The 140,390-nt window shown below is 44.0% G+C and overlaps 1 protein-coding gene across 1 annotated transcript; it reads right to left on the reverse strand.

Annotated features, from left to right (window-relative positions):
- Positions 1–2,736: 2,736 nt before the first annotated feature.
- ZGLP1 (zinc finger GATA like protein 1) lies at positions 2,737–66,775 on the reverse strand (the record flags this gene model as incomplete). Its single annotated transcript, XM_082254143.1, has 6 exons — positions 2,737–2,819; positions 11,439–11,581; positions 26,078–26,171; positions 32,626–32,723; positions 41,447–42,199; positions 66,501–66,775. The coding sequence occupies 5 exons, from the start codon at positions 66,773–66,775 to the stop codon at positions 11,470–11,472; spliced, it is 1,332 nt and encodes a 443-aa protein (XP_082110269.1). The 3' UTR covers positions 2,737–2,819; positions 11,439–11,469.
- Between the last annotated feature and the right edge of the window lie 73,615 nt (positions 66,776–140,390).

The following is a 140,390-nucleotide window of genomic DNA, read 5'->3' on the forward strand; positions in this document are numbered from 1 at the left end:
CTGCTGTTTGTTTTTAATTTTTTTTGCTATATAAACCAAAAAAAAAATAAAAAAATGTTTTTCTTAGTTTCGTTTATAAAGATTTGCAAATAAATGATCTTTCTTCATAAATTTAGGCCAAATGTATTCTGCTACATTTCTTTGGAAAAAAAAAAAAAGAACCCAAATCAGTGTATATTTTTTAGCCTGTGTGAAAGTTACAGAGTTTACAAACTATGGTTTGTTTATATATATATATATATATATATATATATATATATATATATATATTTATTTAAAACATGGTCAGTGTACTGACAGCCAATCTCATTGACTGGGCAAGGACAGTACAAATATCTCCAAATTACCTCTTTTTTGGAAAGTAGACAGTCCAAGGTATTTAGTAAGAGCCATGGTGAGTTTTAGAAAGTTGTAATTTTTTGGTCCAAATTTTTTGGAAAATTAATACTTTTTTTACATACTATCACCAGTGCAGTACAGTGTCATCATATGAGAGCTTCCTACCCTCCATGTGGATGCACACAGGTGCTTACTTCAACTCTTTTACTACATCTGGATTGGCAACCTAGGCCTCAGTGGTCGTTTATGGCTTCTCTTTATCCTCAGTTTATACATTGCTTCAGGATAAGAGAATTGAATGACTGAGTGTTTTTAACCTAGTTTGGCACTGTGACTTGCATTACTATTCAGATGATTAGATGGGACATTCCACAAGCCCCTGATGAAGGAGACTTTGCTTCTCTGAAACGCATCGGAAAAAGGAAGATTCAACCAAATACTTGCAATCAGGACAGTTTATGTATTAGCAACATTTTTTGCCATACTGATATTTTTCATTTTTGCACAGATATTAATAAAATTGTTCCTTTTACTTAAAGTATACTTCGTGATGGTTTGAATGTGCTATTAAACATTTTGTTCCTTGGGTGAGACACACATTGGAGTTTACAAAACTATGGTATATATATATATATATATATATATATATATATATATATATATATTATTTTTTTTTTTTTTTTAATATGGCTCACAGGACTCAAGGGGGGATGCAAGGGGGGATCTTTGGTGAGCAGAGACCACCTTACATTAGATTTCTTCTTTACACCAGAGTCCACAGCATTCCCCCAGGGTTCTCAGAACAGCCCCTACATGAGAGTTCCCCTTAAATCAGGGTTCTCCTTTACATTGGAGTCCACAGAGCTCCCACTTACAGTGTAAGTGGAAATTCGGAAGACTGTAAGGGGGGCTCTGTGCAGACTCTGATGTAAGGGGGGGGCTCTGTGCGCACTCTGATGTAAGGGGGGGCTCTGTGTGCACTCTGATGTAAGGGGGGGCTCTGTGCGCACTCTGAGGTAAGGGGGGGCTCTGTGCGCACTCTGAGGTAAGGGGGGGCTCTGTGCGCACTCTGACGTAAGGGGAGGCTCTGTGCGCACTCTGACGTAAGGGGGGGGGCTCTGTGTGCACTCTGACGTAAGGGGGGGCTCTGTGCGCACTCTAATGTAAGGGGGGGCTCTGTGCGCACTCTAATGTAAGGGGGGGCTCTGTGCGCACTCTAATGTAAGGGGGGGCTCTGTGCGCACTCTAATGTAAGGGGGGCTCTGTGCGCACTCTAATGTAAGGGGGGGCTCTGTGCACACCCTAATGTAAGGGGGGGCTCTGTGCGCACTCTAATGTAAGGGGGGCTCTGTGCGCACTCTGATGTAAGGGGGGCTCTGTGCGCACTTTGATGTAAGGGTGGCTCTTTGCGCACTCTAATGTAAGGGGGGGCTCTGTGCGCACTCTAATGTAAGGGGGGGCTCTGTGCGCACTCTAATGTAAGGGGGGCTCTGTGCGCACTCTAATGTAAGGGGGGGCTCTGTGCACACCCTAATGTAAGGGGGGGCTCTGTGCGCACTCTGATGTAAGGGGGGCTCTGTGCGCACTCTGATGTAAGGGGGGCTCTGTGCGCACTTTGATGTAAGGGGGGCTCTGTATATACCCTGATGTAAGGGAGCATGGTTGGAGGGAGCTTGAAATCTGCACAGTAAGCAGAGATTAAAAGGGGGGGCATGATTGCTAGGGGCACTGTAATCATTGCAGTGCCCCTTTACAGTGCAGTCCTCTTTTATATTGCAGTGTCCCCTGTACAATACAGTGTGGAGGACCAACTCTAAATATCCCGTCACCAGCCGCCCCCGCAAATTACACCCCCCCCCCCCCCCCGGTCTCCATGAAAAAATTGGCTGCTCAGTCTAAAATGCCCGGCCCTGTTTTTTGTCCCAGTCCGGGCCTGCAGCCAAGGACTGGTAAACTGCAATACTTTACCATTTTGTTTTAGGTTTTGATATGTCATCAGGCATTGTTCCTTCAGTACACGTGGGAGCAGATAGGAAGGGTCAGACAACATTTCAAGCCAAGTGGAAGCCATAACCAGTTTTTTTTTTTTCATCTTAATGTGCAGCTGGCTGTACACTTTACATTCTGACTGATTTGTGCAATCCCTGTATCAACTCCTCCTTATATACGGAACGATGTAATGTAATGTAAGGACCTATTAAAACAATCCATTCTATTTCCAAACAAACAAATCCTACTACACAAAAGTGAACAGTCAGATGGTAAAATGTGCAAGTCACATTCATGCATATGCCTCAATTGTATTCTTATAAATTGAATTCAAATTAAAGAACCATTTAGTATATAACAATATAAATTAACTTTATTGTTTGAAAAAAACATGTTGTGAATGCAATTTTTTTTTGTAAACAGTTATAAACATGAGCTTGCGAAGAACATTGCCTTTTGTTTGTAGGTCTTGGAAGCTTTTTTATCATTTCCTAAAAAAAATAATAAAAAAAAAGATAAAATATATGAGATTAAATACGTAACGTAAAAATATTGTAACTCAAGCCCTTATTCTCGTTTTATGGTATAACCATGGCTGGGTTTACCATTGGGAAAAGTAGGCTAGGGGCAGTAAAGACAGAAAGGCAGCTTTCCTGCGTGGTTGTCAGACACACACATTTTCATCCTATTTTACCCTAAAATCCGCATTGTGTAGTATTTCACAAAGATTTTAATAAAATGATAAAACCAAATCACACTTACAATTTTGAAGGGATTAAACAGCATGTGTTACCAACAACCAGCAGGTTCAAGTGGTCAGGCCGACTTGCAGAATACCCTCATGTAAAAGGTCCCCTCCAAGCGCATTTCTCTGCAACCAGCGTCGTCTGGGGATATAAGCCTCATATCCCCAGGCGACGCTGCTTACAGAGTAGGGATGGACCGATTATCGGCAAGGCCGATATATCGGTGGCCGATATACACTTTCCCCGATATATCAGTATCGGCCCCAGAACTGGCCGATATTGCCGATATTTTTATGATGTCATTCTGCCTTCTTAGGCCGCCTCCCTCGCCTTGGACAGCCTCGTCTGGAGTCGGGACTAGTCTCGCGGGAGTGTATCACAGCCATACACCCACAGCAGCTCGGTGCCAGCCAGCCACCCACATCCACAGGACCTGTACCAGCAAGCCAGCCACCCACAGGCCCTGTACCAGCCAGCCGCCACAGGCCCTGTACCAGCCAGCCACCCACAGGCCCTGTACCAGCCAGCCACTCACAGCCCCTGTGCCAGCCACCCACACACCACAGGGTGCCAGCCAGCCAGCCACCCACCACAGGGTGCCAGACAGCCAGCCACCCACAGACAGGGTACCAGACAGCCAGCCACCCACAGACAGGGTACCAGACAGCCAGCCACCCACAGACAGGGTACCAGACAGCCAGCCACCCACAGACAGGGTGCCAGAAAGCCAGCCACCCACAGACAGGGTGCCAGAAAGCCAGCCACCCACAGACAGGGTGCCAGAAAGCCAGCCACCCACAGGCCCTGTACCAGCCAGCCACCCACAGGCACTGTACCAGCCAGCCACCCACCACAGGGTGCCCAGTCAGCCACCCACCACAGGGTGCCAGCAAGCCAGCCATTAAGCATTAAACAAAAATGATCATGTTCAGTACCAGATTTGTGTCAAAAATTGTCTTTATTTTTCAAAACTTTAAATGTACAAAATATCGGCCCATATCGGCCGATACCGATACATTGTGACCAAAAGATCGGTATCAGTATCAGCCCTGAAAAAAACATATCGGTCTATCCCTATTACAGAGAAACGCATTGGGATGGACCTCATACGTGATGTTATTCCACAATTGGCCTGGCCGCTTAGATCTGCTGGTTATTTGTAACACATGCTGTGTAATTCTATTAAAATTGTAAGTGCGATTTTATCATTTTATTAAAATCTTGGTGAAATACTACACAATATGGATTTTCCTCTGTAGTTTAACTTCCTCCATGGAGTCCATCTTGGCTTAGGAGATCGTGGAACCTTTGCATGCAAGACCTAGCACAAGGATAGCGCACTTTTCATTATTATTTGGTTGGAGCTTGTTACACATTCTCCTCGGATTGGTGATTTAGATGCTGCTGTCTGTTTGATTTGAGTTTTTATTATAATTTTTTTGTCATTAAGGTTTACAGTTTTTATGCAAGTGCACAAATATTATCTTGGGTTTAGTACATTTCAGAGCTTGTCCAATTGAATATGACTAACTACTACTAGCTATACCTTAACTATGGATAAGTGAGAATCTTCAGAGACAAGCAATTAAGATAAAAAAAAAAAAAAAACATTATGTAAATACCTTTTGCCAAACAGTTGATAACTCCATAAGGGAGGTTGAAACCAACTAAGATCAACCCTATATAAATCATTCAATGAATCCCTCTTGTTTTCAGCATTTTCCAGGTTAAATAAACGCAGATCACAAATATCATGAATCGGACATTCAGGGGTTTGTTAGATTTAGATTCAGGTATTTCCCTTCCCTTTTAGATTGTAAAATTGTAAAGGCAGGGTCCTCCTAACTCTCATGTCCTGCATTAAATGTAATTGTAAAAACATTGTCCACCTTTAGGGTCGGTTTACACTAGATGCGGTGGGAATTCACAGCAAATTTGATACAAATTAGCACCACATCAAAATGCCAACCTTTTCGTGGGAACTGATTGCAAAGTGTATGTTAAGTTAACGACACTCCGCAATCAGTTTGCAAAACGCAGCGCGATTTGCAAAATCAGATCACATGGGTGTTAACAGCCATGCGATCCGATTCCGTGCGGACAAAAAAAGGGTCCTGCATGAGTTTGGTGCAAATGCGATGCGAATTCAGCCATACAGTTTGCATGGCTGAATTTGCATTGCACAGACATCGCATGTGATATGCAAAGCAATGCAGTGCGAATCACATGCGATGTCTGGCATCGCACTAGTGTGAACCTAACCTTATTTTGAATAGTGCTGCGCAAACTGCTGACGCTATAAAAACCCTTTATAGTAATTATAATAATTTAGGCACTCATTGGCATTAGATGACAGTCACCCAATCCAGCCAAATAATCTGATGTCTGTGGTTTCAACCAGTCTTGTTCCCTCTGATAAGTGGACACTGACTTCCAGCTTTAAGCCACCCACCCTATCTTCTCCATTAATATACTTAAAAAAAAAAAAAACCTTTGTACTTGCTTTTAAAGCTATAACATAAAAAACAATATTGTACTCAAAATATAAAATATATACTATATGGGAAAAAACTTGTTTAACCTCCCTGGCAGTCTGATTATGTCCAGATTTCTGTGCAAAAAGCGGTACACTGTTTTGCATGGAAATCTGTGGTTTTACATTTTAATACTCACCTTCCCCTGCGATCCTCTGCTGTCCTCCCCCACTGTCCTCCCCTGCCGTCCACCCGCTGTGTGCTCGGCCGATGACGGAAACCTGTCTTCCAGTTCCCTTCTCTGCGAGCGTTGCGATGCAGGTGGTGGAACCGGAGGCAATTTCAAAAGTGTAAATACACTAAATGACATGATGCAAAGCTGTGATCCTAATGGATTACACTGTATCATGCCATTTCACTTTCCGTACCAGATGACGAATTTTCCCACCAATCACTATCGCTCAGTTCTTCAAGTAACTCCGTTTCGCTGTTTTCCAGTTTGTCTAAAAGTGCTTTTGCGCAAAAAGAACGCTTTTTGGACGCCATGGTCATTCTCAATTTTCCAGGCACAAAGCACTGGAAAAGCACAGGCAGGGCACTGGAAAAGTCACCAGGTGAAATCCTGTGGTGAAATGGGATGATACAGTGTAATCCGTTAGGATCACAGCTTTCTATTATGTCATTTGTGTATTTACACTTTAGAATTTGCCGCCGGTTCCACCCCCCGCGTCGCAACACTCGCAGGGAGGGAACTGGAAGTCAAGTGCCAGCAATCGACCGTGCACAGAGCGGGGAGAGACGGTGAGGACTCCGGGGAGGACGGCGGGGGAGCGCAGGGAAGGTGAGTAACATAGCGGGGTATTCCTGAGTCTGGCTCAGGGTTACCGCTTTTGGTACTGAAAATTAACCCTGAGCCACACTCGGGAATACCGCCAGGGAGATTAAAGAGCGCTCTGCAAATAATTTATCTTGACAAAAGTTTTATTTTTTTTATTTTTCAGCACTGCTGCCCTAATGCTTGTCTGTGGCCCTGGTCAATTTATCCAGAATTGAAGGGTTAGGTCACATTTTCACTATTAGCAGCTGCCTTAAAGTTATGCTAGCTGTAGACTGTGGGGTGGATTAACTAAAACTGGAGAATGAAAAAAATGGTGCAGCCCTGCATAGAAACCAATCAGCTTCCATGTTTTATTGTCAAAGCTTAACTGAAGAAGCTGACGTTAGAAGCAGATTGGCTACCATGCACAGCTGCACCAGATTTTGCACTCTCCAGGTTTAATAAATTAACTCTATTGTCTCACAACTACCTATAGTTTTCCCACAATATACAGAACTTTAAAATTAACCTATTCCTAGATCATATACATAATTTCAACATATTCTGAGCAAACAAGTTGTCATTCACCTTTGTATCTACCAGCATTGTTGAGAAATTAATTTTCAAATATAACAACACAAGAATTTTTTTTTTGGATGAGAACAGATCTCTCAGCCCTCTAATGTAAACACACAGCAGGTGTTTCTAACTAAGACCCTTGCACACAAGCGGACCAATCTGGTCTGCCTGTTAGTTTTTCGGGTGGACCTAATTTGACGCTCCATTCTCATCTATGGAGCAGCGGGTGTAAATGGACATGTGTCTGTTTACACCCGTTGACATCCAATCCATTCTCCTTCCATCTAGCACAGGGGTGTCAAACTGGCGGCCCTCCAGCTGTTGCAGAACTACAAGTCCCATCATGCCTCTGCCTATGGGAGTCATACTTGTAACTGCAAAGCGTCATGGGACTTGTTGTTCCGCAACAGCTGGAGGGTTTGACACCTGTGACCAATGGCAGTCAGGTGTAAACGTACAAGCGGTCCATTTACATCTGACAACTCAGAGGAGAGTGGGCTGTGTCTGTGTCCACTCTGCATCAGCAGACAGTTTTCTAGCTGAGCAAGCGAACTCCTAGCAGAGCCCGCTCTGTGTGGAAGGGGCCTAAACCCTGACTTTAGACTCTTTGTTATGATTTTTGAAGCTCATTGAGAATAGTTTAACCCCTTCACACCCACACTATAGCCAAATGACGGCTACAGCTCAAAACTTACTTTACTATTGATGTCCTCCCGTAAACACGCCGCCCGCGTACCCCCTGCAGTGTGAGGGCGGCGCACTCTGTGATAGCTGAGTTCTTCTGACTCAGCTGATCACAGATTGGGGTAAAGGGCCAAACACAGTGGCCCTTTACCACGTGATCAGCTGTGTCCAATGACAGCTGATCACGGAAGTAAACACAAGCCGGTTATTGACTTTTGAGCGTGAAGAAAGAAGAAGAGATTCAATAACCAGTTTGTGTTAAAGGGACATCGGCACTGATAATCAGTGTTGTGATTATCAGTGCAGTCCCAACAGTGCAGACCATTGCTCCAATTAGTTCCCACCTGTGCTGCCAATCAATGCACCTAAGGGCTGCCAATCAGTGCCACCTATCAGTGCTAACTATCAGTGTCACCTATCAGTGCCAACTATCAGTGCAGCCTACCAGTGATGCCTACCAGTGCCGCCTATCATTGCAGTCTCATCAGTGCCTCCTCATCAGTGCCCATAGGTGCAGCCTCATTAGTGCACATCAGTGAAGGAGAAAAATTACCTGTTTGCAACATTTTATAACTATGAACCTTTTTTTGTTCGTTTGTTTAGCAACAAATAAAAAAACCTAGTGGTGAATAAATACCACCAAAAAAAAGCTCTATTTGTGTGAAGAAAAAAAAGATAACATTTTCATATACAGTAGGTAAAGTGTTGCATGTCCCTGCAATTGTCATTCAAAGTGCAACAGTGCTGAAAGCTACAATTTGGGCAGGAGGGGGAGTGAAAGTACCCAGTAGGCAAGTGGTTAAGCAGCTAGTGAGGTCAAGCATGGCTTAAGCTCTTCTGCTTGTTAAGAAATGTAAATAGTTTAATGTTTGTAGTCTGGGCACAAGTCCAGTGTAAGATGCCAGACTAACAGTTTCTGAAAGTCTGAATCAGATTGGTGCCGGAGATTAACACAGACAGATCTTTACAGAATTTAAATGTGGCTCAACATTAGCTAGAAAGGCAATAAGGGATTTAACAGAAATCCTCATGGTCAAAAGTGGAAGAAAATCCTCCTATCGTTTTCAGCAAGCTGCCATCTTGGTCTCACTTGGCCCATTTGCTTGCCCATGTATACATATATACCTCACAACTTTTGAACTTAAAGCAGAAGTACAGCCTAATACCCTAAATTGTCTCCTGCAATCGCTAATGTAAGCGGAGTTCAGCCTTATGTGTCAAAATGAAAACATTCAATTTTTTCTCCCTTTATTTTGCAGTTTACAGTGCTGTCACATGACTTCAATTCCTGTTCCTGCTGAGTCCAAGAGCAGTAGGTGGGTGTGCTTACTGAAAGCTAGTGACATCACTTCCATGGAGGGGCACTGTTCCTGTGTAGCCAGTGGGCGTACACAGAATGGGAGGAGCTGATCAAAAATTCCCGCCCAGTGTTCTCTCATCAGGAAGGATGGATTGTACATCCTAATTTATGAGAAAATGAAGAAATAAAAAAGAGCCATTCACACAGGAGACAGGGGGAGGGGCACATATACAGTATAGCTGTACTGGGCTTTGAATGAAGAATACCATAGGAGAAGGAAGCTGGACACAGGGGGGACAGCCAGTGTAGCTGGAAGTGCTCTGGGGGTCTCAGTTCACAGTCTACAATGATCATAGTACAGGCAAAACACACTAAGTCTACGTTTCCGCTAATGAGATTTGTCATGCAACTTTTCATTACAATTTACAGCCCTTTGAGTTCCCATCTATGTGACTTTGAAAAGGTACCTGCACTACTTTGATGCAGTGGCTATGTTTCCACTAGTGTAACTCTTACGTTGTGCGATTTAGAGTGCGACTGAGTGCAGCTTTGATCCAACTGGACCCCCCCCCCTCCCCTCTCTCAGGAGAAGCTGCTGGCCTAAACAAAGCTATGAAGACAGGAGATCATGTGAAGGATTGGAAGGACGGGGGTGCGGCTGGGCAGGTCTAGGCATGTCTGTCTAAAAAAGATCAACAACCTTTTCAGGAAGTGAAAGACATCTTAGCAAATTTAGATAAAGGGAGATAGCGTTGTCGGTGAAGAACAGGAAGAAGCTGATTGTCCAGCTTAGATAAGATTTTCTAAGCTATACAAGCAGCTAGCCAGAAAATTAATAATATCGAAAGATAAAGATATTTAAAATACTATTAATAAGAAAAATTTCACTTTTGACTGGAGTTTCCCTTTAAGAATGAGGGACACTTCAGCGGGACAGTGACCTAAGTGCGCCGCAGCAAAAAGTAGGCGTGACCAAACATGATCATGGGAGGGGCTTAAGGGCCATGGTCAAACAAAACCTGGATTTCCTTGTACCTATAAAATATGCTTTCATTGCTGTGCCACAAGCTGGAGTCTCAGGGATACATATAAACCTCAACACAATAATTTAGAAAATTACTTCCAATACATCTGGTTTTGTATACACTGAAAATAGACAGAGAGCTTAAAATAGAGGATCATGAAGGACCTAAGGGTTCCCGAGATGGAGCCAGGGAATAAAGTACTGCAGTATGAACCCACCCTTAGGGAGAGAGAGGGGGAAGGATCACTATGGTATATATAATAAGGGAAGCGGGGATCACTATGGAACATGGAAGGCAGGAAGGATCACTGTGGCACATGAAAGGCAGGATCACTATGGCACATGGAAGGCAAGAAGCATTACTATAGTACCTGGAAGGCAGGAACGAAGGATCACTATGGCACATGAAAGGCTGGAAGGGTCACTTTAGTACATGGAGGGCAGGAAGGAAGCATCACAATGAAACATGGAAGGCAGGAAGGACGGATCATTATGGCACATGAAAGGCAGGAAGGAAGGATCACTATGGTACATGAAAGGCAGGAAGACTTTGGCACATTTAGGGAAGAGAGAGAGGGGAGAGTTCACTTACCTGAGGCTGCATTATCTTCAGAGATCCAGGGAAACATCAGGACAGGGGCACTGGCTACTTTGAAATCTCCCGCCCACACCCCCTTCCCAGGCACAGATTGGCTGCACGCGGGGGTTGTAGGTTGGCACAGGGGGGGGACATGGGGAGGAGGTGGGTCAGACCTAGCCTACCTCCTTCTCCTTCCTCTTACAGGGTATACAGCAGGCAGGAGATGTGCAGAGGGCGGTGGAGGTGGGGGGATATTGTGTTGTTTGGCACTGAGCGAGGCCCAGCATGGCATGCACCGGTATGGGGGAGTAGTGGAGTCCAGTGCCGGAACATGCCGGTGCCCCCGACTGATGTGTGCTCTAGGCCAGAGCCTATCTTGCCTATAGGTTACGCCGGCCCTGAATTAAGGGTAGTAATCCGTTTTAAAAAAGAGCGCCAACATCCCTATATGACGTATTTGAACAAAATTGTTTTTGTCCAAATGCAACTAAGGCTGCCATACTTTCAGGAAAAAAACACCAGCCTCATGTTCTTTTCCATATATAACATTGGCAACATGCCTCAGTTTTACCAGCCAGGCCAATAAAATACCAAATAGATGGCAAACCTAAGTGCAGCTCATACAGACATAGGTCTAATTAGAGCATTGATTGGTTTCAATGTCAGTTGCTCAGGTACCCTGTGAAAATTGACCCTGGATTCTAACAATTTCCTTAAGATATTTTTAAAGCACAAGACCTATAAAATTGCTTCACTGCTTCCAAGTGTGTTAGAAGGATAATGTAAGCTCCTCCAGGGTGAGACACAGCTCTATAGACTATAATAGTCCTGTACCCATTATGCAAATAAATACAGATAAGAAAATAAAGATTAACATGGTCCCAGATATACAAGGAAAACAGTCACCTGCATTCATAGATCACCAGCTTCCAGATTCTTATATTAGAGCTCTGAACACCCCTCCACATCCACAGTATCTGGAGCATGACTTGCCATCTTTCTTGGGTATATTCCAACACTGTCCACACCTCATGCCATACTTCTTATACCTAATGTATGTAGGAATTGTGAGACACAATAGCAGGAGTTAACAGAGACTGCCTAAAGTTATAAAATAAGTTTTAGTTAGAATAATGTTGTAACAAGGAATGGCAAAGAAACACTTCTAAACTACAATTTATAGCAAAAAATATTTAGCCCAAGCCATAACAATCTTGAACTCAATGACAGTCATGACATATGTAGCAGTTTATTAGTTATAGTAAAGCTAAAATGTTCAGAAGCAGATAGTTGCTATAACTGGAAACCCCTTCTGAGCATTTACACAAACATTGGAGGTTGATTTACTAAAACTGAAGAGTGCAAAATCTGGTGCAGTTGTGCATGGTAATTAACACTATGGGTGCTCAATATATATATGAACGGTAAGAATACCATGTGACAATAAAAAGTGCAAAATGCAAATGAATGGATATGTGCAAAACAAAAATTCAAGTAGTATAAAAGTCCACACATAAAAACTGTGACTATGAAGCAGATACCATGTGTCAGACAGTCCAGATGTAAAAAGTTCAAAATAAAATCCACTTCAATAGAAATAATAGGATATCCAATGTCCACTTAACCAGTTCTGGAGCGGAAAGGATTTGCCCCCTTAATGACTAGGCCATTTTTTGCGATTTGGCACTGCGTTACAATTGCACGGTCGTGCGACGCTGTGCCCAAATAAAATTGAAGTCCTTTTTTTCCCACAAATAGAAATTTCTTTTGGTGGTATTTGATCACCTCTGCGTTTTTTATTTTTTGCGCTATAAACAAAATAAAAGTGACAATTCTGAAAAAAAACAATATTTTTCATATTCTGCTATATAACATTCCCGTATTTTGATTGGTTTGCGCAAAAGTTATCGCGTCTACAAACTAGGGGAAAGATTTATGTCATTTTTGTTGTTTTTTTTTTTACTAGTAATGGCGGCGATCTACGATTTTTAGCGGGCCTGTGACATTGCGGCAGACAGATCGAACTTTTAACTGGCATTTTTTACACTTTTGGGGGTACCAGTGTCATTACTACAGTAATCAGGGCTAAAAATATGCACTGTTACTGTAATGATGACATTGGCAGGGAAGGGGTTAACCTAGTGGGTGATCAAGGGGATAAATGTAAGCCTAGGGGAGTGTGTCTAACTGTGGGGGGAGGGGCTTTTGAAATGATCACAGAGATATAGGATCACAGGTGCTCTGTGATCATTCCAGAGAGAAGAACGGTCAGCTATGTTTACACTAGCTGACCGTTCTTCTCTTTCAGCGTGGAGCGATTGTGGGTAGCCAGCGGCAATCGGAGCCACCGGCCCCGTGCATCGAAGTCCCTGCTGCCGAGTGGGGGTAGGAGCGTGCCGCCGGCAGGGCATGCTCGCCCCCCCCCCCCCTAGCAGCAGGCACGTGACCGACATAGGGATACGTCGGTTCACGCTGGGGGAGCTGCCCACAGCGGCGGTCCTTAAGTGGTTGAGTCACCAAAACACGTGCATCCACCACCCAGGAGGAGGAGTAAACACGCTTACTGGAACATGTGGGCTCAACTGCCAACGGCAAAGAGTCAATCACGCATATTTAGTAGTCTCTCAAGAACTGTCATCATCCCTCTTAACCACATCCAGTCTCTCTATTAGATCATGAACTCCAACATTTATAGAAAGCAAAAGGTATCCTCATGTAAAACCATCTCTTAAAAGTTTTATTAAACAGGTAGAAAAAAACTTACATCAAGTCTGAAGTTACGGGCAATTCAATGGAACATTCATCAGGTTTGTGATCGCATATGTAATCCAACAAGCGCAATGATATAGAGCAGACTCAATCCAACCCTGGTGTTTATTTTTAGGATTATATTTGATTTTTTTGCACATTGCACATTACTGTGGACATATGTTATTATTTTTATTCACGTATATCGGTGTATATATATATATATTATGCTTCATATTTAGCGCTGCACTTTTTACATTTCTTTTGATTGCTGCACAAAATTGTGTTGGTCATTTAAAGGCTGCTGAATGTGGCAACATGCAAATTAATTCCAGCACAACAGGGCCTTACATTGAGAACACAATGTACTGTAAATGACCAGAGCAAAATTCTAACACTGGCTGTGTTCTCAATATACCATAACCTGAATTACTTTCTGAGGAATGGTAACACTACATGGTTGATGAATAGTAGTGAAAGATCTACTTGACTCTTATCAAAATGACTATTCACAACATGATAAATATGCCCTGTGCTATTTTTCTCTCCTTGCAAGGCTGTGTGTATAGTAGATGAGTTTGCCAAACACTCTCTTCTGAGTCACTAGAAAAATCTTGGATGCAAAAGACTTCTTGGACACTCTCAATGTCCTCTCTTCTTGGACACTCTCAATGTCATCTCTTCTTGGACACTCTCAATGTCATCTCTTCTCCTAGTCGAAGAATGATCGGTTGGCTTGGTGTGTGCAGACAACAGTGCAAATGGGAGCTCTTTACAAGTCAGAGTTTGTTCGGAGGTTGGAAAGAATGGGTCTCCTTCAGACTCAAGGGACATACAGGCACAGTCAGCTACTGAGACTGAAAGAGGTACAAAGCTAGACTGGACCAGGTATTAAAATGAAGTCCAACATCAAATAACTCTCTTTTTGGTGTAAATACAGCTTTTATTCCCAAAATAAATAGGCTCCTGTCATGTCGTTGACTCCTCACAGGTGTATCTAAGCAGGCCTAAGCTTTCTAACTCCTTCAGCTCATTCACACTCCTCCCTTCAGTCCATCCCTTTAATGCTGCAAAAATAGCATTCAACTAGCAAATTTTTCATATACTCCAATGGGCACCATTGTGCAAAATATGCCTAAAATTGTGGAGTTCACTCCCAAAAGAACAGGGCACTTAGTTGTTCCTTTAGTAAAAGTAAAACAAGGTATGGTTCTGGTGTCCCAGGCTACACTGATTGAGTGCCTCTACAAAGCAGAATGCAGAAATCAGACTTGAATAACTTCCCTGATCACTTATAACATTTGGGAAAAATTGCCCCATAGTGCCTGCAGCTATAGAGGGCAGTAAGGGCTTGTTCTCACGGTTAGTTAATAATACTATCTAAATAAATAGTTGAATGCACATAGCCTGGCCACTGTTAAAAGCACTGCCTAAAAGCAGAATATCTCTGTCCTGGAGGGTCTAAGGGTCAGATGGCAATGGTATATACCGGACTTTGACGATGATGACTGGGATGATATATGGGACTTCCCCTTTCGGTCCCTAGTTTCTCTAATGGACTGTCTAATCCAGTTTAAAATGGACGCACCCCATTCAACCTGAAGGAACTTGCAAAGAAGAATGGGAGAAACTGCCCAAAAATAGGTGTTCCAAACTTGTAGCATCATACTCAAAAAGACTTGAGGCTGTAATTGGGGCCAAAGACGCTTCAACAAAGTATTGAGCAAATACTTATGTACATGTGATTTTAAAAAAAATGTTTTAATAAATTTGCAAAGATTTAAAAACAAACTTCTTTTACGTTCTCATTATGGGGTATTGTTTGTAGAATTTTGAGGGAAAAAAATCGATTTAATCAATTTTGGAATAAGGTTGCAACATAACAAAATGTGGAAAAAGTGAAGCGCTGTGAATACTTTTCAGATGCACTGTATTTGGCTTGGTCTCCAGTTATACCATTAACTTTGACAAATGAAAGCCACTGTACAAAACAACTTGTCACAATCTTAACCCCTTTATTTGATGTAAAAAACTGGATTTTGGTCTTACCGCAAAATAATTTTTTCTGAGGTTCACTGACAGACACAGCTACATGTCTTCTTAGACCCTTGGACTTATGCTGCTCTCTCTTCAGGAGTAGGACTAGGCGGAAAAAAATTTGGCTACACTCCTGAGGCAGTCCCATGGGGTATACCATAATTTCCTGCTATAGGACTTCAGTTTGTAACAAGCAGTGTCAGAAGAATACATAACTCAACCCAACAGAGGGGTGGGTGCTGTGTCAGTCAGTGAACCTCAGAGAAAAGGATTTTTCGGTAAGACAAAAATCCAGTTTTCTCTTTCGTTCACTGACGGACACAGCTCCATGTCTTCTTAGACCCTTGGGATGTCCCAAAGCAGTGTCAATATGAGAGGTGGGAAAAACACAGAAATACATATAATTCCCAACAGGGGCTAAACATAGCCAACCAGGTAAAACAGAAGCTCAACCAGGAACAACTGGAGCTCACCACCAGGAAAAAACACACCCTCAAGAGGCGGGAGCCTCTGCAACTGCAGCCTGTGAAACTTTGCGGCCAAACGCTGCATACGAAGATGAAAGTACATCCAACTTATAAAACTTTGTGAATGTGTGCACAGACGACCACATAGCCGCCTTGCACATTTGAACCACTGACGCCTGATGACAGCAGGCCCAAGAGGAACTGAGCGCCCTCGTAGAATGCGCCCTGACAGGGAAAGGAGGATCCTGACGCTTAATAGAACAGGCCTGCACCACCGTCTGCCTGATCTTTCTGGAAATGGTCGCAGCAGATGTGACACACCCCTTACAAGGTCCATCTGTAAGAACAAACAAAGGAATCGGATTTCCAAATCGACTCAGTCACCGTCAGGTACACCCGAATAGCCCGAACTACATCCAAAGACTGTAGAGCAATTTCTTTAGGGTGTCTCGGCTTAGGACATAAGGACAGTAACACAATATCTTCATTCAAATGAAACCCCGAGACAACCTTAGGAAGGATTGCCTGATAGGGTCGTAACACCACTTTGTCCCTGTGAACCACCAAATAAGACGACTGACAGGACAACGCAGCCAACTCCGATACCCTACACGCAGAAGGGATTGCGACCAAAAAGGCCACCTTCTGTGACAGAGTGAGCAGAGGAAGTTCACAAACATTTTCAAAAGAAGGCTTTTGAAGTACCGACAGGACCAAATTGAGATCCCATGGAGGTCCCAGGGTTTGCGTCGGAGGACCCAGATGGTGAACTCCCAGCACAAAAGTGTGAATCAAAGACTTCCCTGCCGACGACCTTTGAAAAAACATGGACAAGGCGGAAATCTGGCCCTTGATGGTGCCCAGAGTCAAACGTTGATCTACACCTAGTTGTAGAAACTCCAACAGGCAAGACACAGAAAAGGATCGGGAAGAACCCCCCCCCCCCCCCCCGAGACTCACACCAAGTAATGTACGCCTTCCAAAATCAATATTAAACCTTCCTAGAAGTAGATTTCCTAGCTTTCAACAGTGTAGGAATCACAGACTCCGAAAGCTCTCTGTCCTTCAGCACCTGGCTTTCAATAGCCAGGCCGTTAAAGCTAGCGACTGTAAAGCAGGATGGAAGATTGGTCCCTGAGAGAGATCTTCCTTGAGAGGAAGTTTCCAAGGAACATCTGCTACCAACCTTACCAGGCCTGTCTACCAAGACCGGCGAGGCCAGTAGTTGTGCCACCAAAATGACTTGAATCCCTTCTACCTCGATTCAGCGTAGCAGTCTCGACAGAAATTGTATTGGGGGAAAAGTGTAAATCAGATGTTACTGACCCCAGGGGGTCACCAGGGCGTCTGCAGTGTCAGCCAGAGGATCCCGAGACCTTGACACTAACCTTGCCCCTTCCTGTTGAGACGGTTGGCCAACAGGTCCACATCAGGGGTCCCCCACTGGAGACACAGTTGATGAAACACCTCCGGATGAAGACACCATTCTCCCTTATCCAACGTCTGCCAACTGAGATCGCCCACTTGCCAATTCTCTACCCCCAGAATCTGCACAGCAGAGAAGGCCGGAACATATTCTCAGGATGTTGGCTAATTCCCGGGTCATCAGGGCACTTCTTGTGCCCCCTTGATGATTGACATATGCCATAGCCGTAGCATTGTTCGATTATATCCTCACCGGGCATCCCTGCAAACGATCCGTCCACTGAGACAGACAAAGCCTGATCGCCTGAATCTCCAGGATGTTGATCGGCAGACTGGACTTGTCTCAAGTCCAAATACCTTAAGCCGAGTATACTCCCAGGACACCTCCCCACCTGGACAGACTGGCATCCATGGAAATCACTGTCCAATACAGGGAAGGAAAAGAATTTCCCAGGCAAAGCGCCGTAGAGCGGATCCACCATATCAGAGACCCTCTCGTACCCTGGCTCAACAGGATCAGATCGCCCAGCGGCTGCAGATCCTTGTTCCATTTGGCAAGAATCTCTCTTTGCAGGTCTGTTATGAAACTGAGAAAACTGAACCACCTTGAAGTCCTGCAAGTCCTGAGTGACGACCGACAGTTGGACAACAGGAGCCGAATCGCATCCTGCAACTTCATTCGTTTCATGGAAGAGACACCTGGGTCCAGGCTGAATCCAGTGTCAGACCCAAGCGGTCCAGTTTGGTGGACAGAGTGAGAGCCAATTTCTGAAAATTTAGTGTCCATCCGAACTCCTGTAGACTTCGCACAGTAATGTCCAAGTCGACTTCTAGAGCCGAAGAAGACTGCTCGCAGAAGCAGATCGTCCAGGTAACCTAGTACCATGATCCCCTTATGCCGGAGCAAGGCCAACACCGGGGCCAAAACTTTTGAGAACACCTGAGGAGCTGAAGTGAGACCAAAAGTTAACGCCACAAATTGATAGTGCTCTTCACCTACAGCAAAAACAAAGTAAAAAACACTTTGTCCTAAATGAGCATGGTCCACATGTCTGGAAAGAAACAAAGACATCCCCCCAACCTCAGATATGGGTGAGGGCACCCCTTCAGGCTGGGGAAGGCTTGTCTGCGGAACCAACAGTGCCCACGTTTGACTTACCATTCCAGGGTCTCATTAAGCTGCCAGCGAAAGTACGGGGGGATCTTGAACTAATTTCCTGCGATCCAGCCTGACGAAAGAGCCACTTGTGAGCCGAGAAAAAGGGAACCATGTTTACAACGAGGTTCCTTGCCCCAAACAACCTGCGGAAGTAAAGTACTCTTACCTCCCATAAGCCCCTTAATGATCTCCTCCATGGATGCACCGAACAAACAGTCACCTACAAAAGGTAGATCAGTCAGCACCTTTTTAGAAGCCTGGTCGGCCGACCAGTACTTCAACCAAATCATGCAGCGAAGGAGATCACTGCTATCACAGATACTCTGCCAGCCAAAGGAGCCGCATCCAAAGATAAATCACAAATCTACTGTAGCCCCTGAATCAACTGATCCGCCAGCTCAGGAGGATGTTGATCCCCTTCTAGATCCTGGCGTAAAATTTTTGCCCATTCCATTAGTCTGGGATATCTAGGTGATAGCAAACACCGGCCTCAAAATTGAACCTGCCACAGTGAAAAGGTATCGAACCAGAGCCTCAGCTCTCTTGTCCACAGGATCCTTACAGGATGGAGAATCCCCCACTGGCAAAAGTGTGGCCTTATTTAGCCTGGAAACCTGAGAGTCCATCAATGGTGGAACCGTCAGTTTTTTCAGGAGAAACTCCTCAAAGGGATATTTCCTAGTGAAACGCTTAGGCATTCCAACCATGAGTTTTGGGGATCCCCAGTGACTAGCGACAATCTCGTCAAAATAGGCAGGAAAGGAGAACACCTTAATCACCTTGGAAGGTGTGCGGGTGCCAAACTGCACCGGTGTCGCCGACTCAGCATCAGCTGAGTCGTCCAACTGTAAAGTTTCCCACACTGACACAATCAGTGCCTCCACCAGCGCCTTTTCATGCACGGCTGCAGTGAAAGAGGATTCATCCTCACTGTTAGAGCACTTAGTGCGTTGACGCAGACCCAGTGGGTTGACTTGCGTCCGTGGCCACCAACTCCACCTCAGACTCTGAGGAGGCAAAGGACACAGGTGAAGTCGGGGGGGGGGCACTTCTTGCTAGGCTGCCTTTGCAGGGCCATATCAAGCTTTGACACAAGTGACTGCAGGGCCCCTGTCATGGTCGCCAGGGCAGACTGAGACCCAGAGGGTCCCACAGCTTCAAGGAGTGGGTCAGGTGGTGATACACGTTCCAGGGGCTCCATGGTTAGATCAGAGCCACACTGTGCATAAAAAGAAAAAAAAAAAAGTTTCCCTTTGGTAGCCGTATAGACTACAATGGGAAACCCCAAAAACATGGCTGCCAGACTACACAAAACATGTCCGCCGAGGCTGAATACAACCATCCACGGCAAAATTGCGGCACCACGTGGCACTGTGCAGGACCCAGGCCCCCCGGGAATTAGTAGTCCACCAGAGGGGAGCCACCCACGGACCCCCTCCCCCACAGGGCAATAAATGCAGGCAAGCATGCAGCACCTAACACCCCCACCCAGAAACACCCGTGCACCCCAAAGAGGGACTAGGGTAGAGGGATGGGGGCAGGTGAGAGTGACTAATACAGGGAAGAAACCCCCGCTAGGGAGGGGGGGAACCATGAGGGGAGGAAGGACACAGGGGGGACCTACCATCCCCAGGAAGGGCCTGCGTCCACCCCAGCAATTCCCAGAGAAAAGAGGGAGACACTACTCACCACACCTTGGAATTAGGCGAGCACCATTCCCGGCAGTCCACTGCGCCATCTTGGAATGGGGGTGCTGCGGCCAGTGGTATGCTGTGACTCTGGTCGTGACCAGGGATATGCGACCTTCACTCGCCAGCCAGCCCCCGTCCAGTGGGGCTATGTTGCGTCCAACCTAAGGTGGAGCAAATAGTTGGGTCGCACTAACAGGCTGGACTGGGAAGGCCATAAGGATGTATGATATCCAGTGCGTCACCCAGTCCAGCTGTTTATTGTAGTTCACACAGAAACAGATTGATTGTAGTTCACGCAGGAACAGAAAATAACAAAGAAAAATAAAAAAAATCCATTTAAAAAGGAAAAAATGCCAGAACCGCAGATCCCAGCAGGTAGCCAGGTCCTTACTCCTGACTAGGCAGAAAAAACTGAAGTCCTATAGCAGGAAGTGATGGTATACCCCCTGGGACTGCCTCAGGGGCGTAGCCAAAATTGTTTCTGCCTAGTCCTACTCCTGAAGAGAGAGCAGAATAAGCCCAAGGGTCTAAGAAGACATGGAGCTGTGTCTGTCAGTAAACGAAAGAGAAAACAAAAATGTCCTCCTATCTTGGATTATCTGTATCTAAAAATCCCAACAATCGGTACAAAACCAAAAGCTCCCCTTTGCTGCACTCAATTAACCACTTAAGCCCCGGAGGATTTGGCTGCGAAACGACCAGGGGGTATTTTGCGATTCGGCACTGCGTGACTTTAACGGACAATTGCGCGGTCGTGCGATGCCGTACCTAAACGAATTTGACGTCCTTTTTTTCCCACAAACAGAGCTTTCTTTTGGTGGTATTTGATCACCTGTGCGATTTTTTGATCACGCGCTATAAACAAAAAAAGTGCGTAAATTTTGCAAAAATAGCAATATTTTTCACATTTTTTTATATGAAATTCCCCCCAAAAAAAATGTAAAAATCAAAATTTTTTAACATTTTTTGGCCAATTTGTTTTATGCTACATATGTTTGGTAAAAAAAAAAATAGCAAAAAGCGTATTTTGATTGGTTTGCGCAAAAGTTATCGCGTTTACTAACAAAGGGAAAGATTTTTGTCATTTTTTTTTTAACACGTAATGGCGGCGATCTGCGATTTTTTTGCGGTACTGCGACATTGCGGCGGACATATCGGACCCTTGCCTGACATTTTTGCCACTTTTGGGGGTACCAGTGACATTTCTACAGTAATCAGTGCTATACACATGCACTGTTACTGTAAAAATACACTAGCAGTGAAGGGGTTAACTTTTTTGAAAGGGAGGGGCTATGTGTGTCCCTAGGGGCGTGCTTTCTACTGTGATTGGCTGTGGCTTCAGATGTATGAAAAGTGATCAACGGTTCTACATAGTAGAACCGTATGATCATCCTTCATACACAGGGGAGAATGACAGGCAGCTTGTTTACACAAGCCGCCAGACTTTCTCCCTCTCCCCCGCCGATCGCAGAGTGACCGGCGGACATCGGGTCCGCCGGTCACACGCGCGGGGGGGGTCCGTGACCACGCGGGAGCGCGCCTCCGGCGGTGCGCGCTCGCTCCCTAGACCCTCACAAGCTAGTGACGTAGCCCTACGTCACTTTGCCTGTGAGGGGCTGACCGCCGACGTAGATAGTCGTGTGGCGGTCGGCAAGTGGTTAAAACTACCTTTGCCACTTGGACATACTTCAAGATCTCTTACATGGGTAGAGTAGGCATAATAAAAATGGTAGCTTTTCCCAAACTATTTTATACTACACTATTTTTTACCATTTTATATTATTCAGATGCTCATCTACTTCCTAAACACTTTGACCTAAAATACCTCTACAGCATGTTACAAGAGTATATTTGGGGCAGTAGGGTAGCAATGTACCTAAAACAACATCCCAGCAATAGGGGACTCAATTTTCCTGAATTTGAATTATATAATTTAGAATCACTAACCAGATATGTAAGGGACTGGATTCTTGGCACCTCAATGTACACAGATACCGAACTTGATCAAAAAAAGGTACGTCATAATTTGTTACAAATTCTTCATATTCAAAAAGAACTCTTGCCTACAGAGGTGACTGCAAACCCCCTCCTTTATTCCATCTGGTTAGTGTGGTATAAGGTCCATGTATTGAACAGCCACATATCCCTTTTTCTTCCCTTGTGGAACAGGTCAGACCGTCCGGAATCTACACAACTTACCACTTTCAAACGATGACACCATGAAGGCCTTCTCTACGTAAAATTCCTAGTAGATATTAAAGCCAAACAACCACTATTTTCTAATAAAGCTTTTGGGAAATTTCCAAATTTATGCAGCAACCCATTCCTTTTTCTAAAAATAAAAATCTGAGATTACCTCCCTCTCAGAAAGACTGGGAAAACTCACTGCACACTCCTAAATTATTCCAATCCAGACACAAACTTGGTATCAGCTCTACTCAACTTCTTTTGACAACCACTAGATTATACATCCATAACCACTGGCCTTAATAAATGGACCAAGACTTTCCCCCAGCTTCGGATGGACATTCTTTTAAAATCATTATTATCATCTTGGAGAGTGATTAAAGCCAAAATGTATCATGAAATGATACTCCTATATGTCCCCACAACAAACTTATCTCATGGGTCTAAGCCCTTCTACTAACTGCCTGAAATGTGGACACTCAGATAGCGATCTATGGTCATACATGAAAATTTTACGATTTTGGACCACAATAGTACACTATACTACCACACACTTTGTGAACTACTTGCCTTCATAGGCCTGATTGACATTCAGGGAGACAAAATCTCTAGAGGCTGCAAACAACTCTTCACCATCATATCTCTTGTTGCAAGAAAAGCTATTCTGCACAAATGTATTTATCCTGATCCCCCCACTGTTTTACTGTCTTAGGCTGGGTTCACACTGGTGCGAACACAGACATTGCATGTGATTCGCACCGCATTGCTGTGCAGATCACATGTGATGTCTGTGTGATGCAAATTCAGCCATAAAGTTTGTATGGCTGAATTCACATTGCATTCGGACCCAAATGGTACAGGACCCTTTTTTTGGGCTGCACTGGATTTGCATCGCATGGGTATTCACACCCATGAGATCCAATTCAATTCCTGTACCATTTTTGCAGTTCGCACTACGATCTGTGAACTGATCTAGGGGGGTCATTGACTTTCTATTGATACCTGCAGTGGTTTGCAGAGTGCAGTGTGAACTGCCTGCGAGTGACATGCTGACCCGCACAGGAATCACGCTGGTTCCCACATTGCATATGTGTCAACCCAGCCTTATGCTTTCAAAAAAAAAAAAAAAAATGGGTGGAGGCCTCTCCACACAAGAAAAAACAGGTCCACGCATTTTTTAATGTTTGTGAATCTTTCATTTTAAACCAGGCATGTCCAACCCACTGCCCAGAACCGCAGGCAATGCGGCCCACCGCCGGCGGCTCCCGGACATCCCCAAATGCTGTGTGATCTCTCGGCTGCCGCGGGAGACTTAGAATGTCTGCAGTCAGTGACAGAGCCACTGCTTTCTGTATAGCTCCAGCTCTGTCACAGGCGGAGTGATACGCAATGCACTCCGCCTGTGACAGGAGTCATACAGGAAGCAGCGGCTCTGCTCCCTACTGCAGCCGCTGCTTCCTCCAGCAGTACCAGGACGTCATGACCAGCAGTACCCACATGACCAGCATTACCCGCCAGCAGTACCCGCCAGCACTACCTGCCACCTCACGGTTGCACATAAAGGGATAAGCCAGACAAAGCCGACATAGTGTAAAACTGCTTAAAATTTCATTGCAAAAAAACAGGAATACACTTACAAGCATCCAGTAGAAAGAATCAGGGAATACAGTTTTAGATGGCAATTCTGAGGTGCTGACGCGTTTCATCATAACAGACATAATCATAGGAAGTTGCCAAGGTGTTAGGAACGTCAGAATTGCTATCTAAATCTATATTCCCTGATTGTTTCTACTGGATGTTTGTAAGTGTATTCCTGTTATTTTGCAATAAAATTTTAAGCAGTTTTACACTATGTCGGCTTTGTCTGGCTTATCCCTTTATGTGCAACCGTGAGGGACTCCTTAGTATCCATATATGAAACACTCAGACCACCTTATGGAAACTTCGGGTGATTCAGCTACCTTTGGGGATTTCCAATGTAACCAGCCTGTATGACCCATTTGCTGTACGGTATAGTGGGTCCATACCCTCCGGTGAGCGCATTCATTGTTCTCCTTGGTGTTGGGATTTCTTCACCATTTAACGTCACTTAAGAACCTGGAGGTTTTTGTTTTCCTCACCTGGGACTCACCTCTATGAACTTTTTTTCATGATTGTATATGTATGTCAGCTTTAGTACCCCTGCCACACCAGAAGATTATGACGGTGGAGGATGACGGATTGGAGGATGATAAAGATTCCAACAAGAGCAGGAGCCAGCAACACAGGGGACACTTTACATTGATAGTATGTAAAGTCCCTTGTGCTGTTTTTTTTTTTTTAAACTTAGGCTTTTAGGTTAAAAATGATTCACATTATGCATATGTATATACTGTATTGTAATAAGTTTGTGATGAGGTTTGGGATTAAAGCGATTGTAAAGTCTTGTTATTTTTCCTGTAAAAATAACAAACATGTTATACTTACCTGCTCTGTTGCAGTGGATTTGCACAGAGCAGCCCAGATCCTCCTCTTCTCGGGTCCTCTTCTGTGATCCTGGCCACTCAGTCCTGTTGGGTGCCCCCACAGCAGGCAGCTTGCTTTGGGAGCACCCGAGCAGAGTCACAGCTCCCTCTGTCTATTTAGACACAAAGCCCCGCCCCTTCTCTCTCCTGATTGGCTAGCTGACTTTAACTGACAGCAGCTGCAGCCAATGTGATCTGCACAGCAATGCTGTGTCTCAGCCAATCAGGAGGGAGAATCATGGACGACTGAGACACTAGTGGACATTGCTGGACAGAGAGGGACCTCAGGTAAGTGTTGGGGGGGCGAAGGGGGCTGCTGCACACAGAAGGTTTTTTTTTTATCCTTATTCATAGAATGCATTAAAATAAAAAACCTTCTGCCTTTACAACTCCTTTAAGCTTTTTTTAAATGGATTTTTTTAGTCGGCTGTTAACAAAAGTTGTATGTTTTTGAAATGCCTGACAAAAGAAAATTCTAATAAACATCAGGAAGGGTTTTCCAACCTGCAATTGTGACTCACCATCCCCACCCACTGAAGAGAGCCATTGACAGTGACTTTTTAATAAGAATTTTACCCACTGCTTGACTGCTCCAGCCATCAAATCAAAATGTCTCCTTTTCCGCTAAAGTCTCCTTTCACAGGGAAGCCGGTGATGTACAAACTATACAGAGAATCACTGCGTGCTTCCAAAGAATATTTGTTGTGGAGACGTTTTGGAGTCCAAACTTAATAATTTGAAAGAGACTGGAAAAAGTTTGTTACATGTGCTGAGTGGGAATTCCCGGGCACAGCGAGGAATGTGGGATAACGTCCAGCTCTGTGTGGAAACAGTGAGTGGGTAGCAGGGGAGTTGCCTGTGAAATGTTCTCTGTACAGGGAGCTCTGTAGAAGCTTTCACAAGGAAAGAACACAAAGCAACAAAATAAGTTAAGGAGAAGCGACTGGGATCAGCCAAAAACCCATCCCCGGTCATAAATAAAAAAATAAAAAATCACTATGAGCCTTTATATATAAGAATTTACCTCCATACTCCTTGATGCTAAAATACAATTATCCTTCTGAGGAAAGGCAATAATAACTCCTGAATTTAAACTGAGACACTTATAGGGCACTGAGTAGAAACAAATGTGCACAATTTTAAAGTGGAAATAGCCGGAAGATTATAATGAACTCCAACAATAACAAAGCTTGATTCCAGCATGCTCATTGTACTGTAAAATTTCCATCAAAAGAACAGCATACAGTTATCCAATGCATGAAAAATGTAAATTGCATGTTTTAGTATTTTATTTTCATTCATAAATGTGATGTGATGCGCTTATTACCTGATGCCACAGGCGTTACATAACGGGGTCCCATCCTCTGCATCCCGCCACAGGGGGGTCTTCTGTGTCTTGCAAGAGGCACATCGTTTAATTCCTAGATAGGGGAATTCACTATCATTATACAATGTAGTGTGATTTTTATCAACGTATTAGATACTATCATTATCCAGTGTGGTGTGATCATTATCAATGTATACTGTAAATACTCTGTATCGTTATACAGTGCAGTGTGATCGTTATCGGTGTATATATACACTTGGTATTAATATATGGTGCGGTGTGATCATTATCGGTGTATATATACTTTGTATCACTATACGGTGCGGTATGATCGTTATCTGTGTATATATACCTGGTATCATTATACGGTGCGGTATGATCGTTATCGGTGTATATATACTCGGTATCAATATATGGTGCGGTGTGATCATTATCAGTGTAAATATACTTTGTATCATTATACGACGTAATGTGATTATTATCAGAGTATATATACACTCAGTATCAATATACGGTGTGGTATGATCATTATCGGTGTATAAATATTCTGTATCATTACACACTGCGGTGTGATCATTATCCGTATATACAGTATCTCACAAAAGTGAGTACACCCCTCACATTTTTGAAAATATTTTCATATATCTTTTCATGTGACAACACTGAAGAAATGACACTTTGCTAAAATGTAAAGTAGTGAGTGTACAGCTTGTATAACAGTGTAAATTTGCTGTCCCCTCAAAATAACTCAACATACAGCCATTAATGTCTACCCTCTGGCATCAAAAGTGAGTACACCCCTAAGTGAAAATGTCCAAATTGGGCCCAGTTAGCCATTTTCCCTCCCCGGTGTCATGTGACTCGTTAGTGTTACAAGGTCTCAGGTGTGAATGGAGAGCAGGTGTGTTAAATTTGTTGTTATCGCTCTCACTCTCTCATACTGGTCACTGGAAGTTCAACATGGCACCTCATGGCAAAGAACTCTCAGGATCTGAAAAAAAGAATTGTTGCTCTACATAAATGTAGCACCCTCCTAGTCAGGTGCTAGATAGGTAGCAAAGTTTTGATTCTGGCTGCGTATCAGCAGAATTACAGGCTAAAGTTATGTGCTTCCTGCTTATCAGGGAGCAGGATTTACAGTTAGGCTGTTGCATGTGTCCAGGTGTGATTCATGTGGTCTGAGGGAGTGTCCCCACTGTATCCAATAGGGGAACCTGTTGGACAGTGGAGGAAAACCAGCCAGTGACACCTAGGCTTTTGTCACTATCTCAGTGGGTTGGCACACGAGTGGTGCATCCTGAGATTGGCAATAAAAGCCAGGGGCACATGTGACAGGGTGTCTTTGGGTGGGAAGCCAGGTCCCAGGAGAAGGGTGACGGTTGTCTCTCCTCCTGCTGTTGAGGAAGGTGGTCACAGGCGGTCGGCCTTGTGGACCAGAGGTGTGGTGCTGAGCCGGCAGGTCTTGTGGATGCTGACAAGGAAGTTGGAGGCAGAGCGACCCAGGGAAAAACAGTGTCCGCGAGTACCAGGAAGCTTGCCGGGGGTCTGCCCAGGAAGGGGACCACTCCATTAGCGTGTCAGTGTACAGAAGGTCAGCACACACAGTCAGTGAGAAAGGGGGTGCCAAGTTAGACCCTGAAGAGTAATCTAAGGGAGAGTCCATATTCTTTATCTTCATTTCAGTGGCAAGGTGAAGCAGCGGCCTTGCCGCATTCTCCAGTCAGTTATCTTCAGGAATTGTGCATAGTTCAAGTTGGAGTATCCCACCCACCTTCTCCCATCCAAGTTCGAAAATAAAAACACAAAAAAACAAATCCCCTGGACTGTTCATTGTCTGAGCCAAGAACTTTCAAATGCCGTTTTGCCTGCTTCGGTTGCTAATGGTAACCCAGGGGACCCGCAAGGTGTAATTCTCAGCAGCTCCCTAGGGGTCAGTGCTACATAAAGATGGCCTATGCTATAAGAAGATTGCCAAGACCCTGAAACTGAGCTGCAGCATGGTGGCCAAGACCATACAGCAGTTTAACAAGACAGGTTCTAGAGGTTGTCTTTGGGAAAAAGACGTATGAGTGCTGCCAGCATTGCTGCAGAGGTTAAAAGGGGTGGGGTCCACCTGTCAGTGCTCAGACCACTGAAACCATGGCTCGGAAACCATGGCTTCCGACAGCCATGCAGACCAGTTTGATGCAGTGCTGCACACTGCATCAAACTGGTCTGCATGGCTGTCGGAAGCATCTTCTAAAGATGAAGCACAAGAAATTCCGCAAACAGTTTGCTGAAGACAAGCAGACTAAGGACATGGATTACTGGAACCTCGTCCTGTGGTCTGATGAGACCAAGATAAACTTATTTGGTTCAGATGGTGACTGTCAAGCGTGTGTGGTGGCAACCAGGTGAGGGGTACAAAGACAAGTGTGTCTTGCTTACAGTCAAGCATGGTGGTGGGAGTGTCATGGTCTGGGGCTGGATGAGTGCTACCGGCACTGGGGAGCTACAGTTCATTGAGGGAACCAAGAATGCCAGCATGTACTGTGACATACTGTATTAGCCTACCCCTACTCTGAACTGCCATTGACAAACAGGCAGAAGCGGTGCTGCATGGGTAATTCTAAAGCCACTACAGCGCCACACAAAAGAAAAAAAATGTGGGGCAGTTGCAGCCGCGAGGCCCAGGTCACCTGACAAAACACATGCCCTGGGTGCCTGGTGCTTAGCAACAGCGCATTGCAATTAGAAATGGGCCAAACACCCCCGGTTTGGTTTACGCCAGAACTCTCGAACATTGCAAAAATCAAAAGTCCCCATTTTGAAGGCTTATATGCAAGTTATTGGCTATAAAAAGGGTATAGGGGTCCATGTATTGCTCTGGGGGACATGTATCATGTATTTTTGTTTTTACTGGAGCAGTGATTTTAATGATGCTTAAAGAGAAAAATGAAAATAAAAAAATTCCTTCAAATACAGTGCCTGGGGGGGCCCCTCAGTCTGCCTGTAAAGTGTTGCATCTGTACCGTGTATAGAACCTGCTGCGGCAAAACTGACATTTATAAAGAAAAATAAAATGACATTTAAATTGCCGGCAATACAATACCATTGCCGGCAATACAAAAAGGTTTAAAAGAAAAAATGGCCCGGGGTCCCTCCCAAAATAAATACCAAAGCAGCCCAGCAGGTCAGGAAATGGGAGGGAGGGGGACGAGCGAGCGCAACCCCCCCCCCCACCCGAACTATACCAGGCCACGTACCCTCAACTTGGGGGGGTGCATATTGGATCGGTGATGTCACCACGTGGCCCCGCCAGTTACCTATTCAAGAATTGTGAAGCTTCGGGAAGCGCGGAAAGAGCTTTTTTTTTTTCTTTTCCTTTTTCCGGTCCAACGGGCATCTTGATTGATGATGGAGCTACATCGGGGGACATTGGTTTTTTTCATTTTTTTAATGAAGGATTTGTCAAAAACTGCCTCCTGTCTATTTATTTTGACATTTTTTTGTTGGTGAAGGGGTGGGGGAACAATGTACCACATACTCATTCACATGGGTAAGGCGGTATCTGGGGACCCCCTTTAAAGAGGGCTTCCAAATACCGATAACCCCCCTGCCTGCAGACCCCCAGAACCACCTCCCAGGGTTGCCAGAAAGAGGCCCTTCTTCCCAGAGCAGAGCCCCCTGCCCCAAAGCACCCCCCCCCCAATGTTTAGGGCATGTGGTCTGGTATGATTCAGGAAGAGGGGTGCACTCGTTTGCCCCCCCCTTTCCTGTCCTGCCAGGCTGCATGCTCAGATAATGGTCTGGTGTGGATTTTGAGGGGTAGGGGGGGTCCCCACGCAATTATTTCTTTAATTTTGGCGTGGGGGTTCCCCTCAAAATCTATACCAGACCCACATTTAATTTTGACATGCGGTTTCCCTTAAAATCCATACCAGACCCAAAGGGCCTGGTATGTTTTAGGAGAGGAGCCCCCCACACCAATGTTTTTCACTTTCTATTGCCGGCAATGTTTTTTTTTTTTTTTTCATTCAGCTGTCAGTGGGGAAGCCCATTGATGGCTGATGAACTTTCCGTTGTTAAGGACTCAGCGGCTGGCATTCTGGCACCGCTTCTTAACAACCAGCTATTTACTGTGCCCTGATTAGGCAAAACTTTGCCCAATCAGGGCTAAGAATGCACTGTGCAGCATGCAGTACATTGTAGGGCGCTCGGTGGGCAAACATTCCTCCAAATGCCCCGCAAATTCGGGTGTTTGCCGAACAAGCAAACAGACAGTGTTCGGGCCAAACTTTTGCTCAGCTCTAACGTTTTGCCCAAATAGAAATGTGATAATATTTGGCAATCAGTATAATTCTACAGTGTGATTATTTTTTATGTATAGGTACCCTGTATCATTATACAATGCAGTGTGATCATTATTGGTGTATTGGTACAGTGCAGTTTGATCATCATTGGTGTAGAGATACTCTGTATGATTATATAGTGTAGTGTGGTGATTATGATCAGTGTTTAGATACCTCCTTCCATTAAGCTCAGTTTACAGGGACATTTATAAACCTTCCCTTATAAAGACAGGCATTTACAAGCTTTAAGAGCAGTCCTGAAACTTGTTAAATGTCTGCTTAAGTCTGCCAAATATTTTTTTTTTTTTAAATCACAGCCAGAACATTCATTAAAGATCGTCATCCAAACTGCAGTGTAAAGTGGACCAGTCAATTGTGCTATGAAGGAATGGGACTTAAAGGGTTAGTTCACCATTCCAGAAAAAAATGAAAAAAAGGTGAACACCCTATTACCCTCCTTATCCCCCCAGCCCAGCTGTATATACCTCTGTGGGTGTTGAGCTGTCTGTGCACACACATAGCCATTGTAGCGATCTGGGGATTTGAAATCCCTGCTACTTTTCCCCTTCTTTCTGTAGAGCTTCTAGTATGAATCAGAGTGATTCTGATTGGTCAGATTGGTCATGTATTGCTGTTAACCAATCAGAATCACTCTGACCCATCCTGGAAAGCCCTACAGAATGAAGGGGAAGAAGAGTGGGTTTCAAACCCCCAGACCACTACATCAGCTGCATGGACACTGACAGCTCATCACCCACAGAGGAAAGTACAGAGGAACAGGGGGGTTGGGGAGGGTGTAGATTAAGTTCACCTTTTCATTTTTATTGTAAAGGTGAAGTTACACTTTATCTGGCTATATCCAAAAGGCTAACTTCTGGCTGTCAGATGGACGAAGTGCAGAGCCTCCACCGTCACTGGATTGCTTCTACAATCCCCCTTCCCCCCCCATCATGTATCCTGGGCTCTGCTTGCCCATCTGCTGGTCAGGGCCAGCCATAGCGAGTGCCACCAGGTAGAGGGGAGGGAGCTCTTTTCCCCTTCTTCTTGCTGACCTGGAAGCGATGGGGAAAAATGTCACTTTCCGGTCCTTATGTCAGTTTTACCAGGAAGGAATCTATTGCAGGGTGATCTACCCTGCATTAGATTCATTGGAGCACAGCGGAGACATTCAGGGTCTCTCATTAAAGAGAACTTGTCACCAAAAAATCAGCACAGCAGGGGACTTAAAAGTGAAGTAGAAAAGAAAATTTTAAATTGTAAAAAATTCAAGTTACATCCAAAGCCATTTTTCCACTCAAAAAAGTTTTTGAGGCCCCCCCCCCCCACCCTCACATACACGCACCCCCACCCTCACATACTTGCTATGCAAGTTACATATCGCCACGCATGTCGGAGTAAGAGCAACGTTTTTCACCAGACCTTCTCTGTACCGCTAAACTGATGGCCTTTAGGGAGCTTTTAAAGCTGGAAAACATAGGGTACTGAAGTTTGTCGTCATTTCACAGGGGCACGCATATTTAAGGTTTGACATATTGGGTATCTACTTGGTGCAATCTTATCTTCTAATTTTACCAAAAAGTTGGTCATTTATTGTGTTTTTGTGCCCTAAAATTATCTTTAGTGCATTTTTTACTGAAAGTTTGAATTTCCTAGACTTTTGTGGTAAGATCGCGTGACATAAAAAATTACAACTACCACTATTTTACTCTCTAGAGTCTAGGGTGTCTGCTTTCAGAAAATATATCAAGTTTTGGGGGTTCATGCAATCTTCAGGCCTAAAAGGATTTTTTAAACATGTGTGCAAAACAAAACCGCAAAAACGGCTCTGGCAGCGAAAGGGTTAAACAAACTAATTCTGTCGAGTGAGGGAGCCCACTCACTAATCGAAATTCGGTCAATCCCTTCTGGACTTGCCAAGATTTGATCAGTGTATGATCAGCTTTAGTGTAGACTTGGGCAGACATGAAGGCCTTGCGTACAGCCTGGGATTGTCCACAGAGACAAAGAAAGAAATCTAAAATCTACACTGGCTCTCTTCAACGGGACAATAACCTATAAAAAGGTGTGAGATTTGACAGATTCCGTTTACAGCTCCTTTTAGACATTTGCTAAATGTGATTTTCCTCAGATTTTCCTCAGGCTACAAGCTGCAATTTAAAAAATGCTTTTTTTAAAAACGCTTCCAAAACAGTATAATGATTATATTGGATCACATACTTGCTGTCTGTGTTGGATCATCATCTGAACCACTGGACAGGGAACACGATTTACTCCGGAGTCTGGATTTTGTGCTTTTTCTCCAATTTCTTCCCTTGCTGTAGAGAAATCAATACATTAGTTCGTAGAATGCATACAATGTTGGCACTCCCTTACATGTCAAGTAACCAAGGGATTTCCTACATGTGTAATGAGTCTTTGCAGAGCCAAACGGAGAGGAGAGTGAGGGACAGACTAAGAGGGGGAAACCAGCGGCCAGGCGCTCTAGGCCTAACTTGCCTAGTGGTAGCGCCGCCCTGTGTGTAACATTGTCTAATTCACAAAGTTTCTGTTTATTACAAGAAAAGGTATAACTACATCATAAGCCAAAAAAAAGGCATTCATTACTTTTTTTAGTGTGCGTTAAAGATTTTAGGATTTGTTTTGTGCTTTTATATTCTTTTCCTTTTAGCTCATATTATGTAAGCAGTAATAAACCAACATTTTTAACACCCCTTATTTGTGGAGAATTATGCCGGCAGTGGAATAGTCTAAATTAATAAGTATCCTTTTAACCACTTTAGCTCTGGAAGATTTACCCCCCTTCATGACCAGGCCATTTTCTTTCTATACGGCACTGCGTTACTTTAGCTGACAACTGCGTGGTCATGCTATGCTGTACCCATATAAAATGTTTGTCTTTATTTTTCCTATAGAGCTTTCTTTTGGTGGTATTTGATCACCTCTCCGTTTTTATTTTTTTTCGCTACAAACAAAAAAAGACCAATAATTTTGAAAAAAAATTAATAAATAATAATAATAATAATATTTTTTACTTTCTGAAACATATCCAATAAAAATTTTAAAAGAATTAAATAAAATTACTTCATCAATTTACGCCAATATGTATTTGGCTACATATTTTTGGTAAAAAAATCCCAATAAGCCTAGATTGATTGGTTTGCACAAAAGTTATAACGTCTACAAACACCATGATGTGGAATTGTGTTTCCTTTACTAGTAATGGCAGCTATCAATGACTTAGTGGAAGTAGTGGAACTGTGATATTGCAGCGGAAAAATCAGACACCAACTGACACTTTTGACACTTTTTTGGGAACCAGTAACACTAATTCAGTGATCAGTGCTAAAAATATGCACTGTCACTGTACTTATGACACTGGTCCGAAAAGGGGTTAACATCAGGGGTGTTTAAAGGGTTAATGGTGTGCCTAGCCTGTGTTTTTGTACAGTGTGGGAGCTGCTTTTACTAGGGGAAGACATGGATCCATGTTCCTGCTTTGCAGGAACACAGGATTCATGCCTTTCCTACTGACAGAACATCAATCTGCTTGTTTACAAAGGCAGTTCTGCCTCTGTAACTAATGATCGGCGGGATCCAGCGGACATAGAGTCCGCGATACCCGCTGATTGGCTCCCACTGTGGCGCGCATTTGTTTTTTAGGCTTCAATGAAAACGCATAAAAAAGTGCTAGCATTTTTGATGCATTGCTGCTGCATTTTTGCTGGTTTCTCCTGCAAGACACCAGACACCTCCCAAAAACACAAAACACAATAAAAACACATGAAATGCATGTTAAAAATGCAAAACGCACCCGGAAAATGCATCAACTGCAATTTGCATAGGTGTGAACCAGGCCTAAAACAAAAACTGTGCTTCACATTTAAAGCATTTCTTTATCAATGTTGATAAATTAAATAAATTAAGGCTTCTTTTTTAGGCTGCATTCACACCTAGGCATTTTGAATCGCAGGCAGAATCGCCGGGACTCTGCCAACGATTTCAAAAGTCTGATAAAAATGACAAACCGTGCAATGCAAATTTCAGATGCTATTTATTTTAATGGCACCTTAAAATGCGGTGCGGTTCTGGCGCAATAAATCGAGGACTGAGTGATCAAAGTCTGCTGATCACTCAGTTCTCCCCTCTGCTGTGAGCAGAGAGCAATGACGGTCAGTTGACGGCTCTCTGCTCTGCCCCTCCAGCGCTCACTGGAGCGTCAGGCTATGGAGGGGGCGGGGGAACTGCTAGCTCAGTATTCTAGTGGCTGGCTGAGCCAGCTGCCAGTACTGGCATCGGGGTGGATCAAGACTGTAATGTTGGGACTGATCCAGAGCCTGGACTGGCTGAGTGACATCAGCCGACAGGGAACTTTAGCCTGTCGGCTGAAAATGGGTCACAAGAGTGCAGAACTTACTGCCTTGCTGTGATCCCCCAGAAGAAGAAGTATAGCCAAAATGGCTTTGGACATACTTCTCCTTTAAAACGCATGTGTAAAAATGGCATGTGGAATTAATTACGTAACAAATCGCAATGTGGCTGAATTTTGCATCTTTCGGACATTCGGGTGCATCCGAATGCCCAAAGAAAATATATAAACGAACTTCAACTAATACGCAAGAAATTATAATGAAAATAACAAATGACTTTGGCAGGATTCATTAATTTGTTAAAGGTCTAATGAAACAGCGGGCCGACTCTTACAGTCTAAATCTTACAGTCCAATCAGCTGATTCATTTTGTGCTGGAGGATGGATTACTGGCAAAGTGCATTCCTCAGAACTGAGTGAGAAGGGTGTTGAATTGTATTTAAGCAGAGGAGAGGAGTTTTAAAAAGCAGCAGAAGAAGAGGTATTGTCATTGTGCATTAATTGATTCAATAAACGAACGACTTTTCCAAATTACGACTTTTTTAAATAACAAATTATCCGAAAATGAAACAATAAAAAACGAATCTATTCGTTATAACGAATATCTACACTCTACAGAAATATCGAATTATCCGAAAATGAATTAACGTAACAGAACAAATATAACAGAACAAAATGATGGATTTTACAAATGAAAACGAAAACGCCGTGCACAAGTCTAGTTTTAACAGGTGTTCAAAGACTGTGCCATGCCTTTATTTTAAATGTAATTTTTTTATTGGACTTTTTTCATTTCTTTCTGTTCAATATTTTCTTCATCATCATCCTTATCTGTATTTGAGGAAACATGGATAGGATTTCTGGTAGAAAAGAGAGTTTGTGAGAACAGAAATATGGTAGCTGACGCTTCTGATCAATTAACGTGGTTATAAAAGGCAGAAGGTTTTTTACCTTGCTGCATTCTATGCAGCCATTGGCTCCTGCTGCTGTCAATAACAACTAGCGAGAACAGAGGGGGGGGGTGAGCCCCGCTCTGTGTGGCTTATCACTGGTGATGCTGCCAGGGCCGTCTTTAATGCGGGGCACAAGGGGGCGCATGCCCTGGGTCCAGTCATTGTTGGGGCCCAAGGCAGTTTCCCCTTGAGCCGTGATGCTGCTGCCCACCCAAGTTCCGCCACCTCCGGCTCTTATTACACTGCTGCTCGCTGATGTCCTCCAGGAGAGGAGCGCTGCTTCTGTATTTACAAGTCACATCACTCCTCTCCCGGCCACTGTTCAGACCCCTCTCTGCTCCACACATCGATCTATGAGAGCAGAAGAGGGAGGGGCTGGGGCATCTACACAGGCGGAATTTTCTCCAGAGACAGCCTGGACCGATATGCTGTGAGTTTTAGCTGCTTTTCTGCAGCACCACTCTTGTGTTCTAGGTGGTGGGAGAGGATTTGGAAGAAAGTGCTGTACTGGAACTGGAATCCGAGGAGAAGGGGAGGAGAGCTTTGAACTTGCTGGGGGGGGGGGGGGACTAAGATGTGCAACCTGAACCCTGCACTCTGCAATAGCGCACCCCTGAACCCTGCACACCCCTAAACCCTACACTCTGCACACCCCTAAACCCTACACTCTGCACACCCCTAAACCCTACACTCTGCACATAGCGCACCCCTGAATCCTTTGGGATGAATTGGAGCGGAGACTGCGAGCCAGGCCGTCTCTCCAACATCAGTGCCTGACCTCACAAATGCGCTTCTGGAAGAATGGGCAAACATTCCCATAAACACACTCCTAAACCTTGTGGACAGCCTTCCCAGAAGAGTTGAAGCTGTTATAGCTGCAAAGGGTGGGATGTCTACAGACTAAGACTGGGATGCCAATAAAGTTAATGCGCATGTAAAGGCAGGCATCCCAATACTTTTGGTAATATAGCGTATGTATCAGAGCAGGGGAGTGGCCCAAAAAAGTGTTTGCCCAGGGTCCAATCAGTATTAAAGACGGCCCTGGTTGCTGCAGTCTTATCCTTAAATGAGGTATGTACCTATCTATGCAAAAAGTGTTTTAAAGGTGGTGCACTACTTGTCCTTAGTGCACTTATTTTGGGAGTGCATTTTACTTTGTTCCTAATAAATTAGCATTGATATTTTTAAGCAGTAAAACAATATGTTCAGTTTTTATTCCTTTTGAGTGTATATGGTGGTGAATCTATCTTGCTGCACCTCATCGCTTAAAGCACAAGAGGAGTCCAGTAGAGGCGTCTTGATGTCTGAAGCTGTCAACTAAGAAGATCCCTTAAAGGAGAAAGCGCATGGGGACCTATATTGTTGAATAGGTCAATATATCAATGTGAGCGCGGATTGTCAATGGTGGTGGTATTCACTGAAGAGTGGACAATTTTTTAGTATACATTAATAAATTGGTTTGCAAAGACTGGTTGTACATTATGATTGCAATGGTGGTAGAACTTTCTCTCTAATGCTCTGATGGACTCTTCTTTATTCATATCTTTGAATATTTAATACAATTGAAGTCAGTTTCCTCACAAATCTATGGTGTAATAATATAGGATATTAGGTTTCGTTGGGATACTAGAACTATTTTTCACATTTATTGAAGTATTTCATATTTAGATTATACACACTTTTAGGCTATTTGGTTCCATCATGATGGAATAATTTTGCACGGCCCTTCTGCATAAGTCATGTTATATTTGTAAAATGTTGTACAGAGCTCCACCTGCTGACTGGATAAAAAACGTCATACTATTGATTTTGTTGTTACATACTATAAATGATAAATGATATTTAGTATTAACCAAACCTGAAGTGTATGTAGACTCTAACAATAAAATGTATCTTATGTGCTCCTTTTTTTGGTCTGGTAAATATATAATTTAAAGTGTTTATTAGATCGGTTTGACAAGTGAAACAATTATCTGTTCATCCAGATGAGCTGATCATTTCCTTTTGCTTTCTGCCAATGGACTGTTATTAGTTAGCATGGTTCTCTGCAATCTCCGTGAGCTACAAAAAAAAGAAAAAAAAAAAAAAACACTTCCCTCTGCTATGGAGCAGAGAGGGGAGGTACAGTGCCTTGAAAATGTATTCATACCCCTTGAAATTTTCCACATTTTGTTATGTTATGTGAGGGATTTAGCTCGGTGGCGGGTGTGGATGACCCCTTGGGGGGGTTCGTTACACAGGGAGATAGCCGAGAAGTGGTTGAAAACAACAGTGTATGGTTTTATTCTTGCAATTTTCTTCACACAAGTGCAAGCATCAAAAACATCAAAAATAAAATAAAACACAAAATAAATCCTTGCCACTGTGGGCGGCTACCTTCTCACACACAGGAACCTACCTAAGGAGTCTGTCCCCAACCTACTGTTGGGAAGACTTGGCTAATCCTACAGCAGACCATCAATAGTCCATTTATTTTCTCTTCACACAGAAAATGCCTCTTTTCTCTTCACATAGAAATAGTTCATTTATTTCTCTTCACATAGAAACAATCCTTGATGTCAGGGTACCAATAGAAGGAGGGCTCTAGGACCCAGTATCTGTCAGAATAGGAGAAGGGCTCTAGGACCCAGCAACTCTGTCAGCCCCTTACCTGGGCCTTTATAAGGAAGCCAGCCCTTCTCTAAGTGCGGTTTGATCTTCAGCTCCTACCAACATCCTGTTTCCTGTGATTCCTGGTTCCTGACTCGGCTTGTTACACCTCCATCTCCAGCTTGCTTCCTGACTTTGACCTCGGCTTGTTTAACGGATCTCCTCTGCCTGCTACCTGCCCAGACCTTGGCTACCACTTGACCTTGTCTCCTCCGCTACCCACCTGGCATCGAACCTCGGCTTGAATCAACCACCCTCTGTCTCAGCGATCCTAAGTACCTGCTTCATCTCACAGGTGCCACCTGCCTGCAGTAACCCCGCAGCACCACAGCGGAATCCCTGAACCCTTTTCTGCAAGCAACTCTGCAGGCGACCTGTGCGACTTTGGGCCTAACTCCTCCTGTCTCATCTCCAGGGGAGTTTGGCACTTAGCTGCAAGGGAAGCCCTCTCTCCACTGGCCTCCAGCACTTGATACCTGATACATGACCTCACCTTGAGAAGTCTTCAGTCTTTTTATCCTTCAGGAGGCATTCCTCTCCCATGCTCACACAGCTACAGGAGGCACCCATCTGACGGTCCTCCTCTACTCACACAGCGTCAGGAGGCAGCAATCAATAGACTTCCTCTGGACAAATTATAGATGCCTTAATTTCCTCATTCTGAATAGCTGAAGGTTTTTCAACTTCCTTAAACCTTCCTGCTGGCTACCTCTGCAGCCGACACCCTATAGTAATTGGTGAATTGTCAAAACCAAGCAGACATGTATCTCCTGTCTGTGACAACATCCACAGATTTACCTGACTTCCTGTCACAGTTACAACCAAAAAAACACAATAAAAAATACATTTACATTTTATGTGATAAACCAACACAAAGAGGCTCATAATTGTGAAGTGGAAGGAAAATGGTATTCAAATTTTTTTACAAATATCTGAAAAATGTGGCTTGTATTTGTTTTCAGCCTCCTTTACTCTGATACCCCTAACTAAAATCTAGTGGAACCAATTGCCTTCAGAAGTCACCTAATTAGTAAATGAAGTCCACCTGTGTGTAAATTAATCCCATTAAAAAAAATCAGTTAATCTGTGAAGCCGTCAGAGGTTTGTTAGAGAACCTTAGTGAACAAACAGCATCATAAACGCAAAGGAACAAACCACGTTGTGGAGAAGTTTAAATCCGGGTTTGATTGTTTAAAAATATCCCAAGCTTTAAACATCTCACGGAGCACTGTTCAATCCATCATCCAAAAATGGAAAGAGTATGGGACAACTGCAAACCTACCAAGACATGGCCGTCCACCTAAACTGACAGGCCGGGCAAAGAGAGCATTCATCAGAAGTTGCAGAGATTCACAGCTCAGGTGGGAGAATCTGTCCACAGGACAACTATTAGTCGTGCACTCCACAAATCTGGCCTTTATGGACGATTGGCAAGACGAAAGCCAGTGTTGAAAGAAAGCCTAGAAGTAGTCCCGTTTTCAGTTTGTGAGAAACCATGCGGGGGACACAGCAAACATGTGGAAGAAGGTAATCTGGTCAGGTGAGACCAAAATTAAACTTCTTGGCCTAAAAGCAAAACGATATGTGAGGTGGAAAACCAACACTGGACATCACCCTGAACACACCATCCCCACCGTGAACACCATGGTGATGACAGCATCATGTTGTTCTGATATTTTTCTTCAGCAGGGACAGGGGAGCTGATCAGAATTGATGGGAAGATGAATGGAGCCAAATATAAGGCAGTCTTAGCAGAAAACCCGTTTGCAGGGTCTGCAAAAGACTTGAGACTGGGGTGGAGGTTCACCATCAAACAGGACAGCGACCCAAAACATATAGCCAGAACTACAATGGAATGGTTTAGATCAAAGCATATTCATGTGTTAGAATGGCCCAGTCAAAAACCAGACCTAAATCCAATTGAGAATCTGTGGCAAGTCTTGAAAATTGCTGTTCACAGACGTTCTCCATCATATCTGACAGAGCTTAAGCTATTTTACAAAGAAGAATGGGCAAAAGTGTCACTCTCTAGATGTGCAAAGCTGGTAGAGACATCTGCAAAAAGATTTGCAGCTATAATTGCAGTGAAAGGTGGTTCTACAAAGTATTGACTCAGGGGGGGCTGAATACAAATGCATGCCACACTTTTCAGACATTTATTTGTAAAAAAGAAAACCATTTATCATTTTCCTTCCACTTCACAATTATGTGCCACTTTGTGTTGGTCTATCCCATAAAATCCCAATAAAATACATTTACGTTTTTGTTTGTAACATAACAAAATGTGGAAAATTTCAAGGGGTATGAATACTTTTTCAAGGCACTGTATAATGTATTTCTAACAGGGTTATGTATGTCCAAACACATTCCCTGTCCAAGGAGGACAACGCTGCTCACTACTGTTGTCACCCTAGAACAGGAAGTGTGTTAATGACAGGATTGCCTAGATAAAAGTAAAGAAAAAAAAAAAAGTGTAGAGAAAGAAAACTCATTGAGCCATCATATCTAAGGGCTGGTAATCTGCTAAACTATCAGTTTGTGATCTTGGATTTACAGTAAATACACTTAACTGAATATAATACAGAAAAAAAAGAAAATACATATACTTAGTTTAAAGGAGTTGTCTAGTAGATCTAATCCTCTCTTTGGTATAAAAGAGGACACACTTACCTCATTGAGACCTTTCATACTTTGTTTACCTTTGCTTAGCAGACTCAATACAGACAGAAAGGCAATTTTATCTGAATAGATGAACTGCAATATAGCTTTTTGCAGTTTTACATTTATTGTTAACATGGAACTCCAAAATCGAATGTTTACCAGTGTTAGGCTTGATGAGTGAAAGACAAGAAAAAGACATGTCTGTGATGCCAAAACTGTCATTTTTTTTTTTTTTTTTAGAACAGGAAAACAAATGTAAAAAGTAAGCATCTAAATTGCTGAAGCAAAACTGATTTTTCTTCTTTCAAGTTCATACAGTGGGCCCTTAGCACCATAACTCATTGTGTAAGCTATGGTATGATCCACCCAAGAATATTTCCCCTAATGATCTACATTTGTGTTGTGTACCTGTAAAATGAAGTAACAATCAGCTGGTAATCATCACATTTTTCCTTCTCAAAACAGAGATGCATCTGAAACTCAATACCCTGGAAAGTGGGGTCTGTCTTTTCCATACTTCTCATTGGGGTCTTCTGCTTCCTGGGAGTCCTCTGAAAACACTTCAATTTATATGTTGATTCATTGATTATTGTGCTTCCTTGAGATTGATCTCCATTCTTCACATTCTGTACTTTACAAAAGGTACCAGAGTGGCATTCTTTACACAAAGGTTCACTATTTCTATTAGTGTTTGCCCATTCTGGATCCACTGGCTTCTCAACAACTTGTTCCTCAGTAGTGGATGGTGAGCAAGATCTATCCAATGTAAGGATATTATTGTTAATCTCAATATGTCTACAATCCTTCTGAACCTTGGACTGTACAAGAAGTTTGCTGTCTTCTTCTAGTCCTAATTTAGTTAATTGGTTGCATTCCAAATTAATACGATTCAGAATCTCCATAGCTTTACTAGAAGAGCTTTGGGATCTTCTATAAGAATTCCTTAGAACAGAGGTCCGGGTAAAGTCGTTGATCATACTACGGCCATTCTCAGCATGGTCCTCTTCATTTTCAAACTTTGGAATATTTTTTACATTTTCCTCCAATAGACTCAAAACAGTCCGTTCTGAAACCTGTACCATACATGACATTCTGTGCTCAAAATGTTTCAAACTATTGATATGGCCCTGTGACTGACACCATTTCTCAGCTTCAGAGAACCTTTAAAGAGAAAAGCAAAATTTAATCAATTGTCAACCAATGGAACATTGGGCAGTCATTCTAAACTTTCATTGAATATTTGCAAAGACACCCTTGGAGGGGAATTTACTATTTCCTAAGACTGGAGCAGACAGAATCTGGAACATTTATTCATGGCAACCAATCAGCTTCTAGCTTTTATTTTCAAACTTAAAGTAGTTCTAAACTAAAATAATTTTTTCCAGTCATGCATTATCTGCATTAAAGGTAAAAAAAACTTCCAATGATGCCTTTGTAATGTACTGTTGTCATTGGCACCTGTTGCTGTCAATCAAATGTTGTGAGGAGGGAGCGGGAGGCATGGCTAAGCCATTCCGTGCATGGCTTGGGGCAGGAAAATATAACCTTTTAATTATTCTAATTTAAAAAATGTAAGCTTTACAATCATTTTTGCCCAGTGTCAGATAGAAAGGTAAAAAAGGAATAAACAAAGGTAAAAAAGGAATAAACAAAAATTCTCATGGTTAAACATTTATTGTTTAAAAAGATTGATTAACCACTTTAGCCCCAGAAAATGTAGCTGCTCAATGACCAGGCCACTTTTTTCAACTTGGCACTATGCCAATTTAACTGACAATTGCGCGGTCATGCAATGCTGTACCCAAACGAAATTTACATCATTTTTTTCCCACAAACAGAGCTTTCTTTTGGTGGTATTTGATCACCTGTGCACTTTTTATTTTTTGCGATATTATTAAAAAAAATAGCAAAAGTTTTGCAAAAAATTGACATTTTCTACTTTGATTGTTAAAAAATAGCCAATATATTAACTTTTTGTCATATATTTAGGCCAAAATGTATTTAGCTACATGTCTTTGACAAAAAAATTCTCAATGAGCGTATTTTTATCCACTTTAAGACCGGAAGATTTTACCCCCTTCCTGACCAGGCCATATTTTGCGATTCGGCACTGCGTTACTTTAATGGACAATTGCGCGGTCAAGCGACGCTGTACCCAAATGAAATTTACATCCATTTTTTTCCCCACAAATAGAGCTTTCTTTTGGTGGTATTTGATCACCTGTACAGTTTTTATTTTTTTGAAAAAAAAAAAAAGAGCGACAATTTTGAAAAAAAAAAACAATATTTTTCACATTCTGCTATATAACATTCCCAAAAAAAAAATTTATAAATCAAAATTTAACATTTTGGGCCAATTTGTTTTCTGCTACATATTTTTGGTAAAAAAAAAAATTGCAATAAGCGTATTTTGATTGTTTTTTGTAATTTTTATTATTTTTTTTATTTTTTACTAGTAATGGCAGCAATCTGCGATTTTTTTGTGGGAGTGCGACATTGCAGCGGACAGATCGGACCCCTAACTGACATTTTTGACACTTTTGGGGGGACCAGTGACATTACTACAGTAATCAGAGCTAAGAATATGCACTGTTACTGTAATAATGACACTGGCATGGAAAGGGTTAACTCTGTTGGTGATCAAGTAGGTCTACGTCGCTGGACACAGGGCTGCTACTGTGCGGCAGTAGCAGCACAGTGAGCAGTCCTAAAGTGGTTAACTGCTTAAAGTACCCCTGGGACTGCAGTTGAAGGAAACTTTAACCACTTCCTGCCAACCTGGTGCATATATGCGGCCTCTCAGCAGGTGGGCATTAGCGTTGAGTGGCTGCATATATGCAATTGTAAGTAAACACTTTACTGTGCTATGAGCATGCTCCCTTCGCACTCCCAGCACAGTAACAAAAGGGTACCAGAAAGATCTTGATGCACACTTGTGTTCAGGAGCTTTTCTATCATGTGACCACTGTGCCTGCCAATCATAAAGGTTACAGGATCAGAATGCCCGTCTCCACCTCCCAGCAATTAGATCCCAGTGGCAGAAAGGAGTTAAGAAAGAAGTGCTTTGTAAATATTTGCTGAATCTGATGTTCTTTAGAGTAACCTGTATAAACTAACGATAACCAATGTTGTAGGTGTTCCTTCTACTTTATTCTCTATAATATAAAGTATATGCAAAATCTAGAGCCACTTGTAACAACCAACGTTGTATATGCAGACCTAGGGAAAGGAACTGCACAGACCACACCATCCACATAAGGAACTGATTTCTTAGAACATAAAGAAGTATAGCTAAAGCTCATTTTGCTGTACATCTCCTAAAGATCCCAGAAGTGCGCTGTCAGCTGACGTCCACCCAGATGCCAGGAATGACCCCTGGCTCAGCCTCTCTATGATCTGCCAAGAACTTCAGAGCATTGAACAGTCACCTTTGTAATACATGGGATTCTGGATGCTGAGCATTTTGAAGCTTCAAGCACTCAGCACTCAGGTGTAAAACAGTGCCTAAGGGCCTGTATGGACAGGCTTTTACAGACTTCCAACTGGTTTTGCTTTCTCATACAAGTCTATCAGGGGAAATCCATATAGTCCTAACAACTTCTGGTGGTAGTTCACTTAAGAACTATCCGAGTTGAATTTAAGCAAGCATTTGCACCAGTATTGGTGAGATTACTGGCATGTGCAGCAAATTCAGATAGTTCTTCCTACCACCGCTTTAAGAATCTGTTGCTATGGCAACAACAAATTATTAATGAATTAGGGCCTTTTTTTACATTGGGGGCTTTAGTAAAATATCAGAGGTCTAAACAAACCCCTGATGTTTCACTTTTGAGAAAGAGAAAGGGACTGAGGATAAAAAACCTCAATCCCTTTCTCTGCAACCTTATAGCTGCACTGAACAGTGAATGAAAAGAAAATGCTCCGTACAAAAGGCGCCTGTTCATTCAAAAACTGGATCATAGTAAACACAGATTACTATGCTTCCATTATGAATGAACACAGTGAGTGATCAGCACCAATCACTCATTGGGTTCATTCAGGAAAAGAAGGGGCCGGTAAATATGACATTTACTGGCCTCTTCCCTCGCTCTCCATCCTGAAGGATCCCATTGTGTGCCTGCGGTAGCCCATACGGGGAATCGATTCCAGTAATTCCCCCCCCCCCCGACACACCGATCACCCGCCCTACTCATATCCAATTCCACCTGCTGCCCGGTCCCCCTTGCTGGCCCGAGCCCTGTACAAAAGGACCAGTGGTACCACAACCACCAGCAGGCTGCAACCAGCTCACCCATAAACAAATCCAAATTTAGCTGGTTCCTGCTAAACCAGCCGCATTTCAATCTATTCATCTAGGTCTGGCTTTAGTATTCATTTCTTTCACTTTTCTTGCCTCTTTTCTATGACGCCCATTACGAAGGTGGTGATTTGTAATGTCTAAGAAAGTCATACCATTAACATTTGTTCATTGCTTAAGAATGCTTCTATGGTACCTCGAAGGCTAATGCTTCTGCTAACAACACCAGAGTAAACTGCCAACTGATAAGCAACCATCTGCATACTTTACCCAAATTCTTTAGGATCAGGAGCAGTCTGCTGTATTTAGAGATTCTTCACACAAAATATTAGCAAAAAAACTGTGTTTGGTTTTGGGGATAAACAAGACTGCCTGCTTGTCCCCTCACTGCTAACGGAGATAGGAATAATATTTACCAGTGGTATGATAAAACAGACAGACACTTTTACAGAGAATCAGGTGCAGACACAATAAAGGTGTGTGTTCTGTCAGCAGACAAAAATCCAAATAGAAATATGTGTGTGTACAGTATATACTGTATATATTCAGAACCAGGGCAAAGGAGCAAGAGAGGTGGCTGCCCCAGGCACAGTGTTTCCTCCTTATTTCCGGAGCCAAAGAGTGATAGCGAACACCCTGTGCTGGAATATGGAACTAAACCCACCTAGTTGCCAGTCTTCCAAAGTTGTCTCAGCTGCTTGTGCCCTCAATCAAATTGTCAAGCCATGAAATGGCTGGTATCATAACTGATCAAATGTGCAGCACAATGGCAAGTTGGCAACTTCAGATCAAATAGAGGCTAAGATGGCAGCTTCTGTTGCTGCAAAGGATAAGAGGGTTTAGTTCCGCTTTAGGAGCTCCAGCTCTGTATTGCTTAAACAGAAGGTCTGTATTTCTACACAGACCTAGGGCTGGAGGTAAACAATGCAGGAACCTGTGCTGTGGGCCAGCAACACACTGAATTTGGCTTCATTGCTCTATAGACTTTACCACTTCAACACTGGGCCAATTCTGACACTTCTCACATATCTGAATACTTTAATAATCCCAAAGGGAAATCATTTTTTCTTTTTCAATATATGTAAAAATCTACATTTTTTGTTAAAAAATTACTAAGAACCCCCAAAACAATATATTCAAATGCATTATTTTTATTGTAAAATATTTTAAACAGAGGCCCTGGAAAATAAATTGCTGGGTGTTGCACGATATTTGTGCAGCGGTTTTTCAAACACTATTTTTGGAAAAAAAATACACATTAGTGAATTTCATTGCACAAAATCACAATATAACACCCAATGGTTTGGTAAAATATAAAAGATAATGCCATGTACAGTAAATAGATACCCAACATGTCACGCTTTAATATCGTGCATGCTCGTGAAACAGCAACAAACTACGGTACTTAACCACTTCCTTACCGCCTCATTGTAAAATGACAGCGGCAGGAAGGCTTTACCGATCCGGGCCGACGTCATATGACGGCGGCCCGCTCTCCCCGCTACTGCGCGCCCCCGGGGGGCGTGCAGCGCGGCGATCGAGGACGAGGCTCATCCCTCGGACAGAGCCAATCCCCGATCTAGGTAAAGAGCCAATGAAATTGGCTTTTTACCACGTGACCGGCTGTCAATCACAGCCAGTCACAGAGTGGCAACAGAGAACACGGTAACTAGCTGTCACCATGTTCTCCTCCTCACACACTGATCTTGTGTGAGGAGGAGATTGTGGTTACAGCTAGTTACAGAATACAGTGCACCCCAAAACACACTGATTGCCCCCCCCCCCCCAATAAAGAGGACCTGTCACTAGCCCATCAAAGTACCTGTCACCAGCCCATCAAGTATTCTGATAACAGGTACTCGGGTACTCTGATGGGCTGGTGACAGGTACTTGGGTACTCTGATTATGGGTACTCTGATGATGGGTACTCAGGTACTTTGAGTACCTGTCATCGGAGTACCCGAGTACCTGTCATCAGAGTACCCGAGTACCTGTCATCAGAGTACCCGAGTACCTGTCATCAGAGTACCCGAGTACCTGTCATCAGAGTACCCGAGTACCTGTCATCAGAGTACCCGAGTACCTGTCATCAGAGTACCCGAGTACCTGTCATCAGAGTACCCGAGTACCTGTCATCAGAGTACCCGAGTACCTGTCATCAGAGTATCCGAGTACCTGTCATCAGAGTATCCGAGTACCTTTCACCAGCCCATCAGGTACTCTGATGACAGGTACTTGGGTACCCTGATGACAGGTACTCGGGTACTCTGATGACAGGTACTCGGGTACTCTGATGACAGGTACTCGGGTACTCTGATGACAGGTACTCGGGTACTCTGATGACAGGTACTCGGGTACTCTGATGACAGGTACTCTAATGGGCTGGTGACAGGTACTCTAATGGGCTGGTGACAGGTACTCGGGTACTCTGATGACAGGTATTCGGGTACTCTGATGACAGGTACTCTAATGGGCTGGTGACAGGTACTCGGGTACTTTGAGTACCTGTCATCAGAGTACCCGAGTACCTGTCATCAGAGTACTTGTCACCAGAGTACCCGAGTACCTGTCATCAGAGTACCCGAGTACCTGTCATCAGAGTACTTGTCATCAGAGTACCCGAGTACCTTTCACCAGCCCATCAGGTACTCTGATGACAGGTACTCGGGTACCCTGATGACAGGTACTTGGGTACTCTGATGACAGATACTCGGGTACTCTAAAGGGCTGGTGACAGGTACTCGGGTACTTTGAGTACCTGTCATCAGAGTACCCGAGTACCTGTCTCCAGCCCAGAGTGCCCGAGTACCTATTTGCACCCCGTCAGATTACCCGAGTACCTTTCTAAAGCCAATCAGTGTACCCGAGTACCTATCTGCAGCCAATGCCTCCTAGATTATGTGTTGGGGTGTTTGCTTTCCAAAATGGGGTCATTTTGTGAGGGTTTCCATTGTCCTGGGGTTCCAGGGCCTTCAAAAGTGTGATTGGTTGCAATGAAATTAGATGTGTAATTTATGCTCCTAGAACACCTGACGGTGCTCCTTGCATGTTAGGCCTCTGTATGTGGCTATGCTGTGACAAAGTCCCACATATGTGGTATCGCCATACTCAGGAGGAGTAGTAGAATGTATTTTGGGGTGTCATTTTTGCTATGTACATGCTTTGTGTTAGAAATATCCTATAAATTGACAACTTTGCGTAAAAAAAAAAAAAATGAGTTTTAATTTTCTTTCCACATTGCCAAAAACTTGTGGAAAAAAATGACATGTTCAAAAGACTCATTATGCCTCATAAAATATACATTGGGGTGTTTGCTTTCCAAAATGGGGTTATTTTGTGGGTAATTCCCTTGTCCCGGTGCTCCAGGGCCTTCAAAAGTGTGATAGGTCGTTAGGAAATTATATGTGTAATTTATGCTCCTAGAACACCTGACGGTGCTCCCTGCATGTTGGGCCTCTGTATGTGGCCAGGTTGTGTAAAAGTCTCACACATGTGGTATCGCCATACTCAGGAGGAGTAGCAGAATGTATTTTGGGGTGTAATTGCAAGTATGCATATACTGTGTGTGAGAAATAACTTGTAATTATGACAATTTTGTGTAAAAAAAAAAGAAAAATTATTTCTTCATTTTCCCAAGAATTGTGGGAAAAAATTACAACTTCAAAAAAATCCCCATGCCTCTTACTAAATACCCTGGAATGTCTACTTTCCAAAAAGGGGTCATTTGGGGGGTATTTGTACTGTCCTGACATTTCAGGGCCTCAAGAAATTAGATAGGCCGTCGGTACATCAGGTGTGATCAATTTTCAATGACTGGCACCATAGCTTGTAGACTCTATACACACGCAACGATTGTTGGCCGTGAATTTTCGGCCAACGTCCGATCGGCCGATTATCGGCTTGTTAGTATGATGCTTCCGACTGCGACTTTTCGGCCGAACAAAATCTGGTGTGCATGCTATAAAATTTTTGTTGGCCCTCAACAGAACGGCCGATTGTTCGTCAGTCAGTACAGATTTTCACTTATATCACAAAAAATAAAAAACCCAGTGGTGACTAAATACCACCAAAAGAAAGATCTATTTGTGTGAAAAAAATGACAAAAAAATTTGATTGGGTCCAGCGTTGCATGACTGAGTAATTATCATTCAAAGTGTGAGAGCGCTGAAAGCTGAAAATTGGTCTGGGCAGGAAGGGGGTGTAACTGCTCTCTATGGAAGTGGTTAAAAATCTCCACAGGCAAGGCTTTACAAATCTTTATAGGTTACCAGTTTAGAATTACACAGGAGGTCTGGTGCTCGAATATTGTTCTTGCTGTAATGTTCACGGCAATACCTCATGTGTGTGGTGCAAACACTGTTTACATATGTGTGTGCGACCTACGCAGGACTTTTTTTCAGCGGGAACGCGGGGGAACGCAGTTCCGGCACCTCCAGCACTGACTGTATGTAATGGCAAGGGGTTCAAGGTATATTAATGCTAGCTGCTGGGGGGATCTTTTGTTGCTGGAGGAGATCTACTTTTGCGGGGTGGGGAGGAGCGTTTACTGTTGCTCAGGAGGTATATTGTTGTTGGTGGGGGTTCCACTGTTGCTGGGAGTCAGTTGTTGCTGGGAGGGATCTAGTGATGCTGGCTGCAGGGAAATCTGTTGTTGCTGCTAGGGGTCTATTGCTGCTAGGGGAGGGGGTATTTTGTTGCGAGTGATACATTGTTGCTGGGGGAGGGTCTATTGCTACTGGCTGCTGGAGAGTCTATTGGTGCTGGCTGCAGGGAGAGCTGTTATTGCTGCTGGAGATCTTTTGTTGCTGGGGGAGGGGGTATTTCCTTCCGAGTGGTTCATTGTTGCTGAGGGGATCTATTGTTGCTAGCTCATGTGATCTAATTTACTGTTTTTCTTGTTATTATTAACAAATTCCATAAAAATTACTTGGTACCACAATTGTTACATGGTTCTGTATTCTCTAAAAGGAGCAGTACTTAGGGGGTGGAACTAAGGAATGGTGCAGGAGGTGGGTAGGGGGGCGGAGACAAGGGGTGACTTGGAAAGGGGAGTTCCTGTACCTATTGACTGAGAAAAAAAGCCCTGGCCCTACGTATGTGTTCAAATTTGTGCATAAGCATGGGTGGACAGGAGTGCTTTAAATAATTTTTTTAATTTACACTGTATCTTTAAATTTTTTTTTGTCTCTTTTATTGCTATCATAAGTGCCGGTTCACACTTCTGCGATGCGGGAACGCTGTGAATATGCAGCGTGTTCCCGCATTGCATCGCATCCGCACATCTGGCAGTTCACACTGCCATAAGCGATACGCAGGGGGTGTCAATTAAAAGTTAACGACACCCCCAGTTGCGATCGCAGTGCGATCTGCAAGTACGCACAGAATCGGATTGCAAAAGTGTGAACCACTGTGCGATCCGATTCTACTGCGGCTCAAAAAAAGCCTCATGTGCGTGTTTGGTGCGGATACAGTGCGAATTCAGCCATACAAAGTGTATGGCTGAACTCGCATCTGCACATCAGATCGCATGTAATTAGGAGCAGTGCGCTCAGAATTACATGCGATCTCCGCAAACGCGGAAGTGTGAACCGGCACTAAAGGGATGAACAACATCACTTGTGATAGCATGGGCTGTGCCTGTGACTCTTTATGGAGCGATCTGAGGCCTATTATGGGTTGTTGTGACTCTTTATGGAGAGATCTGAGGCCTATTAGACCCTTTATCTCTCCTATGCCCTCCAAAACATCTGATCAAACCAAGATTTGTTTGATCAGATGCTTGTTTAATGCGGTAACGGCTTTTTTACATTAGACCAAAACTGCAAGTGACAAAAAACATATCACTTCCGGTTTCTGATGTCACAAAGTGGGAGGAACAACATCAGTTCCTCTCATTGTGTCCCAGGAACCGGATGCCGCTGGTTGCATCCTCATCAGGCTCCCCAATCTCATGGGAGAGCCCTGTAAAAGGCAAAGCAAAGAAGGAGGGGGGGACCCCCTTCCGCCGCCTTTAAAAGTATTCCAGCAGCTTCTTAGCTGCAAGAATTACTTTTACGGTGAAGGGAGTTGCAGGGCCTAAAAAGTGCTATCTCGGTGCTGCAGCGGTGACCGAGATATCACCCTTCCAATCCAGCGACATACCGGCAGCAAATGGTCAAAAGCTAACTTCACCTTTCTGTACATGTTACATGGTAGACCTATATTAAGGGTGTAACATGTAACGTGCTCAGCATCCTCCCCGCCCTCCCTGTGACAGCGGACAAGGTATCTTCTCCCCGCACCCACTGTCACAATATGAAAGCAGCAGTCGTGTAGGGCTCTGCCCACACGACCGCATCATTCATTCACAGAGTTCTGTGAATGAATGAACTACAATTCCTGTTATCCATTGAGGCAGATAGCTTGTAGAACTGCCGAGTGTGCTGGGGAGCGATCTTATAGTTTATTGATCTTCCTGCAATTCAGAAACTGTCTGCCCATAAGGGAGCTACAGACAGACAGCTATACAGAGAGTCTGCAGGAGCCCGATACTGCACCCACGATCTGCTAATCACATGTGCAATGCTCTGCAGGCTTCTTAGAAATAAAAAATCATTAATGTACATTTTACCTGCAAGAAAGTATGCATTTATTCTTTTTTATGAAAGGTGAACTTATCCTTTAAACACTTAAGCCCCGGAAGATTTTACCCCCTTCCTGACCAGGGCCTATTTTGCCATTCGGCACTGCGTGAATTTAACGGACAATTGCGCGGTCGTGCGGCGCTGTACCTAAACAAATTTGATGTCCTTTTTTTTCCCACAAACAGAGCTTTCTTTTGGTGGTATTTGATCACCTGTGAGATTTTTTGATCATGCGCTATAAACAAAAAAAGAGCGTCAATTTTGCAAAAATAGCAATATTTTTCACATTTTTTATATGTAATTCCCCCCAAAAAAAAAAATGTAAAAATCAAAATTTTTTAACATTTTCGGCCAATTTGTTTTATGCTACATATGTTTGGTAAAAAAAAAAAAAAAATCACAAAAAGCGTATTTTGATTGGTTTGCGCAAAAGTTATCGCGTTTACTAACAAAGGGAAAGATTTTTGTCATTTTTGTTGTTTTTTTTTTTAACGCGTAATGGTACTGCGACATTGCGGCGGACAGATCGGACCCTTGACTGACATTTTTGACACTTTTTGACACTTTTGGGGCTACCAGTGACATTACTGCAGTAATCAGTGCTATACATATGCACTGTTACTGCAAAATGACACTGGTAGTGAACTTTATTTGAGAGGGAGGGGCTATGTGTGTCCCTAGGGGCGTGATTCTAACTGTGATTGGCTGTGGATTGAGCTGTAGAAACAGTAATCAACGGTCCTACATAGTAGAACCGTGTGATCACTGTTTCTACACAGGGGAGAATGACAGGCGGCTTGTTTACACTAGCCGCCTGACTTTCTCCCTCTGCAGCGACGATCGCAGAGTGACCGGCGGACATCGGGTCCGCCGGTCACACACGCGGGGGGTCCGTGACCACGCGGGAGCGCCCCTCCAGCGGCGCGCGCTCGCTCCCAAGACCCTCACAGGCTAGCGACGTAGATCTACGTCACTTTGCCTGTGAGAGGCTGACTGCCGGCGTAAATCGTCGTTAGGCAGTTGGCAAGTGGTTAATGCAAATAACATAATAAATGCACATTTTTTTTTTTTATAAAACTGTGAATGCACTAAAGTGGGAGTTCCCGCCTACCTGTAACCAAGCCTAGAAATGTAAACTCCGACCCCCCTAACCTATTAAAAAAAAGATGTGTATACTTACCTATTTTTAGTCCGCTCTTGTCCAATCACTCTATGTCAATAAGCAGCAGCTGCAGGGGAGAGGAGACATCACTAGACAACAACTGGGAATTCCAAGAGCTGTGACATCACCCATAGCACCCATAGGCTCTCAATGTCCCAGCTGTTGTTGGTGTTACATCCTCACCCCCCCCCCCCCGCCTCCCCTGCAGCTGCCGCTCACTGACACAGGGGATCATGGGACCGGAGTGAACTAAAAATAGGTGAGTACACATTTTTTTTTTTTTTTTTTTTTTTTTTTTTTTTACACAGGATAGGCAGGATAGGTAGGAGGAGAGGGAAGGGGACATTTTTAAGCATAGTTAGTGTTAGGCTGGAATTCTACTTTGAATATATTTTTGCAAAAGCTGAACTATGAAAAAAACCTGAGCTCCATCTCCATCCAGCGATGTCCACGAGTCCCTTGGCCTTTCCGAGACTCTCCCTCCTGATTGGCTGAGACACAGCTGTGGTGCCATTGGCTGCCGTAGTTGTCAAATTCAGTTAGCCAATCAGGGGAGAGAGGGGTGGGGCAGAACAACAGCTCCACGTCTGAATGGACACAACGTGCTGCAGCTCGGCTCGGGTGCCCCCACAGCAAGCTTCTTGCTGTGGGAGGACTCGAAAGGAGGAGGGGACCAGGAGCAGCAACGAGGGACCCAAGAAGGGGAGAATCCAGGCTACCCTGTGCAAAACCAACTGCACAGAGGTGGTAAGTTACGTTTGTTATTTAAAAAAACAAAACAAGACTTACAATCACATTAAAATGGCATCCTCTTAACCGATGACCTTTCCTACAGTCTTGGGTACTGTGATTGCTGGCTACCCCCTAGGGAGAGTTTCATCTAGTGAGTGCTGCAAGGAAGGGGGGAGCATGAGTGACGGACACACTGCTCGGCTACGCGAACCTTGTCAGCACGTTTTTCACTTCCTAGGAATTCCAATGATGAACGTGGTAACTCGCATTTATAAGTGTTTCCTTTAAAGGTGTTCTCAATGTGGATACATTGCTGACAATTTTACAATGTAGAAATGCAAACGCAGATAAACGCGGCATGTAAACGTGGCAAAATGGACGTTTTTAACCGTCGGTTATTAGCTGTCAAGTTCCAGCGTTTAGGAGAGGTTTTCACATGTCCCGTGTTTATAAAGCCGAATATGAACTCTAATTAAGCACTGGTCACTTTTGTCAAGCCACCTATGGACTTTATGTAATCTCAAGAAGGGATTGATTTACCAACGCATTTTTTTATGTAGTGGCACGTGAATGATAAGTTACAGCATGTTCTTTGAATATAGTCCATTATCGTTGCCTGTTATACCATATGCACATTTTGTCATGCACTTAGCACTTTGAAAAGGTATTCCTTATTTTTTGCTACACTAAGAGCCGGTTCACATAGGAGCGACCCGACTTGCCGGGGCGACCTGTGAAGTCGCGGTGCACAGCGCGCACCGCGACCTCGGAGCGGCATGCACAGACTTCATATCATTGAAGTCAATGCAGGTCGCTCCAGGTCGCCCCAAAGTAGTACAGGACCCTTTTGGCTTGTGTCGCTCCTATTAGAACGGGTCCTGTGCTAATCTATGGCAGGCGACTTGTCAGGCGACCAAGTCGCCTGACAAGTCGCCCCAGTGTGAACTGTTTATGGATTAACAATGATATTTTTTTTGTACATTTTCTTTATATATTTTTCACATGAATTGCACATGTTGTATTGCACCTTGTGCTTTGCAGTTTTATTAATTTCTGGTTTACTATATCACTTATGTGACACACATTATCTATAACTACAGCACATCTCTAAACAGGCAGTGCCATACCCACAACCCCCCCATTTTCCTTCAAAAGGTAAATTATGCCTTTAAAAAATAACCAATGTAAAGGATCGGTGAATAGTTTTGTGTAAATATACAAGTTTGGCAGGTAAAGCTGGAAGCTACTCATGTGCATAGAAGCCCCCAAATGATGTGATCCATACATACATACATACATACATACATTACATTCATACATATACACTGCCCGGCCAAAAAAAATAAAAAAGTTGCTACCAAAACGTCACACACCCAAATATTTCTTTAGCCTGCCTTTAGCTTTGATTACAGCAGGCATTCGCTGTGGCATGGTTTCGATAAGCTGCAATGTCACAAGATTTATTTAGTTGCATTCATTTTTCACCAAATGATGGGAGAGTTGGACCACTACACAAAGCCTTCTCCAGCACATCCCAAAGATTCTCAATGGGGTTAAGTTCTGGACTCTGTGGTGGCCAATCCATGTGTGAAAATGATGTCTCATGCTCCCTGAATCACTCTTTCACAATTTGAGCCCGATGATTTAGAGGTGTAACTAGAACCTTCAGGGCCCGGTGCAAGAAACCATGAAGGGACTCCAGGACAGGGCCCTTCCCTTCAAGCCTGGGGCTCTTCCCACTGATCCTGGGGCCCTTTACTCTTGTTGCAGGGCCCTTAATTATGGTCTTGCAGTGGGACCCTTTCACAACTTCTGCAATGGGCCCCCTTCCTGCCATCTTGGGAACTCCCCACGGTGGTGGAATGCCAGGGCCCGGTCGCAAGTGTGACCTTTGCGATCCTGGAAGTTCACCCACTGCTGTCAGTAGTTTTTATTTTTGGTATTTTCATTTTATTATTTTTTATCATTTTATATTTTTTATTTTTTTTTTACAATGTCACTGACTATGACTCTGTCCATTCAGAAAAGGAAGGAGCTGGTAAATTACATATTTACCGACCCCTTCTTGGTTCTCTATTGTGACACATCCCCTGCAGCAGCTGGCAGGAGAGGGGGCAGCATAGTTGGGGGGGGGGGGGGGACACACAGGGGCCCAGAGACAGCAGAACAAAAGGGAACTGGATAGGAGGAGTGTCAGGGGCAGCATACAGAGGAACCAATCTCTTCCATTTTCCTCCTGCAGCTACAGGAGGAAAAAGGAGGACAGTGATTTCTCTACATGCTGCCCCCGCCACCCCTCCTATCCAGGTGTACAGGGGGGCTGCACAGGCCCCATGGAGCATGGGGCCCGGTTGCAATTACAATGCCTGCAACCCCTGTAGTTACGCCCCTGCAATGAATCCTGGCATTGCCATCTTGGAATATGCTCATGCCATCAGGGAAGAAAAAATCCATTGATGGAATAACCTGGTCATTCAGTATATTCGGGTAGTCAGCTGACCTCATTCTTTGGGCACATGCACTAACTATCCAATAGGATAGTGGCTGCATGCTTAGTTACTTTACAGACACCGATCCTACATTACACTATTCTGCTGGGATAATGAGTGAGGAGGGGATTTGGCGGGAAGGGAGGTGCGGGGATTGGTCGCTGTGATATTCTGGTGACATTCTGTCATGATGATAAAACAGTCCTCAGAAGTCTAACAACACAGAAAAGACAACAATGTTACACATGAGAAAGTCTGAGAAACATACAAACAGCCCAAGAATCTCTATTCAGACCCAGCAGAGGCAGAGATATGGATACATTGTAACAACCAGGACAGAGCCTGAGCGATACAATGTAACAATCTCTGAGGAGAGGAGACACCAAAGACATTTTGTACCTCAGAAAATGACACAATGATGTGACTGGATGAAGGAAGAGGCAATGTGTGATAGCAGACACCATAGAGATACAGAGAGAGAGAGAGCACTGAGTTGGTTATAGATGGAACCCTCAGGAGAGAATTCTGTGAGGAGAATCAAATGAGAGAATAAGTGCTCTGCTCAGATAGAATGTCACCTCACTCACCTCATATATAAAACATTTTACAGCCCCCCTCCCCCACACACACACACACACACACACACACCCCTCATATATAAAACATTATACTGTCCCCCCCCCCCCCCCACCACACACACCTCATATATGGACATTATAATAAACCCCCCAACACACACACCTCATATATAAACATTATAATGACCCCCCCCACACCTCATATATAAACATTATGCTGACCCCCCCCCAACACACACACACACACACACCTCACATATATACACTTATCTGACCCCTCACACCTCACAAATGTAAACTATACACAAACCCCTTGCATTTATATACACTATACTGAGCCCCCACACCTCATATTCACTATACTGACCCCACACACCTCATATACACTATACTGATCCCATATACCTCATATACACTCTATACTGATCCCACACACCTCATATACACTATACTGACCCCCACACACCTCATATACACTCTATACTGATCCCACAGACCTCATATACACTATACTGATCCCATATACCTCATATACACTCTATACTGATCCCACACACCTCATATACACTATACTGACCCCCACACACCTCATATACACTCTATACTGATCCCACAGACCTCATATACACTATACTGATCCCATATACCTCATATACACTCTATACTGATCCCACACACCTCATATACACTATACTGACCCCCACACACCTCATATATACTCTATACTAATCCCACACACGCCTCATATACACTATACTGACCTCACACACCTTATATACACGCTATACTGATCCCACACACCTCATATACACTATACTGACCCCCACACACCTCATATATACTCTATACTCATCCCCACACACCTCATATTTACTCTATACTAATCCCACACAGAACTAATATACACTATACTGACCTCACACACCTCATATACACTCTATACTGATCCCACACACCTCATATACACTATACTGATACCATATACCCTCTATACTGATCCCACACACCTCATATACAATACTGATCCCATATACCTCATATACACTCTATACTGATCCCACACACCTCATATACACTATACTGATCCCATATACCTCATATACACTCTATACTGATCCCATATACCTCATATACACTATACTGATCCCATATACCTCATATACACTCTATACTGATCCCACATACCTCATATACACTATACTGATCCCATATACCTCATATACACTATACTGACCCCCACACACACCTCATAGATACTCTATACTCATCCCCACACACCTCATATACACTATACTGACCCCACGCACCTCATATTTACTCTATACTAATCCCACACACGCCTCATATACACTATACTGACCTCACACACCTCATATACACTCTATACTGATCCCATATACACTATACTAAGCCCACACACCTCATATATATTCTATACTGATTCCACATACCTCATACACTATACTAACCCCACACACCTAATATAAACTCTATACCAGGGTTTCTCAACTAGGGTTCCTCCTGAGGTTGCTAGGGGTTCCTTGAGCAGTGGGCAATTTCTGCCGCTCAGATAAGTTTCCAATTACACCATTGTTCCTTTTAGCTATTTGTAAGGAGCATTCTTCCCACTGACTGTCACACTAATGTGTCATGAGTTGTAGATTTAAAATTTTTAGCAGGGGTTCCCCGAGACCAGAAATTTATTTCAAGGGTTCCTCTGTGTTGAAAAGGTTGAGAAAGGCTGCTCTATACTAATCCCACACGCCTCATATACACTCTATACTGATTTCACATACCTCATATACACTTTACTGACCTCAAACACCTCATATATACTCTATACTGATCACACACCTCATATACACTATACTAATCCTATATACACTCTATACTAATCCCATATATCTCATACACTTTACTGACCCCACACACCCCATATATACTCTATACTGATTCCAAATACCTTATATACACTATACTGACCACACACACCTCATATATACTCTCTATACTGATCCCACACACCTCATATATACTTTATACTGCCCCCCACACCTCATACATACTATACTGACCCCCCATCTCATATGTACTATACTGACCCCACACACCTCAAATATATTGATCCCACATGCCTTATTCACACTATACTGACACCAAACACCTCATATATACACTATACTGACTTCACACACCTCACATATATACACTATACTGACCCAACACACCCACCTCACATATATACACTATACTGACCCAACACACCTCATATATCCTTTATACTAACCCCCTACGCCTCAAATATACTATACTGACCCCCTACGCCTCAAATATACTCTATATACTGATCCCACATGCCTTATTCACACTATACTGACACCACACACCTCATATATACTCTATACTGACTCCACACACACCTCACATATATACACTATACTGACCAAACACACACACCTCATATATACTCTATACTGACTCCACACACACCTCACATATATACACTATACTGACCACACACACACACACACACACACACACACATCTCACATATATACACTATACTGACCACACACACACCTCATATATACACTATACTGACCCCACACACACTCACAACTCACATATATACACTATACTGACCCCACACACACACACACACACCTCACATATATACACTATACTGACCACACACACACACACACACACCTCACATATATACACTATACTGACCCCACACACACACACCTCACATATATACTCTATACTGACCCCACACACACACACACACACACACCTCACATATATACTCTATACTGACCCCACACACACACACACACACACCTCACATATATACTCTATACTGACCCCACACACACACCTCACATATATACACTATACTGACCCCACACACACACACCTCACATATATACTCTATACTGACCCCACACACACACATATATATTATATATATATATATATATATATATATATATATATATATATATATATATATATATATATATATATATATATATACACACACACACACACACACACACTCTATACTGACCCCACACACACACACACCTCACATATATACACTATGCTGATCCCACACACTTTATTAATACACTAGACTGATCCCACATACCTCATATATACCATACTGATCAGACACACACCTTATATACACACACTTCACTGATCTTAGGCTGGCCATACATTGTACAACTTTCCTTTAGATTTACCAAAACCATACAAGGTCACACCTAAACAATTTCCATTTGTTTGCAATCAGGCAGGCTGTTGCACTACACAGTTGAAGGTAAATCTAAGGAAATTGAATAAGAAAATTGTATAATGTATGGCCAGCTTTAAACACCTCATTGGTACAATTCTGCCTGAGATCCCAAAACGCCAGCTGTGAAGGGGCCTAAATGAGCTCATAGCAGCGTGGTAAGTGTCTTGGAGCATGCAGTAAGTACAGTGTCAGCACACATCCTCAGGCCACCGCGGATGTATATGTACAGCATCTCGGCAGTAAAGCCCACCTTTTTTCCATCACATATATGAGTTACGTAGGTCGGCAAGAGGGCAGAAGTCCATGACATTAAAAATTATATTGTCCAACACAGGTCACCACAATGCACAGAAGTGAACTCCCTCCATTTCCACTTTCGGACCGCCCACCGTGTATTTGTCGCTACTCAGACGTTAAATACCAGGGTTATGGCAGCAGATAGCTGCCATAACCCCGAGATTTTTTTAAACGACGGGCGGTCCCGCTATAGCATAAAAGATGACCCAGGGGCGGATTCACCGCAAGATCCCTTTTATGGGCGGTAGGAGAGGTGCCCCCCTCCCGCCGCCTTCCGGTCGTTTTCCTCGCTTACCGGAGCCGTCGGTAGCGGGGAAAAACGATCCGGTTCTCTCCCCCTCTAGGCAGAAAGTCAAGTGAGGGCAAGCTGGATTGTATACTTACACTGGATCTGGATTGTATACTTACACTGGTCCAGCTTGGCACAATGTAAGTACGCATTTCTCATACCTGATGGACATCTGGGGAAGCTGATGACTATAGTATTTGACGCTACTACACAGAGAGCAGCTATCTTCGGGGTCCTGTACCAAGTAGCTTCCTCTCTGCACACTTACCAGGAGCGCTTGCTTGGCACTGCCTCCATTCATAGAAAGCCTTTAGCACTTCTGCCTGGCAACACTAGGGTTGTCGGTTCGAATCCCAACCATAACAGTACCTGCCTGGAGCATCATGTTTTCCCTGTGTCTGTGTGGGTTTCCTCTGAGTTCTTCGGTTTGCTCCCACACTCCAAAGACATGCTGGTAAGTTAATTGGTTCCTGTCTAAATTGACCCTAGAATGTGTACGTATGAATGTGAGTTAGTGACTTTAGATTGTAAGCTCCTTGAGGTTAGGGGCTAAAGTAAATGTATAATAAATATGTAAAGCGCTGCGTAAATTTGCTGGCGCTATATACCTACCTCATTCCCTGATTGGACAAGGTGGAGAGGAGGCATGGGGAAATTCTGATCATTGCACAGACTTTTCCTCCAGCTCCCTGTCCAAACCAAGGTGCAGACTTTCAGTGACAGAGTGTCAATGGACTATGAGTGCCGTAGTCACCACACTTGTTTTCTATTGATAAATGCAAGTTAAGCCCCGTACACACGCAACGATTATCGGCCGACCGATCGTCCGTCTTTTGTCCAGAGTGGTGTTTTGTTGGTTGGAATGTGCCTAGACTGCACACAAATTTTCCTCGTCCAACAAAATTCTGCTTCAGAAGTGATGTCATGTGTTGGTTTGCTTTCTTTGTGTTCTTTCTTCTCTGAGCATGCCCAGACTTGCTCATCAAATTTTTCCCTGTCGAAATCTGTACTGACTGAAAAATCGGGCATTGTGTTGACGGCCAACAAAAATTTTATAGCCTGCACACCAGATTTTTTTCGGCCGAAAAGTTGGAGTTGGTTGTCGGAAGCATCATAGTAACAACCCGAAAATCGGCAGATCGGACGTTGGACAAAAATTCCCTGCCAATTTTCGACGCGTGTGTATGGGGCTTTAGTCTGCTGTGGTGGCAGATGGGATTTGTAGTTTATGTATTCACAGACCTCTGGTCTGCTCCCACAGCTGCACAAAATTCAAAACAGACAACTGTAGCCACACTGCAGTCAGGGGGGGAAATGTCAGCGCTGTGGCAGGGGGGGGGGGGGGGGTTGGGGATAAGGCGTGGTAGCTTGGCACCATGATATTGCCATAAGTATCAGTGTAACAAGCTCTAAAAGGTGGAGTTAGCCTTTAACTGAACCGGGTGATGTTAGAAGCTGATGGTTACTATGCACAGCTACTTCAAAAACTGTCTGCTCCAGTTTTAGTAAATTCTTATTCTGTTCATAAAGGAGATAAAAGAGAGACTTTCTTACTGTTTAGCACCGTGACTCCAAGCCTGTCCAACGTTGAGCTTTCAGTAATAGCTTGGTTTCTGTGCAAGGGAGGGGGGACATGGAGTGCACTTCAAACATAAATGTACACATACAGTATCTCACAAAAGTGAGTCCACCCCTCACATTTTTGTAAATATATTATATCTTTTCATGTGACAACAGTTTAGAAATTACACTTTGCTACAATGTAAAGTAGTGAGTGTACAGCTTGTGTAACAGTGTACATTTGCTGTCCCCTTAAAATAACTCAAACACAGCCATTAATGTCTAAACCCCTAAGTGGAAATGCCCAAATTGGGCCCAAAGTGTCAATATTTTGTGTGGTCACCATTATTTTCCTGCACTGCCTTAACCCTCTTGGGCATGGAGTTCACCAGAGCTCCATGACCAAGGTTGCCACTGGAGTCCTCTTCCACTCCTCCATGACGACATCTTGGAGCTGGTGGATGTTAGAGACCTTGCGCTCCTCCACCTTCCATTTGAGGATGCCCCACAGATGCTCAATAGGGTTTAGGTCTGGAGACATGCTTGGCCAGTCCTTCACCTTTACCCTCAGCTTCTTCAGCAAGACAGTGGTCGTCTTGGAGGTGTGTTTGTTATGTTGGAATACTGCCCTGCGGCCCAGTCTCCGAAGGGAGGGGGATCATGCTCTGCTTCATTATATCACAGTACATGTTGGAATTCATGGTTCCCTCAAAGAACTGTAGCTCCCCAGTGCCGGCAGCACTCATGCAGCTCCAGACCATAACACTCCCATAACCATGCTTGACTGTAGGCAAGACACACTTGTCTTTGTACGCCTCACCTGGTTGACACCATCTGAACCAAATAAGTTTATCTTGGTCTCATCAGACCACAGGACATGGTTCCAGTAAACCATGTCCTTAGTCTGCTTGTCTTCAGCAAACTCATTGTGGGCTTTCTTGTGCATCATCTTTAGAAGAGGCTTCCTTCTGGGACAACAGCCATGCAGACCAATTTGATGCAGTGTGCAGGGTATGGTCTGAGTACTGACAGGCTGACCCCCCACCCCTTCAAGCCTCTGCAGCAATGCTGGCAGCACTCATACGTCTATTTCCCAAAGACAACCTCTGGATATGATGCTGAGCACATGCACTCAACTTCTTTGGTCGACCATGGCGAGGCCTGTTCTGTGTGGAACCTGTCCTATTAAACTGCTGTAGGTCTTGGCAATCTTTTTGTATCCTAGGCCATCTTTATGTAGAGCAACAATTATTTTTTTCAGATCCTCAGAGAGTTCTTTGCCATGAGGTGCCATGTTGATCTTCCAGTGACCAGTATGAGAGAGTGAGAGCGATAACATCAAATTTAACACACCAGTTCCCCATTCAGACCTTGTAACACTAATGAGTCACATGACACTGGGGAGGGAAAATGGCTAATCGGGCCCAATTTGGACATTTTCACTTAGGGGTGTACTCACTTTTGTTGCCAGCGATTTAGACATTAATGGCTGTGTGTTGAGTTATTTTGAGAGGACAGAGGACTTACATTGTTATGCAAGCTGTACATTCGCTACTTTACATTGTAGCAAAGGGTAATTTCTTCAGTGTTGTCACATGAAAAGATCTAAAAAAATATTTACAAATATGGGGGTGGTGCACTCACTTTTGTGAGATACTTTATATATGTGACCAACTACTACTAACTATAATATGGCTGATTGTAATTATGCTTGGGTTTTCCATTATACTGTAACATTAGAACACAGCATTGACCACAATACAATCATTTATTGTTACTGTTAAAGTGTAAAGTCGGCCATAGACAGACTGAAATTTGGTCGGTTCAGCAGGAACCGACTGAATTTTGATCCACCTATGGGCAGGCTGGTTGTACTGAAGTCAATTCATCGACTGACTTCAGTATAACCAGCCTGTAGGGGTTTTTTTCGTACGATTACTGCCACCAGCAGCAGAGAGGGGAAAAAAATTGCATAATGTATGGCCTGCTTAATTGAAGCCAAAACATTTTTAAAATTCAGAGTGGAGAGGTATTAGGACAGCCAGTACCAGGACAGGTTTGTCTAGTGACCAAAGCAAGGATGCAGAACTTCACTGTGCCCAGGGCACCTGTTCCTCCTGCCCATCCCTTGTCCCCACCCTGAGAACACCCGTCAGGTTTTTATTGCTGTCTGTGTCCCCACCGAGAGTAAAATAAAGCCCCGTACACGCGCGTCGAAAATTGGCAGGGAATTTTCGGCCAACGTCCGATCTGCCGATTTTCGGCTTGTTAGTATGATGCTTCCGATAACCAACTCCGACTTTTCGCTGGAAAAAATCTGGTATGCAGGCTATAAAATTTTTGTTGCCCGTCAACATAACGGCCGATTTTCGTGCAGTCAGTACAGATTTCGACAGGGAAAAATCTGATGAGCAAGACTAGGCATGCTCAGAGATGAAAAAAACACACGGAAAGTAAACCAGCACATGACATCACTTCTGAAGTAGAATTTTGTTGGCCGAGAAAATTTGTGTGCAGTCTAGGCACATTCCAACCAACAAAACACAACTTGGACAAAAGTCGGATGATCGGTCGGCCGATAATCGTTGCGTGTGTACGAGGCTTAACAGTCCCAGAACATGAAGAAAGGGGAAACTTTTCAATAGGGACACTAGTTCTGGTGACAACATGGGTTTTTCCTCACATTGGAAGCATTTCCGCTCACTATTTTGTTGGGGCTATGGGACGGGAAATAAAGGGAAATCTCCCAATAGGGACACACATAGCAAATAAACTGACAGGCATTATATACCTACCAGCCAAAGACAAACAAAACTTTGCCTTTAGTTTTACTTTAACTGCTTGCTGTCCAGCATATATATGGCCTGGGTAGAAAGCGGTTATACCAGGCATATGGATACAGTTCCTGGTACCGGTTTTTAGAGCCAGCGTTCGGCTTTCCAATAAAAAAGTGATCAAGTGGCTTTATAGCTGCCTGATTCTTTTTACAATGCTCAAAAGGGACCCATCCCCTCCCCCTCACCCACCATCCCCATGTATTTAGGTCTGGCACGCATATGTAAACAGTGATTGCACCACGCATGTAAGGGTTTCGCCGTGAACCTCAATATGAGAGCAATAATTCTAGTGCCATAGCTCGGGTTTAACTATAAACTGGTAACCTGTAAAGGCTTTTAAAGCTTTGCCTATGTACAATCTTAGATACCATAGTTTGTCACCATTTCACAAGCATGTGCAATTTTAACATGTTTGGTATCTATTTACTCAATGCAATGTTTATATATATATATATATATATATATATATAGTTTATTGTATTGCATACAAACTTTGGGTATCATTTATTTATGAAAATGTACATTTGATAAAGAGTTTCACAAATATAATGTGACAAAAAAAATTGCAACAGTCACAATTTCATTCTCCAGGGTCTCTGCTTTCAGAAAATATACATATATAAATGCTTGGGAGTTCTAAGTAAGGCCTCTTTCACACTAGCAGACCGTTCAGATCCGCCTGTCAGTTTTTCAGGCGGATCTGAACGGATGCCCCATGCATCTCTATGGGGCATCGGATGTCAGCGGAGACATGTCCGCTGACATCTGATCCGGGCCATCAAATCTGGACGGATGAAAACCCTATTTTCCATCAGTCTAGCAGATCGGATGAGAACAGACAGGCGGTCCGTTCTCATCCGATTCCCCCATAGAGAACAGCGGGGACCTGACAGCTCCGTCTCCGCACACAGTGCTGCCATCCACCTGCTCAGCGGGGGATCAGCGGATCGATCCTACGCTGAGAAAAACGGAGTCTGCCGACGGACTCCCATGTGTGAAAGGGGCCTAATTTTCTAGCATTAAAAAAAATAAACAATGTAAAAATGTTCCCAGTATGCAAATGTTTAATTCAATTGGGGTGCTTGGATGAGTTCTTAATACTATTATGAACAGTTACAATGGTTTTATTTTCACTGTGTATGGCTCCTAAAATCCCCTAGGATCCTAGATTTTCACTGTTACCTTTTACTGCCTTGCACTTCCTTTTACCCCTACCCCAGATTTCTCATCAGCCCCCCTCCCCAAAACACTCTTCCATAATAGGCAGTATACACTATATTAGATAATGGCACACCTGCTGCTACAACGACGCTTGCGCCCTCTGGTGGATCTTCTGCGGCATGGCTTGCTAGTGCGCACGTTGGGATCGCACATCGAGGAAACCGATTCTGTCTGTTCTTTGGCGACACCGTGCGGCAGCTCGCAGCATTGCAGCTCTGAAATCAATCTCGTCCATTCCTCGCCCAGGTTGCTCCAGGATTGATCCGATGCGAAGCTCGGCGGTAGAAGCACTTCTTCCAGGACCGAAAAATCCGGGTAGACGCCATCAGCCATCATGGGCCCTTCCATGGCACCGGATCATCAGTTGATCAGTCTAGGTCTTATGATGTGGGATATCCTGATACTACAGATCAGAGTATACAAAGTATCCCAAAACTTTCCTTGCTGCTTGATCGCCCAAAAAGCACACAAACCTTCCCTCCAAGGGATCTCCTGTGCAAAGTGATCTCCCCTGGCTGCATGGGCCATAGCAAAATTAAAGTGTGGGACAGAGAGGGCAGACACAGGTGTTAACCCTTCCTACAGGTGATCTGCACTCACTACACAACACATTGGGGGTTTGATTGAGTTGCAGACTTGCAGCACCTAACAGGTTAATGTGCAGGGTGGTTGGGTGGGTGATTGGAGTAGGATCACCTGCTGTAAGCCAGGAACCCCCTCATTCTGCAGAACCACCAATTGGGGCAAGTTATATAAAGATCCCACTAGGTAGGGGCTAGCCTTTCCTGGAGCAGATGGGTGAGTGGAGTCCTGAGAGTAGGAGCAGCAAAGAATTTGGGGCAAGGGATTTATTGGGAAGAGCGGTATTAAACTTTAAAGGCTAAGTTCACCTTTATGCAAAATATAATGCACATTTTTGCTGGTAGAAAAATGTGCCTTTATTTTTGTAGTCAGAGCCTTGAAAGCATGGCACCAGCGATCAGCAGATCACTGATGCCATGCTGGGTCTCCTGCAGATCTGTACATGTATGGGCTTGCTTGTATATCAGTTATAGTTATGCCTCGTACACACGCAACGATTATCGGCCGACCGATCGGCCGTCTTTTGTCCAGTGTTGTTGGTTGAAATGTGCTCTAGACTTGCACTGCACTTTTGTCGGCCAACAAAAACCAACTTCAGAAGTGATGTCATGTGATGGTTGACTTTCCGTGTGTTTTTTTTTTCTTCTCTGAGCATGCCCAGTCTTGCTCAACAGATTTTTTTCTGACGAAATCTGTACTGACTGACGAAAAATCGGCCGTTGTGGTGACGGCCAACAAAAATTTTATAGCATGCACACCAGATTTTATTCGGCCGAAAAGTCAGTCGGTTGTCGGAAGCATCATATTAACAAGCCGAAAATCGGAAGTTGGCCGAAAATTCACGGCCAACAATCGTTGCGTGTGTACGAGGCATTAGTCTGGCTGAAAAAAAGACCATCTAGTTAATCCAATAGAAGCGGGGAAATGTGTGTATGTGTACATACACACAGGTGCATCTCATAAAATTAGAATATCAAAAAGTTAAATTTATTTCAGTAATTCAATTCTAAAAGTGAAACTCCTATATTTTATATAGATTTGTTACACAGTGATATGTTTCAAGCATTTCCTTTTATTTTTGATGATTATGGCTTACAGCTAGTGAAAAGCCGAAATTCAATATCTCAGAAAATTAGAATATTACAAAGACCACTAAAAAAAAAAAAAAAAAAAAAATTTTTTTTCATTTTTTAACCACTTAAGCCCCGGAGGATTTGGCTGCTAAAGGACCAGGGGTTTTTTTGCGATTTTTTACTGTGTGACTTTAACGGACAATTGCGCGGTCGTGCCACGCTGTACCTAAACAAATTTGACGTCCTTTTTTTCCCACAAACAGAGCTTTCTTTTGGTATTTGATCACCTGTGCGATTTTTTGATCACGCGCTATAAACAAAAAAAGAGCGTAAATTTTGCAAAAATAACAATATTTTTCACATTTTTTTATATGAAATTCCCCAAAAAAAAAAAGTAAAAATCAAAATTTTTTAACATTTTTCGGCCAATTTGTTTTATGCTACCTATGTTTGGTAAAAAAAATCGCAAAAAGCGTATTTTGATTGGTTTGCGCAAAAGTTATCGCGTTTACTAACAAAGAGAAAGATTTTTGTCATTTTTGGTGTTTTTTTTTTTAACGCATAATGGCGGCGATCTGCGATTTTTTTTTTCGGTACTGCGACATTGCGGCGGACAGATCGGACCCTTGACTGACATTTTTGACACTTTTGGGGTTACCAGTGACATTACTGCAGTAATCAGTGCTATACATATGCACTGTTACTGCAAAAATGACACTGGCAGGGAAGGGGTTAACTTTATTGGACAGGGAGGGGTTAAGTGTGTCCTAAGGGCGTGCTTTCTACTGTGTAGGGACATGGCTATTGGTGTAAAAGCAAAGATCAACCGTTCTACATAGTAGAACGGTCAGATCTTCACTTTTACACAGGGAGAACTGACAGGCAGCTTGTTTACACAAGCTGCTCTGTCTTTCTCCCTTCACAGGAGCGATCGTAGTGTGGCCGGCGGACATCGAGTCCGCCGGTCACACGCACTGACTTGCCTGTGAACGAGCCGCGGCGGGCGCGCGCCTCGGCGGGCGCGCGCCCGCCCGCGATAGGCTCGCAAGTCAGTGACAGGCGAGTGACGTACCGATACGTCACTCTGCCTGGCCGGGGCTGACCGCCGCAGTATATAGTCGTGCGGCGGTCGGCAACCGGTTAATACAGAAATGTTGCCTTACTGAAAAGTATGTCCATTTACAGTATACTTGGTTGGTGATGGAGGCGATCAGCCGGTGGCACTGATGAGGTGTTATGGAAGCTTGGGTTTCTCTGATAGCGGCTTTAAGCTTGTATGCATTGTTGGGTCTGGTGTGTCTCATCTTCATCTTGACAATACCCCACAGATTCTATGGGGTTTAGGTCAGGTGTTTGCTGGCCAGTCAAGCACATATCACGATCATTAAAACAGGTATTGGAAGTGTGGGTAGGTGCCAAGTCCTGCTGGAAAATGAAATCAGCATTTCTGTAAAGCTGGTCAGCAGAGGGAAGCATGAAGTGCTCTATCATTTCACTAGGAATATGTTCCCTGTTCCTCCCTAAAATCAGGGGGGTAACCTGTTCCCAAAGGTGAGCTTCTTTAACCGGTTGCCGACCGCCGCACGACTATATACTGCGGCGGTCAGCCCCGGCCAGGCAGAGTGACGTATCGGTACGTCACTCGCCTGTCACTGACTTGCGAGCCTATAGCGAGCGGGCGCGCGCCCGCCGAGGCGCGCGCCCGCCGCGGCTCGTTCACAGGCAAGTCAGTGCGTGTGACCGGCGGACTCGATGTCCGCCGGCCACACTACGATCGCTCCTGTGAAGGGAGAAAGACAGAGCAGCTTGTGTAAACAAGCTGCCTGTCAGTTCTCCCTGTGTAAAAGTAAAGATCTGACCGTTCTACTATGTAGAACGGTTGATCTTTGCTTTTACACCAATAGCAATGTCCCTACACAGTAGAAAGCACGCCCCTAGGACACACTTAACCCCTCCCTTCCCAATAAAGTTAACCCCTTCCCTGCCAGTGTCATTTTTGCAGTAACAGTGCATATGTATAGCACTGATTACTGCAGTAATGTCACTGGTAACCCCAAAAGTGTCAAAAATGTCAGTCAAGGGTCCGATCTGTCCGCCGCAATGTCGCAGTACCGAAAAAAAAATCGCAGATCGCCGCCATTACGCGTTAAAAAAAAAAACACCAAAAATGACAAAAATCTTTCTCTTTGTTAGTAAACGCGATAACTTTTGCGCAAACCAATCAAAATACGCTTTTTGCGATTTTTTTTACCAAACATAGGTAGCATAAAACAAATTGGCCGAAAAATGTTAAAAAATTTTGATTTTTACTTTTTTTTTTGGGGAATTTCATATAAAAAAATGTGAAAAATATTGTTATTTTTGCAAAATTTACGCTCTTTTTTTGTTTATAGCGCGTGATCAAAAAATCGCACAGGTGATCAAATACCACCAAAAGAAAGCTCTGTTTGTGGGAAAAAAAGGACGCCAAATTCGTTTAGGTACAGCGACGCACGACCGCGCAATTGTCCGTTAAAGTCACGCAGTAAAAAATCGCAAAAAAACCCCTGGTCCTTTAGCAGCCAAATCCTCCGGGGCTTAAGTGGTTAAGGCTCATGCATGCTGGGCGTTTGACAAGCTCTTCTCGTCTTTACTCCTGGCAGGAAGAAAATGCCATAAAAAATGTTTGCGTGTCAAGCATTTGGGCATTCATTCCATTGTCCAGAGTATATAGGCATTGAAATGAACACTCGAGCACTAAATGCATCTAGCGTTTACGTGTGTTGGGTGTTTTTTTTTTTTTTTTGGTGTGTTCTGCTAAAACGTGCCTCTCCTGAACGTGCAAGTGATGTGTGTGTGTGTGTGTGTATGTGTGTGTATATATATATATTTTTTGTCTCTAAATGCCTATAAACATCTATATGGGGACACATAAGCTAACGTGGAGGGCTGTTTAGAGGCAGGAAAAAGTCAAACACCCTTAAGGCTGCATTTACACCTCAGGGACTTCAAAGCGCCGAGGTGTGAATGACAAATCAAGTTCATTTGAATGGCACCTAAAATCCTGTGCGGCTCTGCCATGCGATAAAGTGTGCCCTGCGGTCATGGCAACTCGCATTGCGTGAAGCATGTCCCCTAAAAGTAGCTCCTGAACTTTTTTGGGGGACAAGCTTTAGACAATGCAAGTTGCTGCGATTGCAACGCGATTTAGTGAATGACAAACATGGCAGAACCGCACCGCAATTTTAGGTGTAATTCAAATGGTATCTAAAATGTGCGTTTTGCGATTTGTTATTCACACCTTGGCTCTTTTGAAGCCGTGGGCAGAATCGCGGTAAATCTGCCCTCTATTCAAAACGCCAAGGTGTGAATGCAGCCTAAAAATTGTGCTTTTGTTGCCAAGTTTGCATCGGGCCGTTAAGAGATTTTGTAAATGATCATCTTGTAAAACAACCCATTCAATTTAAAATCGAAATGAAAGGCAAAACATTTGTGTAAAGATATACATTCTCTCCCCCCCCCCCCTCTGTTCTCGGGGAGGAGAACCAGCAGCACACTGAGCTTCCCAGTGAGTGGCTGTGCAGGGGAGGCGTGTCAGGACAAGTCTGATCATTTGAGGGCACACTGCATTCCCAGCACCGCTAGAGGACTGACCATGGTGTTCCCCCCCGCCCAGGGCCGTCTTAAATTGATTGGACCCTGGGCAAACATTTTATTGGGCCTGCTCGAATTCACTTATCAACTATTTGCAGGCAGTGGGGGGCTCTAGAGGCAGCTGCTTTGGGCCCCAGAATGACTGGGCCAAGGGCAGCTTCCCCTTTTGCCCTGTTAGAGATGGCCCTGCTCCTGCCTAGTGTGGTCAGTTTTATTAGGAAAGCAGAGGGACTGGCAGGGACTCCAGTGATTTCACATAGAGGAAGCAATACAAAGGGAACAGGATACTCTAAGAAATACAGCCACCTGTGGTAAAAATAAGTCCGCAGCTACAAAAAGTGTGACTGCTGACTTTTTAAACAGCCACTCACCTGTCCCAGGATCCAGCGAGGAGCTCACCCTAGACGGTCTCACCCCCTATCATCAGTCCCTGGCACCGGCATCTCCACTATGAGCTCCCGGCTGTGACTGCTTGCGGCTTCACAGCCGGGTGCCCACTGCGCATGCGCGAGTCATGCTGCGCATTGTGAGTGGTGGATGCTCAGAACAAAAGTGGGAAGCGGCTACCTGTCAAAATCGGGCACCCGCTCCTCAAAAGTGCCAATTGTGTAAAAGGAGTGGGTAAAAGTCCTTAACCACCTCCCTACCGGCCCATAGTACATATGCGTCCTGAGTTTAAAGCTAAATACCGGTGTTATGGCAGCAGATAGCTGCCATAACCCTGGTATCTTTTTAAACTGTAGGCGATCGGCTTTCCGATAAGGGTGGTCCCAGATCACCCTCCGGGATGGCGGAAGGGGTGCCCCCCCCCCCTCCCGCCGCGTCTCGGTCCTTTTCCCCGCTTACCGGACCCGCCGGCAGCAGGGAAAACGATCGGGTCCCGGATCCTCACAGACAGGATGTCGAGTGAGGGCAAGCTTGCCCTCACTCGACTCTATTGTCTTGGAGGACCGGAGCGACGGCAAACGTCGTTGCCAAGCAACCGGCTTAAAGGTCCCTTTTTTTTTTCTTTCCATCTTTATTAGTGTACTTGTGAGATCTGAGGACTTTTTGACCCCAGATCTCACAAAAAAAAGGTCCTGTCATGCCTATTTCTATTACAAGGAATGTTTACATTCCTTGTATTAGAAATAAAAATGATCAATTTTTTTTTTTTTAAAAAACGGTGTAAAAATAAAAAATAAATAAAATAAATAGTAAAAAAAAAAAAAAATGAAAGCGTCCTGTCCCCGTTAGCTCGCGCGCGGAAGCGAACGCACACGGAAACCCCGCCCACATATGTAAACAGTGTTCAAACCACACATGTGAGGTATCGCCGCGATCGCTGGAGTGAGAGCAATAATTTGAGCCCTTGAGGTCCTCTGTAACTCTAAGATGGCAACCTGTAGAAATTTTTATAGTGTCGCCTATGGGGATTTTTAAGTACCAAAGTTCGTCGGCATTCCGTGAGCGTGCGCAGTTTTGAAGCATGACATGTTGGGTATCTATTTACTCTGCGTAACATTATCTTTCACATTATGGAAAAAATAGGGCTAACTTTACTGGATTCTTATTTTTTTAATTCAAAAAAGTGATTTTTTTTTTCCAAAAAAATTGCGTTTGGAAGACCGCTGCGCAAATACGGTGTGATAAAAAATATTACAATAATCTCCATTTTATTCTCTAGGGTCTCTGCTAAAAAAAAATATATAATATTTGGGGGTTCGAAGTAGTTTTCTAGCAAAAACAACTGATTTTAGCTTATAAACACCAAATGTCAAAAATAGGCCTAGTAGGCAAGTGGTTAAAGTGGAACTTCCCCTTTTGGGTGGAGTTCCGCTTTAAGCGGGATAGATTAATGCATATATTCACCAGCACACCATGAGTCATCAAATGTCATCCGAAACTTGTTGCAAGAAAATCACAAAGGATCAAGTGTAACATTTCAGAGCCACACAGAAACCCTTTTTCAGGCATGTGACCTCATCCTGCCTGACGAAGGGGTCCTGCGTGGCTCCCAAACGTTACATAGTGAGGTTGAAAAAAGACACCAGTCCATCCAGTTCAACCTATGAAGTGTGTGTGTTTGCTGCTAACCACACATTGAATACCCCTGTATGTTGTGGTCTAAGGTGCCCATCTATAGTTACATGTTACGTTGAACTTAATCCTTTGTGATGTGATCCTCCTGTATGTTTTGGATGACATTTGATAATCTGTGATGTGCTGGCGAATATATGCATGTCTGTGACCAGTTTCGTTTCCAGCTGGTGATCGCTGCAGCACCCGCTATTGACGAGCCCAAATCCAGGAACGTGTGCGATGGGACTATTGACATTATTTTAAGTGATATTAAACCCAAAAGCAAACCTTTTGCAGCTCACCAGTTCTTAAATGCGATTGCTGCTGTCCAAAAGTGTCTCTGTTGCTCCCTTATCTAGAGTGGAGACACCCTAATACCCCATACACATGATCTACAAAATTGTACGAAAAGTACAGCTTTCGAAAAGCGACAATCTGATTGTTGGTACAGAGCTTTCGAGAGCTGATCACATTTCACCCGGTATCGGATGGGACAAGTGCAACATTTTTCTTGTACGAATTTGTTTAATCAGTACAGTCATTTGAAAATACAATCGAAATACACAAAACATTACATCATTTAAGATTTTTATTCTGTCCCAAGAATTTTTGTAACCTTAGTGAACTTGTGTTCGATATGCGACTAGCATGCAGAAAAAAACTGGACGATCTGCCATCAGATTTTCGGCTCGTGTATGGGGCTTAATATAGTAGGAGTGTTTCTTTATCAGATCACCAGGTGAAATCAGGGGTAAAAAAAAGCTTACCTGCTTTCGGACCGCCCGCCGCAGAAATACTGCGGCAGGCTGGCCCTCCTGCGCGAACTGCCGTAGGTATACGTCAGTCGCGCACCTGCAGCACGCTCCCGACCCCCGCTCAGCAGCGGGGACTCCAATGCACAGGGCAGGCAGCTCTGATTGCCGCCTGATACCCTCAATCGTTCCCCGCTGAGAGAGAACGGTCAGCTATTGTAAACACAGCTCTGGAATGATCAGAGTGCCTGTGATCCTTCTATATGGGATCACAGGTCTCTGTGATCATTTCACAAGCCCTGCCCCCATACAGTTAGAAACACACCCCTAGGCTCACATTTAACCCTTTGATTGCCCCTGAGTTAACCCCTTCCCTGCCAGTGTCATTACAGTAACAGTGCATATTTATAGCACTGATTACTGTAGTGATGTCACTGGTCCCCCCAAAAGTGTCAAATGTCAGTTAGGGGTCCGATCTGTCCACCGCAATGTCGCAGTCCTGTAATAAATCGCAGATCACCGCCATTACTAGTAAAAAATAAAAATGACATAAATCTTTCCCGTAGTTAGTGGCCACGATAACTGTTGCGCAAACCAATCAAAATACACTTATTGTGATTTTTTTTTTTTTTTTTTTGAGACTGTTTATATAGCAGAATGTAAAAATTATTTTATTTTTATTTTTCCAGAATTGTCGCTCTTTTTTTTGTTTAACGCAAAAATAAAAATCAGAGGTGATCAAATGCCACCAAAAGAAAGCTCTATTTGTGGGGAAAAAAAGGACATCAATTTTTTTTTTTTTTTTTTTTTAAGTACAGCATCGCACGACCGCACAATTGTCCGTTAAAGTAACAGTGCCGAATTGCAAAAAATGGCCTGGTCATTAAGGGGGCAAATTCTTCCAGTCCAGAACTGGTTAAAGCTGGCTACACCACAATTTTTATACAGTTTTCTTGTACAGCTTTTTTAGATTTACCAAAGCTATATACTATGAGGTCACACCTAAACACCTTCAATTTGTATGCAGTCAGGCAGGCCCCTGCTTAACCACTTGCCTACTGTGCACTTAAACCCCCTTCCCATCCAGACCAATTTTTAGCTTTCAGCGCTCTCACACTTTGAATGACAATTGCGCGGTCATGCTACACTGTACCCATATGAAATTTTTATCATTTTTTTCACACAAATAGAGCTTTCTTTTGGTGGTATTTAATCATCTCTGGGTTTTTCATTTTTTACAAAAAAAAAGAAAAAAGACAGAAAATTTTGAGAAAAAAAGTTCTTCTTTTCTGCGAGTAAATTTTGAAAATAAATAAATTTGTCTCCTTCACTGATAGGCTGCACTGATGAGGTGGCACTTATGGGCACTGATGAGGTGGCACTAATATGCCGCACTGATAGGCGGCACTGAGGTGGCACTGCTGGGCACTGAGGTGGCACTGCTGGGCACTGAGGTGGCACTGTGAGGCGGCACTGCTGGGCACTGGCGGATGGCACTGATGAGCACTGATGGGCAGCACCATCAGTGCCCACACTCAGTGCCCATAGTGCTGCCAGTCAGTTCTCATCAGTGCCTAGATGAGCAGGCATTGATGGGCACTGATGGCGGGCACTGTGGGCACTGATGGTGGGCACTTTGTATGTTTTTTACCTTGTGTAATCATGGCACTGGTGATCAGTGCCCTGATTACATTCTTCTGTGTCCCCGGCGGCTGATCGGCTCTCCTCCTTCCTCACACTGCAGTCTCTGTGTGAGGAAGGAGCGCTGGCGATGAGAGATGATCTCATATGTTTACATATGAGATCATCTCTCATTGCATGGGCCGATCACGTGGTAAATGGCCGCTGTGATTGGCCATTTACCACGATCTGTGATTGACTGTGTCCAAGGGACACGGCCGACACAGATTTTCCCCGATGCGCGCTCGCGGGAGCGCGCGGGGAGCCTGTGTCTGGGAGGCCGTTTCAAGACTGCCTCCGAAAATTAGAGTCCGCGCTGTAGCCGTCTTTCGGCTATAGCGCGGACCGGAAGTAGTTAAGGTCTTTCAGACGGGTATTCTGTCTGTCCATTGATAGATGAAAAAAAGACAGAAGTACGTTCAATGAGCAATCAGACGATCAGCTGTTTATATCCTGGGAACTGATATAAAGCAACTTGTAGTCACCACACCTAATTAACCACTTGCCGACCATCTGCCGCAGATAAACTTCGGCTGGCTTGGCTGCGTGAACCATCATACCTGTACGGCGGTTCGCGCGAGCGCTCCTGAGGGCGTGTGCCAGCCCCAAGTAGGAATCAGGGGGGGCCGATCCACGGGACCGGTTGCAGCAATTGCCATCGGGCACCCGCGATCGCTCCCCGCTGAGAGGACGGTCTGCTATTGTTAACACAGCTCACCGTTGTTCCGTTCTCTGAAATGATCAGATAGCCTGTGATCCTCCTATTGAAAATCACAGGTCTGTGTTGATTCCACAGGTCCCTCCCCCTTAGAGTTAGAAAACATTCCCCTAGGCTCACACTTAACCCTTTGATCACCCCTGGATTAACCCCTTCCCTGCCAGTGTCATTATTACAGTAACAGTGCATATTTTTTAGCACAGATTACTGTAGTAATGTCACTGGTCCCACCAAAAGTGTCAAATGTCAGGTGTCTGATCTGTTCGCAATGTTGCAGTCCACTAAAAATTGCAGATCGCCACCATTACTAGTAAAATAATGTAAAAAACTAAAAATTACCTAAATCTTTCCCCTAGTTTGTAGATGCGATATATGTCGCACAATATATATTGGCCTAAAAGGATGAAAAAAATCAGATATTTATTTTTGTTTTGGGAATGTTGTAAAAGTTAAAAAAAAATATATATATATATATATATATATATATATATATATATATATATATATATATATATATATATATATATATATATATATATATATATATATATATATATATTTTAGAATTCATTTTTTTTGTTTATGGCGCAAAAAATAATTGCACAGGTGATCAAATACCACCAAACGAAAGCTCTATTTGTAGGGGAAAAAAGGACCTTAATTTTATTAGGGTACAGCACCGCACAACAGCGAAATTGTCAGTTAAGGTAACGCAGTGCCGAATTGCTAAGAATGGCCTGGTCATTAGGGTGCGAAAAACCTTCCGGTCCAGAAGTGATTAAAGGTAAGCTGCTATTGATTAAATTTATTTATTTTACCGCTTTAAACACTCCTGGACCAAGCCTATTTCTGACACTTGTTAAAATCAGTATTTTTTGCTAGAAAATTTAGAACCCCCCCCCAAACACGATGGATAGCTATCTATCTATCGATCTCAGAGACCCTAGAGCAGTGGTCCTCAACTCCGGTCTTTAGGGCCCACTAACAGGCCAGATTTTAAGTATGACCTTGGGGAGATGCAGACTAGAGTACTGCAATCACTGAGCAGCAAATTATATCACCTGGGATGTATTTCAGTTATCTTGCAACCCTGGCCTGTTAGTGGGCCCTGAGGACCACTGCCCTAGAGAATAAAACGGAGATTGTTGCAATACTTTGTCACACCGTATTTGCACAGCTGCCTTAAAAACACAATTCTTTTGAAAGACACCTTTTCTCCTCTCACCTTCCAGGACGGTAACACATGAGATGAGGCTCCACCCTACAGGAAACAATCAATTCACAGCTGTTAAAAGCCCCACCCTTCCCCTTGTCCCTCAGTATTGGTTATTTCTCCTACAGAGAAACATTTTTTTTGTCTGACCAGAAGACCTAGAGAGTCAGATGGTACTCCTGTGAGCTAAGTTTAGGAATGCCGGTGAGGACCGCACTCTACCTGCACACCTTTTAGGCTTCTCACAGGTTGCCTCTTGTGGAACAGGCAAGTCGGACACAGCCTGGTGGTCCCTCTGCTTGTTGCCCCACTCAGCAGCTCGGGTCTCCTCCTGTCCTCCCCTGCAAACAGTGGGCTCCATGCTGTGAAAGGCCAGCCATATAACATCAGCAGCAATGAGGGGAGGACTCGGTGCGCTCCAAGCAGCGTTCTGAAACCAGAACTTCCTGTCTGAACAGGGAAGATAATGAGCACACACAGCGTGACCTGGGAGGGTGTAAGGCGCAGAGGAGATGCCGGATCCGCATAGCGGCGCAAAAAGAACAGGCTCTTCAGCTACTAAGAGCCAGAAGGCTGCTAAGAGTGTGACTAATACCTGGACTCATTTCATGGAGAAGGAGGGAAAGACGGCACAGTTGGCTGCAGGCAAAGCAAATCGGGGCCCAGGTAAGTGCCTTTTTTGAGGTGAGTTCAGAAAATGACAGAATGTCTTAGGACAGCAGAAGAGGATAAAGGCTGTCTGCTAGACTGCCCCCCCCCCCCAACCACCTTTTCAAATAAGGTAGGATACCAGAAGGTGTATATGCCGCTGCTACAGTGTGAAGCACACAGCCTAACTTTGCAGCTCCCCAGTCGGGACAGCAACTTGCGAAGGGGTGATTTTTGCCGCTAATCCTCATGAATAGAAAAGCAAGCCCTGTGGTAAAGGAGGAAAGCAGTGGTGAGTACTTCCTTTGCCTTGGTAGCAGGGGCAGCTGGTGCATAACATTTTTGGGGGGGGGGGCGCAAACAGAAAAATGAAATAGGCATTGCTTCGCGGGGAAAAAAAATAGCGTGACTGAGGTCACACAAGTGTGAAAGGGGCCTTCAGTAATCAAGGTACAGCGTGCCCCCAATCAATGTAGGGTGACCACAGCGTGCCCCCCCTTCAATGTAGGGTGACCACAGCATGCCCCAAAATTTCAGTGTGGGCATTTCTTTAATTAGTCATAATGTCGGGCACCAAATGGCGGGTATAGATTTGTGATATGGAAGTCTTATCATTTTACCAAGATTAATGGATGGCATCTTCTAGTCATATTTGATCCGTATGATTGAAGCACTGCTGCTATTATCTTATGCAGATAAAGCCTCATCGACTGGAACAAATAGAATGGTCACTATTAAACATGGTTTCTATGAATCCTGTTTGATGAGATCCACTAACAGGTAATGGGTCCATGTTTATGGATTAACATGAATGAACAATGAGAAGCCATGTGCTCTGTTCCTTGTGGCAGTTGGGAGCCCCTTTGTTCAGTCGTGTCCATTCATGGGCATCTACTCCACAGTTCCATTGTACTTTTTGAATGTATACATGTTCTGTGATTGGTGGTTTTGAAGCCACTCCCTGTAACCCCCTTTTGTTAAATAAACCTGCTCTGCCCTGGATGGGACAGTCACTCACAGGGAACCCTCCAGATGGCATCGAATTGACTACAGCAAGCTTGTCCATTTCTTTGCTGCCGAGCGCTTGGATAACCTTGTACAGCTCTTTTGTATAAGGGTTTAATGGTGTTTTTGCACATACTAATATCCACAATCGAGCTTTCCAGCGCATCAAGTGAATTTCTATGTTCCAAGCCCTATTAATTTCAATGACACAGTGTGCCCCCTTCAATGTAGAGTGACCACAGTCAGGCACTCACCTTTTGTGTTTGCAGAGTGTTGAACTTGAGTCCGGTCCGAGAAAGCTGCTGCCCTCCTCCTCCTGGCTTGCTTGTCCTCTCCGATCTGTCCTCAGCAGAGACACTGAGTGGAATGGCTCTACCGAGTGACGCCCAAGCACCGTCCTATGACGTCGGATGTCCTATGGACCAATCACAGGATGGCAGTGGTACAGTGGGAGTGTCCGGGGCACATTTCTCTGCGCCCCGAGGACACTCTGAAGGACGCCAATCGGAGCCACATAAAAAAGCACATGATGCAAAAACCCCCACCCTCTCCATAGGCAGCAGTGTATCCAGCGCCCCGCTCACATTTAAAGGTACACAATTTTTTTTTTTTTAAATGCTGACAAGCCGCCACTGTTTGGTAGCTTTGCAGCAGTATCCCTTAGGCTCCATTCACACCTGAGCGTATTGTTTTCGGGCGTGTTTTCAGGCAGGCATTGACATATAACAAAAACACTGATAATCAGCCCAAAAAGAAGCTCCTGTACTTTTTTGAGCTACGGGCGTTTTGCTTCAGGGGACAAAACGCTCAGATGTGAACAGGGGCCATTGAAATGAATGGGATTTTGAGTGTTGCGCGTTTTGGATTTTCACAGGTGAGCGTTTTATGAGCTGAAAAAAGGTGTGAATAGGGCCTTATAGCAGCAAGGTGGTTTCTTGGGCTTGTCATAGCACTCCCTCCCTTAAGGAGCGTACTAACTTTTCCCTTAAGCCTGGGAACAAGTAACCCAGAAGCTTCAGCAAGACCTATGTCTACAGCTTCCTCTTAAATCAGGAGATGCTGTGGTTATTGCAACATTAATTTGCCAGTCTCGCTATAAACCCTATCGCATATCAATAAGGGTAAATGGAGTGACAACTGTTAAGACAGTCTTACGGGCTTTCTGTCACTGAACAAGTTAAGACATTCCTAAAGGGTTAAACGATTGACATGTAAGGTGGTTTTTAGGAACCTGGAGATTACATGAGTAATACCACAGATTTTTCCCTTGTCCGCAATACACACCAGATAATCTGAATATATTAGGCCAGCTGCTATAATTCTGGCCCCTATCGCCAAGATGGTTCATTTAGTCTTGCTCTTAAAAGCCTGCATCCTAAATTCTCTCCACATATATGGTGAACACAGTAAGGGGTAGCCTTGGGGAACTTTTTTTTTATGGCGTTGCTTGCTATGTTTAACATGCTGTGTGTAACAACCTAACAAGCTTCAATCTATGGTTTCCTCCTTACATTGCAGTTCGATCAGTTGGTGTGTAAGAGTTAATTGAGACCCCTGGTGGTTTGGGCTACTGCCCACCCCTTGATGAACTAGGGATCATTGTTTTCTGCAACTCTGTTTTGTGGGTGCAAAACCTCTATACAAGATCTACATATATTAACCTGTATTTAATGTTTGCTTTTTAAGCCCTTTAGTTTAAGCCCCATACACACATTCAGATAATCGGATGACTTATCGTTTGCATTTTGTTGCATGATACGAACATTGAATTCAACACTGCGTACAAACCGTATGATTTTTGTCGTACGATTCGGGGAAAAGCTTCCTGGTTGCTTAGCGAAGTATCAGATGGTGCAAAACAAAAACAATGGCAGCCAGGCTTTTTCCGTGCAATTTTAGGGTTTCTGATCATGCGCGGTCTTTGTCGATCGATTTTTAGCGACGCATAGTCTACTGATGAAACGATTGTCGTTTGCAAGGCTATCGTACGACAGTTTTCCTGTTTGTCCCTTTGGATTTTGTTGGACCAACTGTTGTGATCAGCTGTGGAAAGCTGTGTACTAACGATCAGATTATCGCAACATGTGTACGGGGCATTAGGTGTCTGATTGCCTCCAAGCTAAAATTGTGTCCACCTCTTCCTGAGGCTGACTTAGGCCCCTTTCACACATGCTGTCCGTTTGTCCGTTTTTCATTCATCCGTTGACGGATGAAAAACGGACATCAATGTAAAAACGGATGACAATGGATGATCATCAGTTAACATCCGTTTTCATCCACTTCCGTCAATGTCCGTTTTTTTGAACGGATGAATGCCCTATTTTTCATCCGTCAAAAAAACAGAACGGACGACAAACGGACGACAAACGGACGACAAACGGACGACAAACGGACGACAAACGGACGACAAACGGACGACAAACGGACGACAAACGGACGACAAACGGACGACAAACGGACGACAAACGGACGACAAACGGACGACAAACGGACGAACATGAATGAACTGATGAACTGAACGGACCGTATGTGTGAAAGGGGCCTTAATTGATCTCCAGGTCTATGCTCGTAAGACCTTAGATGCTGGGAGACTTGGATTCCCACCTGTGTGTGAGATAACTACACCCACTTGTACAATGGTAGGATAACCGCTACTACTACTGTGGTGTATGCACCCACCTTAGACTTCCATTACAGTATTTGGAACTACCCTGGTTCTCTGGTGAAGGAAGGTTTAGTATCTAGAGTCCAACTATGCCTATATAAAGCTTGCCCTCTGCTGGCTATTTTTTTAGTTGAATTCACCATTACTCTGACTTTGTCTGGTCTGGCTGCATCTCCGAAATACACAATGTGGAAGTTTGTGTCTTTTCTGGTGGATTTATGCTCATCAGAAATACACAACACTAAGTTGTTGTCTTTTCTGGGTTGACTGTGTCTTGTTGAGCATCAGAAATACACAGTATTGATTATTTTGTGTCCTTTCTGTTTATTTTGGCTATATGACTCTTTTGCTTACTAGAAATACACCACATTGAAATTATGGAGTGTCTTTCTATTATAGCTTATTCTTCTTTACATTAGAAATGTACTACATTGTAACATTTATGTTGGTTACATGGCTGTACCCGGGCTGCTAAGTCAGAAATGCACAAAGGTTCCCAGCAGTGGCGGCCCGTGCATAGGGGGCGCCAGGGCGCCGCCCCCTACCCCTAAAAAAGAAAAAAAAAACAAAACGAACAAATAAAGTTGTACAAAAAAATTGGGTTCGCCGGCCTCGCCTGAAGGAACTGGTGACTAGGGGGGGGGTGGGGTTACGTCCCAGAAGAGGCGTCGATTGGCTGCCTTCTGGGGGGTAACCTGGGCGCAAGTCTTTGCGATTGGACACCCCCCACTTTCTGATATCCAGGCTGTGATTGGTCCAGTCTACAGCCTGGACCAATCATCATCCAGGATATCGCTGACGTCGCAATGGGGGCGGTGCCGGTGCGTGCGTCAGTCACTCACCGTCACCGCCGCTCAGAGAAGAGGAGAGGCCGCCCGCCGGTTCCCGCCGCCGAGACGAGGGAGAAGGACCCGCCGCAGAAGAGGAGGAAGAAGCTGAGCCGCGTCGCCGCCAGGTAAGTTTGAAGGGAGCACGCACGCTGGTCTCTGCATCGATTGGGGTACAATGCTGTGGGCACTCTGCAATAATTGGGGTACAATGCTGGCACTCTGTAATCATTGGGGTACAATGCTGGCACTCTGCAATCATTGGGGTACAATGCTGGCACTCTGCAATCATTGGGGTACAATGCTGTGGCGCTCTGCAATCATTGGGGGACAATGCTGTGGCGCTCTGCAATAATTGGGGGACAATGCTGTGGCGCTCTGCAATAATTGGGGGACAATGCTGTGGCGCTCTGCAATAATTGGGGGACAATGCTGTGGCGCTCTGCAGTGATTGGGGTACAATGCTGTGGCACTCTGCAATCATTGGGGTACAATGCTGTGACACTCTGCAATCATTGGGGTACAATGCTGTGGCACTCTGCAATCATTGGGGTACAATGCTGTGGCTCTCTGCAGTGATTGGGGACAATGCTGTGGCTCTCTGCAGTGATTGGGGACAATGCTGTGGCGCTCTGCAGGGATTGGGGACAATGCTGTGGCGCTCTGCATTGAAAGGGGCTTGCACGCTGAACTCTGCATTGATGGGGGCACGGAACAGTTGCATTGAAGGGGGCACGCATGCTGAACTCTGCACAGTGTTTATTGCATTGGGGGGGGGGGGCGCACAGCACAGTGTTGCATTGAAGGGGGCATAGCACAGTGTTCATTGCATTGAAGGGGGCATAGCACAGTGTTCATTGCATTGAAGGGGGCATAGCACAGTGTTCATTGCATTGAAGGGGGCATAGCACAGTGTTCATTGCATTGAAGGGGGCATAGCACAGTGTTCATTGCATTGAAGGGGGCACAGCACAGTGTTCATTGCATTGAAGGGGGCACAGCACAGTGTTTATTGCATTGAAGGGGGCACAGCACAGTGTTTATTGCATTGAAGGGGGCACAGCACAGTGTTGCATTGAAGGGGGCACAGCACAGTGTTTATTGCATTGAAGGGGGCACAGCACAGTGTTTATTGCATTGAAGGGGGCACAGCACAGTGTTTATTGCATTGAAGGGGGCACAGCACAGTGTTTATTGCATTGAAGGGGGCACAGCACAGTGTTTATTGCATTGAAGGGGGCACGCACGCTGAACTCTGCATTGAAGGGGGCATGTACACTGGTCTCTGCATTGAAAGGGGGCATGTACGCTGGTCACTGCATTGAAAGGGGGCATATACCATCTCCTGTACCATGACCTGTGACATGCCTATACCATATCTGTGCCATGCCTATACCATCTCCTGTACCATCACCTGTGCCATGCCTGTACCATCACCTATGCCATGCCTATACCATCACCTGTGCCATGCCTGTACCATGACTTCAAAGTCACGCAATTTTTTACTGCGTTTTTTGACGCGAAGCAATACCTATTACATTTTTCTTTTTGCGCCCCCCCAATAATTTCGAGCACCAGCCGCCACTGGTTCCCAGTGCCATTTGTGTTATGACTAGAGATGGACTAACATCGGCCGGGGCGGATCGCGAACGTCGGCCGTCAATTTTCTCAAAAGTCAAGAGTTGGCGGGCCTCATTGACTTTAATGGGAGGCGAACTTTAAAAACCTTTAGGTCACATTTGCAGCCACAAAAGACGTACTAGCTGTGCACAAATAGTCCCAGCACATGGACAATGTCTTAACAGAAGTATTGCAATTGGAAAAGTTGCCCTAAATTTTTTTTTTTTTTTTTTTTTTTTAAGAGCAAAAAATATATATATTTTTTCATCAGCCAGAACTGACAGCCGGTAAATACATGTCTAATACATATAGGGTCTATTAGCACATCTGTAAAATGGGTTTTCATCCATTCCACAATTTGGCGGAACCTTTGCAGACCCATTGTTTTTAATTTCAAGTCTGAAAAATTAGGCATTCACAGGATAAAGAAGTGTTGTCAATTCTAGGCCCCAAAAATTAGCCCACATGCGTTTACCTGACAGCTAAGAACGTAGTATTCTGTGGCTGAAGGTACATTAGGCATTCACAGAATACAGAAGTGTCAGCCTGTATAGGCCCCAAAAATTAGCCCACATGGGTTTAACAGCTAAGAACGTAGTATTTGATGGCTAGAGGTACATTAGGCATTCACAGTATACAGAAGTAAGTGTTTGCCTGTATAGGCTCCAAAAATTAGCTCACATGGGTTTAACTGACAGCAAATAACGTAGTATTTGATGGATAGAGGTACATTAGGCATTCACAAAGGATACAGAAGTGTCGGCCTGTATAGGCTGCAAAAATTAGCCATTCAATGGCTATGAAATGCCTTTTATGCCGCTGTATTTAGCGAAAACAAGGACCAGGAATTGTTGTGGGTGGATGGCGGTCTGGCAGATATTTGTGGCTTGTCATGAGGAATTTCAATGAAACATGGTCTACTGGTCACATATGTTGAATTCCTCAGAGATCCATGCCTCATTCATTTTTATAAATGTGAGGTAGTCTATGCTGTCATGAGCTAGGCAAGTGTGCTTATCGGTCATGATCCCCCCCCCCCCCCCTGCTGCGCTGAATGTCCTTTCGGACAAGACACTGGACAGGGGGCAAGCCAACAGTTCCATTGCAAATTGTGCAAGCTCTGGCCAGAGGTCAAGCCACTCAGTAGTCCAGGGGTTCATCACTCCTCAGAGCGTCCACATCGGCCGTTGACCCGATGAAGTTGGACACCTGTCGGACACCTTTTTTTTTTTTATGTTCTAACATTTGACCCACAGAAGTCTGCCTTTTTCCAGAACAACGTGACGACAGCATCATGGAAGGTGAAGTGTTGGACAACTGTGAGGAGACAGGAGAAGAGGCTGGAAGGTGAGAGCCTGGAGCGTGGCTTTGTGGGTTCTGATAGTGTTGCTCCCACTGGGCTCAGTGATGGGATTTCAGATGCCTTCTTAAGGCGGTTGTCCCTAGGTGAGTGTTGGGCTTACCGCGATTTATGCATTGACTACAAAGGCTGCAGATGGCAACACTGTTGTCCGCAATGGACACATTAAAAAAAGCCCACACTGCGGAGCCATGTGACAGCGTCCTGGGAGCGCCAGATGTGACTGTACATGGTTGATGGCTCGCTCCTGATACATTTGCAGTCTGATTTGTACCTCTTGTGCAATGCAAGTTCTGCCTGCCTCTCCTCCCTATCTGCCGATCAGTCAGTTCGCCAGTTCTACAAATAATTGGCCAGTAACTGTTGTCACTGTGTGTAGCACAGTTAACGCAGCAAAAGAGGCCACATTTTTGCAGGACTAAAATACGCTCTTAGAAAATGATACTGTTAAATAACACCCCACTTCAATATGTGGTATTGGGGGGCCATTGGTATATCACACCAGTTCAAAAAATTGGCCAGTGAGTTTGGCACTGTGTATCAGACTTAACTCAGCAAATGAGGCAATATTGTTGCAGGACACAAATACACTTGTAAAAGTTTACTCAGATAACACCCCACTTCAATATGTGGTATTGGGGGGCCACTGGTCTATCACAGCAGTTCAAAAAAATTGGCCAGTGAGTTTGGCACTGTGTATCAGACTTAACTCAGCAAAAAAGGCAATATTGTTGCAGGACGCAAACATGTAAAGGTATACTCGGATATGGGGGGTATGTTTTGATCTCTAGAGAGCTAGAAAGTGTTGGTTGCCTCCGTCCCTATATATCATGGGGAGGGTTTTTTGTTGCCTCAGGCCAAAGGGTGGGACTTTAAGGGCAAGTGATCATGTATAAAAGTTGTACATAAATCAGAAGGTAGTTTTAAACATATATTCAAAAAGAAAAACTTGTATAGATAGTGTGAATGAGTGTTGAGGTAAAGACCCAAGGTGCGCAGGTCAGAAAGAAGGTTCGAAAAATTTCCGTGACAAGTGTGAATCTGGTGACTTAAGCCCCGTACACACATAGCGATTGTCGGCCGTAAATATTCGTCCGCCGACCGATCGGCCGATTGCCGGCTTGTTAGTATGATGCTTCCGACAAACGACTGCGACTTTTCGGCCGAACGGAATCTGGTGTGCAGGCATTAAAATTCTTGTTTGCCGTCTCCAGTCAGTACAGAATTCGGCCGACAAACAGCAGATTAGCAAGACTGGGCATGCTCAGAAAAGAAAAAACACACGGAAAGTTAACCATCACATGACATCACTTCTGCAGTCGGCTGTTGTTGGCCGACAAAATTCGTGTGCAGTCTTTTGCAGTTTTCAACCGACAGGACAGCACCGGACAAAAGACGGCCGATCGTTCGGCCGACAATCACTACGTATGTACGGGGCTTAAGTCTGGATGTTGTCTGTTTTTCGGTGCTGGGGGCTTGGAAAGATATTCAGAGGTCATCCGGTAGTTATCCAACACATTTTGGCTAAGTTGTAGCCTTTCTCAAGGATTTTATCACCAAGTCTATAAAGGTAGTGATAGATATATCAATTGTCTGTAAATATCATATTCATTTAGGTAATAGTCCAATGTTGATATAGAATACATGCATTCTTTTGCCTATTCATGTGTGCTTCCTTATGTCTTTTAATCAGGGAGGAGAACTAAACATGCCTGAACTTTTAATCAGGGAGGAGAACTAAACATGCCTGAACTAAACATACAAAGTGAAGGAGAAACAACTGCACCCTTAAAACATCATCAGATCTTTACAAGATCACAAAGAACAAAAGATGACGAACCCAGGTAACAAAGGGTTTTTTTTAGGGAAACCGAACACCAAAACACAGACCAAGATGTCCCAATCTGCGAGACCAGAGAACAAGGATTAACCATCAACATTTCATCACACGTACTAACAAAAGCTCAAACAGAAGTCCTGACACTAGGACTTTCATTTTGCCCAAACAAAACAATGGACAAATTTGAAGTAATAAAAGATATAAATCTATTTGCGAGAAACCTCCTTTTTAAGGTTATGTATAATAAAAAACCACTGGAGAGCAACCAACAACTTTAACTGCAGAAGAATTTAGAGCCATCAGGGACCTTAATCTACTCCTAGAAGGAGGTTTAGATGACTGGACCGAACAGGACAGCCAACCTGAAAGCGAGGAGGAGAAAGACACAACAGAAAAAAGTAAACGTCCAGAATTCAAAAAGAAATCACAGAAGTTCCCTTCTCTAAACTTGAATCCAGCAATTGCTCTATTCGTAAGAGAAACCATCAAAGATAAAGAAACTAAAGGAAAATCACAAAACATATACTCTAACCAAAAATCTGCTATCAAAGAGCTACAAACCATGAAGGAATTACGATAAAACCAGCAGACAAAGGAGGAAATATCGTACTTATGGATAACGAAAAATACAAACCAATGTGTTTAAAAAACCTGAATAACCCCAAATGCTATAAAAAAATATCACCAGTGACGACAAATTCTTTTAAAGAGGATTTCTATAGGAAAATAGAGCACTAAATGAGGGCATCATTTCACAAACCTTGTGGAACTTTGAGGACTAAACATCCAAGAACACCCACCTTTTATGCGCTACCAAAAGTACACAAGGATAAAAAGAACTCACCTGGAAGACCAATAGTTTCTGGAAATGGGAAACATCACAGAAACCACAAGTCAAGTCATTGATGCACATTTAAGACCCTATGTCACCAATCTACGACCCTATGTCACCAATCTACTATCTTTATATAAGAGACACAGTGCATCTCCTCCAAACCTTGGATGGAATGGCAATACCGGAAGACTCTTTTCTCATTACTGTGGACATTGAGTCGCTCTATAATAACATCCCACACAAGAAAGGCCTAGAAATTATCAAACCAACATTGAGCTAAGAAAGTGAACACTAAAAAAAGTTCAACGACTTCATTATCCTCATGCTTGAATACATCCTTAACCACAATTTTTTCACCTTCGATGGTTCATATTACTTTCAAACATGTGGCGTAGCGATGGGTACCAGTTGTGCACCCTCCTACGCCAACATTTACTTAGGAGCATGGGAACGGGATTTTTTAGCAAAGGAGGAAAACGGCACATATGCCAATAACATCTTATTATGGCAACGCTTTATAGATATTTTCATTATCTGGAACGGACCTGAGGAGCTCATAAACGAATGTCTAAAAGCCATGAATACCAACGAGTACAATGTTTTTACGTTAAATTACAGCAAAGAAAAAAAATTGCTTTTCTGGACACATAGATACTTAAAGATGAAGAAGGCCTGATTAAGACCACCCTCCACAGGAAGGAAACCACGGGCAACACCATACTACACGCATCAAGCTTCCACCCAACACCTCTCAAAAAAGCCATTCCTTATAGCCAATATCTCAGGCTAAAAAGAAACTGTACAACAGATGAAGATTTCCAAAAGAGGATATACAAAAACTACTTTAAGAAAGGCTTATAATAGTCAAAAAACAAAAGACAGGAAATCCTATTCAAAAGCAAAAACACCGGAGCATCAAAGGAAACGGAGAACACACGTATAATAATGAGATACACCAATGAGCACCCCATGATAAAGAACATCTTTCAGAAACATTGGCCCATTCTAAAAGAGGACCCCACGGTAAAACGCCTATATCGGACAACCCCCCAAGTCGCATATTAAAAAGCAGGCTCACTAAAACAAAATCTCACACACAGTGAATACAAAGAAGGGACCAAAAAAGATCCCTGCAAAATTAATGGTACTTTCCCGTGCGGCAGCTGTGCACAATGCAGCGTCATCAAAAAATGTACTGACACCATACTTCCGAATGACGAAAATTTCAAACCGAGACATTTTGCAAACTGCAGAACTAGAGGAGTGGTGTATCTGAGATGTGAATGTGGAGCTTACTATGTTGGAAAAACCAAGCAGGAGATGGGGGGGGAGGAATAAACACATAGTATGGAGATATGTAACTTCTATCTACCCTTGGGAAGACATGTGGCCTACAACCACAGCTATAAAATGCCCAAAGTCACCTTTATTGCACTAGAAAGGATACACATTACACACGGAGGAGACTGGAACAAAAGACTCCTCCAGATGGAGATGAGATGGATATGACTCTTAAAAGCGACTACACCCCCAGGATTAAAAGCGACTACACCCCCAGGATTAAACGAGGTGGAAAGATTCCACCCCTTCTTGAGGGCTTCTCATCCGGGAAAACAGATTGAACAAAATCACAACAAAAAAAAGAAAATAACATGACCCAACATCATGTACTAGTTACAGACCAATATCTTTATTAAATACAGATCTGAAAATATTCACAAAAATCATAGCTACTAGAATTCAAAGACATATAACAAAATTGGTAAATTTAGACCAAGTTGGATTTATACCAACAAGAGAAGCACGTGACAATACAATAAAAGTATTGAACTTGTTGCACGTAGCCCAGGCAAAACAGATGACAAGCATATTTATAAGTTCAGATGCTGAAAAAGCTTTTGATAGAGTAAGATGGAGTTTTATGATGGAGGTAGTGAGATATGTGGGTATGGGCGAGACTGTACTGAATTGGATAATGCAGATCTACTCGGTACCCACGGCTAAGGTGAGGGTGAACAGCGTGTTGTCGGAAGACATTATAATCCAGAATGGGACAAGACAGGGGTGCCCTCTTTCACCCCTGCTCTTTGTCCTGACGTTAGAACCATTTCTATGCAAAATAAGATCAAACCCAGATATTACAGGTATTAGAATTGGTCACATACAACATAAGATATCAGCCTTCGCGGATGACATGCTGTTCACCCTCACCAACCCGATCATTTCACTCCCGAATCTTTTAAGGGAAATTACAGAGTACGGAGAACTTTCTAACCTCAAAATAAATTTGGACAAATCGGAGGCAATGGGGGTGGGCATAGGCCAAGAATTGCAGAAACAACTAAGCTCAAATTTTAGATTAAAATGGACAAGTAAAGCACTGAAATATCTAGGCATACAAATAACAAAATTTTCCCAGTTATATGAGGAAAATTACCAAGCTTTATTGAAATCTATACGATGCCTGTTGCAAAAATGGGGCAAGGGACTATTATCATGGTGGGCTAAGTGCAACATCGTAAAAATGTCTATTTTGCCAAAATTTTTGTATGTCTTTCAAACCTTACCAATAACTATACCACAGAGCTACTTTAAACAAATAGACAGCATATTGAAGGAATTTATATGGGCAGCAAAATACCCCAGACTAAGCAAAAAAATGACACTACGAAAAGAGGAAGGAGGTTTGTCGGTACCGGACATGAGGAGATATTATCAAACAATACATTTATGTAGACTTGTGGATTGGTGCTGACATAGAAACACAAAACTTTGGACAAACATAGAACAGGCACAATTTGAAATCCCACTGGAAAGAACTCCGTTTTGTAGTCGCTATATATCAAACTGTATGAAAAAACACCCGCTTATAGGGCTGACAATTAAAATATGCACAAAAGTCATTCAACAATATAAATTGACGAGGAAAAACTCGGCTATATTCCCGATTCTGAGTAACCCCAGATTTCCCCCGGGTTTCCAAGATAAAAAAATTCAGGGACCTGAAAGAAAAAGGAATTCATCAGGTAGACCATTTCATGAAGCAAGGGAGATGGATTACAGAGGAGGAGATGATGGACCCCACGGGAGATTTCCAACTGGACCGCTGGAGAGCAACTCAGCTTGGACACTTCCTGGGGACGTTACCAAAACTCAAAGGGGAGGATTTACAATACACGAAATTTGAAGAGATGTGCGCACAAAAATGGACCCTATTGCATCCCATATCTAAATTATACTTCTTATTGGGGGATAGCGAGGATAAGGGACCATTAGGTTATATGAAAGAATGGGAGAAAGAATTAGACAGGGCCTTTACAGAAGAAGAGGAGAGGCAGATATACCAGATGACACACTCAACATCCATCAGTTCTAAAATACAAGAAACGAACTTTAAAATAATGTCAAGGTGGTATCAAACTCCAGCAAAAATGCACAAAATTTCATCAGCAAATACAGACAGATGTTGGCGGTGTGGAGAGGGCGAGGGGACATTAATTCATATTTTTTGGTCATGTCCCAAGTTGGGAAAATTTTGGAAGCAGATATATGAAACTATACAAAATTTAACAGAACACCAGCTGACAATGGACCCCGCTCTCTTTCTACTCCATAAAACCAACATCCCAAGGAATCAATACAAAAATACAATAATACCTTACTTAATGTAGCTAAAATGTGCATACCTTTAAATTAAAGTGGAAAAAAAAAGGAACCTCCAGATTTGAATATGTGGATCAATAAGGTGGAAGAGGTCAATAGATTGGAAAAACTAGTACTAAATGACAATCATAAAATGGATAAATATAAACTAATCTGGGATAGATGGAATGAATGTCATCTCGAGAAGGCAGAATCCTGTGTGAAGGACATCAGGATAAAGGATATATCTAGAAGGAAACCCCAAAGCCGGCCAGAATCCCCTTTCCTTTTTTTTTTTTTTTTTTTCTTCCCCCCACCCCCCACCCCCCACAAGGGGAAGTTGAGTGTATTATGATATGGGATTGGATGTGACAAAGCAGAGGCTAAAAGACAGAAATCGACATAGTAGGAACACTTGAGTTATAAATACAGATCAATGTTGATATAATTTATCCCTAAGAAGGGAAGGAGAATGAGACTAAGGGAAAAATAGGGAAAATGTGGACTCTGTTACATTGTAAATAATAATTGACATCATGAATGTATGTAAAAGTTTAATGGAAAGATTGAAAAGCAAATAAATAAAAAATTTAGTAAAAAAAAAAGAAAATAAACTAAACTTTCATCCATTCACAGAAATTCTTGCACAGGGAATTCTTCCCTCCCACAAACATAATACCCCTCATATTTATTATATTTGGTACCCCTTTAAATTAAAATTAACCAAATTTAACCCTCCATCCACTCACATAAATTATTGGGATCTTTATAACCCAAATCCTCTTGGAGCACCTGAGAAGAGACAATCACCAGAAAATATCTACATAAAGAATCCAGAGTTTCCCTAAAGGGACCCCTATTTTAAACCCTCGTCACCACTCTAGAAAGTTGGCCATCCTTCATCATTTCTCAGGATGCCTCCTATGCTTTCTTCTGTGGTTCCAATAATATTCTATTCTGCTGTTAAAACTGATACCAGAACGATTTAAACTGTATTATTTCTTTACTTGTATTTAAATTGACTGTATATAATGCCAATTCATGTAAATATTCTAATGTCCAAGACCGCACCCGGCACGGTAAGCCCCTGTCATTACAGGGGCTAATTGGGAACCTTGGAAGAAACCTTCTACTTCCGCAAGACTCCCCCATGGGGATCTTGGTTCCTCCCTTCCGTGTCGGCAGCCGGAACGTCTGACTGGCTTCCAGATGTGCACGCAACTTCGTGCGCAGTAGTGAAGAGACACGTCAGAAGTCCAGTACGTGCGACGCCTACGGCGCATGCGCGGAGGGGCTTTATAAGGCCGGGGAACCGGAGTCTCTCCACATTTCCCTCGCAGAGAGGGACCTGGAGAGACAGTAAGGATCACGCTGCCTGGAACCACTCAAACTCTACACACACCAAAATTGTAAGTCTTACTGGATGGATCTACCATCCACTTGCTAATAACAAGTCACAATAAACTCTGCATTAACCACAACCTGAAACCACTGTCTTCTACTGTAACCATCTAAAGTGGAATCATTATCCACTCTGCAAACAAAAGCAAAAAATATACAGAGGGGGCGTGTCCTGGACATGGCAGAGTGAAGACGTGTGCTGAGCGAGCTCCGGCCATCTCCCTTGATTTAATCTGACTATATACCGCCACATTGCACCAGGTATGAGCACCGGCCACTGGAGGAAGTCACGGAAGCCCCTGCGTCCCTCTCCACGATCGGACATTCACCGATTCTTCCCCGGGACCCGTGCTCAAGCCGCCAGCCCGCGCACTGTCTCGACCCTTGACTCTGTCTCGACCCTTGACTCTGTCTCACACCTCATCCCCTCCTCTTGTCACCTGCACCCCTTCTGATGCCTTCCGGAGTGTGGATGGATGCCGACCTGCGGGCCCTGATTCAGGCCTTGCCCACTAAACGCGACATGGAGGCCTTGGTGCTCCGGGTGGAGGAAGCACACAACAGACTTTCAGGCTGTCCGGTCAGAGATTCAGCATCTGTTAGACTTACCGGTAACTGTGTTTCTATGAACCTTCCAGGATGGCAGGCCTACTTCCCGCCCTGTTAAAAGGGTGAGGAAAGAATGTAAATAGGTTGTAAGTACCTAAGTGATTATTCATCCCTTTTGAATCGGTTGGATTTACAAATGAGGGACAAGGGAGAAGGGTGTGGCCTTTTAACAGCTGTGAACTCATTGTGTTTCCTGTAGGGTGGAGCCTCTCATCCCTCACGTGTTGCAGTCCTGGAAGGTTCGTAGAAACGCCGTTACCGCAAGTCTAACGTACGGTTTTTTTTTTTTGTTTGTTTTTAGTTTTATATAAAAAAACAAGTTAGTCCAATTTTTTTTTCTTTGTAAAAGAGGATGTTACCTCAAGTAAATTGATACATAACATGTCCTGCTTCAAAATTGCACACGCTCGTGGAATGGCGACAAACCTAAATGCCTAAAAAAATCTCCATAGGTGATGCTTTAAAAATTTCTACAGGTTACCTGTTTAGCGTTGGAGGATTTTTTTTTTTTTTTTTAAACTTTTATTCCTATTACAAGGAATGTAAACGTCCCTTGTAATAGAAATAAGCAGGACAGGTCCTCTTTAATGTGAGATCTGGAGTCAAAAAGGCCTCAGATCTCCAATCCACACGAAGGCCTCATGCACACAGGGCATTAGAAAAAGAGCTACAGAGCCACTACCAACACCAGGAAAAAGCCGCTATAAAAACATGCTTTTAGTAGCTTTATCCATTGGCGTTAATTCACGTTTAGCCGCATTAGCTTTTAGCAGTGTTTTTCTGCCTCTATACAAATTCAATGGTTGCCTATGAGCCGACTTTGATATGGCTTTAAGCCCATTGATTTATTAGAAGTTGCATCCAAGTCGGCTCATGATGATCCAACTTGCGGTGTGACCCTTCGGGTCAGGTATGGGGTTCCCCCCAAGTCCATCCCAGACCCTTGTTCGAGAGAGCAGCCCGGAAGGTAAGGGGAGGGGACGAGCGAGCTGCCCCGTCCTTGACCATACCAGGCCACACACCCTCAACATGGGGGTGGGTGCTTTGGAGCAGGAGGCTCTGCACCCATCCCAAAGCACCTTGTCCCCATGTTGAGGACAAGGGCCTCTTCCCGACAACCCTGGACAGTGGTAATGGGGGGTGGCTTATCGAAATCTGGACGCCCCTGTTGCAAAGGAGCCCCCCAGATCACAGACCCCCCCCATGTAAATGGTTACGGGGTACAATGTACCCCTATCCATTCACCCCAAAGAAGGCAGTGTAGTGTAAATGACTGTTTTGAGAATTCCTTAATTAAAAATCTGCCTCCGATGTCTCCCGTGATTATGCTGACTCTGCTCTTTGAGGCTTCCTATATAACCATGGGGCGTGGCCGCCCTGAGACCCCGCCCCCGTGGAGTCCCATATCAGGAGACGACACAAAGGGGCAAGGTCTCTGGGTGATGTCACTGAGTGGCCATGCCCCATGGCTATATAAGAAGCCGCAAGGAGCGGAGCTGGCATAAAGACATCGTTGGAGGACCGGGTTGGCAGCGGAGAAGACCCAACGGGAGTTTTTAATACAGGACTTCTCAAAACCATCTCGTCATTATTTACACCCGTACTTTTACCACTTTTAACTGGAATTTGCTTTTATCTATATCCCTATGTGCTTTAAAACACCGGTATTTAACGGCAGAGTAGCGACGTAAATACATGGCAGGCAGTCCAGAAGGGGTTAAAGTATGGCTAGAGGCAAAACTTTTTTTTTAGTTTAGTATAGTGGGGCTGCAACTAGAAAATCTTTCAAGTGTTTTAAGCTGTCTGTGCTCCCATTATGGAGATTCTCAGAGCGTAAAACAATATCCATATTTGGGTTGTTGCCACAACAGGCTAAGGCTCCATTCAAATCTGTGTGAATCAAAGTTGCAGCGACTTAAGGTAGTTCATGCACTACTGATTTTCATTCAGCTTGGGGGGGGCCATAGACCTCATTGTTAGTCCTCAAAAGTTGCATTGTATGACATTCAGGTATGACTTTCGTGCAGCAGTTGTACATTTTCACTGGTCAAAGCCAAAGTCGTATCGAAGTTGCACCCTTTCAAAGTTGCGTCAAAGTCTGGAACTTTGGAGTTGTACACATTTGAATGGAAGCCTTAATCTTCCATAGTGGACACTAGTTTTGGTTAAGGATGGGCTTTATGTTGGAGACAAACACCCAGGGCGCTCGGCGGGAAGTTTGCCCGCCGACAAGCACCCCATAATACACTGTGCGATCGCAGTGCTTGTGATTGGCCAAAGCATGCACCCGACCTGTATGCTTTGGCCAATCACAGCACAATGTCCTGTCAGAGCCTAGGGGCTAGGTCCACACCCCACACATAGAAGGCTGCTTACACGGCAGCCCTGTGTAGTGTTAGGAGTGGAGAATTAGGCAGGTAGTTAGTGGATTGTGTGTTCAGTTTAGTGCAGTCAGTATAGTGCTGTGCTGATTCTTGTGTAACAAGTGTAGTGGTGCCACTGAAGTGTTGGTGTATACAGCACATCTGTCAACCCACTGATCCCATTTTTTTTCTTTTCTGGCACAGCAGCACTTATATTATTTAGGGAATAATTGCTGTCCCCCCTTCTGCATCGCAGGTGCTATTTCTTCTGCGTTAGCAGTGGTTTCCTTTTTTGGCTTAATTTTTTCTTTATGAAAAAAACTAAAATGGTTTTATAGTGCACCAAGCACAAAAGTATTACACCCAAGCACCATATTTCCATCCTGCACTCTATAGTAAATTATGAAAACTCCCTGAAAAATCCCCATCAAAGGCCAAGAAGGAAAGGCAGACCCTCACAGGCCACTAAAAGCGCAGCCTCTGTGTCCACAATGAAAAGTGGTGGTTGCGGATGTTGGAATTCTTTTTTATTTAAATGTTCTATACTCATGCTTAATTGAATGATTGGAGTTATGCTTTACCTTTTTTAATTTTACCGAAAATCTCTTTGTAACTTAGACATTTTGCTGTTGAGGATGTAAATTTCCTCCCATTGTTTGTGTTGTGAGAATATTTATTGGTCGCACAGTATTTTGCTACTCTGAGATATTTCATTCCTGAGTTTGCTTTCCTGTTGTGTATCATCGGTTTTCTATGTACAGTATCTCACAAAAGGGAGTACACCCCTAAAAATATTTACAAAAATGTGAGATCTTCATGTGACAACACTGAGGAAATGACACTTTGCTACAATGTAAATTAGTGAGTGTGCAGCTCATATAACAGTGTAAATTTGCTGTCCCTTCAAAATAATTGTCTAAACTGCTGCAACAAAACTGAGCACACCCCTATGTGAAAATGTCAAACATGGGCCCAATTGTCTATTTTCCCTCCCTGGTGTCATTTGACTCGTTAGTGTTACAAGGTCTCAGGTGTGAATGGGGAGCAGGTGTGTTAAATTTTGTGTTATTGCTCTCACTCTTACTGGTCACTGGAAGTTCAACATGGCACCTCATGGCAAAGAACTCTCTTGAGGATCTGAAAAAAATAATTGTTGTTCTACATAAAGATGGTCTAGGCCATAAGATTGCCAAGAACCTGAAACTGAGCTGCAGCATGGTGGCCAAGACCATACAGTGGTTTAAAAGGACAGGTTCCACTCAAACAGGCCTCGCCATCGTCGACCAAAGAAGCGAAGTACACGTGCTCAGTGTCCTAACCAGATGTTGTCTCTTGGAAATAGACGTATGAGTGCTGCCAGCATTGCTGCAGAGGTTGAGGGGGGTCACATGTAAGTGCTCAGACCCTACACTGCACACTGCATCAAATTGGTCTGCAATGGCTGTCTTCCCAGAAGGAAGCCTCTTCTAAAGATGATGCACAGGAAAGCCTGCAAACAGTTTGCTGAAGACCAGCAGACTAAGGACCTGGATTACTGGAACCATGTCCTGTGGTCTGATGAGACCAAGATGAATGTATTTGGTTCAGATGATGTCAAGAGTGTGGCGGCAACCAGGTGAGGAATAAAAAGACAAGTTTGTCTTGCCTACAGTCAAGCACGGTGGTGGGAGTGTCATGGTCTGGGGCTGCATGAGTGCTGCTGGCACTGGAGCTACAGTTCATTGAGGGAACCATGAATGCCAACATGTACTGTGACATACTGAAGCAGAGCATGATCCCCCCCTCCCTTCAGAGTTTGTGCCTCAGGGCAGTATTCCAGCATAACGACCCCAAACACGCCTCCAAGATGACCACTGCCTTGCTAAACAAGCTGAGGTTAAAGGTGATGTACTGGCCAAACATGTCCCTAGACCTAAACCCTATTGAAGACCCACAAAAAATGTCCTGCCGCTAGTCCCTTGGACGTACTCCTATAGGGTCTTGGTACCAAAAATCTTTATGGCATGGAAATGGAAAAAGAAAGTGATATTACACTTGAGGCTGCCAAATTCCTGACACAGGATGATGTGTGGATTGTGGAGTTGCTGGACTTGACAGCGCATGCGTGCGAAACATGTAGTCACGGCAACCAGAAGCTTGTGTTCCACGTTCTACAGCCGGTCAGCCTTCCATCTCCGTCTCGGTCGTCCCTTCCGGTGACGTAGTCAAGGGGACGTCTCCGATACCAGCGTTGGGTCCGGCGCAAAGTCTGTGTTGCGGCTGCACACAGAATCCGCACAGCTACACCCGTCCACCCTGGTGTCCCCTCAGACCCCCCCCGATTCCTCCCCTTCTTCCACCCTTGGCTTTGGGCCACACTGCTCCTTGCTCCCAGTGGGTGAGACCCTCACAGCACCCCAAATGATGCCGAAGACCTCAGGACCGGTTTGTTTTTAACCTTTTAACATTATCAATAAACTTTCATGTCACCTTTTTGCCATCACTTACTGTCAGTGTTTTGACTTATGGGACATGATCACTTACTACACTGCAGTGCGTCATCCCTCCTTCCAGCAACTCCTAAACCCTATTGAGCATCCGTGGGGCATTCTCAAATGGAAGGTGAAGCAACGCAAGGTCTCGAACATCCACCAGCTCCGTGATTTCATCATGGAGGAGTGGAAGAGGACTCCAGTAGCTATCTGTGAAGATCTGGTTAACTCCATGCGCAAGAGGGTTAAGGCAGTGCTTGAAAATGGTGGCCACACAAAATATTGACACTTTGGGTCCAGGATATTTCCTCTTAGGGTGTACTCACGTTTGCCATAATGGTGGTGTTATTTTGAGGGGACAGAAAATTTACTGTTATACAAGCTGTACACTCACTACTTTACATTGTAGCAAAGTGTAATTTCTTCAGTATTGTCACATGAAAAGATCTAATTACAAAAATGTGAGAGGTGTGCTCACTTTTGTGAGATACTGTATGTTATGTCTATTGTGCTTAAATATTATATGTATATTTGTAGTTGGTCTGTGAAAATGTCACATCTCCTTTATGAACTGTACATAAGCTGTCCTGAATCCAGTCGAATACAGACTGAAAGACATTACCTGTATTGATGTTTTTTTTCCGATTGCTTGTAACTTTATAGGTTGAAGGGAGGCTGGCCAGCAGAAGTATACCTACCAAGGGGTATTACCTTTCAGAACTGATGATCAGAAGTGGGATGTGACTTCACCATCAGAGGTAAGTGAGACTGTCTTATGACACCCTGATTGCGGGCACATTTCAAAGAACCCTAGTGCTGTTGGAGCACAGGAGATAGGTCTGTTTGAGCTGAGGTAGCTCTTAGATTATTAGCCTAGGCAAACTTAAATAGTGGTAGAAATACTCCCTTCAACCTGTTAGAGCGATATGCATGTTTTGCTTGTTGTGCTTTTTGTTTGCTTGTTTGTTTGCTTGTTTACTGAATTGTACACCCGATTTAAGCCATAGCTGCATATGTGCTATTGAGAAGTTTTTGGCGGAGGCTCTACTCAGCGCAAAGTATCGGGCAGATTATCACTACACTAGGAACCGCCTGCATGACAGCTTTAATGCATCCAAAGGATGGGGAAAATCCCTAGGTAAGGGGAAACTCCCAGATCCGCCTAAGCCTCCTAGAAAGAAAGGTTCTTTGAGAAAATTTTTGCGTAAACTAGGTAAGAGAAAATTGTTACATAGACTAGGTAAAATGCCAATATCGGCTCCAAAAACAAATCCTGAAAATTTAACATGTAAAGAGTATGTTGCATGGACATCCACATAGGATTATGTAAATCTTTGGGTAGATAATCTCAGGATATACTTAATGCATAGTTCAAGCCCCTTTCCCAGAGATGGCGCAAATGATGCATTTCAAATGAATATGGTGAAGGGTCTGTGCCTGGGAGACAGGGAAGCATTCACATGGTTTGAAAGAAAGGATCCTGCGAGCACCCTCTAAATATTAGATGTATGAACAATTTGCTGCAGACACTCCACTTCTCATACTAGTGTAAACAAATCAAATAGTGTTGCGCAAATAAATTATGACTAGCAAAAATGTAGAAAAATATAGCATAAAATAAATCTTAATAAATATCAGATCAAAAACGCACAATGATGCTCAACATATAAAGTGCAAATGCAATAATAGTGCAAAAGTATAATATACGTGATTGAATGTGCAAAACTTTATAAATGTGCAAATAATGCAAAAAAAAGTCCAATGATGTATCCACGTGAATAAAACGGGCTGAAAAACGTGTAGTTTAAAATAGTGGATCAACCAACTGAAGGTGACTAATGCTCCCAGTGTTGAGTGACCAGAGTGTCACAGTGAACATCAACTGTGCACCCCCTTGTGAGTGGGTGATCACCTTAAAATATATACTTTAAAGCCTGTGTATATATGGGATCCTATTGCCCATCCATCCGGATCCTTACGGCTCCTCTCAGCCAGGACAGCTCAGGAAGATCTGGTGAAGCAATCTGCTGCGAGATGTCTTGTGTGTTAGCCCAGTCATGTGCTTACCACTCGCATGCGCTGGGTAATACTGTGGTCCTTTGCCTGGCAGTTCCTGAAAGTGTGCAAGGTGTGTGATGACAAGTGAAAGGACCGATCCAGTGTATTATGTGTGACCAGCAAACAATCCTGACATGTTTTCCAGAGATTCCTTTTTCTTTTGTAGAAAACAAAAGAAAAAGGAATCTCTGGAAAACATGTACAGGAACTGCCAGGCAATGGACCACGCTGGAAGGCTCCGCCAAAGCACGTGACTGGGCCAACACACAAGACCTCTCTCAGCAGATTGCTTCACCAGATCTTCCTGAGCTGTCCTGGATGAGAGGAACCGTAAGGATCCAGATGGATGGGCAATAGGCCGCTGCCCCTAAGGTGTGGGATGAACAAAGGGTTAGCCCAAGGAGGTATAGTAATATTCTATACTGAGAGAGGAGTGGCAGCTAACACAGAAGGGAGATTTGTTAGTCAGGTTCCCTTAACCTCCCCTAGTATTTTGAGAAGTGGTACCTGAATTAGGTCCAGCGCCTTCACTCCCATCGCAGGGCCCAGTACCGCTTACCATCTGCAGATTTAATAGCAACCTTGTATCCGATTTGGAAATGTCATGGTTAAACCGATGGACATGCAATACTGCATGGATGTTATCAAGAATTCCCCAGATCCTAGAAAAAAAATCCTTCAGCTACTGTAAGCCAGGGGTGTAGATTTGGGAGGGGGGCACCACCCCCCCGAGCCTCTGTGAATGGTGCAGCAGCTAGGCTATCTGAGCTGCAGGACTGGGACGGGAGATGCGCAGTCTTACTTTTCTGATTATAATGTCAGTCCTGCTGTCCCAACCTGTTTACTGTGTGGGCAGGCCAGGACTCGGGATACTGAAGAGTGATGTCATAAAGGAGGGACTGAGGCCGCTTAAGCTACTTATTGGCTGAGGAGGCAGCAGGTGGTGGTGTAGCCTACAGGCTGCACCACCTCCCACTTCAGCCAATTGGTAACAAGTGTGCTGTCCATCACTACAATTTTCAGATGATCCTGCAGGCTTCCTGAAGACTGCATCATTGGCAAATACAACACAATTCGCATAATTTCTGCAAAATCTAAAAAAAAATTTAATTAAAAAAAGTGAAGATGAGATGAAAAAAAATATAGGCTGGCTAGTTGGTGCTCTGGGATCAGAGACAGAGGGAGAGAAACAAATGCCTCGTTTCCACTGAGCGGATAGGATCGGGTCGGTTAGGTACAGTATGCTATTTGAGTGTTTCCATTATGAAAGTGGCCCATACAACCAAACCGTGCCATTCCTGGTCCTTCAGATGTAGGGCCATAGGAAAGGGTATGGTACGGTTAAGGCAGAGCTACTGGCGTCACATGATGCATTCCACTGATTGGCGAACAGGGAAACGTCAATGCTCATGTCAAAAAGTGCAAAACCAATACCACGTCGCCATTCTGTCCAGATAATAGGAGAAGGATGCCTGCAAACAACAAGGTCTGGTCGGCTCAGGAACTATTCACTTTCCTAACTATATTGGCGATTAGCGTTATTCAGAGGGAGCTTGATGGATCAGTGAGAAATGAAAAGGTGTATAAAGATATTTCTCAGCGGATGGCAGCTGAGGGATTTGAACAGACGTCGGGTTAGTGTAGGGCAAAGCTTAAGAAGCTTAAAGGCAATATAAAAAAATGACGCCAACAGCCGTAGTGGAAACAGTCGAAGTACTTAGATGTGGTACGATGCCATTTACGGTCATAGGTCGGCAAACCAAGGCAGGCAGGGAGGGAGGCCTGGACTTGGCATCTGCAGTTCTGGAATCCATGATGGAGCCCGTTTGGTAAGTTGTTTTTTTTTTTTTTTCTACTTGGCATTGGCTTTCACTCTAACTAATTATAAAAATCACTGCATAAAACCATTCACTCTTTGCAACAAAAACACATTTTATTTGTACAGTGGACTGAAAGGAATTTGTAGGGTAGTTGGCATCTCATGGTTTACCTACTCAGCATCCCATTGTTTACTGCTTGATGAAAGTTAATCATTAACACTGTGTATTCTCGTTTTTGTATTAAACCCTTGATATGTGCATTTTCAGATACAGTTGATGAAATCTCCAATGATACCTCAAACTTTTCCAATGATACTGTCGACGTTGAGCGGCACCAGTATGATTGCGTCAACACCAAGCCAACCAGAGTATGCCCAATGCACCACAGCACACTGGTAAGACATGATGATCAGAGTGAAAGTTGTATTTGTGCATTTTCTTAACTTTTAATTTACATCATACTGAACTCACTCAAAATTCCTCTGTGTAATTTGTTTGCATAATCAAATCCATATCAATAGTTGTACATTGTATATACTGCTATTTAAATTTAATTGTTTTGCGCTTCTCTTGTATGTATATTCTGTTTATTTTTGAGTTTATTTTAATTTGTTTATACTTATGTATTTCATCTGTTCTTTATTTACATTGTTATAAAATATAAATGCACCTATTTTCTATACTAATTGCTAACAAAAAAATCACTATTCTTTTTCTTTTGAATATTCCAGGTGAAAGGAGACTGTTGCAGCTGGATCTGCACACTGTCATGGAGGATATGCGGGTTGCAGGAAAGAATTGAGAACCTTTCTGAGTGGCAGTTTCAGGTACTGCGTCAGAATGCCCAGGAAGCTATGCTCCAGGAGGCTGAAATTGCCCCGCAGCAGATGGAGCAGTTGGGCTACCTTCAACCAGACCTTCCTTGGTCAGCTTGTTCAAGTGCTGGGAGCCAGTTATGATCTTAGGCCACCGCCAAGGCAGTAGTGCCTGTCAGCCAGCACAGGACCTGTACACTTTGCTTTTTTGGTGAAAATAGTTTATTTCTTGTAGTAAATTTCTTGTAAAAACGGTTTATTTGTAAGTGTATTTTTTTAAATTCTTGTAAGAATATATAGAATAATACGTTTTTTTGTTGAATTAAAAAAATGAGTTTGGGGGGCCTCTGGTCTCGCCGGCTTGACTCTGGTCTCGCCGGCTTGACTCTGGTCTCGCCGGCTTGACTCTGGTCTCGCCGGCTTGACTCTGGTCTCGCCGGCTTGACTCTGGTCTCGTCTCATTGAACTTTGAATTTTGTAATTAAGATTGCATTATTTAACCTGGTGAATATTTTTTTTCTTTTTATGCATTGCACTTTAATAAAAAAATGTTGACTTTTTTTTTTTTGGTTCTTGCACCTGCACTTTGTTTGCATATATACCGTATTTATCGGTGTATAACACGCACTTTTTCCTCCTTAAAAATGGAGGAAAAAGCAGCAGTGCGTGTTATACGCTGATATTAAAAAAAAATAAAAGACCAGGAAGCATTGTCGAGAGCAGAAGGGGCGGGCCGGGCCGAGAAGGAAGGACGAGCTGTCATAAGAGCAGAAGGGGGCGGGTCGAGCCGAGGAGAAGGGAGAACGAGCAAGCGCAGTCATCAGAAGTCCCGCCTATGACAGACGTCGCACGTCTCGGCAGAGGAGGCGGGACTTCCAATGACTGCGCTCACTAGTTCTTCCTTCTCTTCGGCCCGGCCTGCCCCTTCTGCTCTTATGACAGCTAGTCCTTCCTTCTCCTCAGCCCTGCCCGCCCCTTCTGCTCTTGGCGCTGCTTCACAGCCTTTTTAAAAACAAATTGGTCAGTTCCAATGGCGCTTGCGAGGCTGCATATTTGGACATTGCGCTTGCTAGGCTGCATATTTGGACATTGCGCTTGCTAGGCTGCATATATGGACACTGCTGATGGGCTGCATTCATTGAGGCTGGATGTATGGACACTGCTGATGAGGCTGCATTCATGGGCACTGGTGAGATATCATTTGATTTAAAAAAAAAAAATGTTCTTAGTTCAAAGCTGTTTATTTTAAATTTTAAGCTTTTTTCCTGAAATTTCTCTCCAAATATTGGGGTGCGTGTTATACGCCAATAAATACGGTGTGTGTGGATAGATAGATAGATACTGATTTATTTGCTTTACGGCATCACATTAATTGTTCACTGGCACATATTTGTTGGGGGTTTTATGAATATTTAATATTTATTATTTATCATCTATAGATGTATATTACAACTTATTGGAACACAGGCACTTTTATGTTAGCACATACTTGCACTAGCACTTTTTTCATATGCTGCACATGAGATTTCAGTTTTTATTCACTGAATATTCACTATTTAAAATACAAATCATTATTAAGAATCATCCACCATTTAAAATATTACATGAATTGTTAGTGAATTATTAATAATAATTAAACAGATATTGCGCCTAATATATTTTCTTCACTTTTCACATAGCCTGCTATGGATTAACGGCTCAATCTCTTTATGTATTTTTAAAAAAAAAAAAAACACATTTTTTACAATTATTTTGTACACAAGTGTCCTGGGTCTTTTATTGATTTCTGTCTCGACTCTGACTCTACTCGCTGTCATTCATAAGACACTGACTCACTGACATTCCTCTTCATAAGACACTGTCACCTAACCTTAAGTTTTCTGAATGCATTTTCAACTACGACCCATGCCCTGGATGTTTTCTTGTTGTAGGTTTGTTCTTGTGTCAGGTGGCCATTGTCAGGAAATGGTTTCAGGAGCCAATTTTGTAAAGGGTAGGCAGAGTCCCCAAGCACATAATGGCCAACATTCACTGTCCAAATGTTAGTGCAAACAGGGCACAGGCCTCCCTGGCAAACTCAATCCCAAAATGTGGACAATCGTAGAACCTGAGCATCCTGCAAACTCCCAGGCTTTCCTACATTCACACTCCAGAAGAGTCCTTTTCAATCCACTCCTCCCTGGAGGATGATGGAATGCCAGCCTTTTCTGTTGCAGTAGCCAGTGTGGTATTCTTGTGGTGCTATTATTGGTATTGCCCATCAGTAGCGTAGCACCAACACACTGTGGAAGGCCCCATCTGTTTTCAAAATAGCCTGCCATGTCTTTAAGCTTTTCCCTGTCTGGAAAATGAACAATTTCAGGAGCTAGCAATGTGCAGACAGCCTTACAAAAGTCCTGTACACACCGCCACAATGATGATTTACTGACACCAAAAAGATGAGCTATACTTCTGTATTCACTGTTGGTTAGCAGCTTCTACAGTGCAATGGCAACTTTTTCTCACAGGCAAACTGGTTCTGAAGTTGGTGCTTTGCGTCTCCATCGTTGGACGTAGAGATAGTGAATCCTGGGGCGGTCACATCCCACCACTCATTGGTGCGGGGGAGAGCCCAAATGACTGGTCGGCGGCGCTGCTTTGACAAAAGGAGACACATCTAAAAAAGAGCAAAACACGTGCTACCATATCACAAATAATAAAAACCTATTCAACATAATATACTTTACACGGCCAGATAGCATCATGTATAAAAGCGAGCAACATAAATAACATAATGAGTATTTACTGTATGTATAAGGTGTAATACTTGAAATGTGCAAGTTTACATACGTGTGCAACATGTATGTTAAATGCATAATATCTTTACCATTTTAGATTTTTTCCAGATTCGGCTTTTTTTTTTTTTTTTTTTTTTTTTATTTATTAAGAGTAGAGATGCATTACAAATGGCATAAAGTTGCTTGCCCTATAACACTGCTGTCTTTGCCGCACAAAGGTGCACTTCTCCTCCCAGCTCAAGAACCAAGCCAGATGTTTTCTTCTTTTCTGCTGTGTTTCTCTTTGCTGCTCATGATATTTAGCAGCACGGCAGACGGGTCGGACCCCTAACTGACATTTTTTTACACTTTTGGGAGGGACCAGTGTCATTACTACAGTAATCATTGCTAAAATTATGCACTAAAATTATGCACAGTTACTGTAATAATGCCATTGGCAGGGAAGGGGCTAACAGTGGGTGATTAAGGGGTTAAATGTAAGCCTAGGGGAATGTTTATAACTGTATGGGGGTTGAGCTTTTGAAATGATCAGAGAACTGTGATCCTTTATTGAAGGATCACATGTGCTCTGTGATCATTCCAGAGAGATCGGTCAGCTGTGTTTACAACAATAGACCGTTCTCTCTTAGCGGGGAGCGATCGCGGGTGGCCGGCGGCAATCGGAGCCACCAGTCCCATGCATCTGAGTCCCCGCTGCTGGCTGCCTACGTCTATTTGCGCAGGAGGGGCTGCCTGCCACAATAAATCTGCGGTGTGTGGTCCTTAAGTGGTTAAAGGTATAGGCAACATGTCTGAACCTAGATTGCCAGGAGGGCTGGACGGTTTACAGGGTCAAAGCAGTACAGAAGAACATACACTTACCAAAAAACCCCAAGAGGTAGTGCTACAGGTGATTAATTGAAAGTTTCATATTCCATAACCTCCTCAGAGTTCAGGGATGGTGGAAAGAATGAACCGTACAATTAAAGAAAAATTGTGAAAAGCTACAGGAGGCACTTATGTTTGGTGGGAGGCTTACTTGCCAGCAGAAATAAGGATGACTCCTAATGTCTCCTTTTGAAATTTTTTTGGGAAGACCCTTTCCCACACCTTGGACAAGAGGTCCAATGGTACTAATGCCAGGTGATCTGGAGCTGATTCAGGAAGAATGTTGTGAATCTTAAGCGGCTTTTCAATGGCATCTACGGTGATGTCTCTTTTCCTATTCCTTCACCGAGACCGACACATCCGTTTAAGACAGGAGAGGAGTAGTGGTTAAAGCACTCCACAAGCACAAGGTTACAGATCCACGGTATGGGGAGCCAACTGTGGTGACTGCTGTAACAAGAACCGCAATTCTAAAGGCCGATTCTCAAGCCTGGATTCATGCTTCAAGGGTGAAAAAGGTCCCAGAGGATCCTAGGATATAAGGCACAGAGGGTTAAGTAGGTGTGGCAATCCCTAAATTGGACAAACAAGAGTGAGAAGCAGGTGCACAAGTCTCTGAAACAGATGAATCAGAAGACACAGGGCAAGATTCCGTACCTGATGACGAATTTTCCCATGAATCGCTATCGCTCAGTTCTTCAAGTAACTCAGTTTCGCTGTTGCTGTTTTCCAGTTCATCTAAGAACGCTTTTTGGACGCCATGGTCGACTCGTTTTCAATTTTCCAGGCACAAAGAACTGGAAAAGCACAGGCAGGGCACTGGAAAAGCCACCAGGTGAAATCCTGTGGTGAAATAGCATTATACAGTGTAATCCGTTAGATCACAACTTTGTATTATGTCATTTACTGTATTTACATTTTTAAATTGCTGCCGGTTCCACACCCCTGCGTCACAACGCTCGCAGGGAAGGAAACCAGAAGACCGGTGCTGGCATCAGCCGAGCACACAGCGGGAGGACAGCGGGGGATCACAGGGGAAGGTGAGTTTTAAAATGTAAAACCGCTTTCCTTGCAAAACAATGTACTGCTTTTAGCACAGAAATCTGGACATATCAGACGGCCAGGGAGGTTAAGCCAGCTATGGCGTCCAGTGTTTGCCAGAAATCTGAAGTGCTGGTTTGAACAGCTTTAAAGGTCATGTGGAAGCGGGGACATCGAGAGAGGATTTACTCGAGTCCTTCCCATTACTGTTGAAAGCAGTTAAGTATATGGCCGATGCCTCTGCAGAATCAATTAAAATGTCTGCAAGGTCCTCAGCTCTGGTCAATTCGGCCAGACACACGATTTGGCTTAACACTTGGTCAGGTGACTTGGCTTCCAAGACCGAATTGTGCGGAATTCCTTTCTTAGGAGATTTCCTATTCGGCCCAGATCTGGAATCAGTCCTAGATAGAACGGCGGATAGGAAGAAAGCCTTCCCTTCTGAAAAGAAACCGCCTCTCAAGAAAAATTTTAAATGGTTTTTCTTCGTCCCAAAGGGGGAGAGAGCAGGATCGGAAGACTAGGCGTTGGTCCTATCACAGGTGTAAAGGAAGAGACAGCATGCTCCGGATCAAGCTGCCAAGAGTAAAGGATGGCCTACTCCTGGTGGGAGGAAAGTTATCAAATTTCCTTCCACAATGGGAGCAAATAACCTTCAAGTCCATTTCAGGAACATTGTCGCCCAGGGCTACAACCTGGAGTTCTCGGAAACTGTTCTGAGCAGGTTTTTTGTCATTCCTCTCCCAAGAGAGACGAAGAGCTTCTGCAATGTCCCTTTTATAGGAGCTGATGCAGCAGGAAGTTGTATCCCTAGTCCCCAGGGAACAGGAAGGCTGGGGCTTCTATTCTCCTATTTTTGGTAAAGAAACCCTATGGCAAATTTTGAATGATTCATAACCTAAAGATTTTAAACAGGTCGATACGGTACAAATCTTTTCGGATGGATATAAGCTACTCGGTGACAAAGCTTCTGTCCCCAGGGTGTTTCATGACGTCATTAGATCTGAGGGATGCTTATGTGCACATCCCAATTGCTCAGCCTTATCAAAAAAATTTCTCCGTCTCGCTGTCAACCTGGAGGAATCGATTGGGCATTTGCAGTTCAGCGCTCTTCCTTTCGGTCTGTCTTCTCCCAGAGTGTTCACAAAAGTAATGGCGGAAGCCCTGGAATCACTGAGGTTGAGGGGGATCTCCATTGTCCCTTATCTGGATGACCTCTTGCTTTTTTTTTTCAGACCCCAGAAGTCTGATGTCAGCAAACCTTCAGGAATCCCAGTCCCATCTCAAGAGCTTTGGTAGGCTCCTAAATTTCGAAAAGTCCAATTTGATTCCAGCGCAGGAGATTCATTTTTTTTTTTTTTTTTACACAAACTTAGTACTTCAGAGTTTTTTTTCTTTCCGAAGAAAAGATAAGGAAAGTCCAGTCCTCGGTGGGTCAAATTGAGACCAAACTCAGGGTATTGGTCCGGGGAGCGATGGCAGGTCTGGGTACTGCTTACTGCATACATTTCGGCCATCTAATGGGCCAGACTACACTCTCCCCCTCTCCAGTAGGGATGATCGAACTTTTGAAAAGTTCGGTTCGACCAGAACACCCGAATTTCCCGAAAGTTCGGTTCGGATTCCGGAACCCCATTGAAATCAATGGGACCCGAACTTCTGGAATCAAAAAACACAATTCTTAAAAATTGTCGTTTTTAAAAGAGAGCCAATTATTGAAAAAATTATTGAAAAAAAGATTTCTTTGGATTTAGTGTCTGGGGGGGGGGGGGTCTAAAAGTGTACCTGTGAAGTTTTAGCTCTGTAGCATGTCCAGAACCAGAATTATAGCATGGCAAACCTTCAAAAATGACTTTTTTGCTTAACCGCGCCTTTCTTTTGCTCCTAATCAACTGCACAGCCAATGTGTAGGATGGGGACATAATGCAGTGCACTGGGAACAAGATTAGAGTTTTTTTTGGAAAAAGGTGCTGTCTCTTTAAATGTGGATATAATTAACGGGTGTATTTTCACAATGGGGCTATTATTACCAAATGTTTTCAAGAAGTCAAAAGATGTATGTAGATGCACTTTATTTCATATAAAATGGTGTTTGGTGCACTTTAACTTGAATTCTCACAAGAAACAGACATGTATGCACGGATACATTGAGGGTTAGGATAAGGGGGTAGGGGCCACAATGTAGTGCACAGTGAACAAGATTAGAGATGTTTTGGATGAATACTGTTGTCTCTTGACTTTGAATAGAAGTAAAGGATGCTTAAAAATTGGGCCTATGTTGTGGACCCACTTTTATAATCAATATAGCCATGGTATATATCCCAACCATCTGTATGCACTTCATATAAAGTCCCCTTTTTTTTTTTACCATTTTCCCCTATATTGAGGGATGATGGGGCATCGGCTCTTTGTATTGTATTGTATTTGTATTGTTGTGGAAGTGTTCACACATTATTTATTTTATTATGTTACAAACCATGCCGATAGCCTTATTACGTTTCATTTATATTCCCCTTCCCCCAATTTTTTCATGAATGGGGATGGAGGCACACAGCCTTAGTCAGGCGAAGCCTCATTTAAAGTCTCAACTTTTTTCTTTTGTTTGCATAGTCTACAAGGTCTGCATCAGGTGCATCAAAGCTTGATATCCACAACTGATTCATTTTAATGAATGTCAAACGGTCAACTGAGTTGTTGGTGGAGAGTCTCGTTCAATGGTCTGTGACGAATCCTCCTGCTGCGCTGAATGCCCATTCCGATAGGACGCTGGAAGCAGGGCAGGCCAACAACTCCATAGAATACTGGGCCAGTTCTGGCCAGTGGTCTAATCATAAGACCCAGTGGATCGGATTCCTCACATGAAAAGCCCTCTGTCACTTTGTGCCCTGACGTAATCGTCCACCATGTGATGCAGACACTGTCGATGCGATGTGGCAGCTGAGAGGCCTGGACGCTGTGGACTAAAAAAAGACCGAAAGGCATCCGTCAACCATCCTTCTCCAACGCTCCTCTCGTGACCCGCAGTAGAGTCCATGGTAGGTTGTCTCCGCCCCTGCACCCTACGGGAGTCGGAACGTGTTCACCAGAATCCTCTTGAGACTGTCCTCAAGGGATTTGATCCTGTGGACTCTCTGGGTGGATGGGAAAAGCTCAGAGACTTTTGACTTGTACCGGTGGTCAAGTAGGGTGGCCAACCAGTAGTGGTCAGTCTCTTTAATGGCCTTGATTCTGGGGTCCTTTCGCAGGCTCTGAAGCATGATGTTTGCCATGCGTCGCAAATTAGCAAAGGCCTCAGAAGCTGACTCCTCGAGGTCACTCAAAACGACATGATCTTGAACATGCTCCTCCTCCTCCTAGCCACGTACTACTCCAAAGTGTCCCGAGGGAGTCAAACTAGGCCTTGCAGATTGCTGCAGGTCTTCCTCCTCCTCAAAGCCTGCAAAAATTCCCGAAGAATCCTCCTCTTCCACCCCTGGATCCTGCTCGGGCCTCTGGGAGCTAGGCATAATGGGGTCAGGATTCTCAGGATAAAGGGGGCCTTGAAAGGCAAGGAAGTCCTCCTCTTCCTCCTTCTGCTCTGCCTCCAGTGCCCTGTCCATAATGCCACGCAGAGTGTGCTCCAACAAAAACTGTACCGGTAGGGTGTCACTGATGCATGCGCTGTCCTGGCTGACCATCCTTGTGGCCTCCTCAAATGGCGAGAGGACAGCGCATGCATACTTAATAAAAGCCACTGCCATGGCGAAAAGAAACCCAGGCGCGCTGAGCCAGTGCTGGTGCCATACTCGCAGAGATATTCATTGAGGGCCCTCTGCTGCATGTACAGGCGCAGCAGCATAGCTAAGATGGAGTTCCAGTGGGTGGGCATGTCAGACAAGGCGGTGTACTGGCGGGTGAAACTCACGCTGCACTTCGGCCAAACGAGCAGTGGCACTGTACGACCGCCTGAAGTGACTGCACATCCTTCTTGCCATCCTTAGCACATCCTGCATTCCCAGGTACGAGTTCAAAAACCGATGTACCACGAGATTCAGGACATGCGCCAGGCCTGGCACATGGGTCAACTTTCCCTGCCGAAGTGTGGCCAGGAGGTTTGACCCATTATCAGTAACCACCATTCCTGGCTGCAGCTGGCATGGTGTCAACCACCTCTGGGCCTGTGCCTGCAGAGCCCCAAGAATCTCAGGGGCAGTGTGCTGCCTGTCCCCTAGACACACAAGCTGCAGCACTGCATGACACCTTTTGGCCTGAGACAGAATAGCCCTTTTAACGCTTACGTGGTACCTTATCATATTCAAAGGACCATGCTGCAGAGGAGGGTATGGAGGAGGAGGAGGAGGAGGAGCAGCAGGAGGGGGTAGAAGTTATCGATCTACACGGATCAGCGACACCACCAGCTGTTTGCAGACGTGGGGGCAATACTGGCTGCAGCACCGAGCTCTGGCTACAATCCCTTCCACTGGCAAGCAGTGTCACCCAATGAGCAGTGATAGAAATGTACCGTCCCTGCCCAGGTTTGCTTGACCAAGTGTCAGTCGTCAGGTGTATCTTACGGCTGACTGACTTGGCCAGAGACGACACTACATTGCCTTCCACCTGTTGGTATAGGGATGGCAGGGCCTTACAGGCAAAGTAATGCCGACTTGGCACCTGCCACTGTGGAACTGCACATTTTGCAAAGTCGCGGAAGGGAGCAGACTCTACCAGGTTAAATGGTGAGAGTTGCAGAGCCAGTAGTTTTGTCAAACTGTTTAGACGCTGGGCATGTGGGTGGCGGGGAGTATACATTTTTTTTTAGTTCCAGCATGTGTGGAATCGAAATTTGCCGTCTAGATGTTACAGCTGGTTGTGTGCTGGAGGTAGATGTGCCACTGCCTGCTATATCATCACTCCTGTCAGTGGAGGCTGCCAACAGGTGACGAGTGACTATAGCAGGGACAGACTGATGTGCAGGTGGAGCACGAGGAGGACAAGGAGGCCGACTGACCGATCTTTGGCACTTTTTGCGGGTTCTTCAAATGCTCTTGCCAATGGGCCAAGTGGTGGGTTGTCAAATGCCTGGTTAGGCAGCATGTACCCAAGTGGTTGACATTTTTGCCACGTTTTATTCCAGTGGCGGCTGGTGAAGTTTTAAGATGGTGGGGCGCAAGACCCCGCCCTTCCATTTTGATCCCTCCCATTTCTCAGAAGCTCCACCCATTTTGTCCCCTGTATTTTGCTTCCATGAAAAAATTCTCCCAATATATCACGTATTAAGGGGTCCATCAGTACTAGTATATCCCATAATAGGGAGCAGGGGCCCTATTATGGGATCTACTGGGAGAGACACCCTATTATGGGATACACTGACAGAGTGGCACAAACCCCACAGTACAGACCCCCCCCCCCCCAGCACAAACCCCTCAAGCACAATCCCCACACAAACCCCTCAAGCACAAACCCCACAGTACAGGCCCCCTAGCACAAACCCCACAGTTCAGGCCCCCTAGCACAACCCCCACAGTTCAGGCCCCTTAGCACAAACCCCACAGTTCAGGCCCCTTAGCACTAATCCCACAGTACAGGCCCCTTAGCACTAATCCCACAGTACAGGCCCCCTGGCACAAACCCCACAGTACAGGCCCCCTAGCACAAACCCCACAGTTCAGACCCCCTAGCACTAATCCCACAGTTCAGGCCCCCTAGCACAAACCCCACAGTACAGGCCCCCTAGCACAAACCCCACAGTACAGGCCCCCTTTCAATGTAGTGACCAGCGTACAGGCCCCCTTCAATGTAGTGACCAGCGTACATGCCCCCAATGCAGTGACCAGCATACATGCCCCCAATGCAGTGACCAGCGTACATGCCCCCAACAGAGAGAGACCTCAGACCAGCGTGCGTGCCCCCTTCATAGCACCACCAGAACAACTGACACAGGACAGGACAGTGTACGGGCCGGGCCCCCTCCTGAGGCATCTTTCACAATTACTTCACTTACCGTAGTGAGCGAAGGGGGAGGAGGGGAAGGCAAGGAAGTCGGCTCGGCACCGGAGGCTGTCACGGCCGCGTAGGAGTGGATGGATGGCTGGGACTGAGAAGTGGGAGCAGCCGTGCTGCCTGTGGGCGCCATGTTGGAACCCTGTGTCCTGAAAAGTTCGGGTATACCTTGGCTGAGCCGCGGACCGTTGCACCGCCCCCACGTGTCACGTCACCAGGTCCATGTCCTCCTGTGATTGGTCCATGCTGGAGTCTGGACCAATCACAGCCCGGATATCAGAAAAGTGGGGAGTGTCGGGCGCATTGCTCTGCGCCCCGATGACCCCCAGAAGAGCACCAATCGGCGTCTCTGCCAGCCAAGGGCCCCCATACCCAGCACTAAGTCCGGCGCCCCTAGTGGGCGAAAAATAGACACTTTTTTTTTTATCTTTTTTTCTTTTTCTTCTCTTTTTTGGGGGGGCGGCGCCCCTGCGCCCCCTATCGGCCGGCGGCCACTGTTTTATTCCCTTGTGACAAATCTTGCAGATCGTAACTGCTCGATCTGCATGAGATGTCTCAAAAAAGGCCCAGCAAGAAGAGGTTTGTATAGTGGCCCGGGAGAAAACAGGTGCGGCCTTAGATGGAGTGGGCCATCTGCTCTCCCCTCTTACTTGCTCTGCCTCCTTCTCAACCTCTGACCACAGTGTCGGCCATCTACTCCAGCCTGATGCTCAGTCCTTTATGGAGTCTGATGTTGGGTCTAACAGCTCAGCTGACTCCTCTGCCATGTCTGAAGTTGGGTCTAAGGGAGTACTTGAGGTGGACATGGACTCATCTTTATTTGTTCTGCCAACTGCAGAAGACTGACCACTTTTCTCTGCCTGGTATCATTGTAGTTGCAGATGAGGGTTTGGTAATATAGTCCACCACCTCCTGTATGTACTGTGGACGTATAGCTTGGCCACTGCGGGAGAACAATCACAATGGTGGCCTGGCTGAGGACTGACCACCACGTCCACCCTTGCCTCTAGACACCCTAGAAGCTGTGCCCCTTTCTGCAGCAGGGCCACGTATGCATTTCCTTGGTCTAACTGACATAGTTGTCACTGAGGCTTTGGCAACTCTGTGCGGGGAAAAACGCACACTATGTGACCCAAAGTTGTCGCTAAATACAGCACAGCAGATGTGTGTGACGCACAGTAGCAAAGCCTTTTGCACAGTGGACTTAACGCTTACAAGAACAGGAGTTAAGTTGTCACTGAGGCTTTGGCAACTCTGCGCGGTGAAATTCACCTGCAAAACGCACACTGCTATGCGACCCAAAGTTGTCGCTAAATACAGCAGATGTGTGTATCGCTGCAATGTATTTTGCTGACTAGCAAGCACATATACCTGCTGTAGATATATCAGCAGTGCAACGTGCTCACTAGACGGAACCCTGACACTTTTACTATCCCTACAAAAACTAGATTGTTGAATCGAACTATAGTGGTATATAGTACCCTAACTACACTGTATATCCCTTTCCTCACACTAAAAGAACAGCTCCATACAGCAGAAGACAATTTCTAGGGACACTGTCCCTTTGAATTTTTTATTTTTTTTTTTCTAACTCAAACAAACCGCACAATCGCTGTATTTCTAACTACACTGACTGTCTGTAAGCTGAATGCTCTTCTGCTGATATGGAGCTTTAGAAGTACTCGGCTATGCAGCAAACGTTGTGTAACAAAGCAGGAGTAAGAGAAATACTTCCACTCTCTTCCACAGACTCTGTATTACTGTGCTAGAGGTTAGGCGGGGCTATGTTATATACTGGGGGGCGTATTCACTCCTGATTGGCCTCTGGTCCCCGTAGTCACTCCAATCACTTTCCTAGCAGACTCCTGCCCCCTCATTGGCTTTTGCTGACGTTTCTGGGCCAATCACGGGCTTTTAAAGCCCACTTCCTGTCCCTTTGCATTTTGGACGGTTCTGAGGACCGAATACCAAACTTTTACCGCAAAAAGTTCGGAATTCGGCCGAATTTCAAACACCCAATGTTCGGGTCGAACCGATGGTCGACCCGAACCGTTCGATCGTCCCTACTCTCCAGATGGATATTCTACTGAAATGGTCACATCTAGAGCACCTGGAAAATCCAATCAGGGTTGCCACAAGGGTAAAGAGGGGGCTCTGGTGGTGGCGAAACCTGGTAAATTTGACAAAGGGCCTGTCGCGGTCTTTTCCCTTAAAGGGCTGACCACGGATGCAAGTGCATGGGGCTGGGGGGCCCATCTAGACAACCATACTGCACAAGGGTCATGGTTCAAGGCAGAAGCCAAGAAGTCATCCAACTGGCGGGCGTTGAAAGCCACCTTTCTGGATCTCTTATCCTTTCAACAATCTCTCGGGGATCAACAGGTTCAGGTTCTGTCAGACAACATGACAGCTGTAGCCTACTTATGGAAACTGCGAAACAAGGATCTGGCCATGCAGCATCTCGCATGGGCAGAACAAAATGTGGCTTCTCGAACAGCAATTTACCTGAACAGTTCCCAAAATCTCCTGCTGGATCTAAGCAGGAAAAAGTCAATAGAAGCAGAATGGAGCCTGAACCAGGAAGTCTTCCTGATGGTTGCAGAAGTCTGGGGTCATCCTCAGGTGATTTATTTGCGAGCCAGCAAAACGCAAAAGCTCCAATATCAAGCTTTGGATCTTGATGCCCTTGCATATCCGTGGGACCTCCCCTTGTGCTACGCATTGATCCCTTTCAGCTGACACCACTGGTCCTCAGGATGTTCAAGGAGGAATCCATAGCTTTTGGCCAAAGAGGCCTTGGTTTGCACAGCTTCTAAATCTAGCCACAAACCCCACCCCCATCCCGGGAAACTTCCACTCAGGGGGGGCTTTCTAACTCAGGTGTGCCTGTACTCACCGTCACTGGGAGTAAAAGACCGATACCTAACGGACACTGAGAATATGGCTTGGATTGCTTTAAATGGGGTCTGTATTTACACTTATGCTAATGTGTATTGTACTTCAATGGGGGCAGAGAAAGGCTCTCCCTATTTGTGTATTGAAATGTGATGTGGATTCTGTTAAGCCTGTCTGTCCCATTGTTAAATGTTAATGAACTCACATATTGTTTCTGTCCAGATGGCTAGATAATTATTTCAGGTTAATTCTACTTTTGTATACAATTTCATCTGCATATGATGTAATCATGCAACCCCTGACCTGTGTATGGTAATCTGATCAGGAGGGGGATGTCCATGCTGTATATAAATTCTGTGTGACTGTGCAATAAACGGAAGATTCCAGTACAAGCTAAGTTGTCGGCTAGCTTTGTATGGGGGTGGCTGGAAAATCTGATATCTATGTTCATGACTGGGAGAAAGCCGTATACTGATGGAAGTCCACAAGTACAGTGTGGGTTGTGGTTCCATTACATCAGGGAACCCTGAACCATCCAGAGTCAGATCGCCTACAATTGGCAGCTTGGTTTCTGAGAAATACCTCTTAAGGGCCAGAGGTCTGTCAGAGAAACCTATTGCCACACTTGGCTCTAGTCACCTTTTTCTACTAGAAAGATCTGCCTGAAGGTGTGGAAGAAATATAATTCCTGGTGTTTTTTCTAAAAACTCCAGGTTAAAAATGTCATTTCAGTTTTGGAATTCCTCCATGAAGGGATTGGCAGCCAGCACTCTAAAAACCCAAGTGACAGGTCTTTCAGTTTTTTTTTTTTTTTTTTGAGAAAACATTATCGTAAGAAGCTTTAATTTGATTTTTCAGGGCATTAGCTCGAAATAGGCCAGTGGCCCTTAAAGTTTTTCCTAAATGGGATTTGTTTCTTGTGTTACAGGGGATCACTAAAGCTTCATTTGAACCTTTATAAAGGAAGCTTCTTTGAAGGATTTAGTTAAAACAATTTTTATTGTAGCCTTGTCAATGGCAGATCCATTTTTTTAGTTATGTTTCTGGCCCTTCTTCCTAAAATCTCTACATCTTTTCATCGTACTCAAGAAATAGTACTACCTACTTTTTCTTCGGCTCCAAGTAACGCTAAAGCTTTCCATACTTTAGATGTGAGAAGATGTCTAGCACAAAATCTAGCAGCGACCAAAGAAGAAAAAAAGCCTCCAAAAGTACCTTTAGGAAGGTGGCTTAAGGGGGCAATCAAAGAAGCCTACATAGCTCAGGGGGAAAATCCTCCTGAAGGTATTGCTGCCCATTCTACTAGGTCAGTGGTCGCTTCCTGAGCCGAAAGAGCCGGTGCATCGCCTGAACAAATCTACCTGGTCTAGCTTTTCTACTTTTCCTTCTGCACTATAGGCTAGACTTGCTGTCAGCTGCAGATCAGGCCTTCGGTAGGAAGGTGCTGCAGGCTGCGCCCTCGGGTAAGTTACTCGGCTATCCTCTCCAGGTGCTGTCCTGAAATGCGATTTTGAGAAAACCTTTGTTGGACTTACCAATAATGGTATTTCACTGGCAGCTCTGATGTCCGCCGGCCACTTGCGATCTCCCGCTGGAGAGGGAGAAAGGCAGGCGGCTGATGTAAACACAGCCGTCTGTCATTCTCCCTGGTGTAACTGCAGAGACTGTACGATCCTGCTATGTAGGATCGTATGTCTCTCTGGTTACATCACAAGCCACGCCCCCCACAGTTAGAATCACGCCCCTAGGGATACATTTAAGCTACTGTTTACCAATAAAGTTAACCCCTTCCCTGCCAGTGTCATTTTTACAGTAACAGTGCATATGTATAGCACTGATTACTGTAGTATGTCACTGGTTCCCCCAAAAGTGTCAAAAATGTCAGTCAAGGGTTCGATCTGTCCGCCGCAATGTCTGAGTCCTGCAAAAAAAATCGCAGATCGCCGCCATTACTAGTTAAAAAAATAATAATAAAAATGACCTCTTTCCAGTAGTTAGTAAACGCAATGACTTTTGTGCAAACCAATCAAAATACGCTTATTGCAATTTCTTTTTTTTTTTACCAAAAATGTGTAGCAGAAAACAAATTGGCCTAAAATGTTAAAAAATGTTGATTTTTACATTTTTTTTTTTTTTTTTGGGAATTTCATTTAAAAAAAATGTGGAAAATATTATTTTTTCAAAATTGTCGCTCCTTTTTTGTTTATAGCGCAAAAAGTAAAAATCGCACAGGTGATCAAATACCACCAAAAGAAAGCTCTGTTTGTGGGGAAAAAAAGGGCGTCAATTTGGGTACAGCGTTGCACGACCACGCAATTGTCCGTTAAAGTCACGCAGTGCCGAATCGCAAAATAGGCCCTGGTCTTTGAGCAGCCAAATCCTCCGGGGCTTGAATGGTTAAAGACTGCAGTGTTTCCTGGGAAATTGGGTGGAGCTATGCTCTCTCCAGGTGCTGTCCTGAAAGGCTTAGAATAGCAAAAACCTTAGACTTACCAGTGACAGTATTTCTGAGAGGTTTCTTTCCGGATTTTTCTTTCCTGTTATGTATACATCAGTTTCCTACTATGTATATGTTATGTCTATTGTGCTTAAATATATTTCTATTTTTAGTTGGTCTGGGAAAATGTCACATCCACTTTATGAACTGTACATAATCTATCCTGACCTGAATCCAGTCAAATACAGACTGAATGACCCTACCTGTCTTGAGGTCTTATTTCGGAGTGCTCGGAAATTCTTTACAGGTTGAAGGGAGGCTGGCCAGCAGAAGTATACCTACCATGGGGTATTACCTTCCAGCGGACATGGTGCATCCTCTGCAGGCGGGGCACGCTTGTCCCCTTTTATTTTTCCCCACGCTGGCCGTGTTATCAAGCCACAACATGTAGAAAAGTTGGTTGAGTGGATAACTAAGCCATCCTCATCCGGTCACCCAGGCTCATACTAGTTTGCCTTCCACTGCAGCTGCCAAAGCGGCCTATTCCACAGGCTCCTTGTCCACAGCTACTTGTTCTGTAGCTCCGCCATCCTACATGGAGGAGTCGCCTGAATTATTTGATCATGGTGTAATTTACATGCTGCTGGAGGATGCAAAGCAATTTGAATGCTCCGATGTTGGTTCCCAGGTTGAAGGGAATAACGTGAGCCTAGAGAGAGGGTGGTGCCAATGACGGACAATAAACTAGCAGTCATGTTCCCCCCAGCTGCAGCATAAAGTTTTCTCAAGTAATGAGGGAAGGGATGATCAGGTCACTGACTATTCTTTCAGGCACCCAAGTACAGAGGAGGAAAGTGAGGAGGCACAACTCCGAGGCAGGCTGTCCTCCAGGGAATGGTTTAAGGGCAGCCACCCTTTTGCATCACGCCACAGAGCTCCACAGGTGCAGGGAGCAAGGACTGGCTTCTGAGAGAATTGTCCCATGTGCCCTTGCTAACAAACTTGCAGGAAAGTTATCCTGATGACTACTGTAATTCTCAGAATGCCCAAAGAAGCTTTTAACATTCTACTGAAAAAGTTGGTCCTCACATACAGAAGACAGATTCCTTAATGAGGAAAGTGATCAGCCTAGAGCAGAGACTTGAAGCAACCCTGCGCTTCTTAACAACAGAAAGAACCCTAGAAGATCTAAATCTCACAACAGGGATATTGACGCAAGCACTGGGCTGGATTATTTCTGAAATGTGCGAGGCTATCACCAATGTCTTAAAAAGAGTATTTGAAGGTAAGTCATTTTTTTTTTTAAAACCATTTTATTGTTTAATTGTAAACCTAACCACCACAGAAAATAAAACCCCAAATGGTAGTATATGGTGCATTACTTAAGCATCTAACATAATGAACAAATAAACATGCATGGAACTAGAGGTTTGTGAAACTTGGATCCTGTGACCAGGAACCTGTTTCTTGTTCCTGTCTTGGCATTTTTCACTGCAATGTGTTATCTGTCTGTGGGTGAGAGAGCATGTTCTCATTGCCCTGTGGGTTCTGGTTGTGATTGGGAGTGCATCCTGCGTTGCCATGTGGTTTCAGGCTAAGCTTTGGGGGGCATATGCATATTCGTTTGCCAAGTGCTTTCAGGGGGTGATGGGGTGTGCATATGTCATTGACATGTTGGTTTCACTATTGAGCTGTTGTGATTTTGCCCTTGCCAGTTATTTACAGGCTGAGATGCAGGAGGATTAATACATGCAATAAGGGTGGTAAATGTAGCTTGGTTTATCAGTCGTTGCTGGGGAGATTTGAAGTCTTGCAGCAACAAGATTTCTAAATATATTGCAGTCATCGGCTTCTTTTCCAAGTGCTGCAGATGCTTCCCTGAGAAATCTTTTGGTATCCTACTCGTCTGCTTTTCTCTCTTTGCCACATTGGGGTGGTCTAGCCTGTTGATTGGGATGTTTCAGGAATATTCTGTTCCTAGGGGAATAGAAAATCCTATGAATGCATGAAAAACAATTCCATAACTAATATATACAGTATCTTACAAGTGAGTACACTCCTCACATTTTTGTAAATATATTATCTTTTCCTGTGACAACACTGAAGAAATAACACTTAAATACAATGTGAAGTAGTGAGTGTACAGCTTGTATATGGCAGTGTAAATTTGCTGTCCCCTCATAATAACTCAACACAGCCATTAATGTCTAAACTGCTGACAACAAAAGGGAGTACACCCCCTAAGTGAAAATTTCCAGATTGGGCCTAATTAGCCATTTTCACTCCCCAGTGTCATGTGACTTGTTAGATCAGATGTGTTAAATTTGGGGTTATCGCTCTTACACTCATACTGGTCACTGGAAGTTCAACATGGCACCTCATGGCAAAGAACTCTCTGAGGATCTGAAAAAAAAGAATTGTTGCTCTACATAATGAGGGCCTAGGCTATAAGATTGCCAAGACCCTAAAATTGAGCTGCAGCACAGTGGCCAAGACCATATAGCGGTTTAACAGGACAGGTTCCACTCAGAACAGGCCTCGCCATGGTCGACCCAAAGAAGTTAAGTGCATGTGCTCAGCCGCATATCAAAAGGATGTCTTTGGGAAATAGATGAATGAGTGCTGCCAGCATTGCTGCAGAGGTTGAAGGGTTAGCCTTTCAGTGCTCAGACCATACGCCGCACACTGCATCAAATTGATCTGCATGGCTGTCTTCACAGAAGGAAGCCTCTTCTAAAGATGATGCACAAGAAAGCCCACAAACAGTTTGCTGAAGACAAGCAGACTAAGGACATGGATTACTGGAACCATGGCCTGTGGTCTGATGAGACCAAGATAAACTTATTTGGTTCAGATGGTGTCAAGCATGTGTTGCAGCAACCAGGTGAGGAGTACAAAGACAAGTGTGTCTTGCCTACAGTCAAGCATGATGGTGGGAGTGTCATGGTCTGGGGCTGCATGAGTGCTGCTGGCACTGGAGAGCTACAGTTCATTGAGGGAACCATGAATACCAACATGTACTCTGACATACTGAAGCAGAGCATAATCTCCCTCCCTTAGGAGACTGGGCTGCAGGGCAGTATTCCAACATATCGACCCCAAACACACCTCCAAGACAACCACTGCCTTGCTAAAGAAGCTGAGGGTAAAGGTGATGGACTGGCTAAGCATGTCTCCAATGGGCATCTCCTAATGGGCATCCTTTTCAGTGTTGTCACATGAAAAGATACAATATTTACAAAATGTGAGGAGTGTACTCACTTTTGTGAGATACTGTATGTCAATTTTTTTAGTTCCAGAGTTGCTTTGAAGATTGGCATGGAATTGCTAAAGATTTTGGATATGTCGAATTTTTACAAACTGGTGGAGCTATTGTCTGCAAACATATCTGGATTATGCTGCCACCACCCTCAGGTTTCTACTACTTTAATTATAAAGGCTACTTCAGCATTGTTCTCCTGGCAATTTGCAATGCCAAATGTGAGTATCTATTTGGACATTGGAAGGAATGGTCGGAATTCTGATGGGAGTTTTTGACAGGACTGAATTCCGAAGAAGTCTTGCATTCAATTTATCACCTGAAGAATCTGGATGGCTTAAAGTGTTTTGTTTTTGCGGCTGATGCATTCCCCGTGCTGGATAATATTCTCAAGCCATACCCTATGTGGAACAAAACACAACAAAAAATATATACAATGAGTCTCGAGAGCCAAGTGTGTGGTGAATTGTTTTTGGGATCATGTCAAATGGGTTCCGCATATTTCATACAGCCATCAATCTGAGTTTGCCCAAGATCGATGCGATAGTGGAATGCTGTTGTGTGCACAACTTCCTGCGTCAGCAAAACCAGCAACTACATTCCTCCATCTTCCACTGACAGAGGACCTCTTGACAGGAACCATAATCCCTGGAGAGTATACAAATTATGCTCATGTTGAATGTTACCAAAGGTGCCACATCCCAAATAAATAGCAAAAAGAGAAATTCCCCTATTGGTGGGACTTTATAGACACTCGATTATCACATATACACAAATTGAATTTCAAAAAATATTTATTAGAAAATTTAATACAGAAAGTTAAAAAATTGGCAAGCTGTGTAATACATCACATTAACAGATGGATAGTGACCACATGGCCCCAGGGTAAATACCCGATGCGTTTCAGTGTCAGTAAATACTCCTTCCTCAGGGGTGACTTTGGAAAGTGGTATAATCCACTGTGGTGATTTCGAACAAATAGCCTGCCCATAAAAATTAAAAACAAGTAATCGGCATGCTTCAGCCGAACATCAGGGGTGCCGTTTGAGAATGGTAGAAAAGATTCTGAGGTTGGACAAAGTCTTAGATATACAATTTCGGTATTGTGTGCTGGCCAGCCTGAATATGGACTGGGTGGGGACAGCTGGAACCCAGGAAAATAGCAGTCCTTCTATGTAACCAGCTTTCCCAACAATATAGGTCCTTCAGCTCCCTGTGTTCCCGGCAAATGAGCTCATTTGCTGGGAACACAGGGAGCTGAAGGACCTATATTATCTTCCAAGGGCACCCCTGAGGAAGGAGTATTTACTGACACACCGAAACGCGTCGGGTATTTACCCTGGGGCCATGTGGTCACTATCCATCTGTGATGTATTACACAGCTTGCCAATTTTTTAACTTTCTGTATTAAATTTTCTAATAAATATTTTTTGAAATTCAATTTGTGTATATGTGATAATCGAGTGTCTATAAAGTCCCACCAATAGGGGAATTTCTCTTTTTGCTAATCCCTGGAGAGTGGACATCAGAATGGTGGACTGGCAAACCTAGCACCTTAACTATTTGCCTCTGCTAGACAAAATCGGGAGAGCTACATGGATGAATTTGTTGGAAGGGGGGTTGTTTCATGGCATAACAATGGATAGCTTGTTGAATAATATTCCCTGCCAATTAAGCTGGTTGACCAGCTTCTATTTTTATTTTGTTTAATATTCCTTTGTAAACCATTGCATCTTGCTTTTGACATCTGACATAGTGGCATTTGGCGTTATACTTTTGGTATGCCTCATTTCGCAACTGTCTATTGGATTTGGTATGCCTCATTTCACAACTGTCTATTGGGATAGTCCATTGATGTCACATTCAAGAGGCAGGGTACAGATCAATAAATTGTGGTAAGGTAAATTTGGTTGCCATTGCTGTAGGGAAAAGTAAAAACCTACTAGTCAAGAAATGAAAAAGCGGAACACGAAAACACTATGACGGAATGCCAAGTCAATGTGTACATGGTCAACACAACTAAATTTATAGCAGGTTGTAAAAAGTATTTATTGCTTCTGGATTCACTGCAAACTGTAGTGAACTGAGCACAAAAGTGTCAAACTACCTACTAATCCTGGAAGTCTAAAAGGGACATGAACTTGTTAAATGAAAGTTTCATAATGGCCTGTACGCACGATCCAAATATCGGACAGAAAATACCGCTTTTGAAGCAATTGTACTATAATTTGATTGTTGGCACAGAGCTTTTGAGAGCTCATCACGACAGTTCATCTGATATTGACCGATTAGGCAAGCACAAATTTTTCTCGTACGACCAGATTGTACAATTTATTTTTGTTTTACTTAGTGCAGTTGTCTGAAAATACAATACAAATACACTACAACACATTGCATCACTTATGATTTTTTTTTTTTTTCTGTCAGAAGTTTTGTAAACTCTCCATGTTCGATATGTGATTAGCATGGGAAAGAAAATGGATGATCTGTCTTTTGATTTTTCAGATTGTGTGTACGGGCCATTATGAAAGGGTGGCAATGTTGTACACCTGGGATATGTGACCTACCCCTTTTCTCTCCTTGTGTGGGCAGAAGGAAGATGCTGGAGATGGAGGACAGACGTGTGTCCGGCGGCAGCTCTGACAGGGAGGAAAGGCAGACTACCAGGCCTAGGAGGAAGAAAAAGGCAACAAACCTGTTCTTTGATGAGATGGAAATGACAGACATCCTGATCAGAAAACATGATGGAAGAATGGGATCCTACCTGAGGCCTAATGCCAGAAAAGTGAAAATGGAGAAGGTGGTCTGTGTCCTGCAAAAAAAGTTCGGGGGGGGGGGGGGTAGAGGACAAAGGAACAATTCTGGAAATGTTGGTCAGATCTTGCGAGAGGAGGATCAGTTTGCAAAGATCTTGAGTTATAAAAACAAGAATATATCTAATGTCTTTGTGTCCCTTTATTTTTGTGCCACTTGCTTTTCCTATAATTCTGCAGTGTTCGTTCTGCCATCTTACTGTGCCATCTTGTTCTTTGCACAATATTCTGTCGGGTTTTCTGCTTGGATTCTTCATAACATGTAGCGTGCTTAGCTTTTTCTGCTGTTGTGATCGTTCGTAATGATGGTGCTCTCATATATCATGTTGGCTAACTAACCTGTTTGTTTTTTGTTTTTGTGGGGCACTTTGTACAGTGCACAGGGTAGTTGCACAGAAGGTAGGGAAGAGGGGGACCAATGCAGGAATTTAATTGGCCCTGCTCTGTGCAGAAATCCTTGCAGTGACCTGTTTTTGTGTGCCTTATATATATATATATATATATATATATATATATATATATATATATATATATATATATATATATATATATATATAAATAAAAAAGAGCAACCTAGAGTTTAAAAAAGCTTTGTCAACATATATACAGTAAAACCTTGGATTGCGAGCATAATTAGTTCCGGAAACATGCTTGTAATCCACTTTTATATTGAAGCTAATTTTCCCATAAGAAATAATGTAAACTCAGATGATTCATTCCACAAACATTCATATAAGTCCTTCAGTTTATAGCAATGTGATAAGTTGTGTAACCACAAAAAGTCCATCCACAAATGGCAGCCTCCACAAGGGTATAAGAAGCAGGCGCTACAGAGTATAAAAGAGAGGCGCCACTAAGTGAAAAACAGGCACATCGAAGTATGGAAGCATCCGAGGTAAAGCTGCCCATATAGACCATCCTCTGCACCGCTGTCTGTCTGCAATCGTGACTGGGAAGACTGCCCTGCGGTAAAGCGATCAAATTGAGGCGTGGAGCACAGTGTGGAATGGATGACGTCGATGGCGGTTTGGAGGATCGTCAACGTGTTGCTAAATGTTGTACCTTAATTAAATGTTATCATATTGCTACACTCTTCACTTATATACTCAGTTGTGACATGACACTACTTGTATATCAAGACATCTATTGTTTATAAAGTACATTTATTAAAAAAAAATGTTACTTGTCTTGCAAAACGCTCTCAAACCAAGTTACTCTCAATCCAAGATTTTACTGTACTAGTTCTGAACTTTACTGCATTTCCTTTTCATAGATACTTCCATGCCCTGTGTGCCAAGATGTTTTTTTTTTTTTTTTGGAACAGGAGATGAGAACTGCTGTGCAATTTACTAACACAAATGTCACGGCAACTGTTGACACACAGCAGAGCACCCCGACCGCAAATCCTGAAGAACCAAGAGGTTGTTTTGGGAAATGTTACAAGCAACAGTAACGTACGTTGGTAATACCATCAATGTTTTTCTATCATGCATGCATTAGATCCCTAATGTGTTTTTTTTTTTTTTGTGGTTGTAGGAGAAATGGAGGTCTTTGGGGAAGAATATTTTACAAGTGCCAGCATGCGACTACTCATTAATGAGCTTATAGCTTGCAAGGCTGAGATCCAAAAGATTACAGAACAATACCAAGTTGTACAGAGCAGAATCAATACAGTTATCGACCTGTTGGGGTAAGTGTAATTTTTTGTTTTGATGGAGAGTTTCTTACATGCCAAGTACTGGTTCAATAAAAATATTTGTTGCTATTGTGCACTTGTAATTTTGATTAAAAAAAAGTTGTTTTTATTTTTTTTTAGAAAAAGTAGAATAAAGGAACCATGCTGGATAAAATGTTCTGTATAACAAAAAAGAAACCGTTTTCTGCATTTGTCTGTCTTGTGTTTTTTTTTTTTTTTAGATAGCTACTTTGAAGACCAGGCCTATTTCTGACATTTGTTGCGTACAAGTTAAAAATCAGTATTTTTTGCTAGAAAATTACTTAGAACCCTCAAACATATATATTTTTAAGCAGAGACCCTAGAGAATAAAATGGTGGTTGTTGCAATATTTTATGTCCCATTATATTTGCGCAGCCGTCTTGCAAACGCAATGTTTTGAGGAAAAATACAATTCAATGAATTAACAAAAACTAAACAGTAAAGTTAGCTCAATTTTTTTTTTTGATGTGAAAGATGTTATACAGAGTAAATAGATACCTAACATGTCACACTGTAAAATTGTGCCCACTCGTGGAATGTTGACAAACTATGGTACGTAAAAAAATCTCCATAGGTTAACTCTTTAAAAAAGTTTTAGCATTACAGAGGAGGTCTTGCACTAAAATGTATTGCCCTCTAACAATCGCGGCGATACCTCATATGTGGTTTGAACACTGTTTACATTTGCGTTCTCTTTGATGCACGGGGCGCTTTAAAAAAACAAAATAAAAAAATGTTTTTCTTTTTTGACTGTCACTTTAAAAAACAAAAAAAGTTCTGATCACTTTTATTGCTGTTACAAGGAATGTGACAGTAATAGGCGGTGACAGGTACTCTTAATGGAGGGATCTGGGGTCCAAAAGACCCCAAACCCCTCCTGCACTTGAAAGTATTCAAAACACCAAGATCTGTGTTTTTGAATACTTTGAATTTTTATTAAAACTGGTGCCGTTGGCTGGCAAGTAGACTGGATGTTACTACATTGGAGACCTGATCAAAGCGGATTCCGGCTTTGTTCGGATCTCTGGCCAGCCGGCGCACGTGCCAGCTGGTGATTCTGGTCTTCTGGTGGGATGGGAGACCTGGACGGAGGGGGATGTCCTCTTCCACTGCTTCTAATAACAGCCGAGCGGCTACTTGGGCTGCATCAATTGTAATTACAAGAAAGCCAACCATCGGCTCTAAAAAAAAAAAAACAGTAGCTGCAGCTGTAGGCATCACCCTGGTACAAGCACTTGAAGCCAAATGAGGTACAGGTACATGATTTTGCGGCAAGTGGTTAATGGCTTTTCAGTGCAGAAAGCTTTTGTGCATGTTGATTGCTCGGCACACCTCTCTGAATACCCATTTTTAAACATGATAGGTGATGTCTTTTGTTGATGCTTTCACATAATGTAAAGTGCAAGTACACTATTTTTAACCACTTCTTACCCGCCCACCGTCAAATGACGGCGGAGCGGTGCATCCATTGTTCTGGGACTGCCGCATATGACGACGCACCAGAACTGCCTCTCTCGGGGGGCCCGCAGAGCGGAGATCGTGGCCGCGCCATGTTGCTAGGACACGGCGTGACCCCGATCTCGGTAAAGAGTCAATGACATGACTCTTCCATATGACTGATTGGACACAGCCGATCACATGGGTAAAATGAAGAAGTGCCATTATTCGGCTCTCCTCGCCTCACACTGTCAAGGGTGTGAGGTGAGGAGAGCCAATCAGTGGCTCCTCCTCACAGGGGAGACAAAGACAACAGGTAATCAGTGCCCTGATAACACAAAAGTGAAATAAAGTGCCAGTCAATGCCCAAAATCAGTGCCCATAGTGCTGCCAGTCAGTGCCTGCTCATCTAGGCACTGACTGGCAGCACTATGGGCACTGATGGTGCTGCTCATCAGTGCCATCTGTCAGTGCCCCTCATTGCAGCATATTAGTACCTCATCAGCGCACATCAGTGAGGGAGAAAAATTATTTATTTTCAAAATTTACTAACAGAATACTCACAGAAAATACATTTTTTTTTTTAATTTTCTGCCTTTTTATTTTTTGTAAGAAATACTCAATGGTGATTAAATACCACCAAAAGAAAGCTCTATTTGTGTGAAAAAAAGATAAAAAATTCATATGGGTACAGTGTAGCATGACCGCGTAATTGTCATTCAAATTGTGAGAGCGCTGAAAATTGGCCTGAGCAGGAAGGGGGTGAAAGTGCACTGTATTGAAGTGGTTAAGGTGCATTGACACGCAAAATTTAGCTCAGGTGCATCCTGTTTCTACTGATTATTCTTGAGCTGTTTCTACAACTTGATTGGAGTCTACCTGTGGTAAATTTAGCTGATTGTACATGATCTGGAAGACACACCCACACACCTGTGTATATAAGATTCCACAGTTAACAGTGCATGAAATCCAAGGAATTGGGCTGTACACCCCCCCCCCCCCAAAAGCACATTGGCCTCCATCTGTAAATGGAAGAAGTTTGGAACTGCCGGGACTCTTCCTAGAGAAGGCACTTGGCCCAACTTAGTGTTTGGGAGAGAAGCGCCTAAAGCCCCGTACACACGCAACGATTATCGGCCGACCGATCGTACGTCTTTTGTCCAGAGTTGTGTGTTGTTGGTTGGAATGTGCCTAGACTGCACACGAATTTTCTTGCCCAACAAAATTCTACTTCAGAAGTGATGTCATGTGTTGGTTTGCTTTCTTTGTGTTCTTTCTTCACTGAGCATGCCCAGTCTTGCTCATCAGATTTTTCCGTCGAAATCTGTACTTACTGCACGAAAATCGGCCGTTGTGTTGACGGCCAACAAAAATTTTATAGTCTGCCCACCAGATTTTTTTGGCCGAAAAGTCGGAGTTGGTTGTCGGAAGCATCATACTAACAAGCCGAAAATCTGCAGATCGGTCGTCGGACGAAAATTCCCTGCCAATTTTCGGCGTGTGTGTACGGGGCTTTAGTCTGGGAGGTGACCAAGAACCCGATGGTCACTCTGACAGAACTTCAGCGTTTTCTGTGGAGAGAGGAGAACCTTCCAGAAGAACAACAGTCTCTACAGCACTCCACGGGCAGGGTGCCAGGAAACCAGACCACATGAAGATGTGAGTAAAATAAAGCGGTTTATTAGGGCAACAACAATAAACGCACAGCAAGAGTGTGGAGCGAAATCAGGAACGGCTGGGGTCAAGTCCAGAAGTGGGTAGTCATACAACCGGGGTTGAGTCCAGTAGCGGGTAGTCTGCCAATGCCGAATTGTCTGCTGATGTGGGGTTGAGAGCCAGAAAAATCTTCAGCCAAGCCAGGTAATGGACAGAGGAACACGGAGAACAGAAAACTGCTAGCAGTGATGTACCGTGGAGCACAAACGCAAGTACTGCAAGCTATCAGGTGATATATATGTCAGGTGTGCAACATCATCACTGAGCGACACCCATGCAGCAGGCAAGTGATGATGCACACAGAGTTTATAAGAGACAGCAGCCTGCATATGTCCAAGATGGCTGCCAACAGGAAGGGAAGACCTTGACATCCCCCAAAACATTTTCTTCTTGCAGCGGAGGGGGGATTGGTACCTCTATATGCGGCCCTGCTGCCCCTCCTATCTGAGGTGTACAGGGGTGAGGCATGGGCCCCCCTGGAGCATGGGGTTGGAACAATTCGCAGTAGTGATGGGGGGATGGATTGGGATGAGTGGCAAAGCTAATGGGGGGGATGGAATAAGTGGCAGTGGTAAAGGGATGGCATGAGTGGCAGCTGTGGGGGGGGGGGGATGGGATCAGTGGCAGTGGTGGGGGGATAGGATGGGATGAGTTGCAGAGGTGATGGTGAGATGGAATCAGTGGCAGGGGTGGTGGTGGGGGATTGAGTCAATGGTAGTATTGGTGGTGGGATGGAATCAGTGGTAGTGTTGGTGGTGGGATGGAATTAGTGGCAGGAGAAGTGGTGGGATGGAATCGGTGGCAGGGGTAGTGGTGGGATGGAATTAGTGGCAGGGGTAGTGGTGGGATGGAATCGGTGGCAGGGGTGGTGGTGGTGGGGGATTGAGTCAGTGGTAGTGTTGGTGGTGGGATGGAATCAGTGGTAGTGTTGGTGGTGGGATGGAATTAGTGGCAGGGGTAGTGGTGGGATGGAATTAGTGGCAGGGGTAGTGGTGGGATGGAATTAGTGGCAGGGGTAGTGGTGGGATGGAATCAGTGGCAGCGGTGGTTGGATAGGATAAGTGGTGGCGGTAGTGGTGAGAGGATGGGATGAGTATCAGTGGTAGGGATGGGATCAGTGGTGGACAGGGGGGTGGGATCAGTGACAGCAGTGGTGGTGAGGGGATGGAATCAGTGGTAGTGGAGAGGGGGTGTGATTATTGACAGAGGTAGTGGTGGTGAGGGGGGATGGGATTGGTGACAGCGGTGTGAGGGAGGGATGGGATTAGTGACAGCGGTGGTGAGGGGGGTGGGATTAGTGACAGCGGTGATGTCACCCCCCCCCCCCCCCACCACCACAGATCTCATTCTTATCGGTGGTGGTGGGGGGAAATCAGCAAGAGGTGGGGGGAAGGGATCAGTTGCACTAGCAATTTGTTACCTACCATGTAAGTCAGCCAATTCCCCCTCACCATCCACTACACGTGCCTCCATGGGGTCTCCTTGCATAGGGGAGCTCCTCCCCCTGGTCAGCTGACATTTTTTTTGTGTCCTCCTCCTCCCTACACAGCCTCTCTCTCCCTGGAGAGGATAGGCGGGGCTCCAGACTCCAGTGCTCAGCGGCCAGCCAGCCACACCCCCCCCCCCCACACAGCTGAATGAATAATCGAACAGACTGACGGGTGGGCGGGCGAGTCCGCCGGGCCCCCCCCACAGTGGCAGAGCTCCAGGGCCCAATCGCAATAGCAACTGCTGCGATTCTGGTAATTCCGCCACTGCCCTGAATTGGGACATAGCCCCAACTCCAAAATAGCAAATGTGGGGGTTACAAAACAACACACCCAAAAAAGATAGAATACTCTATACAATATTTTCTTTCATTTCCTGTGTGTTTAGAGAGCTCAATACCATAGCTCCAGGAATTTTAATGCACTCTAGTTATTTGTGAAAGAACTGAGCCCGGATTCCCAAATCTCAAACTAAGGTAACTTATCAGAGGATAGCTGAGAGTTTATTGTTGGCTAAGCCATTTTTTATTGCTCTGAGCTCCAAGCTATCGATAGGGAGATTGGCTTTGTCAGATAACCATATTTTCAGAACTGTGAGAGATAGGAAAACTTCCCTAGCCTGGGAGAATGCAATTTGTTGCTATCACCTTCCACCTTGCCAGAAGTTCCCTGCTTTGCTAGATAGAAGTATAGGCAGGTCAAGATTGGTAGCATACGTGTTCCATGCCAAAATGTGTTGGGGGCTTTGAATAGAATAGGATGAATAGTCTCGCAGTAGGGCACCATGAGGCGCAGATGTCTCACAGAGAATTTTAGAGGGATATTTCTTTGATCTCAAGGTCCAAACATGAGATCTAGGAGAGACCAGTTCTTTTTCTGGAAGAAAGACTTTTGCTTGGGCTGTGTCTAGAACGAGGCCCAAGAACTCCAGCAAAGGGAAGGTTGGAGACCAGATTTTACCCAACCATAAGCCTTAAGTACCTAAATAGTCATAAAAGCAGAAACAAAAAAATAGGGGCGCCTAGTGCATTACCTAAGCCACTTTGGAAATTTATTAGAAGAGCCAAAAGCATACTCACAAACATAAAAGAGTGAAACACATGTTAAATACAACTCCAGTGACGAGGGTCATACATCTCTGCAAGTGGAAAGCTATTGGATTTCTGGAGACATGCTCCTGAAAATCCAGAGGGATTTGGACTTGTGATTAGAGTATATATGAATGGTGCCCTCAGTTGGTTAGATTAGCTCTGAGGAAGGGAGCGTGTCTCCCGCTAATGCATCAGCTTTCCAACCGCAGAGATATATGATCCTCATCACTGGAGTTGTATTTAACATGTGTTTTACTCTTTTATGTTTGGGAGTATTCTTTAGGCTATTTTAATAAATTTCCACGGTGTCTTGGTACCAATGTTGAAGACTGAAACAGGAGGATCTACCACCAAGCAGATTTTTTTTTTTTTTTTTTGTGAACTCGCTCTATTGGACAGAGCATGAAGATTATTGGAGGTGGTAAAAATATTTTCTGGATTGCCCCAAAAGTAATGAATTACCCATTTTCTTTGTATATTAACAGAAAATTGCTTGTTAGACTGTAGGTCTCCTAGTGCCAGACAGGGCATGGCAAGATGGAGAATAATCAATTGCAGAAATGCCAAGGCTTTTTTCACACAGCAGAAGGGAGAATATCAACATTGACAAGCATATTGCATGAAGCTGTAACATTAGGGGTAGGAGAGCCTGGGCATGAGAAACATTTTGCAGACTAACAGCAATTCTGGGTCTTTTTCATTATGTCTACCTCTTCTAGTGCAGGCATCTAAGGATCAAGTTGAGGTGGAGAAGGAGCCTGGTGCTTTTGACCCCCAACCAGTGATAGCTGTAGTAAAGCCATTAATTGGCCAAGGAATTAACAGTTGCAGAAAAATCTACTTAGGATCTTTGATGAGTGTCTGCACTAGAATTGGATGGAGACAGGTGTACTACTCTGGTGCAAGGGAAGCATCATCTAAGCAGTTGAGTGTTTTGCAATCCTTCAGGACAGTGAAGGTTTGGCTGAGTTGTGATGATTCTCTTGGGCTTGATTTCCACCATTCCTTTCGGTGAAGGTATACCTCTATGGTGTACTCAGAGTAGGTTGTGGAAAACGGGTAAGCAGCAATGTGGGTAGCAACTGTCTTCGCAGAAAAGGGCAGTAGGACAAGCCTGCACATCTCAGGAAAAAAAAGTGTCCACACAAAAGGGGTGACATACAAGTGAACTGTCCTAATCATCCACCTGAGTGGTTGAATTTTACACCAAGTTTGAAAAGTTTAACACTAAAAATGTATGCATTTATACAAACCCATTCCTGATTCTCCAAAATGTCAAATGAATACTATTCCAGGTTACACTGTAATAGTGAAATAACTCATACTTAATGTGAGACTACACAAAATGAAACTTTACCCTTAAATTTATTAAAATAATGTTCTTTAGCAAGAAATATACATCGCATTTAATAATTTTGCCACCCAAATGAGTGTGTTGTAAATTGCCTCCAGCATAGTTCCAATTTCTTCTAGCTGGAGACTACCATGTTGTTGAAGCACAGAGCAGAAAGAAAGTGTATTATTATATTTGAAACCATATCAGCACTTATTTAATGTTTTACACCTTTCCAAAAAAAAAAAAAGTGGTCCAGCCTGAAGGGATCGACCAGGACTTAATTTTACAACTAAAGATTTACTTTAATGGGTGATGATTCAGAGGAATGGACCACAACTGGCTCAGTATAGGACCCTACAGCCACCCAGACAATTCATCACAAGCAGATATACACACCCTGTAGGCTCTAAGCCCCAAGGTAACATTACAAGCCCTTTTTTTTTTTTTTAACCATAAAATCAATTTCTCTGCATTCATTAACAGGCACAGCACTTCATCTTTTTAACCATTGTGTTATACTGTCCCCCCCCCTACAGGAGTAAGGCACTAGGTATAAAACACCTGACTATGCTATGGGCAAGCCCAGTGGTATACACCCACTCTCAGCTATAAAACACTCAGTATTGTTACAACCAGTGTCAGAAGAAAGCTTAACACCATAGAGGGGGTGGGTACTATATACATCCATGAACAGAGAAATTGAGTTTAAAGTAAGTCAAAAGTCCCATTTTCTCTTTCACTCATTGGGCAGACACAGCACCTCTTCTTCATGACCATTGGGACAGCCCAGCCCAAAGTAGTGTCAAACATGGGTAGGAACAGCAAGGGGGGGGGGGGGGGAGAAATGCCCAAGTCTAAGCATAGGAATCACTGACTGAGACAAACCTTCATGCTTCAGCACCTGGCCTTCAACAGCCAAGTTGTCAAAGCCAGCGACTGTAAAGCAGGATGGAAGATTGGTTATTGGGACAGCAGATCCTCCAAGGAGCATCCGCACCTAGGCGTACCAAGACCAGTGAAGCCAATCTGGAACCACTAAAATGACCGCAATCCCAGTCGTGGCAGAAGTTTGAGAGGTTGGAACGAAGCAGTCAGCCCATCTTAGAAAGCCGGCTACTTACCGAGCAGCCAGGACACTTCTTGCACCCCCTTGGTGATTGACAGACCATGGCCATGGCATTGTCCGAATACATCCATACCATACACCCCTGAAGACAAATTGTCCAATGAGCCAGACAAAGTCTGATCGCTCTGAGTTCCAATACAATAAAAGCAGCAGTCTGGACTCTGAACCACAGAAGCCGAGTTGCCTCCTGCAAAGTGTGGAGTTGTTCCGGCTGAGGCCAAGTCCATCCCACATAGTCCAGATTGTGTGGGCAGAACCAAAAAGCAGACTCCTGAAGAATCCAACCAAACTCCCTCAGGCTTTGCACAGCAATCTCCAGTTGGCCATCAGAGCAGTCAAAGACTCCACTCTTATGAAGTCCCGAGGAGCAAAGGAAAGACCAAGGTCAACTCCACAAACCGATAATACTCCCCACCCACGGCAAATATACTGAGCTCGCCCCAAAAACATATCAGGGGAGGCCTCCACTGCGATCCCGCAAAGGGGACGCAGACCAAGGGCCCACGAATAGACCACCTACTGGACCTGTAAACAAACAAGGGGAGGGCAGGCATAATAGGAAATAGCCTGCTGGGAGATGGACAAAGGCAGGTTACGCTGATGATCCCGCAGCGCTAAAAGAGGCAGATGCCCCACACAATGGCGGCAAGGCTGTCATTCACAAATAAAGCACCCCACAGCACCACCCCTTCAAATGGGAGGCACCAAGCTAACCAAATGGCCCAGCAGGCCGCAAGCCACAGCCTAATTTTATAGAGGCCCAGCTGCAAGGGCACAGATCCTCAGCCCGGTAGATGCCCAAAGGAAGAGCGGAGGCTTCAGCTAAACGCACTGGTGCCGGTGCCACCCCCCCCCCCATGGAGGCCTCTAGTAGGCAGCAACCCAAATTTTTGTGGGCGGGCAGACACTTGGACACAAGTCACAGCGGAGCCAACCACCCAGGGGCAGCGGAGGGGGGAGAAGACAGATTCCCACACGGGACGCAGTGGTCTCAGCCAGCCTCACAAAGTTTTCCACGAGTAGGTCGCATAGCCGCAGCCTAAATTTGGCCACGTGTGGCACGTATCCATATCCATGGATATTAAACCATCTGCTCACCCTGCCCAACAATCGCTGCAAGGAGTGCAGATAACATCCCTGTCCTAGTCACCAACCCCCAGAATGGCAGAGAACCCTACTCAACCACCCCCTCCCTTTGCACACCAGGAAAACCCGGTCAGCAACTCCTACCAGCCCCCCTTAAGAGCATGTGGCAACAGCCAGCTCATAACCTCACTCAGGGGAGGGGCCCGAAAGAACCAGATACCACCGAAATTTTAGAAGGGCTTGGGGGAGGGAGGCCACAACAGACCACTGAGCTGGGGGGATGCAGTTGGGACGGAGGGGAACCTGGGGTTCCCACCATCCCAGAGAGGGGCCACATCCACCCCAAAACCCTCCAGGGGTAGAGGGGAGACATCTACTTACCACACCACTTTTGTGCAAACCAATCAAAGATTTTTACCAAAAATATGTAGCAGAAAACAAATTGGCCTAAAATTTTTATTTTTTTTTTTAAAAATAAAAAAAGAAGTCACAGGGTCCTGATGAGATACACCCAAGATTATTAAAAGAGCTTAGTGGTGAGCTGGCAAAACCATTAACAGATCTATTTAACCAATCATTAGTAACAGGAGTCGTCCCGGAAGATTGGAAATTGGCAAATGTCGTGCCCATTCACAAGAAAGGTAGTAGGGAGGAATCGAGCAACTATAGACCAGTGAGTCTGACATCAATAGTAGGCAAATTAATGGAAACCCTATTAAAGGATAGGATTGTGGAACATCTTAAATCCCATGGATTGCAAGATGAAAAACAACATAGGTTTACTTCAGGGAGATCATGTCAAACAAATCTTATAGATTTTTTTGACTGGGTGACTAAAATAATAGATGGTGGAGGTGCAGTAGACATTGCATATCTAGATTTTAGTAAGGCTTTTGACACTGTCCCACATAGAAGACTTATCAATAAACTGCAGTCATTGAGCATGGACTCCCATATTGTTGAGTGGATTAGGCAGTGGCTGAGTGACAGACAACAGAGGGTTGTAGTAAATGGAGAACATTCAGAACAAGGTCATGTTACCAGTGGGGTACCTCAGGGATCTGTACTGGGACCAATTTTGTTTAATATCTTCATAAGTGATATTGCAAAAGGCCTCGATGGTAAGATTTGTCTTTTTGCTGATGACACAAAGATATGTAACAGGGTTGATGTTGCTGGAGGGAAACGCCAAATGGAAAAGGATTTAGGAAAACTAGAAGAATGGTCAGAACTCTGGCAACTGAAATTTAATGTGGATAAGTGCAAGATAATGCACCTGGGGCGTAAAAACCCAAGGGCAGAATATAGAATATTTGACACAGTCCTGACCTCAGTATCTGAGGAAAGGGATTTAAGAGTATCTGAGGAAAGGGATTTAGGAGTAATTATTTCAGAAGACTTAAGGTGGGAAGACAATGTAATAGAGCAGCACGAAATGCCAGCAGAATGCTTGGATGTATAGGGAGAGGTATAAGCAGTAGAAAGAGAGAAGTGCTTATGCCGCTGTACAGAACACTGGTGAGACCTCACTTGGAGTATTGTGCGCAGTACTGGAGGCCATATCTCCAGAAGGATATAGATACTCTAGAGAGAGTTCAGAGAAGAGCTACTAAACTAGTACATGGATTGCAGGAGAAAAAAGAAAAAAAAAAAAAAAAAACTTACCAGGAAAGGATAAAGGACCTTAACATGTATAGCTTGGAAGAAAGAAGAGACAGAGGGGATATGATAGAAACTTTTAAATACATAAAGGGAATCAACTCGGTAAAAGGAGGAGAGCATATTTAAAAGAAAAACTACCACAAGAGGACAGTTTTAAATTAGAGGGGCAAAGGTTTAAAAGTAATATGAGGAAGTATTACTTTACTGAGAGAGTAGTGGATGCATGGAATAACCTTCCTGCAGAAGTAGTAGCTGCAAATACAGTGAAGGAGTTTAAGCATGCATGGGATAGGCATAAGGCTATCCTTCATATAAGATAGGGCCAGGGACTATTCATAGGATTCAGATATATTGGGCAGACTAGATGGGCCAAATGGTTCTTATCTGCCGACACATTCTATGTTTCTATGTAAAAAAAAAAGTAAAAGTGAAAAATTCTCAAAAAATTGTTGCTTTGTTTATAGCACAAAAAAAAAAAAACCTTGCACTGCTGATCAAATACCACCAAAAGAAAGCGCTGTTTGTGGGAGAAAAAAAAAAAAAACACAAGTTTGTTTGGGTACAGCGTCGCATGACCGCACAATTGTCCGTTAAAGACACGCAGTGCCAAATCGCAAAATAGGGCCTGGTCATTGAGCAGCCAAATCCTCCGGGGTTAAAGTGGTTAAAAGGGAGAAGACGAGATCCATCACTGTAGAAAAAAAAATATGAAGACTTAAAGTACAGTAGTATAGGAGGGTGATCTAGCTGTATCTGTATGATTTGTCCTGACAGCTTGTTTGCTCTCTGGTAAAAAATTCCCCACAAATTAAGTATTTTTACAGGTCAATGACTAATGCAGTATTTAAGGTGTACTTTTCTTTAAATTTTAAGAAGTGGTCAGACCATTTCAGAAGTGTGGACGATAAACTCCCACTTTTTATGCATGGAAGGAAATGAATTAAAACAGGAAGCACAGGGCCCACCCTTACACCTTCACTTGGTTAGAAAGTGTGCATGTCTCTTGCTACCAGTTTTCAGAATATGAACACTACCATGTCACATAGGCAGCAACCTAAACTGCTAGGCTTCCAGATGGGAGTATACAGAATTAAAATGTAGACACGAAACTAGTGCATAGGAGATGATCCACACACAAGTAGTTAGTCATGAAAAAAAAAAACGATTTTTTTTTCCAGGAGCAAGCCTTATATGAAATGTGTCAACAGAACTTATTCAAGTTTGTACACTGGCTTTTAAATAAAAAAAAAAAGTTTTATAAGAGCAACTGGTGTGCAGATCTCGCTACATTATCTACTCAGCTAAACTGATGATCGAACACCCAGGAGCTCTATTATCAGTATGTTATATGGGTAGTAGCACTGATTTTTCAGTTTGCCACTAATTGCTAGTTCACACGTCTAAATTACAAAATTAGATTCACTACTTCATTGACTGCATATTAGACACAAAACTAATTATCAGCAAGTTGGCCAAATTAGACTGCTATCCGAAAATCATTGCACTTCAACGCAGGAAGCAAAAAAAAAAAAAAGTGTAGTGAGCA

The sequence above is a fragment of the Pelophylax lessonae genome (genome assembly GCF_965119305.1).
Source record: "Pelophylax lessonae genome assembly, chromosome: 4".
In the NCBI taxonomy this organism is placed as follows: Eukaryota; Metazoa; Chordata; class Amphibia; order Anura; family Ranidae; genus Pelophylax; species Pelophylax lessonae.